The 144179-nt window shown below is 40.7% G+C and overlaps 1 long non-coding RNA gene across 2 annotated transcripts; it reads left to right on the top strand.

Annotated features, from left to right (window-relative positions):
• The first annotated feature begins 28532 nt into the window (after positions 1–28532).
• Positions 28533–93088, top strand: LOC140702457 (uncharacterized). Of its 2 annotated transcripts, XR_012081647.2 has the most exons (3): positions 28533–29297; positions 69074–69131; positions 88634–93088. It is a non-coding gene; the product is annotated as an uncharacterized LOC140702457 (long non-coding RNA). The 2 variants fall into 2 exon arrangements; XR_013540327.1 differs by lacking the exon at positions 69074–69131.
• Positions 93089–144179: the final 51091 nt, after the last annotated feature.

Below are 144179 nucleotides of genomic sequence, written 5' to 3'. Positions count from 1 at the left end.
TTTTGCAGCCCTTTCGGTCTCTATGAGTTTAGAGTCCTGAGTTTTGGTCTCAGAAATGCACCAGCCACATTCCAAAGGCTGATGGACCAGACCTTAGCAGGGCTCAGTGACTTTACTGTGGCCTACATTGACGATATAGGGATCTTCAGTAATACCTGGGAAGATCACCTGAAACACCTGGAGATAGTGCTGCAGAGGTTAAGTGCAGCAGGGCTAACGGTAAAGGCAAGCAAACTGCAGCTGGGTAGCCCAGAAATAAAATACTTGGGTCACATAGTAGGGGGAGGAGTGATCAAACCCCTAGAGGCCAAGATAGAAGCCGTTCGTGATTGGCCCAGACCCAACACCAAGAAAAAAGTCAAATCATTTCTTGGGTTGGTGGGCTACTACAGAAAGTTCATCCCGAGGTTTAGCGAGATGGCGACTCCGCTGACCGATCTGACGCGGAAGAAGGCTGATGACCGCATCCCGTGGACCAGCGACTGTGAGGAGGCGTTCCGGAGGTTGAAGGAGGCGCTCATCAATTATCCAGTGCTGCGTGCTCCCGACTTCGACCGGGAGTTCATCATCTACACCGATGCGTCTAACAGCGGGATAGGAGCAGTTCTTTGCCAGGAGGATGAAAATGGTGACCAGCATCCAGTGTCCTACCTGAGTAGGAAACTCCAGAAAGGTGAGAGACATTTGGCAACCGTGGAAAAGGAGTGTCTGGCCATAGTATACGTGATTCAGAAGGCCAAATCTTACATCTGGGGAAGACATTTTGTTCTGTGCACTGACCACTCACCACTGCAGTGGTTAAAGACAATGAAAACCCACAATAGTAAACTTATGAGGTGGGCTTTAAACCTGCAAGATTATGACTTTGAAGTGAAGGTGGTCAGAGGGTCAATGAACTGTGTTGCTGACGCCTTGTCAAGAAGACCCGAAGAGTGAAGACGGCGAAGAAACATGGACTATGTATATTTTGGTGACCAAAAGTTAATTGTACCTGTTTATTGATCAGTCTTGGTTTGTATTAATAAAGGTAACTTAATGTATTGTAAATATGAATGTTTAAATGCCTAATTGATATCTTTAACCTAGAGTGTAAGTATGGGATTGTGTTATTGTATAATTGTTATATGTTTTGTTCCTGGTTGTTTTTTGGAGAAAAGCACTTTAGCTTTTCCCCTGCAAAACAACTTATAAAGAGGGGAGGTGTTACATACAGCACTGATGGTACCTGTCTGTCATGGGTTTGGAGGGAAAGTTCCATCCTATGGGGAGTGGAAGGCGGGACATCAGGGGGAGGGGCTGTACTGTATATATATGTGGAGCTTGTGTGGAGAAGTTTAGAAGCAGGAGTGGGAGTCTGTGTGTCAGACTGAGTACAACTGTGTGTCAGTTAGTACATACCTGATAGGTTCAGGTCTCTATCTAGGTAGCCAGAACTGATAGGTTCAGGGTCTGTGCTTTACTTTAAAGTGTTCTGTGTGAACCAATTTGTTGTATGTATATGATTGAGACTAAGCCACGTTACAGTATCTTATTTACTTGATCTTTTTATTTACCCTGTTTGTTATTTAAATAAACCTTGTTCTTTTGTTTGTTAAAAATCCATTCCTGGTCTGTGTGACTTCTTATAGGGAATGGTTGGTGGCAGCTTAATTAAAGTGTGGTATACTCCAGTAGGTCTGGGGTTGTCACACTGAGGTTCGCAGCTTGGGGGTCCATCTGGATCCAGCGCTCACCAGGGAAACCCAGGTGGTGTCAGTGGTCCACTCTGCCTATTTCCATTTGTGGCGGATTGCCCAGCTACGTCCATATCTTGGTGTTGCGGTGCTCACCACTCTGGTCCATGTGCTTGTAATCTCGAGATTAGACTACTGTAATGCACTCTACGTGGGGCTACCTTTGAGATTGATGTGGAAGCTTCAAATGGTGCTCCTCTCTTCTCAGTGGGACGAGAAGATATCAGCATATTTTCCCCACTCTGGCTGCATTGCAATGGCTGCCTATTTGTTTCCGCATTGATTTCAAAGTGTTAATGATCACATATAAAGCCCTAAACCATTTACGACCTTGATATCTAGTGGAACGCCTCCTCCCACCTCGTCGTTTAGTCATTTAGTCATTTCCGACTCTTCGTGACCCCATGGACCAGAACACGCCAGGCCCTCCTATCTTCCACTGCCTCTCGGAGTTGTGTCAAATTCATTCTGGTAGCTTCGATGACACTGTCCAACTATCTCATCCTCTGTCGTCCCCTTCTCCTCCCACCTAGATCTACCCAAACCACTCGTTCTAGTGAGGAAGAGCGACTGAGGGGCCTAACACCGAGGGAGGCCCAGAGAGAAAGAACAAGAAACTGGGCCTTCTCAGCAGTGGCCACTCACCTTCGGAACAGTCTGCTCCCAGAGATCTGTCTGGCTCCCTCACTGGGTGTTTTTAAGAACAGACCTAATACCTGGCTCTTTAGGCAGGCTTTCCCTCCTGTCCTCCCCTGAATATTTTTTTCTTTTCCCCATCTTGAACTATATTACTATTGTTGTTTTTTACTTTATTATATTGTTTTTATTCCATTTTTATTGTTAGCTGCCCAAATAAACAAATACCCATTCAAAATAATTCTACAGTGCAGTTAATATCTAAAATGCATCTCGGCCAATATGGGTTTGTGCTTCCCCTTCCCTTGATTCCAGATCCTATTCAAACGCAGTGGGGAGGACATATCCGCACACACCCATGTCAATGCACAGGCTGTCATTATAGTAGTAAAAAAAATTACACATTTTTCTGTATAAAAAGAAATATTCATGCTATCATTTAAAATGAAGCACAGAAGCATAAGGAGAGAAAGTTGAAGTCACTTTCTTTCCCTCTCTCCATGTTTCCCAGTATGTAAGATCATAATACTGCCATTTTAAATGCCTAGATGATTAAATATTGCTGTATTCTATTATGTTTTATTATGTTGTATTTACTTTTATATTAGTATTGGTGTTCTTATTTTATTTCATGTTGTAAATCTCCTGGAGTGGCCTTTGGTTAGATGGGAAGTAAGTAAGTAAGCCGCCCAGAGTAGTCAATTGACGAGATAGGCGGGGTATCAATGCAATAAATAAAATAAAATAACGTAAGAAGTAAGTAAGTAAGTAAGTAAGTAAGTAAGTAAGTAAGTAAGTAAGTAAGTAAGTACGTACGTACGTACGTACGTACTTACAGTGGTGCCTCACATTACGATTGCCCTGCATTATGACGAAACCGCATTATGACGACGTTTTTATGATCGCTTTTGGGCTTGTTTCACTTTATGATGATCGGCCGCCTGCTTCAGGAACCGATTCTTCGCAAAACGACGATTTTTCTACAGCTGAGCAGCAGTTTCAAAATGGCCACTGGGTAAATAAAATGGCTCCCCACTGTTTTCTGGGACGGATTCTTCACAAGACAGCCACCAAAAATGGCTGCCCTATGGAGGATCTTCACTGGACGGTGAGTTTCCAGATCATTGGAATGCATTGAAGGGGTTTCAATGCGTTTCAATGGGCTTTTTATTTTCGCATTACGATGTTTTTGTTCTACAGCGATTTCACTGGAACGAATTAACGTTGTAATGCAAGGCACCACTGTAAGTAAATTTCCTTCATATAGCAAAAGTTGTTCTAGTATTGGTGGTGTTCAAGTGAGGAGGGATAAACCAGGCTATTCACATCTTTAGTTTGAAATCAGATACAGTACAGGTATATAGAGATAAGTTGTTGAAATTCCCATCACTTCAGGTCCATACCACTTTCTCATGTTTTTACTTTAATGATCTTAAAAAACCCATCCCACATTTTTGTATTAATTTATAATCTTCAGGAACAACATATTTATTAACATTTTATTGAGAATCCAATTTGAATAGTGAGAATCCGAAAAGGAAGCACATACTACAGGTCTGCCCCCACCCCGGGAGTAACTAGACAGTTATTTGTCCCACTCTTTGTGACATGTTTCATATGTTTCCATTCAATATTCCGTCAGCTACATGACAGAATAAATATGTGTAGATCCAACATCTTCATATATTTTATTCAGCAGGCAGGGTGTGTGCGTGCGTGCGTGCGTGCGTGCGTGCGTGCGTGCGTGCGTGCGTGTGTGTGTGTGTGTGTGTGTGTGTGTGTGTGTGTGTGTTGCAGCATTTCCACTCACATTATTTTGTCTTATTTTTGGTTTGCAGGATTGCCTCATATATCAGTCCTCTGTTGGGACAAACCTTTGTGAGATCACAATTTCAGAATCTGTAAGAGTTGTTTCCTCCAACCCCCCCCCCCCAACTATATTGTTGACCATGCCAGCTGGGCTATTCTGAGCACTGTAGTTCACAAAGATAACTTTTCCAAACTTGGAGGAAAAAAAAACATTTATAAGGCGTAGTTCTTCCATAAGATCTAAACTTGTTTTACTGCTAGTGCAGAAGCCATTCATTGCCTTGGTGTGATTGAGTTGCCTCACAACACATGTAGTTACACATTGTTTTTGCAATGAGCCTCAGAAAGACACACTCCCAAGTAATTGCCTTGTAATTGCCAGCCAGGCATTCTTTGTATTGTACATTGTGCTTTAATTAGAATGGTAAAAAGCACTACATTCCCCATAAAAGCTATATCCAGGATCTCCAAACGTAAACCAGCTTTCAGAACGAATTGTGGAAACCTGCATTCCTGCTTGCTCACATATCCAAGTGTTTTTTTTAACCATCTTGATTTATTTTTCAAAGCTGCACAAACACATAAAACAATTTGAAACGATATGCCTCACTGATTTAAATTTAACATAGGGACTGATTACTGTGTATTTGCAGTTATCAATGAATGCTATTACTTACTATGAAGGAACTCAATAATAGGCCATTGTTTTTCTTTCTCTCCACAATATATTATACTTTAATGTCTTTTGTGTAATTGCCATTTGTAAGTTTCCTTCTCATGTAGGGCATTTGCTGGCTAAAAAAGAAACCACTGTCTAAAAGTCCTCAGAATCCCAGTTTGAACCTGTTGGGACCAAAATCTTTGTGGAATCTCCATTAGCACTGGCCTATTATTATTATTTGAGATAATGGCTGGGGTTCCTTTTCCCTGAACAGAATGTGTGCCACACAGAAAAATATATATGGTAAAGCATGATGAGAATGGAGCACTTGGAGTAGACTAACAGGATTGAGGATACTGGGGTGTTTTGACTATTTTTATTTGTACATTCATTCATTCATTCATTCATTCATTCATTCATTCATTCGTTTGTTTGTTTGTTTGTTTGTTTGTTTGTTCATTCCTTCCTTTCTTCCTTGTGATGGGTGTGTGTTTGTGTGTGTGTGTGTGTGTGTGTGTGTGTGTGTGTGTGTGTGTGTGTGTGTGTGTGAGAGAGAGAGAGAGAGAGAGAGAGAGAACATCAATATCAATTTGCCTTCTATGAAATGGATATTTTGCTGTGTCCTATGTGCACTTTTATTCACTTCTTAGGCCAAATTACTTGCATCTTAACTTCAGCAGACATCCTTCTCTAAAATGGGTGATAAAGCAGAGAAATTGAGTTCAAAAGAGACAATTTGTGGTTAGATGCCATCTCTGCCTGCTTTTCTTTTAACACTGGAAACTATAGTAGAACTAACTTTTCCAGCCTCTCTGTACCTCTTAAAGAAACAAAAAATGAGAAAATAGAAGAAAAGATTAGCAACAGGGCCTCAGCCAAGAACTGCTTAAATACGCCATAATGAAAACCAGCAGGAGCCGCCTGCTAAGCACAGAAATCCTTTCAACCTTGAAGGCTCCCGAAGGACCTCTAGAGAAGCATATTCTTGCTTGACATCTAAAAGCCAACAGAGAATCAGGCTTCTCTAGAGAGGAAACTCCCCAAGCTCGGGTGCTACTGTCAAAAATGTTCTTTTTCTGTTAACAGTGGTCCACTGTCTCCATCTGTGCACAAGAGATGTTTAGATATAAGACACGCAGATTGGACATGGCCTCCCACTTCCTTCATGCAACAAGCTGTTTTGGGCACACAGGACAGGACATCAACGTACAAATTGCCTCCACTGGGCCATCAGGACAGGAAATACACTGAGAGTGGCTTCAGAGAAATAGAGATGCTATAGTAATTTCTTGGAGGAAAATCTCACTGAGCACTCAAGAATGGATTTTTTTTTTAAGAAAGAGAGAAAGAAAAGACAGCCAAACAGATAAGTAGGAAAGATCACTGGCCATTTAGTAGAACGTGTGTGGTCCCTCCAGTATCACCTTCTATCTCTCACCATGGTTGGAAAGAAGAAATTGTAAGAATAGGAAGTATGAGATTTGGGCAGCTCCTTGTGGTTGGAAGGCTTCCTTAGTTTCACAAAAGGGTCCAGGATCTATAGGAGACTACAAGATAGAGAAAGGAATATGGTGGCCATTTCGACCCATTCCTTTGCCCCTAGTGCCACCTCTATGTCAAAAAATACTCCAGTTTTCCAGAGATAATTTTTCAAGAACGCAAGAGATGGTATGTTTGGGGGAGGGGGGTCGATCTTGCACTTTCCACACATGGGAACATGCAATTCATATAATTTTCCTCCTACTTCAACTTTCCTACCTTGTTTCATGAACATTTTATTCATGCCATCCTCCAACTTTTAATGGAAGGTGTGCTTTTTCTTTCTTTTTTTCTGTAATGTGTTTCAAAATTGCTGTCAGTTTTACTATCCATGAAAAAGTATTTTCACTTTATGACTTACTGCATTTTTAGTTACCCAGATTTCCTCTAAAGCTGGTTATGTATCTAATCCACACCATGCCCTATAAATTTGCTTTTGGGAATGGTCTCTAATTTAATTTTTCTCCCCAAGTCACAGGAAGTTATCTTATTTATACCAAGTCAGACCTTTGCTCTGTCTAGCTTTGTATTATCTAAATAGCACCGGCTGGCACCAGCTCCCCAGAAAGCCATATTTCCCTATTCTTTCTGAAAATGCTGGGGACTGATCCCAGGATCTTTTGCAGATTGTACTCTAACTCTAAGCTACTGACTTTACTCATTTTGTTTATTTATTTCATTTCTAGGAAAGCTATGCATAATTCCCCAATATGGTTTGAAGGCTAATTTGGGTTTTTTGCATGTATTATCATTGTACTGTGTCCAGAGCAATCTGTGTCCCATCTGATTCAATGTGTGGACCAGATCTGCATTGGTTTGTAAATTTGAAAAGCAGGGCAATAACCTTTTGGGTTCTTTACTAGTATTCATGACATTCAGAAACATGATAGATCTAAAGAAGGGGAGTAAATGTGTTAAATTTTAGACAGCTAGATTTAGTGGTTTTTAAGTTATGCACCTTTAAAGTTTGCTTTTTAAAAAGAAACCAGTAGGCAGAATTTATTTCTGCCTATCTGATTTGATCTGCATCTTGGGTCTGAGTTGATTTGTAAATTCACTTTGCTTTGCCTTGGAACCAAATCTGGCTGCTCTGCTTCAATCTTGAACTGATATGAATTAGTCCAAATCACACTGATTTGCTACAGAATTAGTGATTTGATAAATCTGATTCGAGTTGTTATGACAAGTCATTTCTAACCTATGTCAAAACCATGGGTTCCTGACCTCCAGAATGTCCTACTATTCACAACCTTGCTCAGCTCTTCCAAACTCAAGGTTGTGGCGTCCTTGACTTTCATGCTTGCTTCCTTTCAAGTTTGCGCTTCCTTTTTTTTCCTTCTGCCTTCCAATTTTCCTTGCATTATTGTCTTTTTCAATTAATGTTCTGTTCTTATGACATGCCCAATGTACAATAGCCTCAGTTTAGTTATTTTGTCCTCAATTTAAACATTTCTTTTCTTCCTGGGAGCTCAGCATCATGCATATACTTCTGCCTCTCCTTTTTATTCTTGTGGATATGTAAGGGTGAGAAATACAACTGGTTTGTTGCCTCTCAGAGAAATGTAGGTCTGTGTAGGAACTTTAACCCTTGTTCTAGTCCAGTAGTTCCCAACCTTGTGTAACCCAAGTGTTCTTAGACTGCAATTCCCAGAAGGCTTCACCACTAGCTTTACCAGCCAGGTTTCTAGAGCTGCAGTCCAAGAACACCTGGGTTACCCAAGGTTGGGAACAATTGACCTAGTCCAATATTCTAACCACGACACTACATTCATATATGAATAATCTTCAACTAATTTTGAAACAGAATAGTACTACTAGGCATAAGATAAATGAAGCACCTTTCTCTCCCTTCCACTTCATTGTTGGATTTGGGGGGGAGGTAGGTGTTAAAAAGCAAAAGTTTAATGAGAAAAATGTTCAAACGTTAAAGGCAAAATTACTGGTGTTTGTGACATTTAGAGTTCAAAAGGGGTGTGGGGTTTTGTTTGTTTGTACACCACTGGAGCACTTTGAATCCAATAACTGGGCAGTATATAAATTTAAAACAAAAAAACATATCCAAGCTCTGTATTATGCTATGATACTGAAAGAATTCAAGTAGCCAGGATTCAACTGGATATATCTGCTGATGAAATTGTTTTCATTGTCTAAATGGGAAAGGGCAACCTACCTTGTCCTGTACAGATCTCCCCCAAGCCTTTTGGAGCACACTTTTGGCTTGGCTTGGAGGGCTGCTATGAGGAAGGGAGGAAGAGAAAAAAAAGATCACATTAGCATTATGTCATTAGATTTTATGATCACCATACATAACATATATAGATGCATACACGTACATGCTTTATGATTGACTAAAGCCACTTTAAGGTTGAAAGAAGGAATATTAATATTATGATCAGATTTAAAACAGATCCAGTAAGATTAATTGGTCTTAATTCAGAGTATTGAATTCGTACTCTAAGTATGACTGAGACTGATTGCATTTTATCTATATGTCAGTTTGTCCGTCTCTTGCCTGCCCACCCATCTGTCTATATCTGTCTACTTATCTGCCCAGGCAGAGCAAAGGATGATTTATGCAGTGGAAACTTGGCTTTTGCATTTGCAGTTTAGGATGCAAGGCTTTACCAGCTTACTCTGAAGTTTGTCTGCTGTAATCAAGGAGACTTGCTTCTACGTAAATACACTTAGGATGGGATGTTCTGTGGATGATTTATTGTGCTGTGCCACCCTGTGGAGTTTGTCTGTAATTTCAACCACCAGCAGCTTGAATCATTTTTGCACACATTTCTATGCTTTGACAGATGTGGTGATGTGTTTTTCATTTCATTTTATTTTTTTGATGTTGCCAGTGACAAGATTTCCTGATGATGCTGAAGACAACTTGTGTTGTTACACAGTGTACTCTGAAAGGGATTAAACAAACTTAAATAGCACATGTTCAAATCCACAATTACTAATTGAGACTAAAACCCAAATTCCTCTGCATGTTACATATGTTTTCCTTCATCACTTGGCTGCAATTTTTAACTATGAGAGAGAAACACACTGAAACAGTTAAACGACCTGAAGAGAACAGTCAACACATTGTAAGAATATTCTAAGAACCCTTTAAGGGCTCTGCTTATGTTGGGTACCTGATTATTATTTTTTTCAGTCTTGGTTTATATTATAAATCCACTTTATTGACAAAATGGCCCAGCATCAGTAACAAAAACAAACAAAAAAACACAACTACCCGCCCATGTTGTGCATTAGCTGCTATGGGCCCCCACAACTGCCATGTCCACCGTAGGGTAGGACAGCCTTGAAAATGAAGATGCCCACAAGGATGCTGAGGGCAAGCAAAAGTGCCAGTGCCAAAGCCACATGAAGGGTGGTAGTGACCCCAAAGGCAAAAAGGAAGAGGGTGCGGTGGCAGAAGCTCGGCTGTCCAACAGATTCGTAGTCAGGGAGATAAATGGAGTAGACCCACACGCTGCCTGCAATGAACCAGGCACACAGGAAGAGAAGGGTGAAGGCCCGGAGGTGGTGGGTCAAGGCGTTTTGCTGATCTGTGCCATTCCCACAGGGAACGCAGTTGAGGCAGAGAAGGAGGAGCACAACAATGCTCAGAAGCATTAAGTAGAGAGGAATGAGAGGCTGTCGTGGACATTGGTCAAAATAGACTGCTCCAAGAACAATGCCAGAAATGGGCAGCCCAGCAAACAAGGTCTTCCCCAGGACCACCAAGAGGGAGTGCATGTAAGACGACTCCTCTGTGGCTGGCAGAAGCGCCTCTGTGGCCACAGGCTCCTGGTCCTCTGACATGGCAACTGTGGATGGGTGGGGTGGGGAGGAGAGGGTCAAGTCAGGGGCAAAAAGAGGAGCTGGAAACATAATCTATCTTATTACTTTATACTGTTTTAACTGTCTTGAAATGTTTTAACTGTTTCCTCTTATTTTAAATATTATATGTATGTATCTTATTGAGTCGGAGACCGCAAAATTAAGATTGACTGATTGTATAAAATATTAATATAAAAACAATGTATAGGTAACTTACCTTATTACTTTATACAGTTTTAACTGTCTTGTAATGTTTTAATTGCTTCCTCTTATTTTAAATATTATATGTATGTATTTTAATGGGTCGGAGACTGCAAATAAAGATTGATTGATAAATCCCAAACTTGATAATAACACCTCTTGGGTGACAAATCTTAAGATTTGACTGTTGGCCATCCTGGTTGGGGAGATTCTGGAAGCTGCCATCACAAAAAAGTAAAATTTAAAACCCCTGAATAATTCTGTCTAAATTGGCTATTTGTTCCCACTGCCTTTTTGAACAGTTCAAATTCCTGGTTGGACATGGAAGACATGCTTGGTCTAATAATAGCTCTTGTGATAAAATCCTGCACAGGTTGAGATGCAGGTGAATGGACCTAAGCAATGCACCATTCACACCCTTGGCCTATAGGCACATGCCAAATCCAGAGGCGAATCTTAAAGGAGAAGCCAATCCATGAAGCAGCAACTAGATTATAAACTGTAAAACATTCTAGGTTGCAGCAATCCAAGTGCTTAAGTCCATGCAGGCCTAGGATCGCTTTCTCCCTATTATATTCTCTTCTAACTAGTTTTGGTCAAGAATTGAGTTATCATGTTTCTATCCCTCTGACAAGCTCAGGGTTGGATTGTGGCAAGCTGAGGGGGGGGGTGTTATCACCTTAAGACTTCTGGAAGTCTTGAGGCAAGGTTAAGTAATGGGTGGCCCTTCAAATGCAACTTCCTTATGCAAGGAATACAAGCTCCAGCCAGCACAGCCAACGGTGAGAGATGACAGAAATTAGAGTCAAATCATTTTTGGAGGGCCACAGGGCTTCCTACAGAAAGTTCTTATGGTTCAAGAGTTTAAATGTAAATCTGCTCTGCTGCCCAATTTTGTGTGTGTGTGTGTGTGGGGGGGGCCTTAATAGACTGAAGGAGGTTTCTCAAATTATACTATGGTCTGAATCCTCTTTTCATAATACAAATACAGGAACAGATGATACCTTTAATAGACCATTTAGAATATAAAACATAAATTGTACTGCAAATCTCTGGTGATGTCATCAGCGACAGTCATGCTGTAGCTATGCTGGGAAACTAAAAGCTTCCCATTCACCCCCACCTACCCACCCACCCTCAGGCTCCAAGCATCCCCTTCATCCTAGAAAGCCTTTATGAGCCACAGGATGGGTGGAGGGAATGATTTAAAGCTGGAAAAGCACCACTGCTAGGCCCAACACATTTTCCAGCATGAGAAAAAGGAAACGATGGCTTCTTTTCTCCATTGCATGCACAGAATCAGATATTATCAGCACTGGTGATGGGATAATACTCTGTGCCTCACCTGAAGCAGTAGTAATGGTATCTAGAGCCCTACCCTTTAATACTGGGATATTGATAGTGTCTCAGAAGGACTGCTACTATGTCTGCCCAGCTGTTAATGCCTGAGGAGATGGCTTCATTCTGTCTAATGGCAAAGCCAGTACTGCTTCCAAGGCCCCATGGTACCAATGGGTCAACAATATTGCTGGTCCTTCAGCATGCTGGAGATCTCCAGATAAAGGAGGTGAGTGTCACATGGCTAGGGGAGATCTGCACCATACTATCTCACATCTCATGGAAGAGTGACTGACCAGAGGGCTGAGGGTCTTGTTTAAGAGTTGCCAAGTCAAACAATCCCTTAAGATCTCAGGCTAAACTTGAGACCATAAAGTGGATTCTTTCCATGACATAAAGACAGAGCCAGGAAGGATTGGAGGGAGGCTGAATCTGTTTTTGGGCTAGCTGTGGAAAAGGGTTTTATGTTCTTCAGGGTTACAGAAGTGAAACACACAAATAACCACCTTTATGCTGAGCCATTAAGCCTTGGCAACAGCTCAGAATGGGTGGAGATGGCTTCCCAGACCTTAAAACCACATTACACACAAAAATGAAACTATCTATGGAAGATGTGATTGAAACCTGCCTCTTTCCAATCTGCCAGATGGCCCATGTGCCCTGGCCCTTGACTGCCCAGGGCTTCTCACCAGTCAGCCATTTTTGACTGGATATTTTAAATTCAGGTGGCTGCTGATTGGGCCATTCAGGATCCTCTCCCTAGCTGCCCCACTGCTCTGAAGTCCAGCAGTATGTCAGAGACAGTTTCAAGACAGATGGTCTTGCTAAACTGCAAACCAGGGTCCCAGGTAAGGCTGAGTGGGAGGGACTCAGCTCAGCCAGTGCACTGAGACCTTGATGTAGAAAGCCAGTTGCCTAAATGAGCACTATCATTTTAGGCTCAATTTTTGTTGAGAAGGAGTTTTCCCCCATCGCTGTGTCCTTCCCCACTCCACACTATGGGAAAAGATTTATATCTTAACTTTACAACAGATTCTGAGGTAGAGAAATAGTGAGGCTGGGGTAGTGTAGTTTTATGTGTGTTATATTCTGATAGTCAAGCAAAAGATTTTGTCTCATAATTTCCTTTTACCTCAACAAAAGAAAAGGAAAAGAACAATAGCACATACTGTGGAGTTTTTCTTTATTTAACAGAGCATCTGTTTTTCATAGAACATGCCCTATTGTTCCTTAAAAATGAGGGGCGGGAGAGAAAAGTCAATAGTGTGGTTTGCAAATCATCAAATAAAATGATTTTTAAACACCAGAGCCCACCCTCCAGCCACACACACAACAACATAATTCACAGACTTTTACAATAGAGAAGTTTAACTAAAAAGAAAATATGCAGAGGGCCGCCTTGACTGAGTTGTATTGCAGTATGTTAACAGACTGAGTTTTAATTGTGGCATGGAGCTGTGGGCAGCCAGTAACACTGCCCTGCTGTGCGAAAGGAGCACCTACTTTGTTGCAATACCTTTACATCTATGTAACAAGAGAGGTTTTTTTGCGTCAGAGAGTAAAGTTTCTGGTGATTAAATATTTACCAACCACCTATTGGCCATATGGCACAGAGTTTGCATGGTGACAGACTTGGTATTCATCACCTTTCCAGGATGTTTCTGTTAAATCTGCTGTGTGTTAAGCAGGTGCACAAAGCCCTCTCAAAGAAGCCATTTTTTCCCCTGCCTCTGTGTGAAACTGGTGTCAATACTTTATTTATGTTACCTATAAAGGTTTGGCAGGAAGAAACTTGCCAATATTTCTACTGACACACACACACACACACACACACACACACACACACACACACACACACACACACACACACACACACACACACACACACACACACACACACACACACACATTTTTGTGTGAGACGGCATTGCCAGAAAGAAGTCAACAGCACTTGATCTTTAAATATTATTTACCTGCCAGTATTTGTGTTAGACTATTATTTCTTTAACTTTTCACATGGAAAGGGCATCAATCACACAATTTCATGAGGCTCAGGGTGTATCCAGATGGCAGTTCCCTTTGCTTCAGTGCAGTATTTATATGTTAAAGCAGAAGCAGAAGGTACATCCTGGCAGTGGGGGTTGGGGTGGGAATGAATATGCCTTTACCCCTTGATTTCTCAGTGACCTCTGTTAGCAGTATGATTGAACAGAGGACCAGTGTGGGTAGAATAACACACTGAGCTTGGATGTTATGTAGATGGACTCTTATGAACACTCTTTTATATCCAACTCCTACAATGGGGAGAAATGAAGAAAAAAAAATAGAACAGGAAGTTTTATCTTTTTTTGTCCCCTAATCCTAAAGAAAATAGCTTAGCTGTGGAGATTTCTGGGGAACCTAGGGGGAAAACATTATTGATTTATGTTCTCTTTTGGAATGAGAAAAAGGCTTCTAAGGAAAAGATTTTATGTACTCAAGTGCTAGGATGGGCATTGTATAAGGAGATATTAAAGGCAGTCTACAGAATTAGAGAACACTAATTCATGTGTATTCTGTAGTCATGGAACACACTCAAACCAAGATGAATTTCTGCATATAGTATAAGCTGCCATATTCACTTAGAGGAACACACCAAAGGGTGTGTGTGGATGGTCTTCATTGCTTGTGGGTTGCAATGTATGGTGGGCAGCAGTTTTCAGCTCTCTCCTTAATATACGGTACATTTAGAGTTTTGCTTGTATAATAAAACAAAGGTTTTTATATTTCTAAACATGCCAAATATTAAACATTCATGTACCAATTAAGTTAGAAATGCTTCATTTTATGGGATGAAATGTGCAACCTTAGCCAGCTAAGATAGCTGGGGGCCATCTGAGTGGACTCTAGCACAGATGATGCTCTGCTGAATCCAACATCACACCAGCTTCAAGATGTTGGGCAATGCTAAGACTTGCACTGTGGCCTAATCTTGTGCCACGATATTGGCTATGTCCCTGAGCTGGTATAACTTGGTTCCTCCCTTGTTCTGTTTCTTCTCCATCTCTTTTTTGACTCTTCTAATCCCAGATCTTAGCCGAATCCTCTTAGTCAACAAAGGAATTGTTTTGGCAAATCTTGATGCTGACAGATCTCCAGATCAGCCAGCAGAATGGGGTTCTGCCAGCAATGAGCCATTTTGCTAATTTAGGGAGATATCTGCAGGGAAAAGATCCTTCTGCCTCCAGCACCAGAGGCCCTCATGAAAAAAATTGAAGGACAATCTGTAAGATCTGCTTTGATTTGGATTCCTGCATTGAGCAGGGGATTGGGCTCGATGGCCAATCCCTTCCAACTCAATTATTCTATGATTTCAAAATCCCTACGGCTCATGAATTTTAAATTACAATTGCATTGGAAAGCAGCAATATAATTTAAAGGTGCAACCAGATTATGAGAAAGGAAAAGGAATGATCACCCTTAAAGGGATTGTTTCATCCCTGCATTTAGCTGGCTGGATAGCTTAGTGTTTTAGGTATCTGGTTGTGAAGCCAGAGGCTGAGAGTTCAATTCCTCTCTGTGCCTTCTGTAAGTAGGGCTAGCCTGTGTAGTCATAGGTAAGCTGCACAGAGAGCCCTTAGGAGAAGGGAATGGTAAACCACTTCTGAGTATTCTCTGCCTGGAAAACCTTGGAAAGCTTTGCCATAAGCCTGAATTGACTTGACGGTGTGCAATTATTATATTAATCTCTACAGGAATCGTTCCAGACTCCCAGAACCCAAATTAGCCTTCCCATTGGACCAAAAAGGTCCAGCTTTAGGAGGGAGCAGGGTTAGGCTGGTTCACAATCTCCCGTATGTCATGTAATCACCAGAAGACTGCTCACCCAGATTGTGCTACATGTGGTTCAAAATGAGAGCTCCATCTGGTCACACCCTAAATTTGATATGAAAAGAAGTATTGTCTATGTTTCAATTCCCTCCCAATTTTTTCCACCAGAGGAGAAAAGAAAGCTAAAAGTTTTTTCCTTTGTGCTTTACAAATCTGTGGTCCAGCAGATCTGTTCATTTCCCAGTAAAATGGAATGTGAGATGGATGAATTGCTAAGATGCAAGCACTGGAATTCATCCCTCTTGTCTGTATGTGGGCTAACAATGAACAGACACTTGGTTAAGCACAATTAACATGTTTCCGCATTGCAGAAGGGCTTGCAAATTTATTCTGTGTGTATGATGACTTTTAAACTTGTGAGCAGGTAGTTTGTCTCTAAATGCTAATCTGGATGAATTCTTCTGTTCTTTTTAGGAGCTCACATGAAGGCTCTCCATGGAGTGAAACATACACATTGCATTTTGCTCTGTTTAAAAATGGAATTCTTAATAGTTTTACACAGCAAGCACCTAATTTTAATGGATATATTAATATAAGACATTTTATTTCTTGCCTTTCTAATAGAGGAAAGGCAAAAATACTATATTAGTTGTTCCAGGTGATTCCATAACTCTCCTTCTCTCTTTGTAATTGTTTTAAATTTATATTTGCCTGCATCTTTAAAAATATATTTTCTTTAAAAAAAAACAACCAAGATAATCCAAAGATAACATACAATGTTCTAGCAAAAAAGGAATAGAGCAATTAAGTAAGGCTAAATATTATTCAGATAGATCATTACAGCCACTGATTTTTAGAGGAATCTCTAGAAACATTTACTGTAAAAATTTCACTAAAAAGATAGAGAGTTTACAAGGGGCCATGCTGGATTGGATCTCCACTGGCAAAAAACTTGGAAAAAATTACTTTTTTGGATTAAAGCTTCCAGGATCATGGAATCAAATGTGACTACTCATCAAGCTGAATAGAGAATGCTGGGATTTGTAGTCCAAAAATCATCTTCCCTAGGATCTAGGCATTCATAACTGTATCGTTTTAACCCTCTGAATTTTTTGAGTAAAACTTTCAGTCAACACAATATTCCAGGTTTTACGTCTCCATCCTGCACTACAAGGATCTGCAAGTTCTTTCCAAACCTGCATCCAATACAGGTTAGCTGTAAGCTACAGAGATTGCTACTTAGTTGTAAGTAGGAAGTATTCAAGTGTTTAGTAAATCAGGAAATAACTTTCAGCAACATATTGTCTTGTGGCACAGTTTAATTTAGACCATTGTATTGCTGCCTTGTTGTGGCAAAGGGGCTTGAGTAACTCAGAGAAGCTATGGGCTATGCCGTGCAGGGACATCCGAGATGGACAGATCATAGTAGGGACTTCTGAATAAATGTAATCCACTGGAACAGGAACTGGCAAGGCACTCCAGTAATTTTTGCCAAGAAAACCCCATGAACAGAAACAAAAGGCTAAAAGATATAACGCTGGAAGATGGGCCCCTCAGGTCGGAAGGCGTCCAACATGTTACTGAGGAAGAGTAGAGGACAAGTACAAGTAGCTCCAGAGCTAATGAAGTAGTTGGGCCAAAGCAGAAAAGACGCTCAGCTGTGGACATGCCTGGAAGTGAAAGGAAAGTCCAATGCTGCAAAGAAAAATACTGCATAGTAACCTCAAATGTAAGATCTATGAACCTTGAAAAGATGGATGTGGTCAAACAGGAGATGACAAGAATAAACATTGACATCCTGGGCGTCAGTGAACTAAAATGGACAGGAATGGGTGAATTCAATTCAGATGATTATCATATCTACTATTGAGGGAAAGAATCCCATAGACGAAATGGAGTAGCCCTCATAGTCAACAAAAGAGTGGGAAAAGCTGTACTGGGATACAATCACAAAAATTATAGAATGATTTCAATACGAATCCAAGGCAGACCTTACAACATCACAATAATCCAAGTTTATGCACCAACCACCGATGCTGAAGAGAATGAAATTAACCAATTTGATGAAGACTTACAACACTTTCTAGAACTGAAACCAAAGAAAGATGTTCTTCTCATTCTAGGGGATTGGAATGCTAAAACAGGGAGTCAAGAGATAAAAGGAACAACCTGTAAGTTTGGCCTTGGAGTTCAAAATGAAACAGGGCAAAGGCTAATAGAGTTTTGTCAAGAGAACAAGCTGGTCATCACAAATACTCTTTTCCAACAACACAAGAGGTGACTCTACACATGGAATCACCAGACGGGCAATACCGAAATCAGACTGATTATATTCTCTGCAGTCAAGATGGAGAAGCTCTGTGCAGTCAGCAAAAACAAGAACTGGAACTGATTGTGGCTCTGATCATCAGCTTCTCATAGCAAAATTCAAGGTTAAACTGAAGAGAGTAGGAAAAACCACTGGACAAGTCAGGTATAATCTAAACCAAATCCCTTGTGAATACACAGTGGAAGAACAGATTTCTGGAACTTGATTTGGTGGGCAGAGTGCCTGAAGAACTTTGGATAGAGGCTTTTAACATTGTACAGGAGGCAGAAAAAAAAAAACATCCCAACGAAAAAGAAATGCAAGAAAGCAAAGTGGCTGTCCAACGAGGCCTTACAAATAGCAGAGAAGGGAAACCAAATGCAAGGGAGATAGGGAAAGTTAGAGAAAATGGAATGCAGACTTCCAAAGAATAGCAAGGAGAGACAAGAGGGCCTTCTTAAATGAACAGTGCGAAGTAATAGAGGAAAATAATAGAAAATAATAGAGATCTGTTCAGGAAAATTGGAGATATTAAGGAACATTTTGCACAAAGATGGACATGATAAAGGACAAAAATGGTAGGGACCTAACAAAAGCAGAAGTTATCAAGAAGAGGTGGCAAGAATACACAGAGGAATTATACCAGAAAGATTTGGATACCCTGGACAACCCAGATAGTGTGGTTGTTGACCTTGAACCAGATATCTTGGAGAGTGAAGTCAAGTGGGCCTTAGAAAGCATGGCTAACAACAAGGCCAGTGGAAGTGATGGAATTCCACTTGAACAATTTCAAATCTTAAAAGATGATCCTGTTAAGGTGCTACATTCAATATGCCAGCAAGTTTGGAAAATGCAACAGTGGCCAGAGGACTGGAACAGATCAGTCTACATCTCAATCACAAAGAAGGGCAGAGCCAAAAAATGCTTCAACTACCATACAATTGCACTCATTTCCCACACTAGCAAGGTTATGCTCAAAATCCTACAAGGTAGGCTTCAGCAGTATATGGTCCGAGAACTCCCAGAAGTACAAGCTGGATTTCAAAGGGGCAGAGGAACTAGAGACCAAATTGCTAACATGTGCTGGATTTCAGAGAAAGCCAGAGAGTTCCAGAAAAACATCTACTTCTGCTTCATTGACTACGCAAAAGCCTTTGACTGTTTGGCCACAGCAAACCATGGCAAGTCCTTAAAGAAATGGGTGTGTCGGAGCACTTTATCTGTCTCGTGAGAAATCCATATGTGGGACATGAAGCAACAGTTAGAACTGGATATGGAACAACGGATTGGTTCAAAATTAGGAAAGAAGTATGACAAGGCTATATATTGTCCTCCTGCTTATGTAACTTATATGCAGAATACATCATGTGAAAGGCCGGACTGGAGGAATCCCGAGCCAGAATTAAGATTGCCGGAAGAAATATCAACAGCCTCCAATATGCAGATGATACCATTCTAATGGCAGAAAGTGAGGAGGAATTAAAGAACCTCTTAGTGAGAGTGAAAGAGGAGAATGCAAAAAATGGTCTGAAGCTCAACATAAAAAAAAACAAGATGATGGCCACTGCTGCCATCACCTCCTTGCAAATAGAAGGGGCAGTGACAGATTTTATTTTCTTGGGCTTCATGATCACTGCAGATGGTGGTGAGAGCAGCCACAAAATTAAAAGACGTCTGCTTCTTGGGACTAAAGTGATGACAAACCTAGACAGCATCTTAAAAAGCAGAGACATCACCTTGCCAACAAAAGTCCGCATTGTCAAAGCTATGGTTTTTCCAGTAGTGATGTACGGAAGTGAGAGCTGGACCATAAAGAAAGCAGACAGCCGAAGAATTGATGCTTTTGAATTGTGGTGCTGGAGGAGGCTCTTGAGAGTCCCCTGGACTGCAAGGAAAACAAACCTATCCATTTTGAAGGAAATCAACCCTGAGTTCTCACTGGAAGGACAGTTCTTGAAGCTGAGGCTCCAATACTTTAGCCATCTCATGAGAAGAGAAGACTCCCTGGAAAAGCCCCTGATGTTGGGAAAGTGTGAAGAGGAGAAGGGGACGACAGAGGATGAGATGGTTGAACAGTGTCATTGAAGTGACCAACATGAATTTGACCGAACTCCAGGAGGCAGTGGAAGACAGGAGGGCCTGGCATGCTCTGGTCTATTGGGTCACAAAGAGTCAGACATGACTAAAAGACTCAACAACAACAATATATATTTAATATACATATTATATTATGTATATAATGCATATTTGAATACGCATACACACACATATATGCACACATGCATACATATACGTATTTGTATACATTATGTGTGTACACACACACACACACACACACACACACACACACACACACACACACACACACATATGCTAGCTTTCAAAACTCATGAGAGTTCTGAAAGTCATGGCAGATGGCCCTGCCAGCTCTCTTTCTTAAAAGTGAATTACAAAATGCAGGCTTCAGATACACGTCAGGAGTACAGGTTTCAAATTTCACCCTGGTGGACGTTGGTTGGTTATGTCTCCCAAATTGTGGGGCTCTCAAACAGCTTCTCTCAAAGACACTGGCAATGAGTGATTAATGATTGGTAATAGTCTAATAATGAGTTTCCGTGAAAGTGAAAAGCTGTAGTGGTCCAAGATGTCATTAGTATTGGGTGGAGATGACACAGCTTTTCTTGCCCTTATTAGGGAATGGGAAGGTATGAATAAGAAGTAACAGCCAGTGTGGGCTGGATGTGAGACTAAGAGGAGGCATATAGATCATTTTGTTGTCTATAGATAATTCTATGCTCTTATAGACTCCCTCAGACACCTAAAAAGGATCAGGAATTTTTTGGAGAATTAATGTTGCAGACTCTCATTTTTTGCTCTCCTGCCTCGTATATTCATGTAAACAAATCTTAAATCACAGAAATGCCATAATTGCCACCACAAAGAGGTTGTGGGGCTTTAAACCCTAACAGGTTTTATCTGGCAGATGCTTCCATGGAGTGTAGCTCACTCCTTCACATGCATGAGGTGGAGCCTCATTAGAGAGACATTTATACAAGCATGAGGAGGAAGAGGAGAATGTGAGATGTAAGGAAAATGCAGAAACTCTAAGGTGGGTGATGGGTTTAACCACAGTTGCTAAATGCCACACGTCTCCAGTGATTTCTTCCAAAGAAATCTGAACCCTGGTTAGTGGTAGAACCCCTAAGACATTTTACTACAAATAGGCTCAGAAGTGGAGTCTATTTGTAATTTTATAATCTTAGAACTGCAAATCTGGAAGGGACCTCTTGGATCATCAAGTCCAGCCTCTGTCAAGGAGGCACAAGCGGGGAATTGAACTCCCAACTGCTGGTTCCACAGCCAGATCGGCAACAATACATTAAAATCAGCAATAATGAAGTAGGGAAAGAGAGAGTGAGACTGGCAATAAAAACTTCCTTCTTGAGCTGAATGATGGTGATTGGATTCAGAGTGCCCCAAACTTGCCTGTGGTGGGAAGAAAGGCACCTACCCCACCACTGCACCACCATCAGGACCGTCACATGCATCGGGACCTTCTGGGGGAAAAAGTAATACTGTACTTCTCATTGCAGCAGTGTGTGGCACCACAGGATGAACAAGCAGAGGCAGCTATGCTTCCTGAGTCAAGAGGTACCACCACAGTGGGAAGGTAACAGCGTTCCATGTCTAGTCGCGCTGGCCATGTGACCATGGAAATTATCTTTGGACAAACATTGGCTCTATGGCTTGGAAACAGGGATGAGCACCGCGCCCTAGAGTCGGACACAACTGGACTAAATGTCAAGGGGAACCTTTACCTTTACCTAATGAACAGAAAGATCTAAATTCTGTAGTTTCTTTCCTCTGTTGCAGAACCAGGAGAGTTTCTGAACTTGTCTGGCCCCTTCATCTTTTTCTCTTAATACTTTGTTGCTGAAGCTTCATCAGCAGGAATCCCTCATGTTTTCAGAGTTGTGCCCAAAATAATCTTGGAGAAACAAAACACTGAGTTTGTCGGTGGCAACCATGCCATCCAAGCAGCTGTGAATTAGGCCTTAGAAATTGTTCATTTTTTGCTTTATTAAACAGGACACTTTTTTTAAGTTAAAGAAAAACAATAATGACAATACTAACATAAAAAGTGTGTACATATATACTATACATCCCCCCCATGCCACCATCACCCTTGGGACCAGATAACCAAATATATTCTTTTAATCTCTCTTCACCACATTCCACCCTAAAAATACATTGATTCTTCTGCTGGCTTATGACCTTTCCCTTTTACAAAAACATAATTCAAATATGGATTTGATATTACACTTGCCTTACATTTTGATTATTTTGCTAAATACATTAAGGTAAGCACATTGCTCATTGTATCTGACATCTATCTACCTTGTATAAAGCCATTGTAATCTTTCTCGATATATTTCCCTATAAACTTGTTTAATCTTCCTGCCAAAATTTGTGTAAATGTCTTAGCATCTTGATTTATCAATGAAATTGGTCTGTAAGACTCCATATTTATAGGGTTTTTGTCTGGTTTTAAAATTAAAACTATTAATGATTCTTTCCAAGACAGGGATTTATTTTCCTTTTAATATACCAGTATACAATTCTTTTGAATTTGGAATAAGAATTTTTTAAAAAGTTTTATAATATTCTGGACCCAATCCTTCTGTACCAGGTGTCTTCACTCCTTTTAATTTGTTTATAACAACTTCTATATCTTCCTCTGTTATTGTTCTCTCCATTAATCACCTATCCTCTTCAGTTATTACTTTTTAAAAATTCTAAATATTTTACAATTTTATCAAGGGAGGGATTCTTGCTTGTATATAAGTTCTTATAGAATTTTTTAAAGGCTTCTAGTTTTTCTTGCATTTTATTACATCTGTCCCCTTTTTGGGTTTTTAAAGTCATTCCTATATTACTCTTAATTTTACGGGGATAGCTTTAGCTTGAAGCTTTTAATTTTTGTTACCAAATTCAAATTATTCCCTGTCAAAATATATTAGATCTTTCTCAATCATTTTTTCTATCCCTTCTAATTCCTTCCTTTTAGCTTGTAACTCCACCATCTATACTTGCATTGTTTACCTTTGATAACAGTTATTTTGATATCAATATGTAATCTCCTCTTGTGTAAGTTTTATGTACTGATGAGTGACAGGAGTATCTTCTTTCTTCCCCTTTTAATTCTCTCCACACATTTTTAGATCTGTATTTCTAATTAATTTATATAATATGGTACTTTTGTTTTGTTTATCCGTGTTCTTTATTTTTGATTTTTCTTTTAAAGTACCCGTAGTTATATTAAAGTCCCCTGCCAGTATAACAAATCCTTTCCTTACTTTATCTAAGCTGTTTAGTATATTTACATAGAATTCCTCCTATTTTTAATTCGGTGCATATATATTCATCAAAGTACATTATTCTCTTAATTTACCTTGTATTATTAAATATCTTCCTTGTGTGTCTTTTTCCACTTTTCCTATCCTAAAATCTCATATTTTAGAAATCAGAATTGCTACACCTCTTGATTTTCACTAACCAAAAGATTTTTCATATATATCAATCACATCAGTTACATTAATTCATTCAAACTCTTTTTTCTGATGAAAACATTACTCTTTTTCAATACATTTTGTATCTTTCCCCTCTTCACAGTTGTTCCTAGGCCTTTTACATTCCAGGTAATTATCTGTTTAACCATTGTCCATTATACTTCTTTCTACTCACAAGTTTCTTGTGCACACCCTAATTTTTAACATTAATAGCTCTAACATGGCTACACTTATAAAACAAAACAAAAAATAACAAATACAATAAACAATAGACAAAAAGAAATAGAAAAAACAAAACCCTCGCATATCCACCCCCACCTACACTCATTAGTCTTTAACACTGCTTCTTATGAATTATATTCTATTGAACTCTTGACCTCGGGGGAGGGAGCGTGGTCTGGAACATTGGCTTGCCCCCCCCTCTTAGCTCTGCCATACCTCTATTATTTAAAAGCCTATTCCCTTTGCTTTGAAAACTTTAAACTATTTTTTAATGAAAAACCTTAACAGAATAGTATCTGTCTACATTCCCAGAGTGTAGATGCTATTACCGGAATTTCCCTTAATAATTTTTTTTTCCTTTCCCAGTTCTCTCCTTTACTCTCTATAACCCCTCTATTTACTCACTTCCCCCCTTTCTCTCTACACTTTTTTCTGGTTTTCCCCCTTAATTAATAATTGTTCTAATATTTCCTAGACCTTCCCTTTAATCACTCATTTTCCCCTTTCTTCTAGGTAGTAAACAGGATGCTTTTGAACTTATTTGCCCCATGTTTTATTTCATAACCCTTTCATTTTCTTATTTGAGCAATAGGTGTTCTTATCTAAAGGCACCCTCCCCCCCAATTCAATATGTCTGGAAGTGCAAATACAAAATCCATAGTGGCTGGACCCGAGAGTTAAAATTGCCTGTCATGTATTAGTCCTACAGAATCAGCATTGTAGAATCAGGTGGCTTTTACAGACTTAGAGGGGAATGCCAGAGGAGAAGATGGTTGGACAGTGCCACTGAAGCTACCAACATGAATTTGACCTAACTCCGGGAGGCAGTGGAAGATACGAGGGCCTGCCATGCTCTGGTCCTTGGGGTCACAAAGAGTCGGACACAACTTAATGACTAAACAACAACCCTCAACATTACTTCTTCATGGGATCATCACTGGATCTGAGGAGAAATCCTTGTTTATGTGAAGACTCCCCACACAAGTAAGAATCCCTGAAGATCTGGCCTGCTCACATGGTGAGCCAACAGTTGAGCACAGACCTCTCCTCTTCAGACCTGACAATAACTAGATGAAGGAAATGGTGAGTGAAGGAGCAGGGGCAGGTTCTCCCCACTAAGCATGTTCAAGCACCAGATTCAATAATGCCCGAATGCCATGAACATTGTGACCTCATTGGAAAAGTCCTTTAGCAGTGAAGACCTTGGGACCTCAAGCCACGGCGTTCATGGGACAAGGAAGTATGACAGACCTTGGACCCTCTGGGATTCAAAAAGCCACACCCCCTGAGAAGGAAGGCTGAATTCAGGCAAGAATCCGGGGCTGACTCCTCATCAGTGAGAATAATGAAGGATAAAGGCTACAACTCAACAGTAGACAGTCAGGGGCAGTGCTTGGGGAAAGGCCTTTCCATGAATAATGTCCTCTTTGGGAACACAGGGTTTCTGAAAGCAGGCCTTTCATCACAGGAAGACTTACAGCACAGTAGACTGCACCAAAGTCTAATGCAGGAGGGGAGGGATAGTGTCTAACAGCAGCAGCACAAAAACTTCAGTTTGACCAAACTTAGTGCTGGGAACAATAGCCTAACACTGTGTGGAAAGTTGGCAGCCACCTGCAGTCCTGATTTCTGTTGATTTGCTTGTCATGTATGACCCAGAGTTGCATCTGGTTTTGCCTTGTGATTGTTCTTCTCTAATTTGCTAGTGTGCTGACTGCTTGGGTTTTGAATGCCCTCCATCAATTGAACTGGACTTTGTTTTTGCTGTTTCCTGGTTTTGCCCCTGATTTGCCCTTTCTGCATTAGGAGCCTTCACTGCAGTATGCAACACAAAGTGTCTGCTGCTTGGAAACAATTTATTTATTTATTTATTGAATTTGTACCCTGCCCATTTAGTTAACTGACTACTCTGGGCGGCTAACAACATATAAAATAAACCATTTAAAATATAGAACAAGCAACATAACAATAGACAAGGACTCAAGATGAGAAAAGAAAATAAATCAAGAAGTGGCTGGAGGGAAGGCTTGCTTAAATAGCCAGGTTTTCAGTTGGCCTTTGAAAATGCTCAGCAAAGGGGCCATACAAATCTCAGAAGGGAGGCCATTCCAAAAGCGAGGAGCCACTGCCAAGAGGGCCCAGTTGTTTGTTTTTTTCCTTCCGGGCCTCCCTCGGCATTAGGCTCCTCAGCCTCACCTCCTGGCTAGATCGAGTGATACCAGTAGATTTGGGTGCGAGGAGGCGTTCTGTCAGATATCGAGGCCCTAAACCGTTTAGGGCTTTATACGTAAGCATTAGAACTTTGAAATCAACGCGGAACCGAACAGGTAGCCAATGTAAGCCAGCCAGGGTGGGGAAGATATGATTATGTTTCCTCACCCCACTAAGAAGTCTGGCCGCCGCATTTTGCACCATTTGGAGTTTCCGCATCAGCTTCAAAGGTAGCCCCACACAGAGAGCGTTACAGTGCTCTTACCTCGAGATTATGAGCACATGGACCAGAGTGGTGGGTGACCCCCATCTAGATAGGGACACAGCTGGGCAATCTGCCACAGATGGAGAAAGGCGGATTGGACCACGGATGCTACCTTGGATTCCATGGTAAGTGCCTGGTCCAGATGGATCCCCAAGCTGCGAACCTCACTCTTCGCGGTGAGAGTCACCACCCCAAAAGAGAGGGAGTTTCCCAAACCGCTGATGGTAGGTCCACCCAACCTCAGGATCTCTGTCTTGTCCGGGTTCAGCCTCAGGGTTCAGTTCTGAAGGGACAGAACAGCATCCACTGTAGTTGGAAAAAAGGAGATGTAGAGCTGCGTGTCATCAGCATATTGATGGTACGCCGCTCCACACCCCCTGATGACCTCGCCCAGCGGCCTCATACAGATGTTAAAGAGCATTGGGGAGATAGCCAAGCCCTGCGGAACCCCACAGTTGAGGCTCCACAGGGCCGACTCACTCTCCCCAACCTGAACTCTCTGAGGACGATCTCCCAGGAAGGATCGGAACCAGGCCAACACAGAGCCACCAATTCCCAACTCGGAGATCCTCCTCAGGAGGATACCGTGGTTGACAGTATCGAAGGTGGCTGAGATATCGAGGAGGGCCTACAGAGAAGTTTTTCCCCTGACAGCCTCCCTCAGTAGGTCATCATATAGGGCGACCAATGCCGTTTCTATACCATGGCGTGGCCTGAAGCCCGACTGGAAGGGGTCCAGGGCATTTGTTTCATCCAAGTGCCCCTGCTGAATTGGTGGGCTGTAGAGGGCTAAGAAAGACGGGAAGAACTCCCCAAGCTGCATCCCAAAAGGCTGAAACAATGCACAGGTTCTGCCCTAAGGAACTCTGACTGGTAACGTGCTCTGAATAGACATCTTGGAACAGCGTCTAGTGTGGCTGAGAAGGCCAATTTGAGAGTGACAGTTCCACACTGAAGACAAATACAAATCTGTCCTCTGTCCAGCTCCCTGATTTGACTGGATTCAGGATTACCTCTTTGCCTCGGCCTGCTGGACAAGGGTCTCTTCAAAATGCGAGAGGCCATGATGCACTGCCCGCCTCTAGGCTGAATGCTCAGATGTCAAGGGTTCCCATCTGTTGAGGTCCATTCCTAAGGCCTTCAGATCCCACTTGCAGATATCCTTGAATCACAGCTGTGGTCTCCCTCTGGGGCACTTTCCCTGCACTAATTCTCCATACAGGAGAACTTTTGGAATCTGACCATCAGCCATTCTCATGACATGCCCAAGCCAACGTAGACTTCGCTGTGTCAGTAATATGTACATGCTAAAAATTCCAGCTCGTTCTAGGACTCTTCTAATTTGGAACTTTGTCCTGCTAGGTGATACCAAAAATGTGTCATAGATAACACATATGGAACGTGTTCAGCTTCCTCTCCTGCCTTGCACAAAGGCTCCAGGACTCACTGCAGTACAGGACTGTACTCAGGACACAGGCTCTATAGAGCTGGATCTTGGTACATGCCATCAACTTCTTATTAAGCCATACTCTCTTTGTGAGTCTAGAGAACATGGTAGCTGCTTTGCCAATGCATTTATCTAATGAAAAAGCAATTAGCAAAATTTCTCATTTATGATGTTCTCCTTTGAGTATTAGTACCTTACTAAAATCCTTTGGGAAGCAGTGAAGTGAAAATTGAAAAAAATGACCAGTCTTTGTATAAAATGTTCTTCATAATCACAACCAAGTAACTCAAGAAATTAGAGTAAGGATCCATGAAGTGTCCTTTTCTGTGCTCATATAATTTTAGTGGCTGAATCTAATTAGAAAAAAAAACCAAAATCTACAAAAGTGCAACTAATATTGTTCAGCAGCAGGAAAGTAGTCAAATTCAAAGCTATATTATGGAACAAGATTATCTCAGAAGATGATTGAATGATGTGGAAATGCTGCAGTTTAGGTGCAAAGCATATTTTTTTAATTTTATAAAAAAATACTCATCCTTTTGAGACATAATGCAGCTTGGGGAATTCTTCCCATCTTTCTTAGCCCTCTACAACCCACCAATTCAGCAGCATCACCAAACCCTTCGTATATCATTTATGGGAGGCTAGAGAAGGTGCTACTTGGAAGATGGGAGGTCTACTTCTATCAACCCCATAGCTCAATTCTAAATTCTGATCCAATGTGTTAAAACTGCCCATTTGTAAACATGCAAAAAGAACAACATCAGCAGCTTTAGAACTTAATCTAGAACTGGCTCATACAAATGGATTGCTTGCATTGACTTGCTTGCAAGATCAGTCTGGATGGTGTTTCTTTCCAAGCTGAGGTATTCCTTTGCCTGAAGGAACTTTTCAAAATGTTTGTTTTGTTAACTTCTGATCTTTGCTAGTGGCCTATGGTTGAGGAGGTAGAATCCTCTGAAGGGACATATTGACGGCCCACCTATAGTAGGTGTTAAATATAAGAACTTTGTGGTGGAGGTGGATTCCCTTTGATTGTATAATGTAAAATGTTACTAGGGATATACAAACCTGAAAGGAAAGGAGAGGAAAGGAAAGCAGTGAAAATCTGTAACCTGAGTAATGCAAATCAATAACTTGCGTATTTCTCCTTTTGCATACCTCTGTTTCTGCTAGTGTAACACTTTTAAGTTCTATGGGGCAATTTGCTTACTTAGATGTCCATTGACGAACCTTGCAAACACAGTTCCACCAAATGAGTCTTTTCTTATTCGCAGTTATACAACAGACAATACGAACAATTATAACAACAATAAAAAGCCATAATTTGTGCATCTAAGTCCTCAGCAACAGCACCAATACAGAAGCTGTTTTGAATTGCAAAGTTGTAGAATTGCAAAGTTCAAAGGAATTCAAATTCAGAACAAAAAATATCCAAGATCTCTTCCCCAGCTGGATTGAGTAACATAGAAGAATCAGCTCCACATGCAGAGTCTTCAGAATCATAGATCAAGTTGGCAAGGGCCTTAGCAGTCTAAGTGGCAACAACAGCTTCAGACTCTTCAGCTGCCCTGCTTTTTCTGATTCAAATCTCTTACTCACAGCCCCTCTCTTTCTTAGTCCCACACCTGTGGGCTAAACTGATATTTCAGAGGGGTTATATTAACCATGGGAGCAAGACAAAAATGCTGTGAGAACCCTTTAAGAACTACTCCCCAGCTGGTAAGAATTTTGCTTATTTCCCTCTGGTTTCTGCCAGTGTGCATTTTTATTTTTACTTCTTCAGTCACAAGGACTATATACTTGTTTTCTCTGGTTAAAAAAAGAGGGGGGGGAGACAGTACAATAGCGCCAAAATATGTTTTAGGAATGCTGAAATGTACTACAGATTAGTATAACATGTGTGAAATTCTACGTATTTCTGTTGTGGGTTTTGAAAGCATGGAACAGCCATGGGAACACACTGCCCCATGAAACTAGGTTGCCCACCTTTTCTTTTGTCCTTTTGTCAAAGATCTTCCTTCTCAGGCAGGTTTTAAGCAGTAAATACAGTTTTTAGGAATGCTGCTTCTTGAATATAGAAATCTTAAAGTAGAAGGTAGACATCTTTTGAAAATGTATTAAATGGTGGATTGAATATAGATAGATATTTAATTGCTTTTTAAATATTTCTTATGGTGTTTTTAATTGTATGCAGTTTTAATTACCTTGGGCCTCCTATGGGGACAGAGGCAGCATATTAAATAAAATAATTAAATTGAATTAAATTAAAATTTAAAAATACGTATAAATACTGTTAAGATAGTGAAGGAAAAAGACCACCTGCTTCACATGGAATGCCTAGTTAGATATGAGCTAAAGCTAACTTATTAACCTGGTAATTTCATGCATATGCTTTGAAGTCCCACCCCCACCCCCATTTGCCCTCATTTCTGGGTCACAATGGTTGAAATTCTGTTGCTTAGCATAGTAAATTGTATGAGAGTATGTCTGCTGAATCAGTGGGGGTTTGGTGAATCTACTTCTCTGTAAGTTCCATTGCTTCAAACAGGCCTACTTTAACTGCAATGCACTATGTTAAAATACTGTTTAGTCACAACTACAATAGTGAAATTCCACTTCTGAGGAGTTGACTCATCAAATCCCCAATGATGGTCCTACTCTTGTGTAATTTACAACACTAAGCAACAGAATTTCAGTCAATGAATATGGCAATTGTATTCTTTCATCTCCATCCTGTAGTGGAAAATTAAGAGAGAGTCACCTGGTTGCCTAGGTAACAGAGGGATGTTTTAATGAGAGTATAGCACCAGTTTACAGAAAAGCATCTTCATGCTGCCTAGCAACCAGCCAGCTCTTCCAACCTTACAGCTGCAGTACATGGCCAGAATTTGAGGAGAGCCATTTGATTGCCTAGGATTTCTTACAGCAAAGCGCAAGAAGATAGGGATTCTTTCCTGTTTTGGATAGGAGAATTAATGTGTCTTCCAATCTTCACATTGCAGCATAATGCTAAAAGTGCAGAATGGTGGTAGTCATTGTGGCAACAAACAGCTATATAAAAAAGAGCATCTGAAGATGAAGAGATTTTAAGGGGTATGTTCATATGCTCTCAATTTCTTCCCAGAATTTTCTACTAGGAAATACCATATTTTTTGCACTATAAGACACACTTTTTTCCACAAAACAGGGAGGTGGAAAGTCTGTGCATCTTATGGAGCGAAGAAAACAGATTATTTTTCCTGTTTTCTTCTCCTAAAAATTTGGTGCGTCTTATGGAGAGAAAAATACATTACTTAAGTTCAGCCTGAATTCTGAATAGAATTATCTCTGGAATCAAGGCTCCAAACAACTCAGAGTTTCTAATGAATAAAAGCCTTGACTTTTGTTTGACTTACACACAGATCTAAATTTTTTCTTTTAAAAAAACACACACACAAAACCCCAAACCATAAATATAACTGGGTGAAGACATTACACCCATTTTGGACTGTATAATGTTCTGTGCACTTGAAAACAACATATTGCAATGAGAAAATAGCTAAGGAAAATAAACAGATGCTAACAAAGGTTTATAGAAGACTTGAAAACTTTGCACAACTCTAATATAATAGCACTTAATAATTCTCTTTTGAACATTACCTAAAGGCAGACACTGACACTGGCTATAGTTACCTGGAAATATGGAATGTAAAGGGCCTGCCAGGCACATAGGCTTTAGTAATTTTGAATGAAGATGTTGCTAAAAGTGTCCATTATAGAAGAGCTATATCCTGGGCTACTCTAGTGTGAGGCAATGAGGCAAAATTAAATGAAAATGGGCCAGATTTTTTTAAATTGTTTAATTTCTAGAGCTGATACTGGATCAATGCTCTGTGGTGTCCATCAGGTTTTCATTAGATGTCTCATACAATTTACTTCACTCTCATGAATGCTGCATAGTGCTCTTAAAGTTCAGGGGTAAGGTGTTATTTCTTTGGAAGTTATCCTAGTGTTGAGTTTTGGTGCCATCAGTACATTTGTAACACCTAGCCATACATCTTTTGATCTAATACCAAGGAGGTTGCTCTGGTTCTAAATCAATGATGTGATGTCAGTAAGAGGTGAAAGCAGATTAGGCTATTATCTTGTCCTCTCACCCCATGAGCTACCTTGTGAGATGCCCTTTTCAAGGTCCTGTCATCATTGGAAGCATATTTGATCAGGGTGTGAGAGAGGCCTCAGTGCCCCCCCACTACATAAAGGAAGGTTAATTATCTTCAACTGCTGGAATGCTCAGTGGTTTAGGAGGTTCAGAGTTCAGCTCCCCACTTTACCCCCTTGACAGGGCAGACTCAATGATCTACAGGGTCCCTTCCAGCTCTGCAGTTCTGAGATGATGATGATATTCTAAGAGGATGATTTTGGTGTGTTTCTATCATAAACACACATTTATATGCCGCCCAGAGACCTTTGGGTAGTGTGGGAGGCATATTAAATGAATGAATGAATGAATGAATGAATGAATGAATGAATGAATGAATGAATGAATAAATGAATAAATGAATAAATAAATAAATAAATAAATAAATAAATAAATAAATAAATAAATAATAAAGAGAGGCCATTGACATTTAAGCAGTTCTGTTGGCTGATGGAAATTTAAGTTTGGAAACCATTTATTATTTTTTAATTCCACATTTCAGTTGTATGTCGCGTGTATTTCCTTTTTCCTGTTCTGAATCTGTCACCATTCAGCTAGAATTGGTTTCCTTGAGAAATCAGAATATGACAGCTATTTATTTGCCAGGTACTTTTGTCTCTGTTCCTGTTTCCTTTATAAAACTATGGAGAACATATAATTTATTGAATAGAGGACGTGGCATAATTCACAACTGGGTTTCCATTTTCCTCAGCCTAGAGGTGGATCATAAGTCATGTCTCCCATGATAGTACTAATTTTACAAGAGACAAATTCTTTAAGAAATGCAACAGACAGACATTGGCTTTGCTATTGTCATGAATGAGTTTACATTAACCCCATTTATCTTTGTTTTTTTTTTTTTTACTCATGAATGCTACACAGGGCTCATCAAGTTCAGTGGTAGGGTGTTTTTGGTTTGGCAAGACTTCCATTGAGATCATGGTGATTTTGTGGTTTTTTTTCCTTTTAAAAAGTGTAATGTCTAGCCTATTTCCCCACTTGATCAACACTTTATGTGGGTGATTTCTTTTTATTCCCCATCTAAAGATGGAAGAAAAAGGCCAAGCCAAGGAAGAAAGCAGGATGATTTTCCCTCTTGAATGGTCCTTTCCTTTATTTTTAAGCCAGCCAGATACAGCTTTAGTGAAGGAAAAGGGGAGCTCCAGTTCCTTTCTAGCATGCCCCTACATGCATCCAGTTATAAATAATTTATTTTGAGTATGGGCTGAAGAGTCAGGATATAAATCTCTGTTTAGTTTCTGTTTTTTTTAAGCATTAACATAAAGAATGGACCTAAAATTTTCCACATTTTTTTTCTTTTCAATTTGGCAGAATAAATATATTATCACATTTATTTGAATTCGAGGTGACTATAAGGTGGAGCAAAGAGCTACTGTTCTTCCTTGAGGCAGAGCAACATCCCAGCAGATCCTTCTTAATAGATACGGTTAAAAAGACATTCATCCGAGCAGAATCTTCTTAATACATACAGTTAAAAAGATGTTCTGTGACCCAAGTTGAGGAAAGGGACCTCAAATACAAAATATTTTTCTGGGTGCCAAAGGATCAGACTGATATACCCAATGTTTGGACTCAAGGTGGGTTGGGAGCCTTTTGCAAGTGCCTAAAAATACACAAAAGAATAAAAACACATCAGGTGCTTTAATACTTTCCAGGGCAGGTATTTTAAAATTTAAAATGTGATTGAATAATAGAGGCAGAAGGTAAACAATAGAGAATTGAGTATAGAATTCAGTGCCAAATTGAGCAAGGCTGGTAGAGGAAACCAAGGGAAGAAAGAAACTTGTGAAAAATAGCTATGTTAATATGTGAAAGCCAAATTAGACATGGCATGTGCTTTGGGTGTCAATGACTGAGTTTCCTTTTACATGTAAAGTGAAGGGAACAAGCTATATTGTTACCATGGCCTAGGGGATTATGCTCTCATACCCTCAGCATAATCCAAAACAGAATTCTCTCAGCTCACATCATGACAAAAGTGCATGAGATGGGCTAGGAGGAAAATATTAAGATTTCTTTCTATATGAATTAGTTGCAGCTCAGCCTTGTTGCATCTAACTATTACAAATTGATTAGTTTATAAAGGAAAATGTTAAAGATATTGGTAGTCTTCCATCTTCCTTAAATTCATGCCCATGTGTTTTTCACAGAAAAATCAGAACTATATTGGCATTATAGTCCATTCTTCTACTCCGGGAAGGCTTTCCTTTCTTAAGCCTTTCATGTGTACTCTATAGCCACCGTTTTCTTATAACTGCAGCTTGTACAAACATCACACTTAATTCCCTTTGTAAATAGGGTTGAAAGGGCTTTTTATTGTAGCATGTTTGTGTCAGTTTAAATTCTGTTTTGGATTTGTCTTTCAAGTGGTTAGGCATGGCTGTTTGGTAAACAATACAACTTCGTTGGTCCTTTGAGACACTGCAGATGGCAGACTACCAACTATCTGTTTGGCTAATCATGGACTCATTATGTTCCAGTCAAAGATTTGAGCAAGTCTTTTTTTTTCAAATAACTAAGAGAATTCTTCCATCCAGAAACAGAGACTTAAATTCCTGGTAGTTTGATGAAGTGTTTCTTCCCCCTACTAGTGAAAATACAGTTTTGTTGTAAATATATACACGTGGACTCTACTATTTCTGGAAGTTTCCAGTATTTAAAGGTCACTGAAGATCTTTGAAGATGATGTGTCTGCAGTTGGTGTATGGCTAAGTAGGCCTGGTCAGCAGGAATAACACACCACACACATTTATTGGAAGTAAAAGGCTACAACTTTATTGAGTACAGGAGCAGCTTCACTGGTCTAGCATTGGGAATGGAACCAGTCCATTGGGAGTCCACTCAATCCAAACCCATGGCATCAGCTTAGAGACAACCCAGGAATGGCAGTGTCATGAAAATCACATGGGTGTATGCCACTATGTGGCCTCCTGCCACCCAGAGCCATGATCCAGCTCTCTTCTCAATGAAAGTGACTAAAAAGTTGTTGCAGTGTTGCCAGTAGCTCCAGAGAAGAGCTCTCTGGGAAACTGGAACCGTCCAGTCTGGGATCCCCTTTTTGAAATGGGGATCGAAGGAGAATCTAGGAGAATTCTCTCTGAAGCAGCTGGTGAGCAGCAGAAGGAGAAGAATGGGATGCAAACCCGGACTTCTTCCCTCTGAAGAAATCACCCAGCACGGATCGGAAGCGGGAGCCATACTGGCACAGAGCCGTGAGTAACCCGGAGGAGAAGAGAACAACCAATATAATGCTAAACTATATAACAACTAAGTAAGCTGAAGCGTTTGATTTATGAAACAGTCCCATTAAGCTGAAAATAAGAATGAAAATATTTGGCTGAAAGAAGAAAAGCAGCAGCGAGCTTATCTTATCAGTCTGCTTCAAAAGCAAAACTAATTAACTAACTCTTAATACAGCAGACTGGTTTCAAAGCCGAGAGAGTGAGATGGAAAAATAAATCTTGTGTTTCTGGGAAAAAAAATCCCAGATGGCAATACCACCGGACAGGATTCAAGAGACTTGAGTTTTATGAATGCAGTTTGGCTTGGACGTATTTTTCCTTTCCCTTTCCTGGACTCTGTGAACTTTTGATAATAGAATCTGGTGGTTTTCTGGAGAAGAAAGAAGGAGCAGACGTGGTCGACTGGACTGAGGAGTATCAACGGGTTAATGGAAAAATCATAAGACGGGCTTCAAGGACAAGTACTGGACAGTCTGAGACTCTGTGACTGTTTGGTTTGTTGGACAGTGTGTGAGTCTGATAATAGCAGCCTGCTAGACTCAGGAGAAGAAGAAATAATTGTCCCACGGTTCTATTTGAATTTGAATTTGCTGGGTTAAAAGTTGATTTTTATATTATAATATTTGGATAAAGATTGGAGGGAGATTTAAGGGGAGGTTTATGATTATGGGTTTGGATTGTTGATAAAATTGTAGAAACTGTTGAAGGATATCTAAGGGGCGATCATTGTGGTTAAGGACATAGTACCATTTATACAAACCCCACTCATTGGGAAGCCTGAGATGGCCTCCAAAAATTTAAGACAACAAATGGAGACTTGGTCTGTTCAATATCAAAGTTTTGGAATAGTTGTACAAGAAATAGAAAAGGAATGGCAGATTACTATGCAAAAGACAATAATAACAGGGTTTCAGCAAGTGAATGAAGATCTTAGCAAAATAGAAGATCTGATGAAAGTGATGAAAGAGGGGACATTATATGCCAAACAACAGTTAAATGAAGTTGCACAAACTTCAGAACCGTCTTTATTGGGCATGACACCAGGTAACATAAACGGGATAAAGAGTTATCCAGTGACCTATGCAGCTTCCAAAATTAAAAAGCAATATGTTAAAAATTTCAAGAAAGCAGAGATACTGAAACAAAAGAAACTTATTGTGAAAATATGGGAAGTGAAAAAAATGGATATTCTGTCAGATGGGTTGAAAGATTGTTCAACTCAAAAGGAAACTGAACGATGGGATGTACTGTATAAATGGCTGCAGTTATCAGATAGTGTTGGAGTAACATAGAATTAAACTAAAATTAAATTATAAGATGAAAGCAGGAGGGTAATCAAACTGTGAAAAAGCAAAAAGTTGAATGGTTATTTTAATATGAATTGATTGGATGATGATATAATCTGTGTTTTCCTATCCCCCTAACCCTTTTTCCCTCTTCCCTATTTCCCCTTACTTTTTGTATTCCCTACCCTGTCCTTAAATAAATACTCAAAAAAAGTGACTAAAAGAGCAGGCCTAACATATTCACAGGTGAACAACCTAAATAATCAGTACTTGTTTGCACTTGTTCATGGACTTGATAATCTTTTCTTTCCAAGTTTTTCTTTAGAAAGAGTTCTGTGCTTTACAGAAGTTGGAACAATAGAGGGAAATCTGCTGAATTTACTTAGGTAAATTGTCCCTTTATAATTTTCATGCAAAAGCCATTTTGCCCATGCAATCTGATCAGGTTTCACTCAAATATTTGCACAGATTATTTAAAAAGCATGGGCCAGAATCCTTTTCCACTTCCATGGGATGTCCAGTGAACTCTGGCATGATCAATGTGGCTCCAGCAATGTTGGGAAAAGCTCTGGTTTATTCTAGTGTGAGTTGTGCTTGTTTAAGGAGGCATTGAATACTCCCTTATACAAGCTTCTAAAGTAACAAGCCAAAAATGAATATCTTGCTGGCCTTCAAATTTGAATTTTAACTCATGCTGATTCAGCCATTTGTGGTAAAAAGTAATGAAAGAAATGCTCCAGCTGTGATGCAAGTCACTCTTTGGTGTATAGCTGCAGCATGAGCTATGCCCAAAATACCTCACTGGTAAAAATGAGTTAACAATACTCTTCAGAATTAAAATATCCTCCTGAAATGTAAATGCTATTATACAGAGTAGACATTGTGAATAAGAGAGTTGAGATCTGAGGTTTCTTGCCCTATGAAATGTCCCATCTTTCACCAGTTTGTGAAATGGGGAGAAAATATGTGCTGTGCTGTCTTCAACTTCAGTAGCTTCCTTTGGAACATCCCACCTCATCCCAACGTCACTACTTCCCTGCCTTGTTTAGCCTGTTTGACTTGTAGCTTGTGACTGCAGACAGCAATTGCCTTCTTCCTGAAAATATCCTTTTCTCTAAAAACACACACATAAAAAAACCAAAAAAGAAAAGAAAAGATTAAAAGGAGGTTATCATGTCACCATTCAAATGTGGCTTTATAATGGCATCACCCAACCCAAATGAAGCTGAGGTCCCATGCCCTCACTTCATATGGATAATATTTCCCTTGGGATGCGTATGGACTGAGAATAGAACTTCAGATATAGCACACACATTAAACACATATCCCTGCTCCAGATTTCACCTCTGATGACACCTCATCTGGTAGAATCCCTCTCTTAACCCCCTTGACCCTCACTGTTTCCAATACCTTCTGAAACATACCAACTTGTTTATAGAAAGAGGTCAGAGAGGAGGAAAAACAGCAGCTAAGTATGCTTCTAAACAATTCCCACATTCTGAGCCGTTCCTGCAGATATAAATCCTAGTTCCTCTTTTCTTATTGATCAAGGGAGGGATAAAACACTGTGCTGCCATAAGTTAGCCAAGGGCTATTTCTTCCTTCTACAGTGAATATTTTTGCATGATCAGAGCCAGCTTTACTCACTCTGAGGAGTGCCAATTTTCTTTCTTTTTGTGAACTCATTTAGCAGGTGGAACAAAGTCCAATGTCCATAGTTCCCAGCAACAGTGGAGGGTTCAAGCGTGCTCAGAAGGGTCCATCACATAACACAGAGCCAGAAACACAGAGAAAGAATACAAACACGTTTGCACAGTGGTTTTGCTTGTTTTGTTTTGTTTCTTTTTTCCTTTAGCTCTATTAGCTCATGTTTTATCTCATCCTTCACTGGATGAAGGGGAAGCAGGAGGAAGTTTAAAAATGTGAAGATTGCTGATGAAAATGGTGGAGGAGCTCCACAACCTCTTGAAAAGCCCACATTTTGTCTGACAGTTCTTTTTAAAAAGCCCCAGGAAGACCCATGCCAGTCTAAAATGCAAAGGGCAAAATTGTCTCCTCAGACAATTTTTCCTGTTCAGAATTAGTAGAATTCTGGCCCTATGGATATTCCGATAGTACCACTGGCTAAGGACTAATGTTGTGGAAGAATCACCATCACTTGCTAAAGCAGCCTAGAGGGACCAACTGGCATCTGGAGTACATCCAGAAATCCGAGTTAATTTGATCAGAATCTCTAGAATTGCTCATATTAATTGGCAGTCATGCTACGGGGGGCGGGGGAGATTTCTTTGGCAAAGGGTTAACAAAGCAGTGGGAACTTTCATGGCAAAGGTAGGTGGCACATGTCATAAAGTGCCCTATTATTTCACATTCCTGTCTTGAGCTTTTTGATGTTAATGGACACAAATCTGTCCAGAGAAGGCAACAGCTCTTAATTTAAGGGTTTTCTTGGCTTCCTTTTGTTAGAGGCTGGTGCCAGGAATGAAATTAGGCTGCTCATCTTCTGTAGCACTTTCAGGTACGAACCTTTTGAAATAGGTTTGTTTATGCATAACACAATGGCAGCTCTAATCAAACTAGCAAAGAAAGCTTGGGATACTCTAGTTCGGCCGAGTAACTGGAACTAGGTCCAACCACAGTCTAGCCTAAACATTGGGGGACACTCCCCTCTCCATAGAGTTAGTTTTATCACTGTTCTTCACTCCTCATATCCCAGTAGTTGGACTGAGCTGCTGTGTGAACTGTTTCCCAGCATTTGGATGATGGAGATTAATTTGTATTTCCTCTTCTGATCATGCCAATCTTACTGGAACAATAGTTAACAAAGTTTTAGTCTGTTACTCCTCCAGCTCTCTGTGTTGTACTTCCCTTGTCCTCCACCTCTCACTGCAGGCACAAACAAGCCCCAAAGCTATGATTTGTCCTGTAACCACAAAGTTTACTCTTCCATCTTATGCAGCATGCTATTAACTGCTGATGGATCCACTCTATGCCCGCTGATTAAAAGCTATGGCAAGGTGCCCTCAAAACAGTGGGTAAGGAACTTGGGGAAAAAAGTTCTTGAAAGGGAAGCGGCAGGAGACCCAGGTGGGCTGTTGCTGTTGGTGGAGTGGTTTTCTGCCGTGGGATTAGAAAATAAATTCAATGTGAAGGTAAGTGGAAATGTCAGTTTAGTGGCACAATTGCAGAGGCCCAAACATATTCAAGAGACACACAGAATACATTTGACGTAATGTATTTTATTTATATTGGTGTGAAAGTTAATGTTAGTCACAATTCTGTTTACAAGTGTTCAAAGTCATCTGCCATCTAATGACTCATACAAGATAGAGCTGCAAATTGATAACATTTTAAGATGGGTTTTCACTGCCTCCTACATTGCAAACAAAAAAAAGAGGGAAGACATAGGATGTCAGCTTGCTTATTTTGGCTCCGATTGCATAAAACACTCAGGATAACACAACCAATCTTTTTTGGTTGTCTATTGGGAGGTTTCTTCTCCATCTCTCAGACACACCTTGTTGTCTCTGTCTCGTGTGTATGTGTGTGTTTACCTTAGTCATTGTAGGAGTCTTGATATCCCATTTGATCTTTCATATACTAGACAGATGTTTGTTTGGAATGAGGAAAAAACAAGTTAGAAGAACATGCTTTTTCATTGTATTAGAGCTCCAGAAGTCCCAACAAACCCAATATGCAAAGGCAGATGGAGAACAAAAATGTGGAATAAAAGGGCTGACGCACACAAGTGCTGAGATCAGAGTGAAAACTAGATTTCTTGAAAGGCAACGCCAGCTGAGGTAACAGAGACTTTTACCTCTGGCACTTCAATTGAAGCTGAAGTTTGTCCTGTAATGTTCCAACGGGTTCATTCTATTTTCATTTGCAAGCTGAGATGTGTCTTGTTCCACTAAAACAATCTACGCAACCTCTTGATACATATATAAGCCAGAAGAGTTGTCTTAATGCAATTTCTTATATAACATCTTTCTATTTTCTCTTAAGATACACAGTTTCTCCTTATGCTGCATATTCATTTTACACGGCTTCTTTCCTAGTCCTTGAAGATAAAAGAGAACCTTTGTAGGCTTATGCTCAAAATATACATTTCTTCTTCATAGTATTCCATTGACGTCTTATGACTATCTCAGCAGACTGTATTGGAAAGCTACAATATTGTATGATCTGTATGCAATATAATATTCCTGCATATTAATTATAGGACAAATAATTTTGTGACATTTATGGACATTTTTGTTCTATACAATTCTAGTGTTCCCCTTACTGCAAAAACCCCTTGTCCACTTTTCCTTGTTGTTGCTGTTTAGTCATTTAGTCATGTCTGACTCTTCGTGACCCCATGGACCAGAGCACGCCAGGCCCTCCTGTCTTCCACTGCCTCCCGGAACTGGGTAAAATTCATGTTGGCAGCTTCGATGACACTGTCCAATCATCTCATCGTGAGTTGTCCCTTCTCATCTTTCCTTCACACTTTCCTAACATCAGGGTCTTTTCCAGGGAGTCTTCTTTTCTCATGAGATGGCCAAAGTATTGGAGCCTCAGCTTCAGGATCTGTCCTTCCAGTGAGCAATCAGGGTTGATTTTCTTTAGAATGAGTAAGTTTGTTCTTTTTGTAGTCTAGGGGACTCTCAAGAGCCTCTTCCAACACCACAATTCAAAAGCATCCATTCTTAGGCAGTCAGCTTTCTTTATGGTCCAGCTCTCACTTCCATACATCACTACTGGAAAAACCATAGCTTTGACTATGCGGATCTTTGTCGGCAAGGTGATGTCTCTGCTTTTTAAGATGCTGTCTAGATTTGTCATCACTTTCCTCCCAAGAAGCAGGCGTCTTTTAATTTCATGGCTGCTGTCACCATCTGGAGTGATCATGGAGTCCAAGAAAGTAAAATCTATCACTGCTTCCATATCTTCCCCTTCTATTTGCCAGGAGGTGATGGAACCAGTGGCCATGATCTTAGTTTTTTGGATGTTGAGCTTCAGACCATTATTTGCTCTCTCCCTTTTCACCCTCATTATGAGGTTCTTTAATTGCTCCTCACTTTCTGCCATCAGAGTGGTATCATCTGCATATCGGAGGTTGTTGATATTTCTTCTGGCAATCTTAATTCCAGTTTGGGATTCCTCCAGTCCGGCCTTTCGCATGATGTATTCTGCATATAAGTTAATTAAGCTGTCGTACTCCTTTCCCAATTTTGAACCAATCAGTTGTTCCATATCCAGTTCTGTTGCTTCCTGTCCCATGTATAAGTTTCTCAGGAGACAGATAATGTTCTCAGGCACTCCCATTTCTTTAAGGATTTGCCGTAGTTGGCTGTGGTCCACACAGTCAAAGGCTTTTGCATAGTCAATGAAGCAGATGTAGATGTTTTTCTGGAACTCTCTGGCTTTGTCCATAATCCAGAGCATGTTAGCAATTTGGTCTCTAGTTCCTCCTTTGAAATCCAGCTTGTACATCTGTGAGTTCTTGGTCCACATACTGCTGAAGCCTACCTTGTAGGACTTTGAGCATAACCTTGCTAGCATGTGAAATGAGTGCAATTGTACAGTAGTTGGAACATTCTTTGGCACTGCCCTTCTTTGGGATTGGGATGTAGACTGGTCTTTTCCAGTCCTCTGGCCACTGTTGAGTTTTCCAAACTTGCTGGTATATTGAATGTAGCACCTTAACAGCCTCATCTTTCAATATTTTAAATAGTTCCACTGGGATGCCATCCCCTGGCCTTGTTGTTAGCCAAGCTTTCCAAGAGCCACTTGATTTCACTCTCCAGGATATCTGGCTCAAGGTCAGCAACCACATTATTTGGGTTGTCCAGGGTATCCAAATCTTTCTGGTATAATTTCTGTGTATCCTTGCCACCTCTTCTTGATGTCTTCTGCTTCTGTTAGGTCCCAACCATTTTTGTCCTTTATCATGTCCATCTTTGCACAAAATGTTCCTTTAATGTCTCTTATTTTCCTGAACAGATCTCTGGTTTTTCCTTTTTTTATTATTTTCCTCTATTTCTTTGCATTGTTCATTTAAGAAGTCCATCTTTTCTCTCATTGCTATTCTTTCGAAGTCTGCATTCCATTTTCTGTAACTTTCCCTATCTCCCTTGCATTTGGTTTCCCTTCTCTTCTCTGCTGTTTGTAAGGCCTCGTTCGACAGCCACTTTGCTGTCGAATGGTTTATTTTGCAGCCTCCTGTACAATGTTATGAGCCTCTATCCAAACTTCTTCAGGCACTCTGTCCACCAAATCTAGTTCCTTAAATCTGTTCTTCACTTCCACTGTGTATTCATAAGGGATTTGGTTTAGATTATACCTGACTAGCCCAGTGGTTTTTCCTACTCTCTTCAGTTTAAGCTTGAATTTTGCTATAAGCTGATGATCAGAGCTACAATCAGTTCCAGTTCTTGTTTTTGCTGACTGTATAGAGCTTCTCCATCTTGACTGCAGAGAATATAATCAATCTGATTTTGGTATTGCCCATCTGGTGATTTCCATGTGTAGAGTCGCCTCTTGTGTTGTTGGAAAAGAGTGTTTGTGATGACCAGCTTGTTCTCTTGACAAAACTCTATTAGCCTTTGCCCTGCTTCATTTTGAACTCCAAGGCCAAACTTACCGGTTGTTCCTTTTATCTCTTGACTCCCTACTTTAGCATTCCAATCCTCTAGAATGAGAAGAACATCTTTCTTTGGTGTCAGTTCTAGAAGGTGTTGTAAGTCTTCATAAAATTGGTTAATTTCAGTCTCCTCAGCATTGGTGGTTGGTGGATAAACTTGGATGATTGTGATGTTGTAAGGTCTGCCTTGGATTCATATTGAAATCATTCTATCATTTTTGAGATTATTTCCCAGTACAGCTTTTCCCACTCTTTTGTTGACTATGAGGGCTACTCCATTCCTTCTACGGGATCCTTGCCCACAATAGTAGACATGATAATCATCTGAGTTGAAATCACCCATTCCCATCCATTTTAGTTCACTGATGCCCAGAATGTCGATGTTTATTCTTGCCATCTCCTGTTTGACCACATCCAGCTTCCCAAGGTTCATAATCTTACATTCCAGGTTCCTATGCAGTATTTTTCTTTGCAGCATTGGACTTTCCTTTCACTTCCACGCACATCCCCAGCTGCGCATCCTTTCTGCTTTGGCCCAATCACTTAATTAGCTCTGGAACTTCTTGTACTTGTCCTCCACTCTTCCTCAGTAACATGTTGGATGCCTTCCAACCTGAGGGGCCCATCTTCCAGCGTTATATCTTTTAGCCTTTTGTTTCTGATCATGGGGTATTCATGGCAAAGATATTGGAGTCGCTTGCCAATTCCTGCTCCAGGTGGATCGCGCTTAGTCAGAACTCTCCACTATGGCCTGTCTGTCTTGGGTGTCCCTGCATGGCATAGCCCATAGCTTCCCTGAGTTATTCAAGGCCCTTCGCCATGACAAGGCAGTAATACATGAAGAGGCCACTTTTCCTACATAACCTTAACAATATATAAAAAGTTGTGGGAGAGGACTGTTACATCCTTGGTGGGTATTGTTCCAGGGTAGACAAAGTACAGTCCTCCAAGTTGCACAGTATTGACCCTGACACCCTACAAATCTTTTCTTTAGGTTTAAAAACCTAAAAATCATAATCATAATCATAAAACCCTTTTCAATCTGTGATCCAGCCACAGTCAGACTAGATCCACTGAAATTAGTGAGATGTTTAGGTATGATTAAATGAGCTAAATTGACTTCAGTATAACCAAGGCTAAATTCAACACTTTGTTGTTGTTTGTTATGTGCCTCCAAGTCAGAACTGACTTATAGTGACCCTAACTGGGTTTTCAAGGTAAGTTAGATATTTAAGGAGAGGTTTTAGCAGTTCCAATCCCCTAATGAGTTTCCATGGCTAAGTGGAGATTCAAACCCTGTCACTTGGGTAACAAGGCCTTTTGGCAGCATGTCACTAACCATTTTTTAAAAAATCCAGCTTTCCTGTGCTCCACATGAAAGGGCAGATAGTAAACCAAAAAAAGCAAAGCGTGCTGCTTATATACCGCCCCATAGTGCTTCAAGCACTCTCTGGGTGGTTTACAAGTTAATTATGCAGGCTACACATTGCCCCCCCCCGCCCAACGAGCTGGGTACTCCTTCTACCAACCTCAGAAGGATAGAAGGCTGAGTCAACCTTGAGCCGGCTACCTGGGATTGAACCCCAGGTCGTGAGCACAGTTTTGGCTGCAGTACAGAGGTTTAACCACTGCGCCATGAGGCTCTCTAGTAGAAGGTGTGGGGCTCTGAAGGCTGAGAGGAAACAACAGAATCAATAGAATCACTTGAGGTATGGTGTGGTTTTCTCTCTGAAACCCCTTGATCTTTGCATGTGGATGCAAGGATTGTTCTAAACGGAAGAGTGCATTTTCAAGTAATTTTGTTTAACTCAATCCAGCCTGAGGTAACTTCACTATCTAATCATACCTGCTATATCTCTCTGAGGCATCCAGAACCTGGCATAACCCTGTACTTATATCTGATTGTTGCACATTTTGCATTGTAATGGGCAAATCCTATCTAATCAAATTTGTATCCATATCCAAATATTTGCCATACAAATTGAGACTGGCATGATCTGAAGGTGGCCTGAACCAATTAGTGTGGTTTTGCAGCTATTTATATGGATTTGTATGCTTCCAGATTGGGAGGAAGGTATAATGTGGAAAAATAAAGGCTATGGCCTAGGGTGGATATGTACGTCACACAGCAACGGCAACGTTAGGAATGTGGTGGACTTTTAGATTTTAGGCTTCCATGCTTGTTTGCTGGCTGCCTTTTTTTCTTCCTCCCCTCATGAGAAATGCTCAGAGGAAAAAGTGGAAGATGATCCTTTTACTGTCCCTCATCAATAACCTTGCTTACCAAAGTGTGTTCACTCACTGCTGATTCAAAGCACTGCATATTTGGCACCCACCCTAGAAAATACACAAGCACACATGGAAGGAAAAAAATACAACCTTTTTTGGTGACAATATCACAGGAGAGGCTGCCCCATACCACAGAGAAAAACAGCAGGCATGTAAGTTCAGGCAGAGGTTCCTTCTGTGAGAGTGGAATTGACTGAGATGCATCTTTCAACAGCTGAAATGAGAAACTGTCAAGGATGGAGCAGTTTCCCCTCTGCAAAAAAATAGGGAAAAACCCAAATCCATCACATAGAAAGTTTGCTGAGAAGGTGTCCCCAGTATTTGTCAAGCATCAACAGACAGACATTTGATTTACAAATGAGACTAAATGGAGCTCTGCTCTTAGCAGGTGAAATAGGGTAGAATAACAGAGCTATCTCCCTTGCAAGAGGGGAAAAAATCCAAATCTCAAAGAAGCAAACAACAATGACAAAGCGAGGCTTATCTTTTGTGAGACAGCCAAGAATCCCATGAGAGTTGTGAAAGATTCTCCCCAAAGAGATCTGGAAGGAGGGAAAATAAAACGTGAGAGAAAATTAAAAAGGATACCCCTCTTCCTCCTTCGAGAGAATGAGAAGTCAGGAGATTTGTATTCCTGTTCTCTCTCTCTCTCTCTCTCTCTCTCTCTCTCTCTCTCTCTCTCTCTCTCTCACTCACTCACACACACACACACACACACACACACACACACACACACACACACACACACACTCCTAAGTGCAATGAAGACTTAGTGTAGCCACCAAAAAGAAAAGCAAGAACATTTTAGAATGCAGTCAGTGTAATAAGTGATGTACAACCCTCCTTTTGCCATGTCTGGATGAGTAATGGTGGCTCCGATGGGTGGAGGGAGAAGAAACAGGAAGAGAATTTCCAGGAGAGGGTTTGGCTGTCATTGAAACTTCAGCTATCCATCACCTGCTTTGGCATTTCCTTCATTTACTGCAGCAACAGTTGCCAAGCTGTTTCTTCAAATTTCAGCATTTAAAATCCCCCAAACACTGGAGCAAGCTTCAGTGATTTGTAGGGGTGCCCTAACTGACCCTGTGTATGACTGGGGGCTTCTTAAACCACCCTCCATCTACTCTGGCAATGTACAAATACCCCTGCTTCTCATGCTGCCACATACTTCTGAAACCAGAGCACCTCCCTATTTTTATAATCCAGTAGAGGTATGCATTGTAGACTGCTGGAAATAACAATCTTGTGAGAAAACTTCATACTTACTTGCTATGGCTTGCCCCAGTTGTTATGCCTTGTCACAACTACAGTGTATGATTCCCCCTTGTCTTCGCCATGTATTCTGTTATGGTACACTAAGCCTTAATATAATTATTTAGATCCTCTTTTTATTCTTCATTCTATTTGCTACATACTTTGCAGGCTTAGTGGCAGTAGCTAGGTAACTGGGAGAATTGCCAGTTGTCCCTCCACTAACAAACATCATCATCAAAAAGCTGTTAAGCAAAGCCATGTTGAGAATCAAGAGGGATTTGGTCATATAATGAATGTATAATTATGCAGCTCAGAGGTAGTCTATGTTTCTCAATAGCTACATATTGTCTTGTCTGAATTGTGGGAAGCCTGACATGCAGAGATTGTCCTAGCCTATGATGGGGTGTGTGTGTTTGATTAGTCAATCATGATGGCCTTTTTGTTCTTTTCTAACCCATTTGTGTAGGGATTCCCCCACCTCCTCTCCCCACATCATTTTGTGACAAGAAGGATGAGAACAACAGAATAGTAGGCAGCCTGTATATGAAACAAATGTAGAAACATCTACATTGAAAGGCCTTTTGAAGCGAAGCAAAAGCAAAGAAAGGTCATAAAAATATAGCTTCCTGAATAGGGGTGACCAGTTACCAGCATTTTAGTTGTTAAGGTGTACAGACATCCACAACCAGAGCTAGAAAAAAAAACTACACTTTTTTCCTTATAATCCCCAGAATTCCCCAGTCATCATGACTACTAGTTGTGTGGGTTTTATTTTATTTTTTTTAAGAAGAGAGGATTAATGGGAATTAGTCCAAAATTAACTTCCCCAAGCTCTGTCTACATCATAGGTTAATTGTATACAATATCATGCTTTCAAAATGCGGGGAATGGTCTCTGTCTCTGAGCTTTAAGAAATACTGTAAATAGACTTTTTTGAGATGGGGAGAATAACCATTTGCCCCAAGAGTCTAGGCAGTCTGCAGTGGAGCTGCTGCTTCACCCTTAATTCTGCTGCTGTTTGGCAGCTGGAATAGGAATAGGGAGGAGTTTCTTTTTCCCACTTGCATCTCACCCATTGCTTCCTGTGGCGTCCACCCAGGTAATGAATATTAATAGACTATCTGCATGTACCAATGAGAGTGATGGAGAGGTGGAGTCACCAGATATATGAGTCTCTGCAGGAGTGGGAGAGAGGAGGATTTGTGAATTTGAAGTTTGGGAGTGGAGGGAGAGAGAGGGTTGGTGGTTGAGGGTGGTGAAGTAGGATGTTTTGTTAAGAATTAATGACATCAACTGTACCTTCATCACCTGTAATAATAAACAACTTCTATTTGGTTCTTTTTAAAATGACACATTGCCTGGACCTCCATCATTTGGTCTGCACTGCTTCCAGGGTAACCAAAGCATTAGACTGTCTACAGCTGCCAAGGGAGAGCCTCCATGGTGAACAACAGAGAACCATCCCAAAGCCCTTTATCCTGATTCCCAAGAAATGTAAGACTGCTCCCAATCCATCTGATTATTGTTTTTGGATTTTTTTAAACATGAATGACCTAAACAGCTGTACCCAGATGTTCTGAGCTCCTGTTTTTCACCATTCCTATCAATGGGAACTGACTTCTCCCACCCACTCCATTATGAAGCAACAGAGCATTTCCACCCAGCCCATCACAACCACAGCAAAATAACTATCCAATAATCTATCCAAGCACATGATTTCTCTTGATGGAGTGGCCATGACTGTATTCTTCAGTGAAGTTTGTCTCTCCCAGGGAATTCTCAGGAACAATTTTATACTGGCTGCAAAGCAACACTGCATATTTTCACCTTCACGTATAAGATGTTCCATCATCATGGTAATTTGTTTATTTATTTATTTATTTATTTATTTATTTATTTATTTCTTTCTTTCTTTCTTTCTTTCTTTCTTTCTTTCTTTCTTTCTTTCTTTCTTTCTTTCTTTCTTTTATATCCCGCCTATCTAGTCGATAGACCACTCTAGGCAGCTTACAACATGGGATAGCACTATAAAAACAACAGAATTACATAATAGAAAACTTTCAACAATTGGGTTAAAACATTAGGAAAGAAAAGAGAAGGGGATCAGGAATTAACTAGGAGGGAAGGCCTGCCGAAACATCAATGTTTTTAATTGCTTTTTGAAAATACCGAGCGAGGGGGCCGCGCGAATATCAGGGAGAAGGTTGTTCCAGAGGCGAGGAGCCACCGCCGAGAAGGCCCGATTTCTTGTCTTTTCCTTCCGGGCCTCCCTCGGCGTTAGGCTCCTCAGCCTCACCTCCTGGCTCGCGCGAGTGACACGGGTAGATCTTGGTGGTAGAAGGCTGCTTATGAAGAAGGTGAGGACTCAGGTTACAGCTACCTTCCAGTTTTGTTCTGTTTTGGCAAGAGGAGACATTCTTTCTCATTCAAGTGCTCACATTAACTTCTTTGCATCGTGTTTAAACCAAAATGGCAAGGGACTTTTTTTGCATTGCCTGGGACATGAAGAGCCCCAATACCAAAAAGCAATAGATTTGCTGGAGCATTTTTATCTGTTAAAAACAACCACAACAGTCTATACACAGAAGTGTTTGAAACTTGGGGATATGGTTTTCAGTACCTCAGAGGAAAAAGTCACAGAATGCTTCCTTTGTAGATGTAGTTCTGTGAGACTTGTACAACAAAATGTGATTCTGAGGCATTAAAATCCTGTTTGTGTGAATTAGGAGTTAGCCATTTTTTCAAGTCAGGGATATGACGAAGTGAATTTAACAGGTCTTATTCTCCAGGAAGAATTGTATCCAAATGTGCCTGGATTCTTCAATACATGGAACATAAAAGACAAATTATTTTCAGCCGAGCCATTTCATGATCATTTGATTGTCTTTATATAACTGTATTGTGTGTTTTGTGCAGAAGAGAGAAGAATCATTTCAATTCCCCACTCTTTGTTTCTCAAAACTACAGCAAGAGAATTGACTGTACCTGGAAAGTACAAAGAACAGACATTGTATTGAGTAGATGGGATTTCTTCTTGAACAAAAAGGAAGGAGAATTTCATATCGGCCCCATTTATTCTGAAGTTTGGGAAAATGGTAATTATGATAAGGTGAAGAGGCCAACAAAAAGTGTTGGGCAAGGTAGGAGAAGAAGGAAGAAGAAGAAGCTGCAGTTCTTTGTACGAAATCTAAATACACTCTGAACAACAGAAATTTGCCTGACGCCAAAAAAGGGGGGGGGAGGGGAAACAAAGTCAAAAATTCCTGTTTTATTGAAAAAACTGAGGAATTAAATTTACTGACAATATTAGATATCACCATCATCATAATTTCCCATCAAGTCAATTTTGACTTGTGATTCTTCTAAGGGTTTTCTAAATAGACAATACCTGGAAGTAGTTGACCATTCTGTTCTTCTGGGGGCACCCTAGGACTTTGCAGCTTGCCCAAGGCCACACAAACTGGCTTTATGTGCAAGCGGCACATTGGGAACTGAAACACCCAGCCTTTGGCTCCACAGCAAGATTTCTAAACCCCTGAGCTATCCAGCCAGCAATGTTAGATATATCTCTTCACAAAAATCAGTTTAGGCAAAATTCATCAAATCTTGCTTCACTTCATAGCATGTTGCTTCACTTTGCATCTCTTTCCCAATGTTTGAAAAATTTCTTGATCAACCCTGGATTTCCAACAGAAGGGAGAGATACAGGTAATGCCAGTTTTGGCTGGGATACACAAGGACTTTGTCCTGTTCGCGTTCAAAAGTGCACCGTCCTGATTTGCAGTCCTCAACTAGGACTGAGAAGCAACGTATGGATTAGAATGATGTGCTCCCTCAGGTTTCTTTTTTTTTTTCAACACAGTCCTTAGCTTAAAAAATGTACCCAAATACATGTTTTAGGATAACTTCATAAATATTAATTATTCATTTATGAGTTGTGTTTTCATCCCTCCTTTCCTACAGCAAGTTAAAGATTGTCTATGTGGCTCTCTTCCTCCCCACTTTATCCTTACAGCTACCCTGTGTGAAAGGTCAAATGAAAGAAAGAGTAACTAACTGTTTAAAATTTATCTAGTGGGGACTAGAATCTGGATTTTGTAAGTTCTAGTCCAGGACTCTAGACATATATTACACTGATAATCAAAATGCATCAGTGTTTTCTGAGAGTCTCTAGAAGGGATGAGCATGAAACCCCCTCAAGAAATTACTCCTTTCAAAAATACATATAGAATGAAAAGATATGCCCACAGACAACATAGCTATAAATACAATAGTTGTGACGTCACTTTCATGGAGACCACACCACTCCATTAAAGACTTCACTTATGAAGTGTAGTGAAACCTTTAATAATTCATATACATGATTTAAGCCCATTTGAAACTGATGGTTTTCTCCTCCCCACCCACACTTTATTAATATTACAAGAGCACTTTTAAACAAAATCAGAAACTATCTCCCATAATTCTAATGAATAGATTTTTCTGGCCTTTCCTGAAAACAACATAACGTCTTCAAATACCAAATTTGTTCAGGGGGTTGCAAGAATATTTATTATTTTCCATGTGTTTTCAACAGCTCTTGTAGAAGCAACACTAAAAGAAAATACATTGGAAAGTATTGGCTTTAATTTATTTATCCACCATCCTTGTATGACTCGCCATCAGCGTGCTTATTCTGGGTTGTTTACAAGAACCAAACCAAAACAGGATATTACACTACGATGTGATGATTAAAAATAAACTAAAACAAGAACAATGAAATGGAGCCTAAAGGTTTCCTCTCTAATGGCTGAAATATAGCACCAATTAGCAGCGCAGCCCTTAACATTTTTCTTTAAAAGTCACAAGCATCAGATGCGGATGGGGAGAGATGAATTACATACAGTGGATCCCTAAGGCCAGGACATGCAAATAGTCTAAATGATTTACAGTTTCTGTTTTGTTTGTTTCCGGTGTTCATTTACTGCCCAACTGGCAATGCTATTGCAGTGATTTCCTTAAATGAGGCAAGAAGAACCAGTAAGACCAAAAGTATCACAATGAAAAGAGACAGACAAAATCTAAACAATAATGCCAGCTATAAAAATCAAGGACTACTTGTGGACTGGTAAAGGAAGCTCTTAGCTGGACTTCTAAATGCTATTAATAATGCTAGTGAGGGGAAAAAAAATCTGAGCTACGGAGACAAAATTTAAGTAATAATCTTAATCTAATTTTCTTAAGGAAAGGTAAGCAGGACATCCTAAGAAAATAATAAAACTGCTAAAGCTACATACAAAATATACCAAACAGTAAAAACAAGTAGTGTGGCAGTAGCTCAGTCAATGCCCACAAACTTAGGCAAGCACACACGGTCTCTGCCTCGCTCAGTCAGTCAGCACCAGTGAAGTGTGAATTTGAGAGAGAGAGAGAGAGAGAGAGAGAGAAACCAATTAATCCTGTTTTATAGAGCCTCACTGAAAAAAAAAATGGGTAGAATGTTGATCTTGACATATCCCAACAGATATATCTTTTTTGGCAAGGCATTTCAGATATTGGTTGTTCTGGGTTTTTTGGGCTCTTTGGCCGTGTTCTGAAGGTTGTTCTTCCTAATGTTTCACCAGTCTCTGTGGCCGGCATCTTCAGAGGACAGCAACCTGTGCTCTGGTTGCTGTCCTCTGAAGATGCCAGCCACAGAGACTGGCGAAACATTAGGAAGAACAACCTTCAGAACATGGCCAAAGAGCCCGAAAACCCAGAACAACCAATAGATCCCGGCCGTGAAAGGCTTCGCGAATACATTTCAGATATGTTTGTATACTGTTGAGAAGGCTCTTTCTTTGGTAGCTGTCCGCTCCCTAGTAGGCAGCCAGAGAAGATATTCCAAATGTGACCCTTAGTAATCCAGGAGGACCATATAGGAGCAGGTGCTGCATCAGGAAGACTGGTTGTATGCAGTTCAGGGTTCAGTTAAAAGTTCAGTGCCAGCCATTTGAATTGAGCTTAGAAACTGAGAGGTAGTGAAATAATAGATGGAGCACTAGGGCAATGTGTTTGAAATAACCAAGCTTAATGCTCTACTCTGCCCTAACTAAACTGTCTTCAGAGATAGCCTCATTCTGAAATAATAATCTTAGAATTGCAGGCCTGGATGGAATGGGGTGTATAGATCTTATCAATGTACCAAACTGAGGCCTGTATAATTACTATTTATCTATTTTGAGCAGCACATGGAGGAAAACATGATGAGCAGCATAAAGGGCAGTGTCATTTGCCCTCAATCTGGTAGTAAAATTGCCCCAATAACTATTCCAGTACAAAAAGGATAGCTGTTTAGTCCCAACTTCCTGTATCTCCCAAGAGACTTAGGATGTGTTTCCTCCTTGGCATTGTGTTAAAACACACTTGAATGCTCCAGACCAGCAAATGGCTAAAACTTTTTAAAAAAACAACACACATTTTATTAGTTTTTCACTCTATCTACATTTGATTTGTGCTTGTCAAACATTGCGTTACATGATTTGCTTACAATTATTTGATTTTTACACCTCAGTGTCTTCCCAGTTGTCCCCCCTAAATTCAAACATCTTTCAAACATTCAAACCACTCATGTACGTATTTTAGTATATAATATGGCTACTATCATAATATTACTTTCATAGTGTACACTATTCTCAAGATCTTCTAATAACATTCTTAATAAAAGTAGTTCCAGATCCATGCCCCAACCTTATATCTAGTTTATTTTACCTAAAATTAAAACCCATCTTTTTCATCTTTCTAAGTAATTCCCTCTCTTATTTGTCTTTTTTCACTTTTTATTTCTGTCGCTCTAAGCATTCTGCCATCTTTCATGCCCTCTGAAACCATTTTGTGCATCTGATTTATCTCCACTAGATCTTTATGCACTTGGTCTATCTTCAATAGATCTTCCAGGCTTTTTAAAATTAATTTTGCTGATTTTCTCCCCTTAATACTCTCCTTGGATCCAAGATTGAAGTTTTTTCTCTTTGGTTTTCCCCATTAATTTCCTCCAGCTCCTCTTCTGATTGGCATACATCATCCGGCACACTCTTATTTCCTTCTTCGTTATTCTTCGTCTCTTGTTGACTATAATTCTTCAGATGTTCATTGAATAATTTTGCCTCTTGGTAGTGGGATCTCACTATTTCTAGTATTGTTTGAAGGGTAGATTTTGTTTCATTCCAAAATTGTCCTTGTTGTGCCATTCTGTTCCAGCTGCCCAAGAGCTTAAGCCAAGATTCAAAGCTCCCAAGTCTCACAGTCCAGTTTGATGATTGTATCTGTGTCCTAATTGATCCCTGGCAAATTGATGCCAGCTAAACAGATATTCCAAGTCTCCAGAGTCAGTTCAAAGAGTCCGCTTTGGCTAAATAGGTCTGAACCAAAATTTAAACCCCCAAAGTACCAAGGTACAATGCAATGGTAGTATCTGTGGCCTGATGGCCGAATTCCCACAGGTTTACGCCAGCTAGTCAAACACAAACACTTCCAGCTCCCGCAGCAATTTCAGAGGATCTACTTTGGCCAAATAGGCCTGAGGTAAAGGTAAAGGTTGCCCTTGACATTTTTAGTACAGTTGTATCTGACTCTAGGGGGTGGCGCTCATCCCGCTTTTCAAGCCATAGAGCCAGCACCTGTCTGAAGACAGCGTGACTAGGGAACGCCATTTTCCCTTCCCACCAAGATGGTACCTATTTATCTACTCGCATTTACATACTTTCGAACTGCTAGGTTGGCGAGGAGCTGGGACAAAGTGACGGGAGCTAACTCCGTTGCGTGGATTCGATCTTACGACTGCTGGCCTGAACCGAGGTTCAAACCCCCCAAATATCACACTTCAATTCAGTGTTTGTATCCATGTCCTGGTAGCCTAGTTCCCGCATTTCTGCATCGGCCAAAACTGAAATTCCAAGTCCCTGGAGGTGGTTCCAAAAAGTTCACTTTGGCCCAATATACTAATTCCCAAAATACAGTTTAAATAGATCCACTTTAGGGTTAATTTATCTATGTTCCAAAAAGAAATAAAAAAAACAGGTTTCTAAGCTTTAAACAGCAGTAGAGTACTCAAGGTCACTGTTCTGGGCATTATGCCAAAAGATATCAAGTAGTCAAAACATAAGATAAGTCCAGACTCGCTGGGTGCTTTTAAAAGCCAGTTAAAAACTTGGCTATTTAAGCAGGCCTTCCCTCCAGTCAGCTAAGTCTTTTTTTCCTCTCTCTCTCTTCTTTTCTTATTCTATCCCATCTTGGTACTTCTTTCTTAAATTAATTGTCTTAATATTGCAATTGTATTTATATGATTATATATTTTTATATTGATTTATTTTATGTTGTAAGCCACCCCGAGTAGACATGATCTAGAGGGGCGGGGTATAATTTTAATAAACAAACAAACAAACAAACAAACAAACAAACAAACAAACAAACAAACAAACAAACAAACAAACAAATATAACTAGTAATAACTTACGAGAAAATTTCTTGAGATTTGTAACGGCAAATTATAATATTCTTAAAGTATATTTTAAATGTATTTAAATGAGTAGTTCATCGTTGTCTAGTCGTTTAGTCGTGTCCGACTCTTCGTGACCCCATGGACCAGAGCACGCCGGGCCCTCCTATCTTCCACTGCCTCCCGTAGTTGTGTCAAATTCATCTTGGTTGCTTCGATGACACTGTCCAACCATCTCATCCTCTGTCGTCCCCTTCTCCTCTTGCCTTCACACTTTCCCAACATTCCCAAATGAGTAGTTAATGTCCCATAAAGCTTTAAATTATTTTATTTGCATCAACTATCCCTCTCTCTCCAGATTTTCTGCCGCTCTATGATTGATGAGATTGATAGAAAGTTCTTTTTTCTGTATATAGGAATTATCTTCTCTAGGGGTAATCATAGGCAATTAGTTGTAAAAATATATCTCACCCGATAGTAACACTGATGTTGAATAGCTGATTGTTGCTTCTCTTATTGCTGGCTGCCGATGACTTGCAAGCAAAAAACTGCTTGTTTCTGCCCGTTGGCTGATTAGGGAGTTTCGTGGATCAAATGGGGATGACCGCCATCCCCCCCCATGATAAACAGGCTCCCCCCCAGTTCACCACCTCTTTGGGTGGTTTCAACACCCTCAGGTGCCCCAAATAGGTCAGAATTCAGCCCAGGGGACAGAGCTCTGTCCTCCGTCTGCTGTCTCGTCGTGGCGTCAAGCCGGTCTCCCCACAAAATTTCAGCTTTTATAGAGGTGGTCACACTTACTGATGATCAATTACTCAAGGGCAGTTGGATAGTAGCACCTGGCTGCTACTTAGCCTCATAATTCCTATGGCAGCAGTAAAGGTGTACTTAGTTTTACACACATGGCTTCTACGTTTTTCTTCTCCTTGTCTTTATCTCTCAGAAGAATAGATAAAATTATACTTGGGGCTTCCTCTCTGCTCATGCAAATCTAGCAGTTTATATTTACGGCTAGTTTACCAAGTCTTTACAATGCAGCTGTGATGGTAAAACCAAACTCACAAAGACTCCCCACAGTGAGTTAGTCATCTGGCTGTGAAACTAGAGGTTGGAAGTTTAGTTCTGAATTGTGTATCCCAGAAAATGACTTTGGGCAAGCTGCACAATCCCAGAGCACCCCAAGAAGAAAGAAATGGCAAACCAATTCTGAGTACTGTCTACCTGGAAAACTCTGAAAAATGGAGTAGCAATAAGTCAGAATTGACTTGACAGTCCACAACTATTATTATTAGAAGGAAAGTCAGGATAGGTCAGAACAGGTAAAGGGCAGTCTAGGAAACTAAAGGACATCCCACTTCTTCACTGCTTCTACCACATGCCTCTTCTTTAGTGTGAGCTAAGTGGTACCCAGTCACCTCCAACATCTCCTTCCATTTGTACTCATTGTTTTGAATAGGCAAATTTGAAACTTCAAAGATTTTAAGTGTAGTGAAGAACACAATGCAGGCTATAGTTCAGCAATAAAAATAGGCTTGGGTTGAGGCATGTAAATGGTTCACTAATGATTCTTGGCACAGTCACTGCGAGTTTGTTATTTAAGAAGTTAAGAGTTAAATATTTTTCTTTTTGTAATAAGATGGCTATTAACTAGATAGCCATCTTATTACAGAGTAGGCAGCAGAAAATAGCTGTGGAAACATGCTGGGGTTAAATGTATGTTTATTTGAGTGTACCGAATCTCTTCTGTGGAGATACAGTCCTGAAGGTGGTCATTTCAATTAGCTTGATTAAAAAAAATTATAGACTGTAATGTGCACTGTTCATGCTTCACAGCAGTGCAAAGTGGGGAAAGCACTTAAATGAGGGACTTAGAGCAGTAAAGGATTAATACAAATGGACCATGTGAAACCCACAATTCCCAACATAATTGGCTGAGGGCCGTTAGGAAACTTTGCTTTCAGAACAGATCTTAAGACTCTGGACATGATCTGCTCAGTTCTTTCTAGGATACAGCCTTTAGACAGATCCTACAGTTTTACTTGTTGTTATTATTATTGTTTAGTCATTACATTCTGTCCGACTCTTCATGACCCCATGGACCAGAGCACGCCAGGCCCTCCTGTCTTCCATGGCCTCCTGGAGTTTGGTCAAATTCATGTTGGTAGCTTCAATGACACTGTCCAACTATCTCGTCCTCTGTCGTCCCCTTCTCCTCTTGCCTTCACTCTTTCCCAACATCAGAGTCTATTCCAGGGAGTTTTCTCTTTTCATGAGATGGCCAAAGTACTGAAGCCTCAGCTTCAGGATCTGTCCTTCCAGTGAGCACTCAAGGTTGATTTCCTTCCAGAATTGATAGGTTTGATCTCTTTGCATTCAAGAGTCTCCTCCAGCACCACAATTCAAAAGCATCAATTTTTCGGTGTTCAGCCTTCTTTATGGTCCAGCTCTCACTTCCATACATCACTACTGGAAAAACCATAGTTTTGACTATGTGGATCTTTGTCGACAAGGTGATGTCTCTGCTTTTTAACATGCTGTCTAGGTTTTTTGTCACTTTCCTCCCGAGAAGCAGGGGTCTTTTAATTTCATGGCTGCTGTCACCATCTGCAGTGATCATGGAGCCCAAGAAAGTAAACTCTGTTACTGCCTCCATATCTTCTACTGTACTTTTATTTGCCAGGAGGTGATGGGACCAGTGGCCATGATCTTAGTTGTTTTGATGTTGCGCTTCAGACCATTTTTTGCTCTTTCCTCTTTCACCCTCATTAAGAGGTTCTTTAATTCCTCCTCACTTACAATAAAAGAGCCAGAAGTATCTCTGTATATGGAGGGGGCCATTTGCTTAAACATGTTGACCTGCCACAATACTACTGTGGGCAGTTCCTCCGGCAGTAGAACATGGAATCTGAAGAAATATGTGGATCTTTTTCTTTGAAAAGCAACTGAAGCAAATTCTGATCTATCCACAGAATTCATTTTCACAGATATGCAACTTCTTGTCCATAGTAATGTGAATGCGAGTAGTATTAACAGCATATCTGATAAGTAATTGATTACCTCTTCCACATATGTTTGCGAAGAGAGCTAGGAGCTTTTGAAGAAATACAGCACTTTCTAAAACATTTGCATTTTGGATGACTCCTGCATGGCAAACATACTGTTCTGCACATACCAATTCTGTGCAACTTGCTGTTTTTTCTGCCCCTTCTGGGTGAATCCTGTGCAGGAAAGAGGTCATTCTGTGCAGGGATGATAATAATATTGAGAAGCTTTGTTTATCCTCCAGAAAAAAAAATGCTGTGAAACCTCCAAGGCATCCCAGAAGATTCTGGAGCAGGAGGGAACTCATGCAAAGAACTTTGGCTATGAGGAGAAGAGAGATATTTCCCCCCCCCTTCGGTTTTTAATTTGAGAATGAATGGCTGAGAGATTCACATCCCTAAGGGGACTCCCATGCTAATAATAGCAGCTCCTGTCCCAATTTCCCATAATAAACTAGATTAATCTGTACACTGATTAAGTTCCTTGGTTGGTCATTCTTTTGCATGCTTGCTGCAAATCTAATTTGTTGACAATAAATTTTGTTTAACCTTTGTCCAGATATTGTGTAAGTGAGAGGAATTAATTATTTGTTTGCTTCATGGCTCTCACACACAATGCTAAATGACATTGGTGGATTTCTATAATGAATTTTGGTCCTGCAGGGTTACTTTTTCTTTTTTAAAAAGTCAGTTGGGCATGTTCAGTTTTCTGCTTGTAATTATCAGAGATTTAAAACTTACTTATTAAAAGTAATCAATTACAGTTATTATTTAGGTATCACTAATAATGCCAGATGAAGCTTGCTCTCTCTTACATCAAAGACATTATGAATCTTTCCAAGAAGACTAGTGCCATCAGACATACTATTGTCCATCATTGTCGGGGGCTGCTGGTTTTTTAGCTTGCAAAGTCCTCTGCACTTTGAGAAAGTTACAACCACATGCGATGTTGCTTACTTTAAAAGCTAATAACAGTGTCTATGATGCGGTTTACATACCTCAGTTCCCAAACGTTCAGAATGTCATAGAACTGGAGAAGGTATCCCAGATCCAACTCTCTGTCAATCCAGGAAACCTACAGCTTAAGTATTCCAAACAGGGATCCATCTATCCTCTATTAAAAAAACATTCAACAAAGGCGAGTCCATCACCCTCTGATACAATTCATTCCACTGTTGAACAGCTCTTATTGTCACATTCTTCTTACTGTTCAGATAAAATTTTCTTTCCTATGTTTTGGAGCCAATGATTCAGGTCCTATCCTTCAGAACATTTCCTAGTATTAATGGCTGGATCTCTCCCCCCGCCCCAATTTTTGAAAACGAGGACAACAATTGCCTGCTTACACTCCAGAGGACTTTGTCTTTTCTCCGAGATTTCTTCAAGATTATGGACAATGGCTTTAAGATTACACTTGCAGCTTCCTTTAGTATTCTTGGATGCAGTTTATCTGACCTTAGACTTGAATTAATTTAAACAGGCTAGTTTTCCTCACACCACTTCTTTACTTACTTTGGGTAGCCACGCCTTCAGTGCCTCTTTTATTGTATTTTCTTTATACTTAATGGAATCAACTTTCTTAAAGTCCAGAGTGCTAATTCTGATATATCCTCAGTTTACCCTTTTCTCTGTAGAAGGAATTCTAAGAAGGGGTGACCACTTGTCTCCAGTATCTGATATTCCACAAATCTTTGGAAAAGAATCTTCTTCCCTTCTGATTGAGCAAATACAGTCATGGGTGGGGGGAGGAAGTACACCCTCTTGAAATTCTATGTTTTTGCATATCAGGACATAATAAAAAATCATCTGGTCCATCGCAGGTCTGACAATTAGATAGATATAACCTCAGATGAATAACACACAACATATTACACCATGTCATGATTTTTTTAAAACAAAAATAAAGCCAAAATAGAGAAGTCCTGTGTGAATAACTAAGTACACCTTCTGATTTAATAGTTTATAGAACCACGAGCAACAATAACGTGAAGTAATCATTTTCTATACAACTTTATCAATCTCTCACATTGTTGTGGAGGAATTTTGACCCACATTGCAACACCTTGGTTCTTTTCTTTTTCAGCCATTCTGTTGTAGATTTGCTAGCATGCTTGGGATCATTGATCTGTTGCATGACCCAGTTTTGACCATGTTTTAATTCTTGGACAGATGACATCACATTTGGCTCTATAATACTTTGGTATACAGAGAACTTCATGATTGATTCAATGACTGCAAGGTGCCCAGGTTCTGTGGCTGGAAAACAAGCCCAAATCATCACCCCTCTATCACTGTGCTTGACAGTTTGTCTGAAGTGTTTGTGCTGATACGTTGTGTTTGGTTTTCGCCAAACAGGGTGTTATGCATTATGGCCAAAGATCTCCACTTTGGTCTCGTCTGTCCAAAGGGCATTGTTTGCAAAACTCTTGTGGTTCGTCCAGATGCAGCTTTGCAAGCTGAAGCTGTGCTGCCATGCTCTTTTGAGAGAGAAGAGGCTTTCCCCTGGTAACCCTTCCAAACAAACCATACTTGCTCAGTCTTTTTCTAATTGTACTGTCATGAACTTGAATATTTCACATGCTAACTGAGGCCTGTAGAGTCTCAGATGTAACTCTTGGGTTTCTTGCAATTTCTCTGACCATTGCACAGTCTAACCTTGGGGTGACTTTGCTTGGATTTCCACTCCTGGGAGGATTGGCAACTGTCTGGAATGTTTTCCATTTGTGAATAACTTTCCTCACTGTAGAATGATTGTCTTTAAATTATTTGAAAATGGATTTATAATCCTTCCCAGATTGATCAGCAGCACCAATTGCTTCTCTATTATCATTGCTGATGTGTTTCCTCTTTGGCATTGTGTTACTACACAACTGAATGCTGTAGACCAGCAAACAGCTAAAACTTCAGCTTTTATAGAGGTGGTCATGCTGATGAGCGATTACTCAAGGGCATTTGGTTAGCAGCACCTGGCTGCTACCTAGCCTCTTAATTCCCATGGAAGCAGTAAAGGTGTACTTAGTTTTACACACATGGTGTCTCAATTTTTGCTTTATTTTTGTTAAATAAATCATGGCACAGTGTAATCTGTCATGTGTTGTTTTCCTCTGAGGTTGCATTTACCTAATTTTCAGACCTGCTAAGAACCAGATTATTTGTATTATGTCCTAATTAGAGATGGGGACAAATAAAAAAAATGGTGATTCATTTTGATCCATTATTCATCAAGGTTAACAGATCAACAAATACGAATATACGAATATTCTTCTATGAATTCATGCATTTTAAATGGCTACAACACTGGCTCCTGATGATCTAGAGACACCACATATGCAGGGAAGCTTCCTCAGATGCTTTTCTACAACTCCTCAAAGTTTGGTGAACATTGGATCACGGACCCCTGAATTATATAGTCACAAAGAAGACCCCCCCAGGAAAGCTCCCCCCAGGTACTTAGAAACTCCAGAATCACAACGGAGCTTCCTATGTCTTTTCCCAACATGCCTGCCAACTTTGGTGAAGATTGAATATCAGACATCCAGGTTATTCACCCCCACAAATTGGTTCCCCCCCAGGAGAGTTTACCACACGGCACAAAAGCCCGTTCTGCCTACCGGCTGCCGATCAGCTGATCGGCTGCAGAAAGGTAGACACCACCCCACACAGCCAGCTACCCCAACAGCCTATTCCCACACCCCTTCCTCTCCCTACCTTAGCCCCCACCTCACTCCCACCGACACCCCCTTACCTTAATAGCTGCTACCAGGTCTCCATCAGGCCTTCACAGCTACAGCGGGTAAAAAAAGGAGACTGACTGCCCTTTGCAAAGATGGCGGCTGTGGCTTCATTTAGATAGGGAAGCTGCAGCTGCCATCTTTGCAAAGGGCAGCTTGGATTCCCTTAAGGCAGGCTAAGGGAATCCAGGCTACCTTTTGCAAAGATGGCAGTTTATTTATTTATTTATTTATTTATTTATTTATTTAATTTATATGCCGCCCACTCTACCCAAAGGTCTCTGGGCGGCTTACAACAATTAAAATTCAATGCGATAAAATAAAATGATCAAAATACAGTTAAAATACAATTAAAATACAATTAAAAAATACAATTAAAATTGCCATCATTAAGACCCACAGTTAATGTTATTTCAATTAAAAGCCTTCTGGAACAGGAAGGTTTTGACCTGGCGCCGAAATATCGTCAGTGTCGGTGCCAGGCGAATTTCAGTTGGGAGGGCGTTCCATAGTCTGGGGGCAGCTGCCGAGAAGGCCCTTTGTCTACAAGCCATCCCTCTTACCTCCTTGAGGGATGGCTCTTTCAAAAGGGCCCCCTGGCTAGATCTTAACAGTCGGGTAGGCTCATATGGAAGGAGGCGGTCCTTCAGGTATCCAGGGCCCAAGCCGTTTAGGGCTTTATATGTCAAAACAAGCACTTTGAATTGGGCCCGGACAGCAACTGGTAACCAGTGTAAATTATACAGAATCGGCTTGATGTGCTCTCTGGCGGCCCCACCACTCACCAGCCGCGCAGCTCGATTCTGGACCAGTTGCAGTCGCCGGACCGTCTTCAAAGGCAGCCCCACGTAGAGCGCATTGCAATAATCAATACGAGATGTTACCAGTGCATGTGTAACTGTCATGAGACTCCGCTCGTCCAGGTAGGGCCGTAGCTGGTATAGTTTCCGCAGCTGGAGGAAGGCGCCCCTGGCCACCGAGTCCACCTGGGCTTCCAGTGTTAGACTGGGGTCCAGGAGCACCCCCAAGCTGCGGACCCTGTCCCTTAGGGGGAGTGTAACCCCATTCAGGACAGGGAAGTGGCCCTCCAACCTGTCCGGCGAAGCACCCACTAACAGCACTTCCGTCTTGTCTGGATTGAGTTTCAATTTATTAACCCTCATCCAGTCCATTATCAGGTCCAGACACGAGTTCAGCACAGAAACCGCCTCACCTGGATTGGTGGAAAACGAGAGGTAGAGCTGAGTGTCGTCAGCATATTGCTGACTCCTCAGCCCAAACCTCCTGATGACCTCTCCCAGCGGTTTCATGTAGATGTTAAACAGCATGGGGGACAGTATTGAGCCCTGAGGAACCCCATGACATAAATGCCATGGGGCAGAGCAACTGTCCCCCAGCACCACCCTCTGGATACGGTCAGCTAGGAAGGAGCGGAACCACCGTAAAACAGTGCCCCCAACTCCTAACCCAGCCAGCCTATCCAGAAGGACACCATGGTCGATGGTGTCGAAAGCCGCTGAGAGGTCCAGGAGTATCAACAGGGTCACACTCCCCCTGTCTCTCTCCCGGCAAAGGTCATCATACAGGGCGACCAAGGCTGTCTCTGTACCAAAACCCGGCCTGAAACCCGATTGAAATGGATCCAGAAAATCCGTTTCATCCAGCAGCGCCTGGAGTTGCCCGGCCACAACCCGCTCCAACACCTTGCCCAAATAAGGGAGGTTCGCCACTGGTCGGTAGTTGACCACCAGCCTTGGGTCCAGGTTAGGCTTTTTAAGGAGTGGTCGAATTACCGCCTCTTTCAAGGCGGTAGGGACCACTCCCTCTCTCAGAGAGGCGTTCACGGCCTCCTGGACCCAAGTGCGAACCCCCCTGGCAGATCTTCCAATTAGCCAAGATGGGCAAGGGTCGAGCGGCGTGGTGGTAGAACGGACAGATCCAAGCACCCTGTCCACATCCTCGGGTCTCAACAATTGAAACTCATCCATTAAAGTTTGACCTAAGCACGGCACACTGGACACATCTTCTGATTTTGCGGTAACAGTGGAGTCCAGCCCACTGCGAATCTGAGCGATTTTTTCCTCAAAATGAATAGCAAACTCATCACAGCGAGCTGATGAGCAGTCCGGGACCTCCACCGGGTTTCCCGGTTGAAGAAGATCCCGGACCACCCGAAACAGCTCTGCTGGACGACATTCTGAGGAAGCAATACGGCTGGAGAAATATTGCCGTTTCGCCAGCCGTATTGCCACGAAATAGGCCCGATAATGGGCTCTAAGTCGTGTTCGATCGGATTCCCAGCGGGACTTCCTCCACCTGCGCTCTAGCCGTCTCCCCTCTTGCTTCATCGCCCGCAGTTCAGAAGTATACCAAGGAGCTGTCTGGGCTCGGCGAGCAGGGAGAGGGCGCTTAGGCGCAATCGTGTCAACCGCCCGGGTCATCTCCCTATTCCATAGGGTGACCTGAGCTTCGACAGGAGCGCCAACCATATCAGACGGATACTCCCCCAGAGCATTCAGGAAACCATCCGGATCCATTAGTCTCTGGGGGCGGATCATCTTAATCGATCCCCCACCCTTGCAGAGGGAAGAAGTTGCAGCTTCCCTACCCTAAATGGAGATGCAGCACCATCTTTGCAAAGGGCAGCCAGTCTCCATTTCTGCATGCATGACTCTGAGGCCAGAAGACTTCAGCAATAGCGATTAAGGTAAGAGGGTTTCGGTGGGGGTGGGGTGGCGGCGTGGGGCCTAAGGTAGGGAAAGGAAAGGGTGGGAGGTAGGCTGTGGTATTGGGTGGCTGTGTGGGATGGTGGCTGCCTTTCTGCCACTGATCAGCGGCTGGTAGGCAGAATGTTTTTTTTTTAAAATATGAAGGACAAATAAAAACGGGCAAATATTCATCCCTTCATATTCATGGGATCTCTGGCACCCACAAATATGGAATGACGAATATTTAACAAACTGGCTATATTCATCAGAAAAACCAATCTGTTTTATATTCCTCCCCATCTCTAGTCCTGGTACATAAAACCATAGAATTCAAAGAGCCTTCCATGATCATATGAGGGTGTACTTTCTTTTTCACATGACTGTACATTGACTGTACATACAACCCATCTCTTGTTAGAAGTCCTTCCTCACGGAGCTGCATCCCATTATCTAAGAAGCCAGGCACTTCCTGGCAACACTGTCTCTGCAGCGAGTTATTCATTTCCAGCAATGTTTTGCTGGACCTTTAAGTGGAAGGAGGGAGGAAAAACAACACTTGTGCCCCATGGCCCTTCACCTGTCACCGTCCTACACAGAGCCTCATAGTAATGTGCAATATGTTAGAGGTTGTGCCTGGCAGGTTTGTTTCTATAGTGATCAGAAAGAAAGGATAATGGATGGTGAGACTGGCAAACTCTCTCTTGCATCCTCAATCTTCACATCAGGGAGATAGGGCACCTTCCAAGTCATCCTCTCACGTTCACCCTCTGTCTCCCTTACACATCTTTTCACCATACATTTCCTCACCCTCTGGAAGCAGTAGGAATTTCCCCAACTCCAGATATTCCACAGCTATTTTCATGTTCTTAACTTCTAAGTTCTAAAGTCTGTGACTGCTGTCTGTGTCCCAGTGACCTAGAATCACTGCGCATGATGACAGATGTCCTCATCCTGACAGTAGAGCTCCAAGCACACAGCACAATTTCGGATAATCCTGCTTCTCTGTGTTTCATGCCTTCAAGTGCTTGCCTTCTGCATTTTGCATTTTTCCTTTTTACTTGAGGAGGGTTATCCTTCCAGGCATCCTCATTTACATAATGGCAGTCATGTGGTGGTGTGAAGGACCAACCTCCATCTAATTCTTGGCTGAGAATCAGCTCCTTCAAAGTTGCTTTATAGTTGAAAAACAAAACAATGGACTTCCTAGTTCCTCTGCTGATATCTCAGTCCTTAAAAGCTACCTAAAATTTGTGACAATTAGGGTGTAGTCTTACAGTCCTGCAGGAATACACTGTTTGGCAGCATACTGACACAACCGGTATGGCTATGCTTCTAGACAAGAACACCTAGAAATTCCAAATGATTAGAAAGAATCAAACTTTTGGTATCAAGGTTACTCTAGTGTTCAGCTGAAGATCATGCAAGCCACCTGTTATCAACCACAATGGAAAATAGTTTTGAGTCATAGGATGCCTCTCAGAAAATGAAGCAGTATGTATAAGTTATTATCTTATACATAGACAAAATTTATTTATTTATTTATTTATTTAATTTATATGCCGCCCACCCTACCCAAAGGTCTCTGGGCGGCTTACAACAATTAAAATTCAATGCAATAAAATAAAATGATTAAAATACAATTAAAATACAATTAAAATACAATTAAAATTGCCATCATTAAGACCCACAGTTAATGTTATTTCAATTAAAAGCCTTCTGGAACAGGAAGGTTTTGACCTGGCGCCGAAATATCATCAGTGTTGGCGCCAGGCGAATTTCAGTTGGGAGGGCGTTCCATAGTCTGGGGGCAGCTGCCGAGAAGGCCCTTTGTCTACAAGCCATCCCTCTTACCTCCTTGAGGGATGGCTCTTTCAAAAGGGCCCCCTGGCTAGATCTTAACAGTCGGGTAGGCTCATATGGAAGGAGGCGGTCCTTCAAGTATCCAGGGCCCAAGCCGTTTAGGGCTTTATATGTCAAAACAAGCACTTTGAATTGGACCCGGACAGCAACTGGTAACCAGTGTAAATTATACAGAATCGGCTTGATGCGCTCTCTGGCGGCCCCACCACTCACCAGCCGCGCAGCTCGATTCTGAACCAGTTGCAGTCGCCGGACCGTCTTCAAAGGCAGCCCCACGTAGAGCGCATTGCAATAATCAATACGAGATGTTACCAGTGCATGTGTAACTGTCATGAGACTCCACTTGTCCAGGTAGGGCCGTAGCTGGTATAATTTCCGCAGCTGAAGGAAGGCACCCCTGGCCACCGAGTTCACCTGAGCTTCCAAAGTTAGACTGGGGTCCAGGAGCACCCCCAGGCTGCAGACCCTGTCCCTTAGGGGGAGTGTAACCCCATTCAGGACAGGGAAGTGGCCCTCCAACCTGTCCGGCGAAGCACCCACTAACAGCACTTCCGTCTGCACATTGGCTCAAAGTAGACCAAACTGCTATTTGTCATGTATAGAATTTACTGATAAGATTAAACAGCAACATAGTTTTAGATAACATCATAGAAAAGCTCATGTTCTTTGAAGAAGAGGCAACGGGCCTTAAAGCAGTAGTGAGAAACCTTCTGGACTCCTAATTCCACCATCTGTGTCATGCTAATTGGGACTGATAGATATTGGAGTCCAACAGTACCTGGAAAGGTTTATTATCCTTATCACTACCTTAAATCAATCAATAGACATGTCAAAATCCACCTGCATCTAACAGTGCAATTGCTGGCCATTTTTAAGATCCAACTAAAAACCTGGATGTTTCAGCAGGCCTTCCCTCCGGTCAATACCTAATTTCTTTTTTCTTCACTTTTTCTCTGTTACTTTCCATCTTGAAGAATTTGTCTACCGTTTACTGTTTACTGTTTATTGTCTTATATTGATTTATTTTTCTTGTTTTGATATTTATATATGTTTTCTTTTATATTGTCTGGAAGCCGCCTAGAGTGGTCGCGATGACCAGATAGGAGGGGCATAAATTAAATTGATTAAATAATAAATAAATAAATATTTAGTTGCTGGAATCCTACCTGTTGTTTGCATATGGTTCTCCTCATGCTGCAGCTAATTGCAACTAATTGATAAGCTGCCCTGGCAGCCAACTCCATGATGACACCAGGAGCTGCTCAAAACTTAAACATTTTATTAATTAAACAGAACTTAAAGAGACTCAGCCAACAGGGCCAGTTTAACTGTGCAGCAACTGGATGCTTAAAGGTTCACGTGCATAGTTTGGCCATCCCCCATAAACTTCCTCCACTAGTTTCTGCACTCATCACAGGTGGTGTCACAACATGGGTGCTGGTCACCTGTCCCTGCAGGTGAGCAGCATGGGCACCAATGCTGGGGTGGCTGCAGGACTCTCTTTCAGGACCTCCAGGTCAGTATGTCTGAAAGTCTTGGTGGTAGTGGGGCTGAACATCAGATGTACCTGTCTGGCTCCATGTGGATGTGTGTTGGAGAGAGTGGATATGCTGACCTGGGGGCTCTGCCTTTTGTTGGGACAGCTGGCTCTCGACTTGGAGTGAGAAAGGCAGTCTTAGCCTCAGTGTCAGGCCTGGCTCTGGTTCTTGTGGCACTGGGCCTTGTCTCAATGTACCCAGGCTACCTCTTTGGGTGGGACCAGCAGCTCCACTCAGTCCCCACTTCATGAGTCATGTTGATGGACCACCTCCCAGCTTTCCTTCAAGAACACTTCCCCAACCACTACTTCTGCTGCCTTGCATGTCTCCCTTCCATGGTGTCCACCCACAGGTCCTCCTCCTCTGCCATCAGTTCCTCCTTAAGTATTATCCCTGCCATCGCCACATCTGCCTCTTCCGTGGTATCTTCTGCAGCAACAATGTCCCTCTCCCAATCTATTGGGAAGCTGCACATGAGAAGTGCCATTGCCTGGTCCTCTCAAGTGGGAGGCCCACTTGCCCAGTAAGCAGAATCTCTACTGCCCCTCCCACCTGGTGCATGACCGGACAAACAACAAAACCTGATTCATCAGTCAGCTGCAATTAGCCATAGCAAGTTACACAAACTTTATGTGAACAACAGCAGGATTCTGGTCATTGTGTTATGGTCACTTAACAAATTAACCATGTAACAGATCTAACAATGTAGTGAACCATTCTATTATACTACTGCATTGATCTGATAGTATACCACATCCTTTTCTTTGGTATTTGATCCATTTTAGGGCAGCTATAATATTCAGAGCCCAAGACTAAACAAGGTAGCTTTATCACATACAGTAGTTAAGATACATCGTACAATAAAATTTCTATCATTCACCATGTGGTAAATAAATAGGAATGTGATTGCATCCTTAGCAAACTTTCAAAACATTTTGGGGCAGTTCATAGAACAGCAGGAGTTCTGGTACCATATTTAGATCTCTATGGAAATAATTTCATACCACACAAGTTTCTTTTAGTGTGTGGGGGGGGAGTGGTAAGGAAATGTGATTGCCTAGTCAACCTGAAACATTCCAGAAACAGAGAGATCACATGGAATTTTTAAAAAACCTTTGTGTGCCAGGAAATTGCCTCAAAGTATTTTTCTTAAGATAAGGAAGCATACTCATCAAAATCTGCTTGTGCCTGTGAAGTCATAAGCATGAAATATTTCATGACAAAAATGTAAATATTTTGACTGGCTGTGCCATTATTTTCAGAGTATGCTGCACATGAAACATGGATGGAATGGGGAAAAAAATGCTGGCTGCAGAAGCAGTAAGAAATCATCAGTGCTTTCAGCAGATAAGTGAAAATGGACCTCTAGAATGCACAAGGGAAATAGTGTATTTTCTTTGATATGTTTCAAAGAACTGTCTCAATTTCTGTAGTACTTTTACTAAACATTGCATCAAAAGAGTTGGAGGAGATGCGATAAGTAATCTACTTAAATCCTGAATCCTATTTTATTGAAAACCACTGGATATGGTCTTCACAAAAACATATCTAGTAACTTGGTTCCATTGCTAAACTGTTCTGCAGGTTAACTGTGACGAACTAGAAAGAGAATTAGTATAATTTTAGGTAACTCTTCACAATCTACCTCAGTATGTATTTTTTTAAAAATCCATTTAGCTTTATCCACCTTGTAGATCCTCCTCCTTTGGTTTACTATCTAACAGCAGATTCCTGAAAGTTCTAATAGAACGCCATCGGGTAAAAAGTGCTGCTGTTTAATGCCAGTGATAGATGAAGAAGCTAATTTGGCATATCTGTCTGTCACTGGAATGTGTGAAGAAGGCATCAATATGATCAAACGGGGCCAGCCAGGTTTCCAGTTACAGTACCAGGCAAGACCTAGTGAGCAGGGAGTTGGAGTTAAAGTGATCTGATCTGAGTCCATCTTCCTACTGAGGTATGCTGTCCAGCAAGGCCTGGGGTCTTCAGTGTGCATACCTGATGACTGGGATATGAGACAGGATTTGGATTCTGTTGGTATCCTGTCCATCCCACTGCCCAAACATCTCTCTGCCTGAACTGGTGGAAGTGGTCTCAGAAGTGGTGCTGATTTTCTCCAAATGGATTGTCCTGTGGGATTTCAATATACTGTACATGTTGAGGCCTCCTCATCAGTAATAGCTCAGGATTCAAGAATAAAATGGATGCTTTCTGTGTGACAATATTCAGTGAGTAAAATGTCTGAACAGAAATTGATTCAAATTCCCAGTGCAACCACAGCTTTAGTTAACTAATTTGTTGTGAACCTATATCCCCCCCCACTTTTACACTGAAAAATTGAAATTTTAATGATATTATCAAAGTATACACAACTTGGCATTATTAATGGCTAAAAATTACTAACTAAAATTAACATTCATGGCTATGATCAAAAAGGGCAGTGATCCCTAACATGATGTTTGTGGGTAGCACCATATAGTAGTTTCCTATTCTCCTTGGCAATACCCCCAAGTCCTGCAACTGTTCACCGGGTTTCCCCTCCGGCCTTCAATAGTTGTTGAGCAATAAAGAGGACTCAAAATGTGCTGTCTTTGGGTAACATTAGCATTCCCTCAGATGTCATTCTCTCTCTGCATCCCATTCAGTCCTCCACAATAGTTGTGATGGTGTACAGTATAGTTGTCCCTGTCTAGCCAGTTGGGCTTCTCCAAAGGCTCCAATGATGTCCCGGTAAAACCAGCAGCAGTAGGAGTGGGTGGGGTGTAGGCTGAGTGGTAGGCCCACTTTCCAGCCAGCCAACATTCCACTAGAAGCATGAGAGGCACTCATGGAAATACCAGATATTTTAATCACCAGTTTGTACCATCCTATCCTATGTATCGAAGGGACATAGTGGTGCTGCAGGTTAAACCTCTGTGCTGCAAGGTCAGAAGACCTGTAGTGGTAAGATCGAATCCACTCGTTGGAGTGATCCGGAAATGGAGATGAGCACTGCCCCGTAGAGTCAGACACGACTGGACAAATTGTCAAGGGGAACCTTTACCTTTACCTATCCTATGTATCATATAACTGGAGGAGGAGAATAACTGTGATCTTTTTCAGAGAGAAAAGAAATGCAGAAAGAAAAGAACATACACTTAATGGATGAACATCAAACATTTCCAATTAATCGAATGTGGCAGTGAAGGATAGTAACACCACACCTCAAATCTGGAGACATATCAATAATGGTTGCAGTTTATCCAGTAATTTTTGTGGAACACAAGTAGCCTGCTCACAGTTGGGACAGTGGAGGGCCATGATCGGAGCAGAAGAGGAGAGTGCCTTATCATGGGGTAACAAATGGTACAGGTTTGCAGCCAATATTCATTTTTAACAATATACTATATAATCCATATGATCAATATAATGTAACATCTGTTGGGAGAATGAAATCCGGAAGATACCAGCATAGAGGCACCAATCCCAATATTTTAATGAAACGTCTGAACCCTGTAGGTTTCAGCATCAAAAGCATGCTGTTGGTTTAAGAACAAAATATGATCAGAAAAATCTTCCAGAGATGTTGCCCTTCTTCTGTCACCTCCTCTTCTAGAGAAGGGGATGACACAAGATGAGGTGGTTGGACAGTGTCATCGAAGCTACCAACATGAATTTGACCCAACTTCAGGAGGCAGTGGAAGACAGGAGGACCTGGCATGCTCTGGTCCATGGGGTCACGAAGAGTTGGACACGATTAAACGACTAAACAATCCTATGTATCAGATTTTATCCTGGTCATTGAAAGTCATAAGATGCCACTAAAGTTATAAAAAATGTTCAGGCAACAGCCATAGTCATACAGAATATATTTTCCATTTCCCTGGACTGTGGCCCATGTTCAGTCAGGAATGTAAATGTGTGCTTAATTTTAATTTTGGATTTTGATGACAGTTATGTCTATATTTGAATTTTGCTGCATTGCAGGTGATTGCATTGCAACCTTTCATAATTGCTCCACAATGCAAACATCTTTATATGGAATTTAAATGTCAGATCTGAACAAATAGTGAGAAATATTTTCCCACACATTCATTTTTGAACATGAAATTGGTTTTTAGTCTGACCAGTTTTACAGCCCATTCATCTTTGTTTTCTACATTCACCAAGGCAGCAGAAATCTATCTAAACTTTGAGGAGACTGACTTTACACGTTCTTATACAACAGGATGAAGGATAGAAAAACTTAACGGGTCAGGGAAGCTACCTTTTTCATGGTCAATATCAAAATATAGGTTAAATACGATATGTACAGTATATCACAGAAGTGAGTACACCCTCTCATATTTCATAAATATTAGTATATTTAGTCTATCTGTGTGTTGTGTTATTTTGAGGGGACAGCACATTTATACTGTTATACTGTTATACAAGCTGTATACTCACTGCTTTACATGGTAGCCAAGTGTCATTTCTTCAGTGTTGTCACATGAAAAGATATACTAAAATATTTACGAAATATGAGGGGGTGTACTCTGTGATATACTGTATCTGGCTTGGCTGCCATTCAATCACACACACACAAAAATCAGTCTGTCTTCCAGACGTAAAACTCAACCAGTTCTTCAACTAAACTAACACTAGACTGAAATCTAGAGAGCAGAATAATCCAAGCAGATAGGCAGTCATTTAGGTTGACGTCATGTTGGCAGAAGAGCAGAGAAATACAGATGTCTCAAAACAGCAGCAGCAGCTAAGATACTTGTTCTACGAGGAAGCAAGAGAACAAGCATGCCTTCTCTGTTTCCCCACTGTGATTTGTCTAGATAACTGGAGTGGGGATATTCCTGACGCCAGTGATAGCAGTCAGCACATTTGTTAATTAGCCCCACCCACATTATCAAAAGCAAAAGAGGACTAAGAGATATACTGACAGTACCCAACATCCCTTTATCTATGGTGTATCCTTAGGGTGTATCCTTATCAGATAAACTGTTTGAAAACTCATTGGGTGGTGGTGGAGATTAACAGAGTGGTAAAGTACATGCTTCATTTGGCATGCATAAGGTCCAAGGCCAGGACCCCAGCTGTGTAACTCCAAAAGTTCCTACGGTCATAGCGAAATATCTTCCTTTCTAAAAGACTGAGGAGGTACCAGGGATGTCTGAGTCTTTTATACCAAGCCTCAAGTCTGAATCTGAGTCTTTGGTACCAAGTACTGAGTTCCAAGCCCCAAACCTGAATCCCTATTAAAAGCAAGCTTTTATTCCCAGAAAAAAAGGGAAGAGTGGACAGGCTCCAAGTCACAAGTTGAGTCTGAGTAATGGGGGGGGGGGAATGCCACAAGTTGAGTCCAAATCACCAGTGTGATTTAAGGTCAACTTAAAAACAAGTTCAAACAATTTGAGTCCCCATCCCTGGGAGATATTATCTCTTCTCTTCTGTTCTGCTCTGCTCTGATCTCCTCTCCATCTTTTTACCCTTACCTGCCCTCTTCACTCATGTCAGCCCAAGTCATGTGCAAGCTTTAATGCAGCTGACTATTGCTATAGTGAAGAGGATGTCAGTACTTGCTAGTTACAGCAATTCATTTTCCCTCTCGTCCCAGGACAGCTGCATGGCTGTCCTGGCTTTTGAAGAACAGCCAAGTATCATCATATGAATGGAGATGCCAGGGACAGGTGCTTCATTAATCCATTCCAATGGAGAAGCAGACCATAATTTAAATCCAGGATTTCCATGTTTTCATTAATTTTCTTAGTGAGGTGGATTTTTGCTTTCAATGTTCCATATGCTTAGGAATACATCCCTGTCCACCCGTAAACTCTGATGACCCAAAACAGAAGTGATGGACTCTGTTTGCAATCACATTGGCCCCACTGAGAAGGGGGCAAGGGGAATTTAAATTGTTAGTAATTTCAGAAAACACAGGTTATTTATATTTAACCCAAATCCTAACCATGTTGTTAATTTGCAATACACTGAAATTTATGAAGTTCGATAAAATCTCAGAGATCACTTAATGGAAACTTTTTGGAAAAAATCCATGTGGATGAGGGATAAAGGAATAGAAATGATTAAAAAGCAGAGGAAAATTACATATGCCCTTTGTTATTGATTTAAAAGTAAAACACAATGTTACTTCCTTATTTTCCATAGAGTAGCTAACAAAAAACTCTCCATCAAATTTATTCCAGCTTCTTAGAACATGATGTTGTCTTTATCCCATGCGCAGAAACAGATCGGATTTTTTTCTCCCGAATGATAATGTTCAATTCTGATGAGCTGCTTACTAATCTGACGAGCTCTTTTGCAATCATCACTTTCAAATAACTGTATCATTGATTTCCTGTTATGAGGGCTTTTGTCAGGCATATTTATTAAATTAACCTTCACTGGAAAAAAAAAAGATTTCATTTTCCCTGATGACTGCATACATATTTCCCTATGTGGATAAATTAATTCTCTCCTCCTCATATCTGTCATATTTAAGTAAATGCTAGTGGATTCCCATTTGCTTGACCATCATCATTGTTTACATTCCTTAGATGCCTCTAAGGATGCTTCTTCAAGCTCTTGCTAGAACTACAGGCCAGACTTCTATTGCCAATTTATACTTGCTTTATATTTATACACTCTTGGCGCCAAATTGCCATGCACTAACAAGGTGCTGGTTGCATTCCTGCACATACATGTTGGAGCTGGTCTCCTACCAGTCCTAGCCAGCACAGTCAATGATGAGAGGAATGCTGAGATTTGCAGTCCAACAATACCTGGAGGGCAGTCCTTTGACCACTCTACCAGAAAATCTATACAGTACTCAGAAGGCAGCCCATCTAGGAGAAGGAAAACTCCGATTTCAAATCTCCACTGCCTTGTGGCTATATCCACTCATGGAAAAGGCTTCAGGAGTTAACCTCGAGGCAAAATCCGGAGCTGGAGTCCTGAAGGCAGCTCATGTCGTTCTGCCAACTCCTGCGACATTTCTGGAACCAGTTGTATTGGCTCTTGCCTTTCCATTGGACCATTTCAGCAATGTGGAGAGGGGGGATCTGCTGCTTGGGTAACAGCCTATCCTCCATATTCCTTACCCGGGCTTCATGCTCTCGAGAGGACACTCCTTGATTCAGAGCATGTTACCATAGTCTCTCAAGACTGAAGGATGCCTATAGGCCACATCTCTGCGTGTAAACAGCTATAGTGATGATGGCACCATAGAAGTATGATAAGATTGAAGAAGGATGATAAGCTTGGTAGATCATGTACTGATTAGTATGTGAGAATTGGAGTCACTGTCTAGGAGCTTACTGCCATATGAAATACTAGCTAAATATACTTATTTGGGTGTCTGCGCAACACAATGTTCACACATGGTAGATGCCATAAATCTCCTTTAAAAATCATATCTCCTTTAAAAATCATATTTCTTCTTTAAAACATTTTGCAGTTTAAATGCCAAATGTTTCTCTGACCATTGAAACTGCATAATGCTTCAAATGGATTTAAGACAAGTAAATTCTCTGATGTTCATTACAATAAACTCCAGAGCATCCAAATCTGCTCAGTAATAGATTAACAGTAGTCATATTTGACATTAATCAGTGGATTCCCAGGATGTCTATGGTCACCATTACATGGAAATAGAAGAGAGTGATTATTTTGCAAGTGGTAACTCAGAGGGATGGAGAAGGAAACATTGGCCTCACTCTGAATTGACTCTGTTAACTCTCAGTGATATAATCTCATGACCAAATATGATTGGCTATATGGCATTGTGACATCATTGTGACATTTACTGTGTGAACCCTGATTAGCAGTGTGCTGATACAAATCAGCTGAAAACAAGAAGTAACAATTAGAAATGGAGTTAAAGCTAAGGTTGATAGGAGAAAAATGGCAGTGAGTAAGAATGAAAAAGTTAACATTATTGCAGTCATTTTTGTTTTGTTTGAAAAACATTGGGGTTTCCTTGTACCAAAACCACAGCATCTGATCAAAAACTCAAAACAGAAGAAAACTCAGCATGGTACTAGAATTAGTAAGGCATACCAAATTGGATTAGAGAAGGCTGCTTTAAACAGGGAAAGAAGGAAAGACTAAATACATCTGGCTAGGCAGGTGTGAAAAGCCCCCAAGGAAATATCCAAAACAACCTCAAGGAATGGTGATTTCAGTACGTTAACCTTGTGTAAAACTTCACTTTAATCTTTGTCAGTTGCTAAATAATGAATATACCTTGAGCAAAAACCACCTCCATTCTAGTCAGCAATGACCTGGGGAGCTATATATATGATAGAGTGGCATGATTATAGCTTTTCAGCCAAGTATATTAAAAATGCACATACATACACGCACACATGCACATGCACGCACACATTCACATGGACACATTCATGCACACACCCACACCAGATGATGTAGGTGCCTGAAAAGTCACTAAATAAATGGCAAAAAGACTGTGTTCTTACTCTTCCTGGTAATGATATGGCTTGGTGGAAGTTTCATTAAAAATCAAAGCATGTGCATCTCAGACATTTGAGCCAACAACAGAAGCACACAACTGCATTCCCAAGGTGCAGTGACTAATACTTCCAGTGAGGTCTCAGCCTTCCCTTTATAGATCAGGTGCTAATGTACACTGACATTCCAACTGGCAGCACAGAAAATTAATACCAATGTGGTGGGTGAAATGAAGTGCCATTCAAGAGATGCAAAAGTATTTAACAGAAGAAGGGCAACATCTCTGGAAGATTTTTTTCCTCATCATATTTGGTTCTTAAACCAACAGCATGCTTTTGATGCTGAAACCTACAGGGTTCAGATGTTCTATTAAAATATTGGGATTGGTGCCTCTATGCCGGTATCTTCCGGATTCCATTTTCCCAACAGATGTTACATTATATTGATCATATGGATTCTACAGTATATTTTTAAAAAATGAACATTGGCTGCAAATCTGTAGCATTTAGTACCCCATGATAAGGCACTCTCCTCTTGTGCTCTGATCATGGCCCTCCACTGTCCCAACTGTGAGCAGGCTACTTGTGTTCCACAAAAATTACTGATAAACTGCAATCATTATTTATATGTCTCCAGATTTGAGGTGTGGTGAGACCTGGATGGGTAGGGAAGGAGGGGTCCCTTTGACCCTTTCCTGCCCTCCGGGTTATGCAGTGCAGCACCAGGGCAGACTGGAGGGGCGGGGGGGGAGTTGCCATTGTTTATAGAAAATCATTAGAGGTTACTAGGCGCTCCTCACTCGTGAGGCCGGGTCTGGAGGCTCTCCATGTGTGGATTGGGCCAGGGATGGTATTGGGACCTTGCTGGGTTACCGCGCTCCCAGCAACCCAGCCACCTCCCTACCGGAGCTGGCGGACTTCGTCTCCGCGGCACTGTTGGAGTCCCCGAGACTTTTGGTCCTGGATGACTTCAACATCCATGCGGAGGCGGAGGTATCCAGGCCAGCTCTTGAGTTCTTGGAAACCATGGCTTTCTTGAACTTATCCCAACATGTCAATGGCCCCACACACATGGGTGGCCATATGCTTGATTTGGTCTTTTCTACCGAGTGTAACGAGCATGGTCTGATGGTGACTGACCTTGTTTCAGTCCCCTTGTCATGGTCAGACCATTACCTGATAAAATGTAACCTCACAATGGCGCTTCCCCCCTGCAGGGAGCAGGGACCTATTTTGAAGGTTACTGGATCCCATTAGATTCCAGGATACCATGAGAGGGATCCCAGCGGCACTGTCTGGCGCTCCTGTTGAAGTCCTGGTTGATGGTTGGTTCTCCGCCGCCACTAGGGCAGTTGACACGATCGCACCCAAACGCCCTCTCCGGAGTAGAGCTCAGCCAGGACCCTGGTATAGTCAGGATCTACGAGCGATGAAGTGAATAAGGAGACGGCTAGAGTGCATTTGGAGGAAGGAACCGACGGCTTACAATAAGATCGCTGTCAGGATCGCAACTAACCGTTACCTAGCCAAGGTAAAGGCTGCTAGAAGAGCTTACGTCGCTGACCGGATAAGCGAAGCTTCCAACCGGCAGGCGGAACTTTTCCGTAAAGTTCGCGATCTATCCGGAATTGGCCAGGGTGAAGGGCCTCCCACTATCATCTCACCTGACCAATTTGCAGCGTTTTTTAAATCTAAAGTGGAGGCCATCCGCCGTGACCTTTCGCCTTTTTTAAATACAATGGATCGAGCAGAGATGTCCAGCGCTCCGTCCTGCCCGGTAATTCTCGATTCTTTTCAGCCTGTAACATCAGAGCTGGTAGACAAGGCGCTTGATCGCTGTCGGGCCACCACTTCTTCTCTCGACCCTTGCCCGGCCTGGCTAATCAAAGCAGCCAGGCCGGTAACAACTGAATGGGCCACTGCAATAATTAATGGGTCTCTCCAGGATGCCCTATTGACTAAGGGGGTGCGTGGGAAAGTATGCAAGCATACTGGTGAAGAACATGAACTTAGGGTAGAGTAGACTTCATTAAGGACAGAGATTCATATTAAAGAGAAATATTGTAACTGTGATATGAAATGCCACCACAGTGATACACCACTTGCTCTGTGCTAAAATGCAGGGTATTACAAGAAGAAGTACAATCTTTGAAGCATACCACGGATGTGATGAAATCTGTGGCAGAGGAAAGTGTCCGAGTGCTTCCCCCCCCCCCATTTTCAGAATAAAACATTCCCATAACTTATGTATTATTCACAAATGTCTAAAGAAGCTATCCAACCTTTTTGTAAGATGCATGAAAGAAGGGCTGGTTTCTTTTGCTCCACCTTGACATCTTACTAAAGAGATCCAACATTTCTATCAAAAATCAGCTTCTCCAATGTGTTTGCTGCAAACAATATCATCCTCAGTCTCAGAAGGGGGAAATTAACCAGATTCCCTGGCATAGAACTCACAGAACCTTTGTTCATTTTGTTCATTCCATGCTAGGTTGAAATAGTTCAACTGGAAACAGCTTGTGAATTCATCTATTAAGAGTTGAACATTAGAGGACTGCTCAACACCAAGTGGGCAATATAATTTTCTTGGTTTCCCATCAAGATTTAGTCAAACTTTCTCCTTACCTCTTCCAGTTTCCACCTTACTTTGAATGAGATTCGCCCATACACTATAGTGTACCTATGCCAATGGTGATGTTGAACATATGTTAAATAGCTATTCTAAACATTGCACCATAAATTCAGGGTGCCTCTTATACCTCTTAAAGATACTGTAGTTCCTCCTCCCCACACTTTTTTGGCTTCCAGAACTCTCTGATCTTTAGGACCCACCTCTCCCATGTGTGTGTGCATGTGTGTTAGAGAGAATCAGAGAGTGAGTGAGTGAGTGAGAACGTCTGGAGAAAGAAGCCAGTAGGATGAGTTATAGAGCAAGAGGCCTGTTTTTTTCTTGAGCACAAATTGCCAGAAAAGGCATCTGTTGTTTTCCCAAAGTGAATCACTATATTCTTTGCCAAATACCTGCTTAGTTGAGCTTCTGGAGTAAAGTACAAAGCAAATAACAAAATATTTCTCACTTAGTCTTTTAGGATATGCCAGAATCCTAGATGAAATAATGAATTAGCATTCTCACTCTCTTTTTGTCTTTATATGTGGATGTGTGTAGACATGTATGAAAGGCCCCTGACCTCCTCTGTATCTGAATATTGGAGCTGACCCATCATGTGACCTTCAGAAGACATTAAGACTTACTCTGCTAGGAATCCATGACATCATACGATCCTTTCTAGGTCTCTATTTTTAAAATAAATGGGGGAAATACAAGCAGTTATGACTGGCCACAAATAATCATTTCTTGGGGGAATGGTGTAGACCTTAATGTTGTGGCCAGAATCCCAACTGGTATTTGCACCACCACACAAAAAAGTACAGGAAGAAGAAGAGGAAGAGGCATAAGGAAAGACAGATTCTAGTGATATAACTTGTGTGATGTGTTTAATTAAAGCCTATGCAGCAATCATCCTTCCACAATCACTCATACTCACTCCTACCAATGTAATAATATTTCAGTAAAGTTAAAAAAATTAAGTGTGCAAAATAAAAAGACTGTTCCAGAATGCAAAATGTTGCTCTAAGCAGGGGTGCATATCTTTCTCTTTGCTCTACAGTTCCTTGAAGTGACCAGTAGAGTGGCTATAAGAGAATACACAGTGCACAGTGATCATATCTGAGCCTTCCCTAGTGCATCTTGGTTCCAATGTACAACGAAGCTCTTGGGCTTCATCAGGGGGCTTCAGCTATCACTTACTTTTCTGACCCTAGAGATCTTATTCATGGTGTTTCTCCACCTCAGGAACTGCCGGTAGTTTTGCATGATTGCAAAAATGCATGATCTCAGCTAAGCACATTATAAGCCATGCTGTTTTTTTCCCTTTTAAAATACAGTACTACTGAAATTAGGAAAATGCATTACAATGCAAGCTAAATGAACTTGAATTAAGTACACATTCTAACTTAATCTGTTTTGCAAGTAACTTCAGACATTTATTATAGGGTACACTACAGTGAAAGGACAATGCAACTGCTGTACCACAAATGGCATTGGATTCATACCTGTTTTGCTAGTTTTCCTTTTCCCTCTAACACTGAAAGGTGAAAAGACATAATGAAAGCAAATTTTATTTGTTTATTAATTGATTACAATGAAGTGAATGGAGTAATTACTGAAGCTGTGAGAGGATGTAATTACATAGCTAATTGGAAGTTCACATAATTCCTAATTAATGTAATTGGTATTGGAATTAAAGGAAGAATAAATGAGAGGCAAGAGACTGGTTTCAGTGTACAAAGCCTTGCTTTCCAGGAGAATTTCAGAATGGTTCCCAAGAACAGATGGAGTGATGGCTGCAAACACACACACCACAATCACACAAAGAAACGGCAAGGATCAAGATCTGGAGTTGTTGCTGTAGCCCCCTCACCTGGTCATGACAAAGCAATTAACAAAGTCTCCTAAAATATTCATGATGACAAAATGATCATATGTGGGCTGGGGAGTGCTATTACCACTAGGCTGAACAGCTGTGCACATTCAAATCAATTCTCATTACTAGCTTTGGCTCAGTCTCCAGTGGAATGCCATAGGACTCTCTCCCACAGTAGTTGGTTCAGTTCAACATTTTAAATAAACGTCTTGGAAGATGATATAGAAGGAATGTTTATTGAATCAGCTGATGATGTAAAGCTGGAAAGAGCAGCTAATACCTGAGAAGGCAGAATGAAGATGATCTCGACAGGCTGGAATACTAGATGGAAAACAACAAGATGAACTTCAGCAGAGATGAATGTGAAGTCCTGTGCTAAGGTACAAAGAATATAAGACATAGATTTGAAATGGAGGAGAGCTTGTTTGGCAGCAGTACGTGTGAGAAGAATGTCAGTGTTTTCGTTGCAGCAGCTGAAGAAACTGAGGTTTCTGAACAAAGAGTAGACAAATCACTCCTGCTTTGACTTTTTTCATTATTTCAGCCCTGTGCCTGGTCCATCCCAAATTGTGTGAAATTTTCTAGTCTTGAATTCAGCTCAGCCTGAACTCTGAGAATTTTGAAAAGATGAATCCACATCAAAAATCATATTCCTTTTTATGTACATTTCCCCAACATATACATTTCTGTAGCAATTTTGCCTAATATACATTTTTATAAGCACTTTATTATTATTATTATTATTATTATTATTATTATTATTATTATTATTATTATTATTATTATTATTATTATTATTATTATTATTATTATTATTATTATTACTCATTTTAAAATTCTACATGCTCTCTTATGTTGCTTGTGTGCCTTGCAGGCAGGTAGGCAACTTGTGCAACTCATCTGCTTACTTGGATCTCACAGACTTCCAGTGGGCAGGGGCTCCTTTGTAAGATTAGTCTGAAACAAGAGACTAGCTATGGTGGAACTAGATGACTTTTAAAATGCTGTAATAACATATTAGAGCTCTATTTCTTTGCCATAGAGACATATCTTAGGACTCCACAAATGCCGTATAATGCTTAGATTACACACTCCATTTCCTTACATACACGACCTTCTTACGTATTTAATTCCACAACATACCACTGTGGGGATTCCCAAAGTATTTAGGTGGAAAAGATACACTTGGGTGTCCAAGCCCATGATATCTTACTACCCAAGACAAGGGAGAGGATGGACAGAAGTTAAGTCAGATGTTGGTTGAATCCTACTTCAACACTAGTTATAATTCAAGATGTTCTACCATAGAAGATCCTCTACTAAAGATTGTTTTGCTGAAAACAGCAGAACAATTTAGTGGGGTGGAGTACAGTCTCTATGGCTCACACATGACTGTCCCTCAAGAGATAAGAAAGGACAAGGGGCTCAGAAGAAGCTGCTAGGTACTGCCATAGCTTTACCATAGCATCTGCTGCTGAAGTAGTTGCCTCACTTCCCTTATGCAGAACTTTGTCTTTGGATCTCAGTGTATGCTTTGCATGGCATTATAATGTATAACTTGTGTGGGATGCAACACCAAGGATTTCTGAGAGAATATTGGTGGTGTTGTATTTTCTGTGATATAGTTCTAAAGAACTTTGTCACTTCATGGATTCTGTGAAGCTAAACAAAAGAAGTTACCAGAATTTGAGGCTGGAGATATATGACTCTGGTGTGATAAAAGGTCAAAATGAGCTCCTATAATTAAAGTACCTGATCTAAGTGCAATGCAATTTTATTTGTTCTCGTCTATCTTCTGAGTATTGACACACACATTTGCAGTACAAAGTCCAAGCAAATATATTTTTCTCCTCTGTCATTATTGTATTTACAGGAACATTGAGAGGAAAGGGAAAGCATGAATCATCAGCCAATTAGAGCGTCCAAAACATCCCAAGGGCATGGATTGGGCCGCTGCTACCTGTCCAGGAAGCTGCGTAGGTAGACTCTTTCTTTTAAGAGACCTATTTGCAGCTTTCTTAACAATTGATCAGTGTCACAGACATAACATTCAGCTTGTTATAGAAAATTTGGATTTATTTCTCTCCTTGGCAATTTGTGCTTCTTTTAGTTATTTTATTTATCTAGGAGTGCATTTGGTCTATTCAGAATGGTGCTTGTTCTCCAGTGATATTGCTGTGTTTTATCAAGGAAAGAGGCATAAAGAACTGGCATTCCAGCACCCATTGTCATAACTGAGCACTCCCTTGTTCTCCCCATGAAGGAAATCTCAACTATCCCTATCCAGAGGAGGTTGCGCATAGATAGCTATCTCTGAAGGCTGATGATTCCAGTTTCAGTGGGGCGGTGAATCTGTCTCAGGTTTTAATCTGAACTCTACAAAATCTATCCAATAGGCCAAACCTATCCCCCCAAATAGGGTATGACCTTGGATAGCTCCTTTACCGTTAAGACTGAAATCCTAGGCTGTGTTGTGTACTGGTTTTGAGTGAACACTTCTGTTGTTGTTTAGTAGTTTAGTTATGTCCAACTCTTCATGACCCCATGGACCAGAGCACGCCAGGCCCCCCATCCTCCACTGCCTCCCAGAGTTGGGTCAAATTCATGTTGGTAGCTTCAATGACACTGTCCAACCATCTCATTCTCTGTCATCCCCTTCTCCTCTTTCCTTCACACTTTCCTAACATCAGGGTCTTTTCCAGGGAGTCTTCTCTTCTCATGAGATAGCCAAAGTATTGGAGCCTCAGCTTCAGGATCTGTCCTTCCAGTGAGCACTCAGGGTTGATTTCCTTCAAAATGGATAGGTTTGTTCTCCTTGCAGTCCAGGGGACTCTCAAGAGTCTCCTCCAGCACCACAACTCAAAAGCATCAATTTTTCGGCGGTCAGCTTTCTTTATGGTCCAGCTCTCACTTCCATACATCAATACCGGAAAAACCATAGCTTTGACTATGCGGACTTTTGTTGGCAAGGTGATGTCTCTACTTTTTAAGATGTTGTCAAGGTTTGTCATCGCTTTCCTCCCAAGAAGCAGGTGTCTTTTCATTTCATGGCATTTTATTTGCCAGGAGGTGATGGGACCAGTGGCCATGATCCTGTTTTTTTTTTATGTTGAGCTTCAGACCGTTTTTTGCACTCTCCTCTTTCACCCTCATTACAAGGTTCTTTAATTCCTCCTAGAACCTGATGGTCAGAGCCACAATCAACTCCAGGTCTTGTTTTTGCTGATTGTATAGAGCTTCTCCATCTTTGGCTGCAGATAATATAATCAATCTGATTTCGGTATTGTCCATCTGGTGATTTCCATGTGTAGAGTCACCTCTTGTGTTGTTGGAAAAGAGAGTTTGTGATGACTGGCTTGGTCTCTTGACAAAACTCTATTAGCCTTTGCCCTGCTTTGTTTTGAACTCCAAGGCCAAACTTACCTGTTGTTCCTTTTATTTCTTGACTCCCTACTTTAGCATCCCAATCCCCTAGAATGAGAAGAACATCTTTCTTTGGTGTCAGTTCTAGAAGGTGTTGTTAAGTCTTCAATTTCAGTCTCCTCAGCACTGGTGGTTGGTGCATAAACTTGGATTACTGTGATGTTGAAAAGTTTGCCTTGGATTCATATTGAAATCATTCTATCATTTTAGATGATATCCCATTACAGCTTTTCCCACTCTTTTGTTGACATTTAGGGCTATTCCATGCCTTCTACGGGCTTCTTGCCCACAATAGTAGATATGATAATCATCTGAATTGAATTCGCCCATTCCTGTCCATTTTAGTTCACTGATGCCCAGGATGTCAATGTTTATTCTTGCCATCTTTGACCACATCCAGCTTACCAAGGTTCATAGATCTTACATTCCAGGTTCCTATGCAGTATTCTTCTTTTCAGCATCGGACTTTTGTTTCTCTTCCAGGCACATCCCCAGCTGAGCGTCCTTTCGGCTTTTTTCCAACCACTTCATTAGCTCTGGAGCTACTTGTACTTGTCCTCCGCTCTTCCTCAGTAACATGTTGGACGCCTTCCTACCTGAGGGGATAGAAGACTTATAGCACCCTATAAAAGGGGTGAATGGAAATGAGATATGCGTTTTTATTTGAATTATGAAATTATGTGTCCTTTCTCTTTACTTTCCTAGAAGCTAGAAGACAATTGATTGAGAAAGAGAGATAGGAGTGGAGGTAGAGAGGGTAAGACAATGACAGATATCAGTTTGATACACTTTAATGCTCGTAGCAATATCCTACAAAATCTTGCTATTTATAGTTTGGAGAGGTACCTATAATTTTCCTCTTCTGCACTTCCCTGAAGAATTAAAGGTCTCTGGAAGAAAATTCTAAGTATCTCTGCACACAACAAATCCATCGCTTCTTTATCAACTCCCAGAATATTTATATACAGTTAGGATGTTAAAGTAGTTTCACATTGATCTAACTATGTAGTGCTGATATGGTCAGAAATGGAATGTTGTCTATCCCCCACCATTGTACTACTAGTGATGTTAGAGTTCTTGGACCATACCTGATATTCCAAATATCATTCCTCCCCTAATCACGGCTATGACACACAATTGTGAAAACTGAAGAGAGGAGCACTAATTTTCCAGCTAGAATCTGTGACGTGAAGTAGCTGGCTCTCTCTTTGATGAGGCTGGTTCTCTGTAATGGGTTCAGGGCTGTTTTCTCACAACTGTTTGTTTGCTTGCTTCCTTATTTGTTGCACATGAAGCAAAACTGCTGTACAAGAGGTTTGTAAATACCATCCAATCAGATTTGTATCTAAATACCTGCTGTACAAATCAGGACCTTCTGCCCTCAACTGATTTGTCCTTTGGTTTCTGCAGATAATTGTATGCATTTCTCTGCTCCTAGATGGGGTAGGGGTTGGGGAGGCTAATGGGGAAAAGAAAGGACTATGACATGGGATTGAAGCAATATGTGGTGCTATCAACTTTGGGGATGTAGTGGACCTTCTACTTGGTGTGTATGCCAGTTTCTTTTGCAATCTCTTCAAACCTCTGTTGAGTCTGACTGTAGTTTGTGTGTGTTTTGCCCTGGTGCAGAGAAAAAGTCCTAGAAGATCTTGATGAAGTATTATATACAGTTAGCAAGTGGGGTGGGGGTGGGGTGGGGGAAATGGAGCAATACAACTGTCTGCATTTTGAAGGGACATGATTAAATTTCCATTATGAGGAGTAACAGAGATCTCTGGGAGGCATAAAAAATTATTACTTGAACTCAACATTTAAGATTCACAAATGAGTAAAAGAAACAGTGGCATAAAAGTGCATTATTTATTTCAAACTCTGCCTCCTCACCTGCTGCTACCATTTGGCTACATAGTGCCAGTTTTACTACTTTGGGAAAGAGAGTTCTTTTGTTCCGCATATGCCTTTCTACCAAGCTCTGGTGAGAGGATTGCTCAGTTTTCCTCCTCTCACATTTTGGCAACTTCATGCATCTTTGCAAACTTCATGCAACTTCATGCATCTTTGAAAACTAGAAGAAATAAACTATAGTTTGTCACAGTTTGTCCCAGCTTTCCTTGAGCTAAGCCCCTTCAGATATCTCTAGAGTGGTGCTTCCCAACCTTGGATCCATAGATGTTCTTTGACTACAACTCCCAGAAATCCTGGCCAGCACAGATATTTATTTATTTATTCATTCATTCATTCAGTTTCTACCCCGCCCTTCTAGACAGTGTCTAGATAGTGGTGAAGGCTTCTGAGAGTTGTAGCCCAAGAGCTTATGGACAGCCAAGCTTGGGAATTATTGATCAGAGAGACTGTTGCTCCTAAGAGTCTTAGTCAACATGGCCAATAGCCAATGCTGTGGTTAACTGAAATCCAAATACATCAGCATGGAAGTCATCATATTGTGCAAGATTGTTCTATACCATATAAAACTGGGGAGCGACCTGATCTGGGAAGAGTGGAATTATAATTTTACCTGAAACCAGTTTTTCTGCCACTTCATTCCAAAATCTGTTTCAGTTCCTCCATGTGTCAACAAACAAGATGTTGAGAAAAGTCAGTTGGTGAGACCTCCTCTGGTATTACCTATTAAGGAGCAACTGGGAATGTGTCGGGGTAAACCTGCTTCTTTGCTGATGCTCCCTAGTGCATATTCAGTTCACTTTTAAGAGTCCCCTTCATACATGCAGAGTTTCCATCAGAGGATGGGAATCCTTGTCAATTAGTGTCTCCATCCTTTTGGAATGAGCCACCTGTGCCTAGAAGAGAATCCTCTTCAGACTCAGCCAATCACATATGTCCTAGTGGACATGGCTGACAGATACGTTATTAGAAGGAGGCGGAGAGTAATCCCTGTGTACTCCTGCTTGCTCACTCACACATTCAGGCAGAATTCCTGAAGATGATTGTGGTCTCTTCCCATGCTTGCAGTTCATGGCAGTGTTGACGGAAGGATTTGATCAGGTCAGGAGCAAGAGAAAAGCATGCAAAACTACTTTTGACAGTTGTTCCTTAGGGTGAGGTTGCACTATGAAAATGAAACTGATCTGAACTCACATAGTTTTTGGGTTTCTGTGTGTGTCCTCTTTGGAAAACATTTAATCCATTTTTAACATGTTTTGTATATCAGTCATGAGGGGCTACACAATCATTTAGATTCACTGCATTTGAGGCTTTTTCCTGCACCCAACCACCTTCACACTGGCTGTATCTCACAGCCACTAGCCACCACCGCAGTGGTAATATTATAATTTTTTTTATTTCTTGCATTCTGGCATAGTGCTAGTTCAGTATGAAATTTAAAAAAAACAGATTGGACTGTAAGCTTTCCCTGCAGACTGACACATGCACTCTGACACACAGATACACAGACATGTACACGGGGTGGAGGGAGCAAGGGAACCGGCAGTGTGGAGTGGCAAGAGGGAAGGCACACCAGTGAGTGGCAAAGAGAAACTGACCAGAGAAAGGTACAAGATTGGCAGCTTCTAGGCTTGGGAAAGAGGAAAGACTTTCCCCAACCAAACTTTCTCTCTCTCCTGGCCCTCTTTTCAGATGGGACTGCAAGGTTTTCCTGCAGCCTAAAAACCATTCTGGCATCCATTATTTGACAAATCCCTCAGACATGATTCACACTGACAGAGGCATACACATATGCCAAAACAATTCAAAATAAATCAGTTTCACAAGTGATTTTAAAATAAATGACTCTCTCACAGGAATAAAATACCCTGTTTTCCAACCAAAAAACATGCTTTCTGGGCAAAAAAATTACCTTTCACTGTGCATTGTGTAGTCAGAATGTTTAAAATCAATTTCAAACATGCTAAACTCCATTCAAAACCACACACATTCACCCCCCACACACACACATTTAACCTTCCTTTGCATTCATTTGAACATTTTGCATTTGATGATATTGGACTCCGTCCAAGTGAACCAGTTTATGGTGTTTGGGAATAAAAATTTTTTTTCGTGGCTGCTATTTTTTGTTGTTGTTCCAGAATTCTGAGTGCCTTTGTCTAGGTTCTTGACAGTATCTTTGAATGATTTTAACCTGCTGTAGTAGAAACATTTATGCAAACAAACCAAGACATTCCTGTTCAGAGGCCTTAGATACTCCTGTGTTATCCCCAAAGAATTCCCTATAATTGCAATTTCATGTACTTGTCAAAGCTTGCAAGTATGTCTAAAGCAACACGTGCTTCTCCATAGAATTCATTATTGCCTCTGCTGTAACAGAAGCTATAGTTAAGGGCATCTCAGGGCTTGTGTTACATCAGGACATCATTTTATCCAGGTACAACTTACAAATAAAAGCATCCTGTGTCGGGACTTTTAGGATGGTAACAAGAGTCTATGTATAATTTTGAGAATACAATGGAACTTATTTTATTGTTTCAACTTAATCATTTCATTGTTTTTATCTCTTCCACAGTCTGTGTGTCACTTTAGAACAATAAATCTGAATAAAATCTCTGGACTGCTGCTTGAAGAGTTCCTTTTTTACAGCTGCCAAGAAGTTGGACAAACTAGGAGGTTCTGGGAGTATGAGTCCAAAAACAAAACAAAACAAACAAACAAAGAAACCCACCACCTTTCCCAAGCTTTGGCCTGGACTCAGGGCTATGTTGGCTGATTTTATAGGGGAACAAGCCTTCACAACTGATGGACAACACTATATGTTCTACTTGGCTTTAATGAAAAGTGGTGCTCAGTTGAGTAAGGTGTGCAGTGAGGAAGCCTGGGAGATCTCCCAAAGCATTATTGGCATTACTGAGCCTTGCTTTCAATACAGGACTAATAAATCATTAAAACAGTCCAAAGTATATGAGGGCCAATGTTGCCGTTAGCAAAGAAAGTCGACTCTCTGAAGCAGGAGAGTTTTCATGGCAATAAAAAGATCACAAATTAGTAATTTAGTTTGTTTAATACTTGGGAAGGTGGGCTGTTTGCAGAATCTTGTTGTGTCTTGACCACACTGGCTTTGGATATTCTGTACTTTGAGCAGGATGGAGGACTTACTGTTTGACCAGCAGCACAAATTATACAGCCCTGTTCCTTTTGCCCTTAGGGTGGAATGCTTTAATGGCTTTTGTGGAGACCCAGTCAAGGAAACAGAAAATATGAAGCTCATTGTACTGATTGCTCTTTTTTCTCCCTCAAAGGGAAGAAAAGCCTGTGCCACATGGGTCCATTTCAAGATGAATACAATGCTATCCAGGGCATCACTGAAGCAGCTGTTTACAAGTGTTCTTGTGCAATTAGTGATTCTAACATATTTTCTTCTTCAGTGTCTATTTGGCCATGCATCCTCACTCCCTTCTCTACATGGCTATACCTGCTACTAGGACGTGCTAATTACTGATACTGATTAACTAAATGCTACACAAAACAAGAGCTAGGAGGAAAAGTCCTATTTAGAAACATGGAGTTTAGAGAACTTTCCTAAAATTGTCTGATTGTTAGGAGCTAACCGGAGCCAGTTCTGGTTAACATCTGGATGTGAGACCTTCAGGATTCTTTGGGCAGGGCTAGAAAAGAATCTTGTCTGAGCCACTGCTGTGATAGCCGTTGCTTCCCATCAGAATTGACAATACTGAGTTAGAGGCACCAACCATTTTCCTCAGTATAAGACAGCTTTTTATATTGTCTATTCAATGCTCGCAACACCAAATGAACCCTTGCATATGCCACATTCATTTCAGTAGGATCTCCAGAGGGAGTGTTCCAGTAGAGTGTTCCTTTCGAATAACACCAATTTTTTCTCTCTTAAAATAATAGAAGAATTGTCAATCCAAATTTGCTTCTCTCTGTGTGTTTTATTACAAGTGCCAGTGACGTCTGAGGAGTTACCGTTTCAACAAAAGTTAGCTAAAAGTAGCCCTGCATGTTGCTAGATTAAAAGCCACACAAACATGCGCACACTGAGTAGGCTACAAGAATCCTTCAGGCAATTGTGACTCACCGTGTACTCTCAGACATTGTAAGATACATTTCAGCATGTACTAATATTAGATTGGATTCAGTGAAATTGTAAGTGAGAATGGTAGGCTGCATAGTACATTTCCACATTATGTATATCTATTTTAGGATATATATTTTTTCCTCAGCTTCTGAACAGCTCTGGGGTGCTCTCTTGCAAAAATCCAGACTGTTCCATTTGTGGAATGTCGGGTTTTGTGTTCTAGAATTTGCTTAATAATTGCTGATATAATCTAGCTGTTAGGTATCCAGGAGGACACCTAACAGACTTTGAGAACAAAGAAAAGTTACCAGAGTCAAGAAGGATTCTTGAAACATAAAGTTTCAAAAGTGAAAAAGAAGTAATGGCAATGTTCATCTTTCCAAAGATTGCAGAATACTATATAAAGGGACTTGACCATGGGATATATCAATTTTTCCCCCAACTGATGAGATCCTGTGCCTAGAATTAAACTAAATTCATGACACTCCAGTTCCATAATTTGCACAAGTGTATCTGTTTATGGAAGGAATGTGGTGGCGTTGCAGGTTAAACCACTGAAGCCTCTGTGCTGCAAGGTCAGAAGACCTGCAGTCGTAAGATTGAATCCACGTGATGGAGTGAGCCCCCGTTGCTTGTCCCAGCTCCCTCCAACATAGCAGTTCAAATGCATGCACACTACATCTGAGACAACCCTGTTTAGAATTATCAAGGAAAGATTTCTCAGGATCGCTACACACCTGGGTACCTGTTCTTTTGGAGAAGCCTCTTAACAACCTTTATGCTCTTGAAAATAGAAAACTTCTGCTCAGGAGGGGAAGGACACTTTCCCCAATTTCTTTTTAATGGTTGCCAACTGACACAGTGCATCAGCAATGCTTTGACTGAGTTTAAAAATACCCTTACAAAGCATTCCTCACATACTAGGAACAATTAAAAAGCAATGCATAATTTCCTCTCCCCATGTAAGTTTTCCATTTCTCAAGATTGGTAAGAGACTAGAGAGTTAAAATTGTTAAGAGGTATCTCTGAAGGGATAGCCAGCCAGCTGCTTTGGTTCTATCCCAGTGATCTAGCATGCTGGAATCGAACCAAAATTAAGCAATCCTAGTAGATAAATAGGTACCATCTTGGTGGGAAGGTAAAACGGCGTTCCCTAGTCACGCTGGCCACGTGACAACGGAAACTCTATGGCTCTATGGCTTGAAAAGCGGGGTGAGCGCCACCCCCTAGAGTCGGACACGACTGGACTAAAAAATGTCAAGGGGAACCTTTCCCTTTACCCACGTCTAAAAAATAGTAGTGCCTGACAGGGAATCCAAAAAAATGTGGGTAGGAATGCTGTGGGGACAGGCTGGTTTGCACTGGCATAAAATGTGAGTGGTCCAAATAATGAGACAAATGCCTGTGTAGTCAAGTGCAGCTTTGTTCAGCTCTCAGATCTGTGCCTCATGCATTAATATCTAAGTGTAGATGCTCCATTTGAGAAGGAAAGAAATTTAATTTTAAGGGGATTATATAGTATAACTAATAGATTTCAGAATTGTAAAAGCAGCTGCTTTTAAAACCTAAGTCATCCATGTGAATACTAAATGTCATTTCAGCAAACAGGAAAAGGTGCAGCTTTTATATTTGAATAATGTTGCTTCCATTGAGTCCTTTTTACTTCATTTTGTTTTGTTCCAAAATACACAAATTTTGAAACTTAAACATTCCACAAAGAATAGGGTATCATTTAGCCCTCTAGATTCTGAAGTTGGCTTGTTGATATCTAGATCATCTTTATATTTATTTATTTATTTATTTATTTATTTATTTATTTATTTATTTATTTATTTATTTAATTAATTAATTAATTAATTAATTAATTAATTAATTAATTAATTAATTAATTAATACCCCGCCTATCTGGCCCACCGGACCACTCTTTGTTGTTGTTTAGTCGTTATGTCATGTCTGATTCTTCGTGACCCCATGGACCAGCACATGCCAGGCCCTCCTGTCTTCCACTGCCTCCCGGGGTTTGGTCAAATTCATGTTGGTATCTTCGGTGACACTGTCCAACCATCTCGTCCTCTGTGGATCTTTCCTTCCAGTGAGCACTCAGGGTTGATTTCCTTCAAAATGGATAGGTTTGTTCTCTTTGCAATCCACGGGACTCTCAAGAGTCTCCTCCAGCACCACAGTTCAAAAGCATCAATTCTTCAGTGGTAAGTCTTCTTTATGGTCCAGCTTTCACTTCCATACATCGCTACTGGAAAAACCATAGCTTTGACTATGTGGACCTCTGTTGGCAAGGTGATGTCTCTGCTTTTTAAGATGCTGTCTAGGTTTCTCATTGCTTTCCTTCGAAGAAGCAGGTGTCTTTTCATTTTGTGGCTGCTGTCCCCATCTGCAGTGATCACGGAGCCCAAGAAATTAAAATCTGTCACTGCCTCCATATCTTCCCCATCTATTTGCCAGGAGGTGATGGGACCAGTGGCCATGATCTTAGTTTTTTTTATGTCGAGCTTCAGACCATTTTTGTGCTGTCCTCTTTCACCCTCATTAAGAAGTTATTTAATTCCTCCTCACTTTCTGCCATCAGAGTGTTATCATGTGCATATCTGAGGTTGTTGATATTCCTTCCAGCAATCTTAATTCTGGCTTGGGATTCCTCCAGTCCTGCCTTTCACATGATGTATTCTGCATATAAGTTAAATAAGCAGGGGGACAATATACAGCCTTGTCGTACTCCTTTCTCAATTTTGAACCAATCATTTGTTCCATATCCAGTTCTAACTGTTGCTTCTTGTCCCACATATAGATTTCTCAGGAGACAGATAAAGTGGTCAGGTACTCCCATTTCTTTAAGAATTTGCCATATTTTGTTGTGGTCCACACAGTAAAAGGCTTTTGTGTAGTCAATGCAGCAGAAGTAGATGTTTTTCTGAAACTCTCTGGCTTTCTCCATAATCCAGCGCATGTTAGCAATTTGGTCTTTAGTTCCTCTGCCCCTTCAAAATCCAGCTTGCACTTCTGGAATTTCTTGGCCCACAGGATGGATTAAAGGGCTTCCGCAGCAGTTAAAGTGAAGGGCTTAACAGTGCAGTAAGCTGCCATCTTATGAACTAACCCAGTGACTTCTTGTTGCTTCCTACATTATAGGAGAGGGAAGGAACACAAGAAAAGAGACAAACTGGCATAGAGTGGACAAAATGTCACAGATGGAGAGCAGATTATGAGACTTTTACTCAGAAAACAGTTCACTGGATTGATTGTATCCTAGCATATCTAAGTGTCTATTGAGGTCATCCCTCCTAGGCAAAACATCATGTGCCTCTTCTGCCTGGATCTCCAAGGCTCCCTCAACCTTATGCTAAAAAGTCCGTCACCACAGACTTAAAATCATATAGCCACCTCAAAATGTAAACATATGGCATTATCAAAACACCCTTTGGTGAACATGCTGTGCTAAGTGGGCTTTCTGTGTTCACCTAAAGTCCCAAATGTCAGGAATTTGAAACTACCCACAGTCATACCCTTAATAGATACATCATCTAGGTCAGTGGAGGCAAACCTTTTTCGGCTTGAGTGCCCAAAATGAGGGAGTGGGGAAGAAACCAGTGGCTGCCGCGCCGCCCGGAAGACCAGAACTGGAACAGGAAGTGGCAGTTTCAGGGGGAATCATGGGGACAGACAGGAAGTTAAAGGGGGAATCATGGGGACAGACAGGAAGTTAAAGGGGGAATCATGGGGATGGACAGGAAGTTAAAGGACCCAGAACAGGAAGAGAAAGGGGGAATCCCAGCTGCAGTCACTTCAAAAGGTTTGTCACATGCCAGAAGAAAGGGCTTCGCGTGCCAGCTGTGGCATGCGTGCCATAGGTTCGCCGTATTTTTATCTAGGCAATGTGGATATGGCATATTATATGCTGTAGTTACTTACAGCTTTACCAGTATCATAACACTAGCTGGCTGTTGACAACAGAGGCATTTCAGATTTACCCATTTGCTGTCACCATTGCACATAATCTGCTGGTGACCAAGAACATCCACATCAAATGAGAGGGGAAATATGACTATTCACTAACATTTCAGTCTGTTTTAAAATAGTGGAAGCTTTTCAGTCTCAAAAACTGCTCATCAGATCCATACACTTTCCAGTTAAAAGTTTTTCTGATCATTCATGCTGAAGTATTCTCCTATCTTTTAACTGTATGGTTTTCTTGTTAATATTTAAAGCTCATTTATCTCTTTTCCTCATATACTTGAGCTAAAGCATAATACTTTCCCATTTATATAAAGATTTGTCCTCATGTGCTTTGTTGGTAGCAGAGGGATGATTTAAAAAAAAATCAATTATTTACAATATTCAAGTAGCATTTCTCCTCCCTAATTCTCATAAAACAGTGTTTAATTCTTAATTTCAAGAAAATTGTTGTCTGGGCTCAAAACTACACAGACTGGGAAGGGCAGCAATGAAGGAACTAGAAATGATTGTCAAGTGTAAGGATATGTCACTGGAGATGGAGGCCAAGATCACTCATATTATCATATTCCAATCACCATATAGGGGTGTGAAAACTGGACAGTAAAGAAAACTGACAGGGAAAAAATGATTTGTCTGACATGTGGTGCTGGGGGAGAATTTGGTGGATACCCTGGATTGCCAGAAAGATGAACAAGTGGGTCCTGGATCAAATCAAGCCTGAAATATCTGTGAAGGAAAAACGATGAAACTGAGGCAGTCTTATTTTGGCACAGCATGAGAAGGCAAGATTACTGGGAAAAGACAAGAATTCTGGGAAAGGTGGAAGGAAGGAGGCATACAAAATGGATTGACTCCCTAAAGGAACTTACAGGTTTGAGATTTCAAGAGCAGAGCAGAGACGTTGAGGTCAGGACATTTTGGAGATTGCTCGTGGAGTTGCTGTAAATCAGGGGTAACTTGATGGCACAAAACAGCAGCAAAACCACCACCACCACATGAGGAGGGGCCTATAGTAGTGCATTATTACTAGGTTAATGGAACGGGTAGACCCGCTGGCCCTACTCAAGCCATATAAATAAAGCATGAGGAATCTCGGTCCTCTTGACAAATGGCCCCAGTCCATCTGTCTCAGCAAGGGTCAAGCATGCAGGTGCTCAGCTAAATGCCTAAAAGAATCCTGTGCACACCCTCAGATTGGAGTAACAGAGATAATTAACAAAACCAGTTCTACCGGACACTTCCTTATACTTACAGACAACCTAAATGTCCCTCACCCTGAGAAAAGACCTAGCTGGGAGGGATTTGAGGCCCAGTAAAGGCCAAGCTCCACTCTAGCTTCCAGTGCAAAAAGAATGATGCCCAACTGCTAGTTTCTTTTCTGAACATGAGAGTAAGGTGGAGGTAGGCCTATGCTAGGCCTCAAAGCCTACCCAGCTAGGCCTTTTCTCCAGGTGAGCCACAGTTAGGGTTAGGGTTTGTAGATATGGATTTGTCAGATGGAACTGACAAAATGAAAAATTATGGGATTTTCAGTCCAAAATGAATTCAAAAATTTCATGTCTAGGAGTTACCTTAGGGCAGGGGTTTCCAACCTTTCACCTTCCCTGGGCCACATTAGAAGATGAAAATTTGGTTTGGGTCGCACATACATTTGGTTTGGGCCACATGGGGGGGCAGCCCTAGCCATCCTCCACAGCTCCGCTCCAAACGCACTTACCAGCAGCTGCGATCTCAGACAGCAGAGGCTGCCAGCTTCGACTCCGGCGGCTTTATGGGGCCAGGAGGGGGTCCACCTATTGACGGGGATGGTGCAATGCAGTCACGCAGCCCCCCTCTCCCCTCCCCTCCCACTCCTTCCTTCCCTCTCTCTCCCTCTACTGTTGTGACATGCCCCGGCCACATTCCGGCCACAAGCGCCGGCAGTGTAACTTGAGGTGGCCTTAGCCATTGATTTGGAATTTCTTTAAAAATAAAATATTGCACTGGGCCACATTACGAGCTCACCTGGGCCGCATGCAGCCCTCGGGCCGCAGGTTGGACAAGCCTGCCTTAGGGGAAGGCAGTTGCTGCTCTACCCTAGTGAAGAAGAACTAAACTCCAAGTGTAATGCTTCACTGGTGCTTGGGGATAAGGTAGCTTCTGTTGCAAAATATGCCTGAAAGGGACAAATATGAAAAATGTTTTATAAGATTATTATCATGGTATTTATAAACATCCATACACTTTGCAAAGTGACTGTACCTTGAAAACTAGAAATTGAATAAAATTGCTGTAAACACAGGGTAGAGGGTAAAAAAATAGAAACATCCCCATGACAGTTGATGGTGCTATTTGAAAATTGCAGCTCTCAGGGGAAATGTTGGTTTACAGTAATCATAAAGTCTCATGAGCCCACATGTGGGAGGCACAAGTGAGTGGGAAGTGCTAGTGATTGACACAATATATTGCCCTAGAGCATATTACTTCGCATTTTTAAAGAGCCAAAATTAATTCAGATTGAAGCTTCAGATATAAACTTTGAAGAGGAGAATAATAAATTTCCTATTCTTTTCTCTACTCTATATTTCTCCCCACCCACAAACTCTTAGGTGTAAAAGGAACTGATGAACGGAAGTACAAATATTGATCTGAAATATCTTCTTCTTAATGTTCTTCCCTGTGGCTGGCCAAAATCAGTTTGCAATTTTTAAACAAACCAGTATGTGTTTGTGTGACTTTCCTTTCCAATGCCTGAATTACGCATTCAGGGTTTGGATATAGCTTTATTTTAACTACCGTAGTCAAGTATGCTGGGGTGTAGTGTGTCACGCTCAGCTATTTTCTACCTACCATGACATTCTGGTGGTGTTCAATGGACACGCGGTAAGGAGAACAGTTACAGCACACACCTACCTCAGCTTCGTCATGAGCAGTAAAAATATCTCATGGTGGGAGGAGGATCATACGCTTCATCCTAAACGGTTTGACTGCGGTATCTGGCAATTGGTGTATACTGTACGTTGTGTCCGTCCCATTGGTCAGGTTAAACCACCAGCTCTGGCAGGTTTCTCATGCAACTGGCCACACAATAGGGAACCTGCTGGAGCAGGGGAGATGCTTATGGGATTTCTTATCTACTCTTTATTTGAGCAACATGATACTAACCTTAACTCTTAAGAGATTGGCTGGAAGCCCATGTATAGTCAATACTTTTAGTGCTGCTAAATTGGATTTGCATCTTCTGGTAGGCTCCTCAAGTTGAACAGCTACCTGGTGGGCAGGTACAAGATGCTCACGTTGGGTATCATTGCACCTATTCAATATGGCTAATGTGCATGGTTGAGAATTTTGTTTGTTTCATCTTTGATATAAAGTTAGCCAGATTTTTAAGATCTATTTAGCAACGATATGGAAAGATTTCAAATAAATTAAATGAGGGGAAAAAACAAAGCTGGCAGATTTGTCTATTCCTATGTCAAACACAATTAAGCTGCTGTCTCAGCCTCAGGAGTTTGGGTTTACAGGCATATTTCTTCCTTTTGTCTTGGGCCTTTTGTGTTGGGCCTTCAGTATACAGATTGTCACACTGTTTCATTCCTGATGACTTATGACTTCTCATCACTGATAGATCTCATTTGCCAGGTCTTCAATATATATACATTATATACATATATACATATTTGGGGATATATACTGTATATATACACACTCTCTCTCTGTGTATGTATGTATGTATGTATGTATGTATGTATGTATGTATGTATGTATGTATGTATGTATGTATGTATGTATGTATGTATGTATGTATGTATGTATGTATGTATGTATGTAATGTGTGTGTTTAACGCTGGCCTGGCTCCGTTCCTTCTTGGAGGACCACCCCCAGAGAGTGCAGCTTGGAGAGAGTATTTCGGCCCCATAGAGTCTCAATTGTGGGGTTCGATTATTTCACAGGGGTCGATTATTTCCCCAATGCTGTTCAACATCTACATGAGGCCGCTGGGTGGGGTCATCAGGGAGTGTGGAGCCTTGTGTCATCAGTATGCCGATGACACTCAGCTCTACATCTCCTTTTCACCAACTGCAGGAGATGCCGTTCTGTCCCTTCAGCGCTGCCTGGGGACTGTACTGCAATGGATGCAGGAGAACGGGCTGAGGCTGAACCCGGACAAGATGGAAGTACTGAGGGTGGGTGCCCCCACAGTTGGGGATTTGGGAAACTCCCTCTCTTTTGGGGGGTGACTCTGCCCGCCAAGGATGGGGTCCGCAGCTTGGGGATCCATCTGGACCCGACGCTTCCTATGGAATTTCAGGTGGCGTCGGTGGTCCGCACTGCCTTTTTTCACCTCAGGCGGATAGCCCAGCTGCGGTCCTACCTTGATGTTGGGGTGCTCACTACCTTGGTGCATGCGCTCGTAATTTCAAGATTAGACCACTGTAATGAGCTCTACGTGGGGCTGTCTTTCAGGCTGCTGCGGAAACTACAGGTGGTGCAGAATGCGGCAGCCAGACTACTTAGTGGAGTGAAAAAATACCAACATATCTCACCCACTCTGTCTCTGTTGCATTGGCTGCCCATTTGGTTCCGCATCGACTTCAAGGTGTTGATGCTCACGTACAAAGCCCTAAATGGTTTAGGACCTTGATACTTGGCGGAACGCCTACTCCCACCAAGATCTACCCGTGTCACTCGTGCGAGCCAGGAGGTGAGGCTGAGGAGCCTAATGCCGAGGGAGGCCTGGAAGGTAAAGACAAGAAATTGGGCCTTCTTGGTGGTGGCTCCTCGCCTTTGGAACAACCTACCTCCTGAGATTCGCATGGCACCCTCGCTGGGTACCTTTAAAAATCAACTAAAAAGATGGATGTTTCGGAAGGTCTTCCCTCCAGACAATTCCTGGTGCCCTCTCCTCTCCCTTTCCTATTGTTTCCTCCCTCTCCTAAGGTTTCTTCTATTTAAAAAATTTTATACTATTTTATGCTGTTAGCCACCTAGAGTGGTCTTAACCGACCAGATAGGCAGGATATTAAATAAATAAATTATATATACTGTATATACTGTATATACACACGCACGCAGACACACACACATATATGTATGTGTGTGTGTATTTATATGTATGTATGTATGTATGTATGTATGTATGTATGTATGTATGTATGTATGTATGTATGTATGTATGTATGTATGTATGTATGTATGTATGTATGTATGTATGTATGTATGTATAGGGACGTGGTGGCGCTGTGGGCTAAACCGCAGAAGCCTGTGCTGCAAGGTCAGAAGTCGTAAGATCGAATCCACGCAACGGAGTGAGCTCCCGTTGCTTGTCCCAGCTCCCGCCAACCTAGCGGTTCGAAAGCATGCAAATGCAAGTAGATAAATAGGGACCACCTCGGTGGAAAGGTAAAACAACGTTCCGTGTCTAAGTCGCACTGGCCATGTGACCACGGAAGATTGTCTTCGGACAAACGCTGGCTCTATGGCTTGGAAACGGGGATGAGCACCGCCCCCTAGAGTCGAACACGACTGGACAAAAATTGTCAAGGGGAATCTTTACCTTTACCTATGTATGTATGTATGTATGTATGTATGTATGTATGTATGTATGTATGTATGTATGTATGTATGTATGTATGTATGTATGTATGTATGTGTACATGTATATGTATAATGTGTGTGTGTGTGTGTGTGTATACACACACACACACACACACACACACACACACACACACATACATAAAGATTAGAAGTGTTCCTTTTAAAGGACAAAACCTCCAGAAGCCAAAGTTTGATGTATATACAGCCAGGTGCAGCATGAGCCACTCCTGCTTCCATACCCTAAGTGGCCTTTGCATGTATTTTAACACAGAAAACTAATCAGCTCCAAAGTGGGAACATCACCTTACTCGCCTTTGTCAGGTCAGTGGGATTGCAACCCCCACCCCCTCTCAGTTGGGTAGCATATAAGACAACTGGTAGAATTCATACAGCCTTCATCTGGCCAGGGTTCTTCCTTTCTTGTGTGCATGCATTAATTTAATAGAGGGGTGAAATGTATCTGTACAATGTGTCTATACAAACCAAACCAGGCCTATTTGTGCACTTCGCAATGACTAGATAGGTGGGGTATAAAATAAATAAATAAATAAATAAATAAATAAATAAATAAATAAATAAATAAATAAATAAATAAATAAATAAATAAATAATAAAATTTCTAAGGCAACCTCCGGGTATAGTAAGGGCCCACCAGCACTCACAGAGCAAAGTGGCACTCCTCATACCTCTCTCATATTAAATTTAGCATTCATGAGGTAAAAGAGTAATAAAATGTAAAAGTCACCATGTGGCTAAAAGTGGGCAAAAGGGAGTAGAAAGTATCCATATTTTACAAGGAGCTGGCACTTTCTCCTCCGAATGGAGCTCACAATCTTCTCCACATTCCCATGGCTGAGGGTTTCTGAATGAGATCAGCAGGTTGTAGTAGTGGATTCTGGATGATACATTGTAGGATTATAGGGCCAGCTTTTCTCCACATACCCTTTGGTTTTTTTTTCTTTTCTTGATGATATCAAAGTTATGTCCTACTTTTTTCCAGCGTGCTTTGGTCAAATAATTCTGTCAGCAACAATCCTGATGCTACTGTGTAGCCCCACCTCGAGTCATAGTCATTTGCATCCCTCCCCACAACATTCGTGGGACTGACTGTTTTCCCATAGGTTCAGAAACACACAAATACCAGTGCTGACCCAGAAAAATACTGGGTTGGAGTGTCTTCAAAAGGAGACTGTCTGGGTTGGACATCAAGCTATGACTTTATTTGGGCACAGACTGAATCATGGAGCAGTGCACATCCCTAGTTTTTCATGTAATACACTGTGAAGAAAATGAGCTTATCTTTATCTTAAGTTGCAGCCATTTTGCCTTCTTTCCCTGTATCATCATGCATCACCAAATTAGTCACCATGTGACTAAATCCTAACATTTATTCCTTGTTAATTAAAATTTCTGAAGATCACAGATTTAGTTATTTCTTATATTTCTAACCAGCCATTTGGCCAAGGGTGCTTACAATAAAATATAATATATGGTTCTTAAACAAAATGAACTAGTTTGTTCTCTGAGCAATAGGGGGCAGGTGGAAGAGTCACATGGATCGTTCATTACATACATCCCACTGCCTCTCTTTTTGGAGGACGGGGAGGCATTGTAAAGTGAGGACGGAAAAGGGAGCAGAAAAGGAAGGAAAAGCAAGCAGAAAAGCCAGAAGTGACTACCCCCAAAGAAAGAAAAGAAGGATGAGAATGAGCTGCAGGGGCTCAATTTAGCTGGACTTTTTATTTAAAAAAGTTTAAAAGAGGTTGTTTTGCTTTTGAAGTTGAGAGATAGAAAGGAGTAACTTAAGGGGCTGTTTTATTTTGAATTTTGAGAAGTGAAATGTCAGAAAGCAAAAGCTAGCAGCAAGCAGAAGCGCAAACATATACTGTACACACATCCTTTCTCTTGAGGGAGGAGACAACATCAATAGAAGATACTCAGCTTTGTTGGGAAGATGTTGAAAATGCTTATTTGTCTTGAAGCCTGAGGGCAGGAAGAGATAAAAGGCATTACAGGTAGGAAGGCTGGGACACAGACTTACCTGGTCCCACGTTGAGGCTGGAGTGGCGGCTGGAGTCCCTCCGGCAGTGGCCGAAAATAAGATGGAGACTGACATGTGGCGAGCGGCGAAGAGGGAGTCTGGGTAAACCCATGCTGGACACAGCAGCACAACCCCCTTAGAAGATTGGCTGGGCAGTGCAAGGGGCATGTGTTTGCCTATCCGCAGACCTGAAGGATGGAATTTACAGTCCAGTCCGCTGGCACGTTCTAAAAGGAGGGTGAGCTGAGGTGGGAAGCGTCAGTTCACCAGAAATCCAGTCCCCTCCCTCCCCACTCCTTAATTCACATTCCTCTGCTTGTATGTTGATCACATCACATTCCTCTGCTCGTATATTGATTGGGATCGTTAATCTGTTGGTTTCCCAAACTTGTGTTTCTTTCATCACAACTTGGTTGGCATTTTCAGGCATCGGGAAGGATCCAACCAGTGGCTGGACAGCAGGTGATGACCTGCAGGTTTTTAATGGGAGAGAAATCCCATATGGGAACCTGTGGCAGGGGCTGGGATCTGCCCCAGCTCGGGGGGGGGAGATTTGCCCCCACCCTAGGAGGCAGGGGAGCCACGGAGTGGCTTAGATCTACATAGCTTGCTGAGGTAACTGCCATCGCAGAGGTCTCTTAAGGAGGGTGGCTTGCTTAAACTTCGTTTCATTTCGTTTAGTCGTTTAGTCGTGCCCGACTCTTCGTGATCCCATGGACCAGAGCAGGCCAGGCCCTTCTATCTTCCACTGCCTCCCGGAGTTGTGTCAGATTCATGTTGGTTACCTCGATGACACTGTCCAACCATCTCGTCCTCGGTCGTCCCCTTCTCCTCTTGCCTTCACATTTTCCCAACATCAAGGTCTTTTCCAGGGAGTCCTCTCTTCTCATGAGATGGCCAAAGTATTGGAGCCTCAGCTTCAGGATCTGTCCTTCCAGTGAGCACTCGGGGTTGATTTCCTTTAGAATTGATAGGTTTGTTCTCCTTGCAGTCCAGGGGACTCTCAAGAGTCTCCTCCAGCACCACAATTCAAAGGCATCAATTCTACGGCGGTCAGCTTTCTTTATGGTCCAGCTCTCACTTCCATACATCACTACAGGGAAAACCATAGCTTTGACTATTCGGACTTTTGTTGGCAAGGTGATATCTCTGCTTTTTAAGATGCTGTCAAGGTTTTTCATCGCTTTCCTCCCAAGAAGCAGGCGTCTTTTAATTTCATGGCTGCAGTCTCCATCTGCAGTGATTATGGAGCCCAAGAAAGTAAAATCTGTCACTGCCTCCATATCTTCCCCTTCTATTTCCCAGGAGGTGATGAGGCCAGTGGCCATGATCTTAGTTTTTTTGATGTTGAGTTCCAGACCGGTTTTTGCACTCTCCTCTTTCACCCTCATTACAAGGTTCTTTAGTTCCTCCTCACTTTCTGCCATCAGAGTGGTATCATCTGCATATCGGAGGTTGTTGATTTTTCTTCCGGCGATCTTAATTCCAGCTTGGGATTCCTCCAGTCCAGCCTTCCGCATGATGTATTCTGCATATAAATTGAATAAGCAGGGGGACAATATACAGGCTTGTCGTACTCCTTTCCCAATTTTGAACCATGCTTAAACTTAGAAGGCAGAAAAGAGTAAATAGAGTAACGTGGAATTTTGATATGGCAATAGGTATAGAATGGATGTTAGTATGCGATTGTTTCTCTTTTCTCCTTTAACCTCAACTCCCCTTTTCCTTTGTCACCCCTCTTGTTAAAAAATAAAAAAGGAGGGTGGCTTGCATTGGGTTGGCATGCAGCCCCCCCCCCCCCCCGCAATGGAGGTGAATCCAACCCAATGCCTAGCCAGGACGACTGCTGCTGTGATCAATAAAGTTGTGGCCTAGATTGCTTCAGGTATCAAAATTGAACACTCTCTTTTTCTTCAACAGGCTGGAGTTCCTTGACAGTTGTATGACAGTTCAATTTGTCCACTAAATTAATATGTATAAGAATGCCTGTCTTTAGAATTTCAGCCAACCTGAGACTTTAAGGTTTCAGGGTTTTTTAGCATACTGTTGAACAGAAAAATGCAGTTTAAAAAAAATGGAAACATTTAGATACGCAGTTGAAGAAATAGAGGAAAAAATAATCAGGATCTGTGTTTTTATGTATTAAGGATTTAAATAACAGGGAATGACATGTACCATAATTTATATAAGGGTTAGAGAGAGTTTAGTTTCCATGCTCTGCTCAAATCATTTTGAAACAACTTCACATTCGGCAGGCTGACATTTTGTGTTTGGCTTCTCTCTATTCAGGGACGTGGTGGCACTGTGGGCTAAACCGCAGAAGTCTGTGCTGCAGGGTCAGAAGACCAGCAGTCGTAAGATCAAATCCATGCGACGGAGTGAGCTCCTGTCTCCTGTCCCAGTTCCCACCAACCTAGCGGTTCGAAAGCATGCAAATGCAAGTAAATAAATAGGGACCACCTCAGTGGGAAGGTAACAGCGTTCCGTGTCTAAGTCGCACTGGCCATGTGACCACGGAAGATTGTCTTCGGACAAACGCTGGCTCTATGGCTTGGAAACGGGGATAAGCACCGCCCCCTAGAGTCGAACACGACTGGACAAAAATTTTCAAGGGGAACCTTTACCTTTACCTCTCTCTCTCTCTCTTTCTCTTCCTCTCTGTGCATGTGTGTGTGTGATTAAACATATTTTGTGTAAAAAACCAAATTTGCCACTTGAGGGGACTGATGAGTATTTTTATCAAATTTCCAAAAACAGCCCCAGTAGAGAGGAATGGTGAAGTATTGTTAAGAAGGCACAGAAATATATTAGTTTTACACATTGCATAATGGTAACTTACTTTCTTCTTTATTCATATCACAACCACAATACAATTAATATAATGCAAAATATTGTAAATGTTAGGTGCTTTTGTTTTTGTTTAGTTGTTGAGTCATGTCTGACTCTTCGTGACCCCCATGGACCAGAGCATGACAAGCCCTCCTGTCTTCCACTGCCTCCTGGAGTTTGGTCAAATTCATGTTCGTAGCTTCGGTGACACTGTCCAACCATCTTGTCCTCTGTCGTCCCCTTCTCCTCTTGCCTTCACACTTTCCCAACATTGGGGTCTTTTCCAGGGAGTCTTCTCTTCTCATGAGATGGCCAAAGTATTGGAGCCTCAGCTTCTGGATCTTTCCTTCCAGTGAGCACTCAGGGTTGATTTCCTTCAGAATGGATACGTTTGTTCTCCTTGCAGTCCAGGGGACTCTCAAGAGCCTCCTCCAGCACAACAATTCAAAAGCATCAATTCTTCAGTGGCCAGACTTTTATATGGTCCAGCTCTCACTTCCATACATCGCTACTGGAAAAACCATAGCTTTGACTATGCACCTCTTTCTCAGCAAGGTGATGTCTCTGCTTTTTAAGATGCTGTCTAGGTTTGTCATCACTTTCCTCCCAAGAAGCATGTGTTTCATGGCTGCTGTCCCCATCTGCAGTGATCATGGAGCCCAACAAAGTAAAATCTGTCACTGTCCATATCTTTCCCTTTCTTTTTTCCAGGAGGTGATGGGACCAGTGGCCATGATCTTAGGTTTTTTTGATGTTGAGCTTCAGATCATTTTTTGTCCCGTCCTCTTTCATCCTCATTAAAAAGTTCTTTAATTCCTCCTCACTTTCTGTCATCATAGTGGTATAATCTGCATATATGAGGTTGTTGATATTTCTTCTGGCAATCTTAATTCCGGCTTGGGACTCCTCCAGTCCAGCCTTTCTCATGATGTATTCTGCATATAAGTTAAACAAGCAGGGAGACAATATACAGCCTTGTCATACTCCTTTCCCAATTTTGAACCAGTTGTTCCATATCCAGTTCTAACTGTTGCTTCTTGTTCCACATATGGATTTCTCAGGAGGTAGATAATGTGGTCAGGCACTCCCATTTCTTTAAGAACTTGCCATAATTTGCTGTGGTCCATAAAGTGAAAGGCTTTTGTGAAGTCTTAGGTAAGTATGATTATTTTCATTCAATAATGGGTAACACAAGAGCATTTGGGGAAGCTCCCATGTTTTCCCAAAAATAAGGCAGAGTCTTATATTAATTTCTGCTCCAAAAAACACATTGGGGTGATTTTCAAGGGGTGTTTTATTTATTTTTTCATGTACAACAATCTACATTTATTCAAGTACCATCATGTCATCTTCTGCTGGTTTCTGCACAATGTTGGAGGGTAGGGTTTCACTTAACTTTGGCTTATTTTTGGGGTAGGGCTTATATTACAAGCATCCTGAAAAATCATACTATAGCTTATTTTCAAGTTAGGTCTTATTTTTGGGGAAACAGGGTTACATCATATTTTCCATAGTTCATGTTGAAGGGCATACAGTATTGATACAGTTGTGACACTGCCTGTTCTTCTCCACAGTTGCAGAGAACTGTATCGGTCTGAAAATCTCATTTTCTTACATTCATTTTAGTTCTGCCAACTCCAGTCCATAACATACTAAACAATTTCCAAATAACCTACTCCTCTGTGTGGCCAGAGGCTAAACATTTCTGGGGTTCTATCCATTTTAAGAATTGGGTAATTCTTTCTTCTCCGTTAAAGTTCTGACAGTCTTCAAAATTCAGAGATGTTCTGGGGAAAAAATTACTTTGATTTTAATCTGGAAGGGGCAGGATGTCAGCCAAAGAGTGGATGCACATTTGATGTAGATCCTTCAAGTCTTTCACTATTATTTGCTACCTTTCTTCATATGTTACTGGGTGCAATGCCTGTTAGACAGATGATTTTATAAACAGGGGCTGGCTTCAGCCACCTAGTCATGATTCTGCAGCTTTCATTGGGCAGTAATGATCTCTTGCTGTCTAAAGCAGTGACTAATGAAACAGGTTACTTTTAAAACACAGCATGAAGAATCATTCTGAGCTGTGCTGTACAGAAAGTGAAGCTCTAGGATTTTGTTTCTTGGCCTTCCAAATTCATTTCTCATCTATCACACAGTGAAAGAACCTAAGCTCCTCCATGACAAACTCAAAAAGTCCACCTTTTCTGGGGACTTTATGGATTTACAGACATCTCATTATTATACTTAGCATTTACAGTATGCCATGAAGCAGGGGAATGGGAGATTGGGGAAAAACAATGAGTCTCCAGAGTTACTGATAAAATGTCAAAAAGTCACAGATGGTTAATCCATGGGAAGTAGGGTCTGGTGTCACATCACACTTGGAGACTGAAGGAGAGTGGTTTTGCTTTTTGTTTTGTTTTTGTTAATTATGATTATGATACAGTCTTGTGTATGTGACGTCTGTGTTCCGGTCACAGTACTTGAACCTCTGGTTGAGAACCAGTGGTTGAGAGCCACTGCTCTGGGAAGTCAAGATGCTGAACCTGCCTACCATCCTGGAAGCACTATTCCTGTGACTGCAATGTATGCCTGGATGGTCCAATAAAAAGAATACCTCTTTTTAAACTATATCAACCATAGCTTGGAAACATTCCCCCCCTCTGGATTATGACCCCCAGAGTTCCTAACATAGTGCGAAGAATAATTTTTTCTTTCATCCCTTCCACCATGACAACAAGGGGAAGCAAATTTGAGAGTTTTGATAAGGAAGCAGATAGGGAGGGATGATTTAAGTTCTCATTCGGGCACCATAGTGTTCACATCACATTTAAGGAGACAATTCTGAACCTCAAGATATATCATTCACTGACATCAGTAGGAGTGGTCATCGTGATATATAACATGCCATTAAGCTGATTCTGATGTGAAACAATCCTTGTCAGGGTTTCCTACATATAAAGCACTCTGAAGGAGTTTACCATTCCTTTCTTCTGACAGTTTTTCTGTGAATGTGCCCCTTGCCAAAGACTGCACAGGCCGGCTTGTCCCTTATGTGCAGAATCAAACTCCCAGCTCCTTGCTCCTCAGCAAGGCACTGCAACCCACTGAGCTTTCCAGATACCATGATGGGGTAATTATTCTGTGGTCTCTCATTAATTTTAATTAATTTGCATTAATTTTATTTAATCCAGATTTAGTTAATCAATACTGTAAGGCTGGGAAAGCTGACTGGATAAGAGCCTGCCACTCTGCCATCAGTCAGTGTAGCCACTATAGAATCAGAAAGACTAATTCTGCATATACAATATCCAGCATATATTTGGGCTAGAACTTTCTCTTATTCCCAACTGAAATGGAACAAAATGATTTACCAAGTCTTATTTATTCACTGAGCCGCTTCTGGCTGGAACTAACAGGAAGATTTGGCTATTGGGTTTTACCTAGTGTCTCTTTTAAATTACCCAAGGGGGGGGAAACCTGACCATCATAAATCCCTCCATGGATGCTGATGATATCTCATTAATTTTATCATGGCAAAGACTTCACATGAATGAGCATACCTATACAAGAAAAGTTGGTTATTGCTGCCCATGTGCCTTTGAAACTTTTGCAATGGGTTGACCTCATTGCCATGAGGTGCCAACTGCCCCCAACTTTTTGGAAATAAAGAAGAGATGAGGACGTGTTTTAACCTGCTAGCAATTCCTGAAACTTCACAAGGTATGTCTCTTTGTTCATTTTAATGATTTCTCCCTTCAAATCCGAGTCACTTTATATTGTGAGTCATGCTCATAAGAGTATTCGTCTCTGACTTTTCCTTCCCCCTCAGGCTGTCATCTCAGAAGAAGAAGTGAAGAAATTAACTTTGTTTTCTAAGCCCAGTCACTAAATCTACTTGGGCTAAAGAAATATGAACGTAGTAGTAGCCAGCCAAACCATTATTTATTTATTTATTTATTTTTTAAAAATGGTTAATCCTAATTTCGCCCTGGAGGTTTAAAGACAACAAAGTAATATCAAAATATATTGTTCTTTCCATCTTCCTCTACTGTGGAATGTCTTATGGGGTTTAAAAGAAATTACAAAGGCCTGGAGAAATAGATGATATCTGTCACATTCCATTTACATTGTGATTAGTGAATGTGGGCCACACTGAGCAAGAAGAGGTAAGATGGAGGGCTCAGTAGTGGCCAGGATTCAGCAGCTATAATATTTCAGAAGTAGAACTATGACAGGGCTAAACCGATGCATTAACAACAAGGAGCTGAACTTATGGGGATAGCCTTATTTGACAGCACAGCACAATCCTGTCTGCTGTGGGTGTGCTGATGTTAAATGGGGCTTTCTGCCAGAAGCATGTAGACTACACTTGCCCAACAGATTTGCCTTCCAGATTGCCATGCAGGCTGCGGATGACGGAGATTGTAATTTGATGCACGTGAAGGAAACCCACTTTGCGGTAGCTTATATCAATAGTGTGTACCTGCTTAAATGTATGCTGATTGGGCCTCAAAACTAAGTAAATATATACATGCAATTGTTATCCCTTCCTTAGGGATAGGAGAGGGCTATCTACCAAAGCAACAAGTAGATAGGTAGCCTTGTTCCTGGGGCTATTATCTGATTGATAACAAAAACGGATCTGCTAACAACATTTTGACCAAGTCACCTAGGAAAAAGAAGGATCAGAACAGATGGCAATTTACTGTGTAGTAGATGCTGGAGGTACCTTACAGCCGGTATGTAAGTCCTGCTTAGAAGGATAAAGTTCTCTACTTTTGTTATCTAAGAAGTTAATGAATTACACAGTTGATGTCTGGGAATTGAGTCATGGCAACTGGACTTCTTTCTTATTGAGTTGAAAAGTTTCACTACTCATTCAAGTAGCTTCTTCAGTATAAAGATAACCTTACCTGGATGACTGAGAATCTTCACAGATATACACAGTTGATGATACTTCCATCAATACATCATGTAATAGACTTCAGATACAGACTGTCATTCTAATTTCCCTCCAAATTAAAGAAGGTGGTGAGTTATTATTTAAATGTTCTGTTTCAGCTTTGGGAATGGAACAAACATGGTAGAGATTTGCTGAAGGAATGCAATAGGAGAATAGTAGAAAAGTTGTTATTGATTTAGTTTGGTTATTGGGTATGGTTAAGTATTTAAGGAAATAGACAAGAACTGAGAGCATGGGAACTTATATGAGCAAACAGTTAGTGGTAAAGTCATGCTGAGGATAAATGTTATGACAAATCTTTGATCATCCTAAATAGCCTTCAGAAAGTAACTTTCATTAATAGATTCAAACTTTCCAGCTAATGGTCATTTTATGTCAATTATTGAATATGCAACAATATCAGCTTTAGCCGCCTCATTTGCTGTGCAATCCAGTGCAAAGTTTTGCTTTCTATGAATTCATTTTCTTATTAATGGGAGTTTGTATGGAAGTATTCTATACAGATTACCATGTATGTATAGATAATTATGGAATTAGCTACTATGATATAGAGAAATCCAGCCAGATGTCACATGGCAATTTAAACAGGAAATTTTCCATACTGCATTTTTCCCATTTAAATTCCTTTTTAATTATGCTCTTTCATATTGGAAAAAAGTGACTGATTAGCTGAATGAATGAATGTGTAATTGTCACTGGATCAGAGACATCACAGTTCAGTTTTTGACATACTACTTGTGTGTGTAGGTGTGGGTCTCCCTACCAGTTCCTATGACTCTTTCAGAGCCTCTTCAGTTCATACAAAATATCTGAATAATGTGATGCCATTATGACAGTCACTCGAAAGTCCAATTTGCAGGAGAGCTGCTTTCCAGAGCTGAGTGGCTTTATATGAGATGTTTGCCCCCTTGCATCTTTTGAGTTTGTCATTTGAACCCTGATTCAGCATGTTTTTTCCTGATCAACAGGTTTCAATGATGATCACCTTTGTTTCTGGGTCCTGGATGACATCTTGCCACATCTAGAACAAGTGGCTGGGACCAATACAGGTGCTTTGGGTTTGTATTTCTCTGGGTCCTGGTGTTGGTCTTATGAAGGCTATCTATATTTTCCAACTCCCTTAGCCTTTGCACCTATTAAGGCCAATGCAGAAACTTCCTTCTTCTCTGAGTTCTCCCCCAGTACCAGTGATGTACTGAAGAGTAGTTAAGATGCAACATGGTCATAAACCATGAAAATAAACGATTCAAATTTAGTCTCAGAAACTCTTCCTCAAAACACAGTTTCTATTCCTGTCATTTCCTACCCACCACAAAAATGCTTTTAAAAACCTGTTTAATTTTGTACCTGTTTTTCCTCATTTGACGAGCCACAAGTAATATTTTCTCCCACCAATCACTATCATCACCAACATCTTCGAAGTAGAGTGGTTAAGCCAGATTTCATAAAAGGAGCATGTAGAATCAGCACTGATGCAAAGTATATTTCAAATGAGGAAGCATCAGAGATAGAAAACTTTCCTTAAACAAAATCTCACAGAATCCCACAATTAGATAGCCATTGCCTGTACTGGCTATGGAATTCTGAGAGGTGCAGTCTGAACAGCAAATGTATCCCTGCTCTGGATAGTGTGGTGAATCAACATTGACACAGCAAAGACTAGACAAGGGGGCCTCTTATGAACATTTAGGCCTAGGCTTCTCAAAATATTAAAAACAAAAAGCAGCTGCCCACTCTTGCTGAAGTGCTTACCTCCTTACTAATATTACCAAGGACATTTGATTCTTGGCTAGTCTGCATAAACCTGTCAAGAATAATTTCCACACTGAGGCAGAACAAGGCCTATGATAATCAGCAGCCATACTCGACAGGTGTGCAAAATGCTGAATCATTCAGTCTGGGGTGATGCAATGTCCACAATGATTGCCTGTACATAAATATGCATGTGCATAACTGTGGGGACATGTGGAGAAGATCTCTTCTAATGAATGTCATGCTGTTGGTTTGTGTTGCTGAACTTCTGTATATACTGTAAATACACTTGGTGGCAGAAGAAGCTGTCTTTGTCTGTGTCATTCAACTGGACTGCCTGTACTGAAACAAAAACTGCTTACTTATGCAAACAAGGGGTTATGGACCCAGAGATGTCTGCCTTGCACCAGAGAAGCTGGTGAGAGGCCAGAGGAACCAGTCCAGAAGTAGAGAAAGTCCAGCCATTTGGAGACCAGAGGACGGAGATAAAAAGGCAGTAAAATGCAGTCAGTTGGGGCAGCAGGGATAGGAGGATTCCCTCTCACAAAGCTAAATGAACAAAACTATCTGATGAGGTCAGTTAAAGCCTAAATGTTGCTGAGAAGGGAGGGTTTGTGGAAGATTGTTTCCAATCCCCCCACTGTCCTGAATGAGGAACAGACAAAGCAAAATGAGAAGGCTTTAACAACAATAGTTCTGTGCTTAGAGGACAGCCAATTAATACATGTGCGTGGACTGACCTCAGCTAGGCAGTGCTGGCAAGCTCTGCACAGTGTGTATGTTCGGCACTCTGCTGGCAGCAAAGTTGCTCTGACACAGAAATTATACAAAGCAAGGCTTGACCATGATGGAAGCATGTCAGAACACTTACAGCAGATGAGAAATCTGTTTATGGAGCTTGAGCAGAGGGGCATGCAGTTCACAGAGAATCAAAATGTGTATGTGATCCTAAGCAGTCTTCCAGAAGACTATGATGTGCTAGTAACAAGCCTTGAATCCATGCCAGAGAGGGACTTAACCCTGGAGTATCTGACAGGCAGATTGTTGGAGGAAGAGGTAAAAAGGAATAAGAGGTCCCAAGTCAGAATGAGAAATGACATTCCACAGCAGAGGAAGGCTGCTTCCAGGGGCGACGGAGAACAGATGGGAAAAACTCTTGCTGTAAGATGCTCTTTCAAGTGCGGATCGGAAAAACATTTGCAAAGGAACTGCAGAAAAAAGGAAAGTAGCTGGAGAAGTGGAGGCAAGAAGCAAGGGAGGATTTCTCTTGTACAGGCTTCTGATAAAGACTCCAAGGTCAACACCTGGGTTCTTGACAGTGGAACTGCTTGTCATTTAATCAGATCTGTTTTCTTCCCTAGGTGCTTCGAAACACAGCTATGTGAGCCTGGCAAATGTAGAGAAATTTTCAGTAACAGGAGAAGGAACAATTTACGTTCCAGGTTTGGAAAGGGAATATAGAGTGGTCCATTGGTCCAGATAGGCGGGGTACAAATCAAATCAAATCAATCAATCAATCAATCAATCAATCAATAAATATACATGGTGTTTTGCTTGTGCCAAATTTAGACTGTAATATCATAAAAGTCTCTTGTTTGGACAAGGAGGGGTTTACAGTTACATTTGCTGATAGCACATACGTAATTAAGAAAAGGAACAGGGTGTGTGCCACAGCAAAACTTGAAAATAATTTATATGTACTGAAGGGAAGAACACAAAACAAAGTAACACATGGCGTAGTCAAAAACACACCACCACATGACCAGTGTGCTCATTTGATGCACAGGAGACTGGGTCATGCTAATTTCAGGGTGGCAGAAAAAAATGCAAAATATGGCAAAAGGTTTGAAAATGAAACCTTGTAAGAATTTTCTGGATTACAATGTATGCAAAATTGTAAAATCAAAGTTCCAAAAAATAAGCAAGGAAAATAACACAGAGACCTTTCCAGTTGGTCCATGCAGATATAATAGGGCCTCTAGCACCATCTATGGGAGGAGCTAAATATGTTTTAGTCTTAGTCGATGGCCACACATGTTTCTCATTCTGCTTTCTCATGAAAAATAAAGCAGAACTGTTTAATCATTTCGGGGATTGGGTGAATGTTGTGGAAAGATGTTATGGCTAAAAGCTGGACCAGTTGCAGACAGATAGAGGGTTTGAATTCATGTCAGGAAAGTTCCAGACATGGCTGAAAAAGATAGGGAGACATCACAGAAAAACAAGTCCATATCCTCCATTTCAAAATGGTGTGGCAGAATGCAGGAATGGAGTCCTGCAAACCATGAAAGATGCCCCGTTAGCGTTGGTGGTTTTGGAAATATTTAGTCGAGCGACATGAATTCTCCATAGATGATACCCCCAAAATGGTCTAAGTGGAGAGTGTTTTATGGGAAAAAAAACTTTAATATCAACATGTGGAATGAATTCTACCAGAATCTTTTGCTGCTGCTTGAGCAGTACTAGCTTAGAGAGAGAGAAAGGCCTATGTAAGTGCTGAATTGAAAGTGCTTTAGAGTTCACTGTTCTATTAAAAAAACAAAGTATGGCCTTTCAAACATTACAAGTCCCGGTTGGGACTGCCCATCCTATCCATTCTTCCCAGGCAGGATGGCTGAAGACCTGGAAAGAGGAAACAAGAAATTGGCCCTTCTCGGCAGTTTCTTCTCAGCTAGGGAACCAGTTAGCACTTGTCATTCACCTGGCCGCTGGGGATTTTTTTTTTTTTAAACTTTCTTGAAAAAGTTGAAAAAGCTTTGCTATTCTGGCAGGCTTTTCAAATGATGTCATCTACAGAACCTACAGAACCTGCAATTAACAACCTGTAATGACACTTGATTACCTCCAATTTCAATTTATTCATTATTTTAAAATGTATTTTAAATTGTTAGATTACTGTTGTAATTTTTTCATAGCTGAGTTGTTATGATTTTATGCTTTATTGTCATTTTATGCTGTGAAAATAAATAAATAAATAAATAAATAAATAAATAAATAAATAAATAAATAAATAAATAAATAAATAAATAAATAAATAAATGCAGGTATTGTGGCATCCAGTGCATATTTACTTGGAAGTAAGTCAAGAATGCTACAAGAGGGATATAAACAAAGACCATCTCAAGTACCTGCTCCCTGGACCGTCCTTCTATTTCCCTGTACAATAGCAGTTATTGCTTGGCTTTGGAATAAATTGCAGGAAAGAGAATCAAACAAGTGCAGACCATCTCAGAGCTTGCCTTAGATCCACAAGACTAAGCTCTCAAAACCATAATGCCCACCTTGCAAAGTAGAACACCCACCATATGTAGAAAAATACCAAAACCCCTGGTAGCTGATCAAGGCATGACATGGTTTTAGTAACACAAACTCTATGAGCCAAAACCCCAGACAGTTGGACAAATTTTGTATATTATTAAAGATAGGGAAAATGCAAAACAGCAACAGTTACAAAGTTTCAAAAAGGTTTCAAGGAACACTTGGAGCATACAAAATATTAGGACCACACCCACCAGAAAGACCGCTTTTAATGACTGTTAACAACCCATGACAATGGGTGGAGAAGGACTGATGAGGTGGGATTTTGACTCACCCCCCCATCGATTATTCATCTAATGAGCCTATTCAAATGGGGGGGGGGTGAATTCACATAGGTCATGTCATTTTCCAATTAGCACAATACCAAGGAGCTAGGGTGGAGCAAGCTGACTTGGCTTTGAGGCCGCTTTCATAAGAAATAAACTATAGATGTTACTTCCTTCTCGTTACTGGGCAGACACATTCATCTGGCCCGTCACATTCCCAGCCAGCCATTCCCAGGCATTGACAGAGAAGCCTGAATTTTCCAAATGTATTCCATGTTAAATGTCCCCCCAAATTCTCAGTTTATTCACAGGACCACTGTATAAGCTGCTTTGGAAAGATTTTTTTTTAAATCCCCAAAGTGAAAGAGGAATCAATCAATTAAATAATACATGTTCCCTAGGAAATGTAATTAAAATTACTGTGTAAGTAAGGGACGTGGTGGCGCTGCGCGCTAAACCGCAGAAGCCTGTGCTGCAGGGTCAGAAGACCAGCAGTCGTAAGAACGGATCCACGTGACGGATTGAGCTCCCGTCACTTTCTCCCAGCTATACGCCAACCTAGTATTTCAAAAGCATGCAAATGTGAGTAGATAAATAGGTACCACCTTAGTGGGAAGGTAAAACGGCGCTCCCTAGTGGGAGCTGGCCACGTGGCAATGGAAACTGTCTTCGGACAAGCGCTGACTCTCCAGCTTGAAAACAGGATGAGCATCACCCCCTAAAGTCGGACATGACTGGAGTGAAAATGTCAAGGGGAACCTTTACCTTTTTACTACTAATAAAATTAGACCTGAATAGATTTGGTAACTATGAATTTTCAACGTAATGACAAAAAATATAACATTTCCAACTAGAGTGCATTTGGAACACTTGGTCATGAATTCAAAAGATGGAGAAGCAACTTCTGATGTGTCTCTTTGTGATTCTGGTGCAACATGGCAAACTAATTATAGTCACTGTCAAACAATGACTAAAACACAATAACATTGCACATGTGTGAGTGAACAAAACCCTTTCATTTGATTAAGGCATATACTAAATTCTGAATGAACAAATCTGCTCCAGTTTATTGTCTGGAGAGTGTTTATTTTTAGGATCTAAGAGCTGGCATATGAAGATATATGAGTAGGACCTCTAGGGAGAAGTAAAAGCATGTCCATTCATATTTAATACCACTTTTTCCTTGCAGTGTTGGTCTATATTTACATTTTTAAAATCCATTAAAACATACTTATATGTACATGGGCATTTTGACACACCAGATGTTTCAAAACTTGTGCATGCACATGCCTTCAAGAGCAAGGTGGAGTACCCCACTTTGTCATGCTGAATGGGGAATTCTTAGACAATGAAGGCTAGGTTTACCCCTTTGTTGTTCTCCTTGTGCTGCCGAAGCAAAGATCTCTGCATATAGTGGGATATAAGTGAAAAATACACACAGAGAGAGACCAACTGAAGAAAACATTGTGTGCATCTTATGCAAATGATTCTACTCTTTGAAAGGATATGCAACAAGAAAGTTGAAATTCTGCACCAACTTATATATGAATAAATGGCATTCATAGAGGGGATATGTGGGAGAGAACAATTGTGAGTATGAACTAGAGATGGGCATGAACTGGGAAAATGCCAGTTTGTGAAAGTTTGTGGTTCGTAAAATAAGAATCACAAACTTTAACACACTTTCCAAAAAAAAAAAAAAACTCTTTTGTGATTTGTGCATTTCAGGATTTCCAGGAGTCACAGAATGCTCCCCTGCATAGGTTAGAGATGCCAAACTCACACCAAGTCTTCAGCTGATACTTCATACCATACCAAATTTGGCAAAAATTGGTTTTGGGACATCCAGATTATAGCCCCCCAAAGCAGGTCCCATCAGTAAAGTGCACAGTGTTTTTTTTTTCCAGAAATGAAACATTTCTGATCCCACACAGAAGCTGTTGGGGCAGCAAGATAGGGAGAAGTCTTCAAATAGTGAAAGTCACCACAACTGGGATGACTTTAATTTCATATTTCCCATCGTGAAATCCCTGACCAATCAATTTATTGGCTAGCGCTTCTGGAATTTTGTCTAAATTGTCCAACAAGCAATGTCCACAAGGCAGTTTACAAATGTAACATCTAAAAATGCAATTAAAAATTTAAGATGCAATAAAAAAATTTAGTCAAAACAGAATCAGATTGTTAAAATAATAGATCATTAAGATAATAAAAGTTGAAACTGAGATATATTTGAAATCCAAAACCTTGGGAGGACCAAAGGTTGAGAGCTACTACTATAAAAAAGAACTAGCAGAAAGCGTTGGAATCATTTCAGTTGGAGTGATTTCCTCAAGCCGGAGCTTCCTACTTTTCCAACCCACATTCCTGAAAAATGAAGAAAGTTCTGTTCAGATGGCAATGAATTTGGGGATAGGACTAGGGTTATGGGGTAGTGAATTGAACACTACATCTCTTACTTTAAGAGAATGGAGCACTATGAAAGACTCTGATTCTCATAGGAGCACATCAGAATGTCTTGTCAATTTAAAGAACATCCAAAATAGAAGTTGCAAATTCTTTCTGTCTCCTTGAAAGAAAGACACAATCACTTCTGAGATGTCTTTGGGATTCAGGTGAGCGGAAAGGAAAATGAGATGAGGTCACCCAAATGGCATGTGAAAGAATCGGGCGGGGGGGAGCTAATCTACATCCATACTATGTTGTTACAGTAGCTGAATACAAGTGTTATGGCACTGTTCTTGGGAAGTCTAGGATACCAGCTGTTTTCTAAATAGCTATAGTGCTGGGGCTCAGGGGAGTGTGCTAAAATTCTTTAGCAGAGAATCTGAAGTGCCTTACCCTCCCCATCAGTCCTTAGGAATCCATAGGATGAGCAACAGCAACTAGAATTGCTGCTAAATCTGTGTGGTATAGACACACTGTTCAACTAGGCCCTAAATAAAAGTAGCTTTTCTCACATGCTCAGTCAGGCAGTAACATTCAGTGTCAAAGAAATGAAATAGCAATACTATTTAAACACGGACTGAAATCCTGTTCTATAAGTTACAGTGTATAAGGCTGATGACATCGTCAGCCATGGTGATTTTTCAGAAATCAACCACTTCTGATTTCTCCCTGTCTGCCAAGGATCAAAGCTCTTATGGGCATTTTTTCTGCCTCTGGTAAAGTCATTCTGCTGGCAGCAGTTTTTCAGTAAATAATGCTTTGCTGCCCTGTTCTGTGACCCTCAACAGCTTCCCCCAGATGAAAGAGATTCCACAGGTGCTTTGGGATCTTCAAGGGGAAGGAGAATTTTTTTAAAAAATGCTAAAAATCACCACACCATTGTCATTGGCTTTGCATGGCATAGCTATGCAAACAAGATATCAGTAACTTTTTTTTCAAATCCCTAAAAGTTTCCATTAGAATACAATAACTATCTAGTCACAGACCACCTCTTTAGTAAATGAATGCTGAAGACCTTCCCCCTTACAAAACTGAATAATGTAGGTGCTTCACACTTCTGAGCAGAACCTATTAGGGGTTTTGCTTGCTAAATGTACTTGGGTTACCATTTACAATGGCCCTAGAATTTTGGTTATTTAATGAAGTGAATGACATTTATTAGCTTCCGCATGAATAGTTCAAAATAAATCAGTGAAGTTGGAGCAAAATAAAAATAATTAATCTGCAGACATGATTGCCTTTTGTGAATCATCTAATGCCATCTACCTGGGATTCTCACTTCAGGAACCATTAGTGGAGATTTTCCACTTTGTGATACAGCACAGTCACAGCAGATATGCCCAATTAGTGCCTTTCCCAATAGACAAGGTAGTCTAATTATTTTTAAATCACTGAAAAAAATGATACATGTTGAAGAATCATATGAATGCCGCCTGTTATGGGTCAGGTCCTTCATGTATACATGCATCTATGCAACCCGCCTGGCTCAGTGGTTGCAGTCATTTACAGATGAGCTAATTGTTATAGCTGAATTAATTTCTACTGCAAAAAAATATTCGTCATGTGCGGATTTGGATAATTAACAGAAGTAAGCATTGCAAGTTCATTTTATGAAGCATTTAAGAATTATACCACTTATCAACTTTTCTCTTTATCCCTTGGGTAGACAGAGCAAATATTTAAATATTACAAAAGTTGGCCATGGAACTTTCTATCACAGGTACATGTTGCGGACATTTTAATTATTACTGCTGTTTTTTTTTCTTTGTGAAATAAAGACGTTATTGGTCTAATAAGGGGTTGAAATATTTAAGGAATTTAAGGAAATGAACCATTCAATTCATGATTAATTCACATCTTTGTATTGCTTTGCTTAGTCTAAGTGCTTTAGGAAAATCACACCTTAATTCAAGTGGGCACAATCCTTTCAGGATCACTGTACATTAGACAATGAACTTAAATGCCTTGTGATGTCCTATATCACTCCTAGACTTGGATTCTGATTATTTAGGTATCATTGCTTAAATATTGTTTTCAACAGTATAATGACCTTGAAATAAATTCTAAGTTACAAAATTTCAGCACAGAAGATAGAAAAGTCTTGAACAATATCATCCCATGAAGTTTTCTTTTCCGAAAACAACAACATGGAAGTATTCATTACAGGTGAAAAAAGGTCACTGCTTAAAATAAGCAATCCTTTTAGCTCATGGAAATTTCATAAGATTAAATAAATTCTGAAAATCAGTCAGCTGAAGCCTATTTTAATCAATGCTAGGGGAAGTATGTGTAATTAAATGTCAGAAATAGCCATCTCAATTTATATAGAGAATTTCTCCTTCTTAGAATCAAATTAAGCACAATTATAGCAGTGATCCAACAAAAATTCAAATTAGCACATGACACATCTGGCATTGTGTACCCGCAAACTGGAGGAATTGGAACCACAGCCTCCATGTTGGGATCATCCATGTAAATAATCAAAACTGATCCTGGATTTCCTTCTACAGCTAGAGAAAACTGTCAGTAAGACTGGCAAGGAAGAGGCTGGGGGGCACACAGATGGCTCCCCCTCTCGGGGATTTACTTAAGCCATAGCGAGAATGCCTCAATAGGGGAATTATAATAGGTGGAATCATGCAATGCTAATTTATCATAGAAATCAAAGACAGCCACATTGATAAATTCCAATTTGCTAATTTGGAGGTTCTGGTTATTTCTAAAGGACTGACTTCCCTGTGCTTCACTTCTTCCTATAGCAATATTGTCCTTTCAGTAGCCAAACAAACAATATAAAGTGTTCAAGACACATGAGACCTGCAGTACTTCAAGTGAACCTTCATTAGCTTTCATTTGAGCTTCTCTCAAGTTCCTGACAAGTCTTCAAAACTTGGTGCAGCATGGAAATGTTGAGTTTGGGATATTGAGTAAGGAGTTATGATTTCTCCGTGTGACAGACATTTTAGGATTCAGCCTCAAACGTTAACACTTCGCATGGTTAGTTTCAGAATGGTTGTTTTCCTTAAATCAATAAAGAGATGAAATGGTTTATAGAGAATGTCATCATGCAGCATACCTTGACATTTCTGTAACAGGTGAGGTGTCTGGTGTGGGAATGATTTTCTGCCATTCATTCAGTATAGCTACAACCTGGATATGTTAGAGCACTGGAAAATCAAAGTAAGTTGTCAGAGGAATTGCCTTGTGCTTCTGATTACTGTGCCATAATGGCTAGAGTGGTGGACTATGACTGGAGATTTCCACGTGTAAAAAAAATACTTACTGAATTCTTTATACTCATGAATTTAAGTGTTTACATGCCTTGATGAGGAATTTTCAACTAGATTCCAACTAGTGACACAAAGAATAAATGTCCTTTACCCTTGACAGACAGAGCATACACACACAGAGAGAACAAGCTGAGAATGAATGGGTTATTGTTCAGAAAGAAACAAAAAACCCATTCAGTGCTTCTTATTCTTAAATATCCATGCAACAAAGCAATAGTGATCATGGGGACAATTGTGCTTAAGTTTCACAGTTGTACTGAATCTGTACAAATAATTTATCTTTTTTCATTCTCTTGACAATAGTGTCACAAAACAGCTTTCCCTTTCAGAAAATAAATAAAATAATGTTGAAGTCCTTCCTCCTTGTGTTCAAGGATGAGACAGATAAGGATTTACATCCCTAATCTGTCTCAGTGATTGCAGGTGGGTGATTAATATGCATACTGCCATAGTATGAAATATGAAAGACGTCTCCTGGCAATAAAAGGTCAGAGTAGGTCAGGTGGGTGAGATATCCCAATGCCTGTAAAACCTCCAAGCAGGCTTTCTTATTGGTTACAATAGTCACATAATCTGCTTTTGCTGTTCGCAAACATACCTTTGCTTTGGCACAGAAGAGCTAGATCTGGATAGTGCCTTCCAAAAGTGTCTGCTGTACTGTTAGGTAGAGAGAAGAAACCATCTCTGGCAGCAGATTTTGGATGTCATGAAAAGGCACAAATGTAGAGTATTTAACTTACCATTATTTTATTTTATTTTTTTCTCTCTCAGGGATAAAGGGACCCAGGTGTGGAATTTTCAAACTCACGTAGAGATGTGACTCTTACAACGTCTTTCTTTCTTTCACTTCTTTCATCTTCTTTGGTTCAGATTCTCTAGGCCCTTGTTTGACAACATTTTGCCACTCACTTTCAGCTTGAGTGACAGCTTCCTAGTTGATGTTATTAATAATAAAATGTTACAGTGTTGTCTTCAGTATATACTTGAATTATTTCTTTGGTCCACCACAAAATCAAGCATCTGCAACATGCTCTCCATAGAAGATACATTTTGGGAGACAGCCCTCCAACATCCTGATGACACAGCTAGCCCACTGATGTAGCCATTGTTTCAAGATTGTAAAAAAAATGCTCTGTTGCAGACAGAGGAGAACAGATTGAGATTTCATTGCATATCCCAAAGCATAATTGCATTAGGAGCACAGTTATTGGCAAATAAAAGTTCACGCATAGTGCAAAATGAAATTTTACATATGGCCTGCAGATGCCACAGATTGAACAGCTTCTTATAAGTGTGATATTGAAGGGCAACACCAACACCCTGCAAGCATCCCAGAGCATGGCAGCAAAAATGGGATTGAAAAGAGTTGGAGCAAGAAGACAGCCTTGTTTTATGCCATCTGCAACAGGAAAAGGAACAGAGAGGATGCCGTTGTCAAGGACAGAAGCTTGCATACCATCATGAAATTCTTGAACGATATGTGTGAAGTTCTCAGGACATCCGATATTTCTAATGATTTTCCAAAAAACAACTCTTTGGGCTTAGACAATAGCACAAGAGCTTGAAGAAAAATCAAATCTCATACAGAGAAATATAGCTGCAAGGGAAAAGCAGTTTTTCCCCTCAGTTCCTCTCTAAGAATGAGAGCCTGTGAGATTTGCGTCCCTACCTTGCATTATGTTTTGAGGTGTCACAGGCTGCCCTTTTACACACATCATCATCATCATCACTAGATACTCCAGTCAGGAAGAACTCCAATATTCTTGTGTGGGTCCCAACAAAATTGCATCATTTCAAGAAGAAAAAGGAGGGTTACATCTGCAAAGTCCAGAGGAGATTCATTTCAGTTTACAGCTTTACTCTTCAGCATCCACAGAGGAATTCTCCATATTCCTACATTAATACTTCAGGCTACAAGCTTAATGCACCTTATGCACACGTATATTCTATTGAGCACCATAGGACTTACACAGTAAGACTTACATGCATGAGCTCCTGCTGCTAGAGAGGCAGAGGGAAGAAGCAGGTCCTCAGGGAAAAGATAAGTTGTGTGGGATTTCGCATTGACGTCTTGTGGTTAAGTTGTAAGATGTACACAGATGCAGTGCTTTTCATCAGTATGCTGTTTCTGGAAGATCAGGAAAAGCTACATGCAGGTGCTATGTAGTTACAGAGACCAGACACAAAGAGTCAGCATCCTATTTCCCCCAACATTAAATCCAAGCCAAAAGTTTATTTAAATAAGGAGATGGGAAAAAGACACCCCAACGTGATCTTGTATAGCTCCTCTTCAGTTTCTACAAGGATTGCTCATGAATGTTCTGGTGGATTGTGCCCTGTGTCCCCCTCCCACCTTGGCTATAGGTTAAGAGCAGGAAAGGAGTAAATAAGTAATAATGTTCTGAATTGAAAAGTAGCTCTGGAAATCTCATTAAATCTTTAACTGCTTTAGGCTTTCCCTTCTCTCACCTGCCACCCACTGATGACCTATGAGTCACCAACAATTTCAACTTCATCTTAAATCTTTATTAAACTATTTTATAAGTGTAAAGCCCAGTGTGAGAAGAAAAGCAACATATCAAGTTGCAGATTTTCTATCATGATAAATAATTTTTGAAGAAAGGAGAAATCTTAATTGTGTTGGTATATGTATTAGTTATTGGAAAGCTTCTCCCATAAGTAAGTATATAATTGTCTGAAGAGCCCCAGTTGTTTTGATAGGACTTAATAATTTTGGTAATGCTGCATAACAGATATACTTCAAGTGACATTAAAAAAAGGTTGTATTGATATCTATGCTAAAATATTGCCAGGCAATGTTCCACCTTTGATGTAAGTATTTCTCTTTTCTTTTCAACATTCACCTCCTGCCATCCATTCTGGTTTTGTTTCTCCCATAACTCTGTGTCTTTATCACCAACTCAGTGAATCCGTAAGTTTGTTCTGTTTCTTTATTGGGAAAGAATTCCAGTTTCAGAGCTGAAGTCCATGTTAATGCAATGGCCAAGGGTGATTCATAGACCTTCTGCATCTCTTTCACTATCACAACAGGCTCTCCACAAATATTTGTGCTTTGAATCTGACCTTTGTGATTAAGGGTTGGTGTTTTTTTTCCAGAGCTAAAAGGGAAACCCATTATTCCATATTTTCCCCAAATCCCCTTAGTGTACAATTGTCTGTTTCCTCTATCTACATGTACTTCATCTTGGACAGCTCTACATCCCTTAGTCATCTTCCTTAGTCTTTGTGCTGCTACTAATCTTTAAAAAGTTAGCAGCAGCACATTTAATATTTCTGCCATAATTGTTCCATCCAAAAGCTGCAGTGGTATCGAATGTGATTTTGCTACCCTCTTTACTAGGTCCCTGTTTTGTTCTAGATTTTAAAATTATGATATTGCTCATAATCACTGTAATTCTCCCTTGCAGAACCCCCCCCCCGTTTCTACACTGATCTGTATACCACATATTTATAGGAAAACAGAAATATATAAATGGGTTTATAATCGGGGTGTTTGATCTTTTAGAATTCAGAACATGAAAGAAAAGAAGTCACTTTTATGCCTACATCTTAAAATTTCAGAAATTAATGACTTTCTTTGGACTATGGCAGATGTCTCTAGGCTTAGGATTGGCTCCGGTAAGGTCCCCATTCTTGCTAAGAGATGTTGCCTTCTGCTTCTGAAATATCCTATCTGTGCCAAATCTGAATCATTCTAGAAAACTGACTGATTCTCTTAATTGGCTTCCGGAGAGTACCAAGGATCTGTCCTGAGGAGGAAGAGATAGGACATACTGGATGAATTCAATTCTATTTGCATTTGTCTGGATCTCAGCCAGTATGTTTTAAAGGTTGTGCTGGAGGGTAGGCATTGGCAATATAGTAACTGAGGTATGAGATAGGACCAGTATAAGATGTGACCTATGATTCTGCTTCATAATCCAGAGATCCAAAATGCTTCTTTAGCTTAAACAAAAAGTCATGCTGAACACAGTTCTGTCATGTTCCCCTAGTCTGTAATTACCAGTATTTTTGACTCATTTTTGCAGACATTTACCTACATTTGCTCTGCAGAATATGTAACATTTCAGAGTATAGACAGAGTCTAGAATATCTTCTGGATGCCTCCCCTAGTCAGTGCACAAACTGAATGGCAGAAGAATTATGAGTGTTTTAATTTTAAAATTTGCATATCCACAGTACGGAAAACAGCTTTTTTGGGGGGACTATAGCTCCTAGAATACAACACTATTTTTTTTCCCATGAAAAAGTGGAGTTAGCTCTTCACTGCCCCAACTGAATCCTTTAACTTTATGGAGCTCTGTAGAATTACAACACCCCAAAAAGTCTCTGATTATGCTCGATGGGATATTCTGGGAGTTGGAGTCCAAATCTTTGCTTTTCTAAGCTCTGTAGTGTTAATTGATTTGGTGGGGGTAGAGACACTGCTCTGTATTTTCAAATGAAAATATAGCCCTGAACATTACATGTTCTTGGGCTACAACTCCCAGAACCCCAGCCAACATAGCGAATGGTCAGGGCTTTTGGAAGTTGTAATCCAAGAATATCTCCAGGTACAATATGGAGAGAGAAAGAGGCATGCATTTAAGAAGATGAGAAAGACTTGTAATGTGGTATAAGGTGAGAAACAAAGTCAGTGGGTCTTTTGATGTCTCCCTTGTCTGCTCACTTTTCTGGCATCAGGGTTACACAGAACAAGTGTGTTCCTTTGCAGTAATTACAGTTATCTGGTGAAACTTGGAAGAAGTTACAGGTTTCATGTGTTCTTCTCAACATTCTCAGCTCTTTGCTAATAAATGGGACTATATGGTACAAATATAAGACATGTTTATCAATATGTATACACAGATTCTTTTTTTTTTTTGTATATTCGGCTTGAAAAATCATTTGATAAAACCTTCACTAGCAGACTTGGTTGTGTGAGTAATTTTCCATTTGTGAATAGCCTCACAGATCACAGTGGGACTGCTTTCATACATAAACCAATTCCTGCCAATAGCTTGCAACCCAGTGCAGTACACACACATCTATTTTCATACATTTTGGACCCAGTCATTAGAAACAGGTGATTTTGGATTTGTAGCTGCAAGTATAAATATATTTTTGCACTTCTCTGAAAATTTCCCGTATTTTTCCTCTTTGTTTCTCATTTTGATTTTATATAATGATGAGTCATTTTGGATGAGAAATTGATTCCTGCTAGTTTTACCTGTAGCTCTATTTTCACTTTAAATGGATCAACATGAAAAGTGGAAAAAAATTGAACTTATTGCAACAGCTCAATATTGGTAGGTGTTGTTAGCCTTCTAGCGTCATACAGCCAAACTATTGATGCTGTCCATAGCCTACAGATATCACGGTGAAAATCTTAGGCCAAAAGCCCATAATGTAGGAACGTTAGCAGAAAAGCTCATTTTGAAATGTTAAGGCAAACACACACACACACACCAATATCTATTCTTTAATTAGGATCAAAAGGTTATTTCACAAAATTAGTGATGTGCTCATTCTTGAACTTTTAGTTTTTCTGGAATAACCTACACTTTGATTGTTTGTTACAGGAACCAAACATTCTAATTCTAGAGTAAGGAATAATTTCTTCATTAGCCTTCATTAGTTATCACACTTGGACAGGAAATGTGAAGCCACACACACAAAGTTCTGTTCTCATTATGACATAGAAGTAACCCTGAGTTCTTGAAGATTATGCCAGCATTTTTCTACCACGTTGAGAAGGATTTGAAAATGACCCAGGGGCAAACATTGTATCTCTTACATGAGAACCAACCTTATCAAGTAAGGAAAGGCTGCTTAAGAGAAGGATGGTTTTCAGGTGATGAATCCACTGTAACAACTGCACTTTCTTGCAAATCATCACAAATCTTCATGATAGGAGCCATAGAGTCTCATAAGCACTGTTTCTGTTCAATACTCCTGTGTACATCCATCACATCCTCTACTTCCTGTCCCTGCCCTTCTGCTCAATCATGAAAACCTGATGCTGCACTGACACTCCTACATACACAAACAGAGTACCCCTTTAGACATTTCCACATGGCAAAATCAACATGAGAAGAATAGGAATAAGGAGCATGGGCTTAGACAAAATTTGCTTTTGTGCCCCCACCATTACCATTACCACCATCAATACCACAGTTTGGCCTTCACATGAGCACAATTAATTCTCTGGGGGGGGGGTTATACTGCTCTGGGATTCTGGATCACCAGTACATTTGTAAATACTTTGATGAAAAATGAAACAAATGCCACTTGCTGTATGCAGCTCAGTGATTTTTAGCCTACCTTTAATTTCTCATAAAAGATCAGCTGAACTGCTGACCTTCAAAATACCATATCTGATGTCACTGAATCTTCCTGAAAAGCCTCCCGGCTCATTAAGTTTATGGCATATTACCATTTTTTTATCCTTAAACCTTAATAGATTACACTGTTATTTAGTAAGAAGCTGTCCTTTCTTGAACCGGGGGGGGGGGGGAAGCCATCTATTACATAGGAAGGCTCACACAGGCCAAGATGCCCATATATGTAACCACTTTAACAGAAGTATCTTATTAACTTCCCATTGCGAAGTCATCAGAAAAGCATTGGGGAGCAGAAGGGAAACTGAAAGAATTGCAGTGAAATCTATTTGAAAGGCACTGTAGGGGGAATGAGAGATGACATCGTGACTCTTCCAAGTTACTCCTAAATGAGTCATTGTACATTGGTAGAAGCGTAGGTTGAGATTATGGAATTATTATTCCTAGCAATATACAATGTTTTGGGGGCAAATGTGTATGAATGAACCAAATTGGGGTATTTATGCATTTCCAAGGCCACCATGGGAAGAGCAAAGAGTCCTGAGGCATCCATGGGATGGAGTGGGACATCCCACAAGTCCTTCACCATAAATCTGGCATTCATCTAATACACTAATAAATGGGGAAAGAGAAAGGGAAACATAGGAGGACAAAAGAGAGAATACTCTTTATCATAGAAAGGAACCTCATCAATGTCTCTAGAGTACAACATCACTGACTTCAGACATAGGTGGAGTGGCTGTGTCCCTCAGGGGAGTTTAAAACTGTTGGCAGAGAGGAGTTTAAGGAAAGGATAACAATAGTGTGTGTTGGTCTTGCTTAAAGAAGGTCTTTAAAAGACAATAGTTGATGGTTAATTCCATTACAATCGTGATTAGGGTATGACTAAGTGACAAAGGCCCAGCATTAATATACTGTATATAATAACACATGAAACCATTGTCTTTGCTAAGGCTCAGAGTGTGTGTGTGCTGAATTTCCTGGTGCATTCCTGCTCAGTGGCCTCCCTTTGGAATCTCTCCTTGAAGTTTCTTTGTTCAAGGGCTGCAACTCTGAGGTCAGAGAAAGTGTCCATGAAGAGTTTACCCACCAGTTCCTTGGTATCTCTATTTCTGATGTCCATTATTATTATTATTATTATTATTATTATTATTATTATTATTATTATTATTATTATTATTATCATCATCATCATCATCATCATCATCATCATCATCATCATCATCATCATCATCATCATCATCATCATAGGTTTATTAGTTTCATTAGGTTTATTAGGTTTATTATTTATATGCCACATTTCTCCCAACAAGGGACCTAAAGTGGCTCACATTAAAATTCACACAATTAAAAACACAAGTTAAATATTAAAAGGCAAATCAAAGAATATATGATTTAAAATAAAATTAAAAGATTAAAACATGAAAACATGGAAAAGATTAAAATTATCTGCTAAAATAGGGTTCAGGGATTCAGTTGTAAATTGTTAAAATTACATTTTATACCCATTTACTCTCTTACATAGCGTTTGGCCTGTTTGCCCAGTATAAAATGCCATGGGGAATTGCTGATGGAAGATGCCATATATCACATTGGGGGATGAGCAACTGTATGAGCCCCTGATATTGTGGATTATGTTGTTTGGGTCATACTAGGAGGATGGGGCCAGACTGAAAAAATTGTAGAAAGAGTGAAAAGGGTAGGCTGCCCTCCACATTGGGCTCCCCTCCCACCCATCAACAGCACACGATCCTGATTGATTACACCTAGGAATATAACTCTTAACAGAAAAAGATTTTCTCCCTGCTCTTCCATATGATGCTTTCCAACTTGATTCTGAAACTGGATTTCAATTGTTGTTTTTCTCCATCTATAGAAATACAAAGTAGCTTACAAAGTAGCTTTAGAAAAAAAAAATTACTTCTTTATTTATTGAAAATATTGTTCTACCATCACCCAAACTGATTCCATATCTATTTACAAAATGCAAAAGAACACAAATGCTAACATTAGCCAATGATAAGAGTGGCAGAGCCAACAACAGAAGACAGCATGCTAGATAAAGAGTACAATGTTTGGGATTTTTGTGCCTTGACTCTAAAGAATAACAATGCCAGCGCTAGATAGAACTGACTGAGAAAGCAATGTGAGGTGTCACAACTAATAAATCTCTCTCATACTGAAATCTACAGTATGTTGCTTACATAGTGACACTTCAGGTTCACAGTATGGGCTTACTATACAGGCAGGACGCTGTGGGAGTAGATGTTTCTTCAGGTAATATGGGTCCATAATTGGTCTCCTATGCAGTCAACACCCATTTTGCAGCTATTACAATGTAACCTGTAAGGTGTGTCAGCTAAATTTCTAAAAAAAATGTTTTGTGTTGCCTTAAAGACTAAGAGGTTTTCATGGCCTGTCACCCACAAAGGAAGGAAATGAAAAGCCACTTCCTTCCAAATACTCTCTACCTAGAAAACCCTGAAAAGGGTTGCTGTAAATCAGAATTGACTCGAAACCACATTATTAGAATCTAAAGACAAGCCCTCTATGCCTTCCACTTCTTTACTACTAATGATGCTAAATATCAACCTCAACCTAAATATCTTGATATTCTGAGCCTTCTTTTTTGTTATAAGGTTTTACTATTAGCTTGGTCATGTTATTTCCAGTTAATTTTTTAAATCCCAGTATTACTAACTTCTGTGGATTCTGCTTATGTTGTTATGCTACATGCAATTAATAATTTCCAATTAATGGTACCTTTACTGAATTGTTGAGGTACATAAGATGTTGAAGGAGTAGTTAAGGAGGGCAACCTCTTCAAAAGATTTCCATGGCCTACTAGTGATTTGAACCTGTGTCTCCCAAGCTCTTGTTCAACTCTTTATCCATTATACTACACCATACTAAACAGCACTGGTCATAATTCTGCTTATGCTTTTCCTCATTTCATCCATTTATGTCATTTTGTTTTGGTTATTGTAATGAACTTTTATTCAGTCTTCCTGATTCTCACCTTGAGCATCCTGTTCCTGTTTTTGCATTTTGCCACCCACCTTATTTCTCTCCCTGCAGAAATGATCAATCATGTTTCCCCCAGTCCTCATTTCCCTTCACTGGTTACCTTTCCCTTTTCACATCCAATTTAAGATTCTGCCACTTCGCCTCAAATATACTCATGCTCTAATTCCTGATTATTTCTTATCTCTGACTTTGTGTTCTTCCCAATATTCACTTTATTCTAGTTCTTTTCTGCTTGTTAAACTCATGCTCTTTTCCTCTATTTTGTATCTTTATGCTGTTTCCTCTTACTCTTTCTTATCAATAAAACTCTTCCAGCTCTGCAGTTCTAAGATGATGATGGTGATGACAAAGTGAAACACTTTTCATATAGATGAATAGACAGACAGACAGACAGACAGATGATAGATAGATAGATAGATAGATAGATAGATAGATAGATAGATAGATAGATAGATAGATAGATAGATAGATAGATAGATAGATAGATAGATAGATAGATAGATAGATAGATAGATAGATAGATAGATAGATAGATAGATAGATAGATAGATATAGTCTACACTTAATCCGTTTTGGACTACTCACTCTCTCAAACCACCGATCTTCTCGGTCCAAAATGAGTACATCTTGGTCACTGAATGAATGTCCTTTGTCCTTCAAATGAAGGAACACTGCTGATTGTGGTCCTGACCTGTTGCCCCTCCTCTGCTGGGCCATTCTCCTGTTTAGTGACTGTTTGGTTTCTCCAATGTAGAGCTCCGAACACTCCTCTTTGCATTGGACTGCATATACTATATTGCTCCTGTTGTATTTTGGTGTCCAGTATTTTGGGGGGATGAGTCTCTGCCTTAGTGTGTTTTTGAACTTTTCAGACACACCCACCATGGTAAAGGATGGCTAGGTTCTTCTGTCAGCTCTAGGTCTCAGACTGTTCCATTGTTCTGCTGGATCGAGACATTGCCTTGTTAAAGGCCCATTTTGGATATCCACAAGCCTTAAGAGCTGTTTTCAGATGTCCTTCTTCTTGGCTTCTGTGGAGGTGGGGATGTTTCTTGCTCTGTAGTTTAATGTCCTGATGACCCCTGGTTTGTGTTGCAATGGGTGATGAAAGTCAAACCGTAGGCATGGATCAGTGTGTGTCAGTTTTCTGTAGATTTTTATTGCTAAGTTACCGTTGGATCCTATGATGACCGCATAGTCAAGGGAAGCCAGATAGGTGGTTTGAGAGAGGGGTCAGGGAGGCCATACATGTGCATATAGCACTCACTCAACTGGGGGTGGAGCCTTAGATACAAACTGACTCCTATTTATCATGCTGCCTTTTCATCCCTCCCCAAGAAAGATCAGGACCACACACCAGAAAGACCACTGTTAATGACCCATGACAATGGGTGGAGAAGGACTGCAGAAGTGGGATTTTCACTCACCACCACCCTGTCCTTTGTCCATCTAACAAGCCTATTCAGACCAGAGGGAAGTGAAACCAATGTGGAGGATATATCAGGGGTCTCCTGACAACTCTCCTCAGAGTGAAAAAGCTACTTGGATGAGTACGGAAACATTTCGACCTAGTAAGAAAGAAGTCCAGTTGCCATGATTTAACTTCCAGATAACCTCATCTGGATGACTGACAATTTTCACAGACCTGTACTATGTCCATTCTTAAAGCCATTACTCTTGTTTTGCTTCAATGTAAATAAAATTCAGAGATGATAGCCACTGGAAATATCTAGGAAATGAAGGGCGAAAACCCCTAATCATGATGAAAACAAAAAGAAAAACACACAGCAAATTTTCTGGATAAAGGTACACAAAAAGCGAAATAGATATCAATGATTATGGGCTGCTACTATTTCTCCATCTACAAGCCATGAGAATGGTCCTCTGAGAACATATCCACATCTTTGAAAATCACTTTGTTTTTATACATAACCACTAGGTAAAATATTGACAATTCATTGCTTCTGCTTTCTATGAACTGTTGGTATTTCTGGCACATTATGGTACAGTATATGATAAACCCCTCAAAAGCAGATTGATTTCACATCAAAGCTTAGGTCATATTCATCATCAGTTGTCTGCATTCTGTGGAGATCCAACATTGTATGAGTGATACTTAAAAGCAGGATTGGGAAGATGCAGAAAATATCTCCTTAAAACCCAGTAGAGCCATTTATCTGCATTAGTTGTTGTTTTTGTGACTTCACAGAATTAGCATGGAAGAAGAATGTACAATTTTCTAGTTGCTGGGATGCCACTGAGGGCCCATTTTATGGCCTGGTGGCAGACAGTGAGAAGGACAAGGTCAAAGGTGCCATCTCCTCTCTGCAGGCTGCATCAGGGGTTTTGGGGAGCCTCTGAGCTCCCACTTGGCTCTGGGATTCCTATGCCAGCTCTGCCAGCCAAGCACTATAGAGCAATGGTTCTCAGCGTTGGCTCCCCATATGTTCTTCAACTAAAATCCCCAGAAGCCTTCACCACTGAATCTGCTGGTCAAAACCATATGGGGACCCAAGGTTGGGAAGCACTGCTATAGAGTCTTCCACCTGGAGAGTTTAAGAACACCCTGTTGCAGCCCCTCAGATTCACTTGTTACTGAAAACTCACATATCTACACTTTCTGTTTTGCTTGTTTTGGGATGTCTTCCCATGGGAGGCATGCAATGGAAAGATACTTTTTAAATGTTGTATTGGAATTCACACTTCACTTTGTTGATGTATAGTGAATCAGATCCAGTTTGGGACACATGGGGCCTATGTGGCCACATCCCTATATGGGGATCCTTGTAAGAGATCCAGGGTGCTCGGCTTGACTAGCATTTGCCTCCACAACAGATGGCAGGGGGCCACGTAATACATGAACACCTAGAGGGCATCAACTTCCTGTCAACTCATGATTGCATCTAGTAAAGTGGGCCAGTGTGATTCATCATTTTGCAGGTAGTCTTTTGCCTAAATACATTCACTGTGTATTGTGCCGAAGTTACACAGCTGCAACCATTTAAAGCTCTGGCCAAATATTTTCTGTGCTATTACAGGACAAACATTCCACTGGGCCTTGCAAAGTTGTGGTAATACCAGAGAAGTAATTGAACTGTGCTCATAAAAGTTCTCCTCAAACAAATAGCAAGTGTCATAAGCCACCTGAATTCTTTCCTACTTGAATTTCAGTCTAAACTGGGGAAGAATCTCTGGATTCCTTCCCACTTCCTGCTAACTTCACACATGTCCAAAATGGCCAGCTTTTGTCTCCCACATGGGTATGACACCCACTCCTTCCCTATTTGTACTGCCAGGGGTGGTGGCAGCAGCAGGAGCAGGAGCAGCAGCAGTGCATGACGAGTAATGTAATAACTACTAATGTTTGGTGTGATGAGTAATCTTTATCTCAAAATATTGTTTTTCTGAGTTGCTTGGGGGAATTTGGGGACCTGTTGTATTTTAAATGACGTTTAAGAGACAAAAAGAACGAATGAGTAATGTTGCTGTTCAGGAAGGCACAACAGCAATGAATAAAAAGGCAATAATGTTTCCCAGTACTGGTACAAGATGATGTTAAGGATTTTCTCACCTACTGCAAATCCTGTATTATGTGTTGTCATGTCAGTTCTAACCTATGGCAATTGTAGAAGGATTTCTGGGGTATTTGAAATATTTATGGGGTGGTTTTGCAAGTGCCAACCCCCCTCCTCCCCATGAGCTTCTTTTAAGTCCGCTATACTATGCAGGCTGTCACTCTAATCCTTGGGCCCTCCTTATGGAGTCTGGTAAAAAAAAAAAGTCATATACTTAGAAATTATTTTTAGTATCAGAACTGTGAAGAGCTCATACAGAGACACAAACTCCTGCTTACTCTAAACTTTCTTCATTTTAATGGTATTTATTTTGAGTGAGGGGTCATTTTCCTCTGTTATTGGTAAACACTTGAAGGTCAGAATTTCTTGCCAAACTACTGGTAAATTCAAATCTACTTTCTGCCTGTCCTAAGTCCTCAGGAGAATAATAAAATGCGAAAAGATTTTCTTACATTCTTCTGCTGCCTTCAACATATTCAGTCATTTAGGGCTGTCACATCTTCATTCATTTTGCCAACAGACCAACGCCTCTTCTGTTCACTACCCTGTCATTCACCTAAGTTAATACCATCCGAGAATTGCTTGACTCAGAAAACACAGAACACTGAATATGGATGACTCATGTCATTTCCCTCTGTTTTTAGGAATCATGTGTAAGAATTCTAAATATTTTATAAACTGCAGGAAACTCATAATTTTGTAATGTAATTGCTCGCCTGGGCAAGGGCCTATCGAGTCCAGTATCCGGCAGCCAGTAAGATGCTGGTAACAACCCATAAACAGGATAAGTGCAATAGCACTGCTTTGCTCTTGTTGTTTCCTATACTGCCTTTCCTCTTGGTGTGTGTGTGTGTGTGTGGGGGTGTATCAGTGTGAAAAGGTCCTTCTCGATTCTAGGTTGCTAATACCATTTTAATGCTTGTCACTTTTCAACCAGCAGAGGAAAAGAAAAACCCCTCTCCCCCCTCATATTGTGTCTTCTGTTGTATTGGCACCATTCCAAATGATATTAATATTAATATTATTGGTAATGCTTATTTTAAAAACAAACAAGTGAACCTTTAATTTTAGCCCAATGCTGCAGCTCCTTTCAACCGTTACATGACACTGGGGGGAAAAAAGCATGTTCTCTTGCATTTTACTATTAACAAATTCTTTATATTCTGAATTGTTGAGGGAGGAGGCCAATTTAATGAAAAGGTGGCACCATTCAGCACCCCCCTACATGAGTCTCTGCAGCATTCCTATCCCGAACAAGCCATCCTCCTCATTCAGACACAGTTATAGTCTCTCACACACATACCCATATACTTTCTATCTATCTTGTGCACACCAACACACACACACTCATTGGGAAGACTAGCATATGAGGTAAGGAGAGTTAATCCTCTTCTCACTTTCTCCTCCTCCTTACAACTGTGTCCCCATGGATCCCCAATTACTGCTCAGGAGGCTGCTGGTGAGTGTGGTTTATATGGGCAGAAGCAAGCACAGAGATCATACTTGCTCACCACTGATAGTACAGCGGTAGATTCAAAAGTGCATATCCCTTCATAATAGTCACAACACCCCTCATAACTAGAAATGGGGATGAGTATAAAAACAAATTGGGACCCGATTCATTTTTATATTCGTCCCCATGTCTAGCTATGAGGTGTGTTGCCACTATTATGAAGGGATATGCACTTCTGATTCATCAGATATTCGTTGCTTCGTATTCTTCATAGAACCATAGAAAAGTGAAGTTGGAAGGGGCCTACAAGGCCATCAAGTCCAACCCTTTGCTCAATGCAAGAATACAATCTTGCAGGTAATTATCTAAGTTTTTCTTGAATGCCTCCAGTGCTGGAGCACTCAGCAACTCCTGTGGTAACTGGTTCCACTGTTGTACTACTCTAACAGTTAGGAGGTTTTTCCTCATATTCAACCGAAATCTGACTTCCTTTAACTTGAGCCCATTGTTGTGTGTCCTGCACTCTTGCATGATTGATAACAGATCTTGCCCCTTTTCTGTATGACAGCATTTCAAAGATTTGAAAAGTGCTATCATATCACCCCTCAGTCTTCTTTTCTCAAGGCTAAACATGCCCAGTTCTTTCAGCCTTTTCTCATATGGCTTGGTTTCCGCCCCCCTTCTCATTCTTGTTGCCCTCCTCTGAATTTGCTCCAATTTGTTAACACCCTTCTTGAAGTGAGGTGTCCAGAACTGGACACAATACTCAAGGACAGGCCTAACCAGTGCTGAATAGAGGGGGACTACCACCTCGCGGGATTTGGAAACTATACTTCTATTAATGCTAAAATAGCATTTGCCTTTTTTGTAACTACATCACACTGTTGGCTCATATTTAGCTTGTGATCTACAGTTCCAACATCCTTCTCGCTCATTGTTTTGCTGAGCCAGATATTCCCGCATCTTGTAAATGTGCAATTGGTTTCTTTTTTTGAGGTGCAGTACTTTACACTTACCCCTTTTGAATTTCATTCTGTTGCTTTTGGCCCAGTGTTCCATCCTATCAAGGTCATTTTGGGGTCCAGAGACCCTGACAAATATGACAAATAACCCTTTAATATTCATCCCTTCATCTATCCCTATCTGCTTATGCCCCCGTGGATCAGCTGTTCCTTGGGGGCATAAGCAGAGAGGGATTTCCCCTTCAGGTGGCGTGCTAAAGTCTGCCTGAAGGGAATCCCACCCCCGGGGCTGGGGGATGGCTCGGTTCCCCTTTCCTCCTATTCCTAGGCATGGCATAGGAAGAGGAGGGAAGGGATCACCTTTTGCAAATTGATTCCATTGCCCTAAGCTACATCTCAGTTAGGAGGTTTTTCCTGATTTTCAACCAAAGTCTGGCTTACTGTAACTTGAGCCCATCGTTGTGTGCCCTGAATTCTGGGATGATTGAGAACAGACCCTGCCCTTCCTCTGTATGACAGCCTTTCAAGTATTTGAAAAGTGTTATCTTATCTCTCCTCAGTTTTCTTTTATCTAAGCTAAACATGCCCATCTCTTTCAGTATTTTCTCATAGGGCTTAGTTTACACCCCCCCTGATCATCCTTGCTACCCTCCTCTGAACTTGTTCCAGTTCGTCAGCATCCTTTTTGAAATGCAATATGCAGAATTAGACACAATACTCAAGATGAGGCGCAAGCAGTGCCAAATAGAGGGGAACTAGTACCTCATGGGATTTGGAGACTATGCTTCTGTTAATGCAGCCTAAAATAGCATTTGCCTTTTTTGTAGCCACATCACACTGTTGGCTCATATTCAGCTTGTTATCTATGACAATTCTAATATAACTTCTAAGTTTGCACAACTAAAATGATACTTTTCCCCCCTTGGGGGCTTCTGTGCTATCTGTATAGCCCTATGTGAAACATTAACTATAATTTCTAAACTGGGAGGAATAAAGTATCATTTATGGTTTTATAATACAAGGGCTGTGGTATTTTTTTTCTCCACAAGTAGAACTATGCAGGACACCAGGAAGGATTTAATTAAAGCAGTGGAATTTATCAATCATTTTTGTATGTTACATCTCAGAAAATGAGTTCCAGCCTTGAAAGCTAATGCTACAATATGCCTCTTGCTCTTTAAAATGCTGTCCTTTGTGTGTGTGTGTGTGTGTGTGTGTGTGTGTGTGTGTGTGTGTGTGTGTGTGTGTGTGTGTGTGTGTGTGTGTGTGTGTGTGTGTGTGTGCGTGCGTGTGCTCACACGAGCGCACTCTGCACCAACATATTACCCCTGTTTGGGCAGCAGATCCCAACATGCATCCTCAGATGGTATCAGATTTCAAAACCTAGAAGCCTCAGCCAATATGACCAATACTGAGAATATTGGAGCTATAGGTCAGGAACATCGGGGACTCAAGACTGGGAGCCATTGATACAGGGAAATTCCTGAAGGTGGGTTTGAGGGACACCAGTTTCTATCCAGTTTTTCCTTGCTGCACTTTTCTCAGTCACTATGGTGATGGTGGGTGGGAGGAAATATTTGTTGCTTTATAGCAAATCATGTTTTCTTTTCTTCTTCCTTGCTTAGAATTGTATGAATACACAATGGGCATTAGAACATGACATACACTAAAAATTGGAAAAGTCCGACGGTACCGAAACAAGAAGATCTTATTGAAAAAATATGGGAAATAGCAGAAAGGGATATTCTATCAGAAGTCATGAAGGACTATCCCTTGCGAAAGGCAACAGAAAGATGGGATCTATTCAGCAACTGGACTGAATTAACAGGCAGCTTGTGAATAGCATATATTGAAATGAGAACTCAATCTAGAAGGCAGAAAAGAGTAAACAGAATAACTTAAAATCTTGATATGGCAATAGATATAGAATGGATGTTGGTATGTTATTGTCTCTCCTCTTCCTCATTAATTCCAATTCCCTTTTTCCTTTCTGTCACCCCTTATGTTAAAAAATAAAAATTTTTGAAAAAAAGAGAACATGACATGCAAACAAACCAAGAATGCACTCTAGATTTCAAAATGCCACATGGGGTTGCATGGTAGGGCTTACATGTAAAATTCTTGCCATTGCCAATCCATTGTTCCTTTATCATAAATCAGCTAGTAACATATGTTCTCCACTATTTGCTCCTTGTGTGGGATAAAGAGAAGATAGTTCCTTAATTCCATCCCCATAAATGATCAGAACAGCCATCAAACAACACATCTATGTTCTGACTCTAGGAATGCTCAGAACAGAACTTATGGATGGGTCAGTGCTATGATCATGGTGGATAAGAATTCATATCTTTAGCTGGAATTAAGCTTTCCTCAGTAAATTGGCACAGGACTGTCTGCAAATATGCATCTTTGAACAAAGAAAACTATGCTCTGAACAAAGAGAACCAACTGCCTCCTGGAAAGAAAATAATTCATAAGAAACTGCAAATACAATAAAAACCAGACACTACATAGTAAGTTTCAGTATGAATAGTATAAAACTAACTCTCTCCAAGCCTATCATCACACCTGTTTTACAAAGTTATATAAATCAAGTGGTTAATAACAAAGCGGGGGAGACACAATATGACACCATCAGCACACAAAGTGCAGCCTTTCATACAAAAACTGAGCTGGGGAAAGGATAGGGCTTGAACACAATTATGAATGGAAACAGATCTTGGTTCCCTCCCTCTCCTTTTCTTTCTAACCTTTCCTTGACATATATGTGTATGCAGATGGACAGCAACACGGAAACAAATAACCAGAACAAAGAAAGGGATATATAGTACATGCATAAATAGCTGATGGCTCTCACTTCAGTCAACCACCCACCAAAATAGGTGGAGGAGGAGATGGCTAATGTGACTGTAGAGTGAGTAGATTATATTATGAAGAGAAAAGGACAGATGAGTAGAAGGTAGCAGTAACTAGGACTGAAGCATGGTGAATATCATCTGAAGCAACAGCAGCTGCCACCTGCACATCAGCTTATGTATGACATCTTCATTCTTGCTGAGCAGGAGCTTGAAGTCTCTCTTAGTCTACATTCACACATAGAGTCTTTTTGTGGGGGGGAATGAGCTCCCCAGGCCACCTTCATTAAATGAGCTGGGGACCAGTACAGCTTCCTCCTCACTCTAGGGTCAAGCTCAGTCAATGACCCATCTTTTTCCCATTTGCAGGAAGTGAAAAGATACCTCCTCAAAACAAGTTAACCCAACTCTTCTTCCTGAAGCCCAACAATCATGACACTATCCTTCACAGCCCCTCCCCTTAGTTTGAGGTGCTTGGTTGAAAAGTAGGCTCAGAGTCTTCCACTGCTAGTGAGTTTGTCAAAGTGATGCAGACAGGGATGGATTTTTACACTTCTCCCACAGTGGAGCCTGATGTGTCTTGTGTGCCTGGGACAGGCCAGAGATAGTTAGCAATTGGCAAGTGCTAGCTGCCTAAAATGCAAGGGGACAACAACCTTTTATAGCCTAGCAGGACTATATGATTACTGACCACCCATCCCATGTTAACTGTGCTTTCTAAAGCTTACAAAAAACCTGGGTGATAGGGTTGTGGAAATATGATGGTGTCAGGGAGGATACCTTGCAGAGATTCAGCCTGTCATAGTACACTTTTCCAGAGTGGGGGAACACACAAGAATGGCCATTTCCCTATGCCATGAACTCCTTAGAAAGCCTACCAAATATGTAGCTGGCTGGGGAGCTTGTAAAAGTTTGATATGCAGAAAAATGGCCAGCCTTGATAATGAAAATCACAAGTGGCTTGGCCACCTGCATAGACCATAGGTTGATCACATACATGTTAGGTCTTCAATAGGTTCCAGTTCCTTTCAGAACATATGTATGTAGAGGTGATAATATATTTCATCAGAGAGTTTTCTAAAAATAGTTAGAAGTTTGTGTGTTGTTGGATTCTACGAAATGCTTATCACATTCTTTTATTTATTTATTTATTTATTTATTTATTTATTCATTCATTCATTCATTCATTCATTCATTTATTTATTTATTTATTTATTTATTTATTTATTTATTTACTGTATATATATATCCTGCCCATCTGGTATATTATACCACTCTGGGCAGCTGTGCCTTTATGCATGAGATTTCCATCCTAGCTTCCCCCAGCAAAATGGACCTCAAGGTGACTTGTAGTCATGGTTACTCTGTGGGTGTACAGGAACAAACCCAGTGATAAGAATGTATGGGAATGAATAGAAGTGGGGCTTGAGAAAAGAGTTACAGTACATGTTTGCACTTAATAGTCAAGTCACATTGATCATTCTGCATACTGGATAAAAAATGGGAAAATGGGAATGCCATATGGAGGATACTTAACAGTTGAGCCCTCTTTTCTTTTTCTTCCAGTGATGGATAAGCATAGATCTACATATTCGTCTTTGCTGATGCCTGAATTTCTTTCCTTTTCTCTGGGACCTTTAGGCATGTTATTGAGGTTTTCTTGCATTTGTTTCAACTGCCCTGGGAATGGCAGACTACAGGTGAAATGTGGGAGTAGGGAAGTAAACAATATGATGATGATATTGCATCATAATTAAATATGCCCAATTTTTTGGAGAGGTAGGTGAGGAAAAAGATGATTTTACACAGAAGGGTCATTGTTTTTTACAGTATGGCCTTTATTGTGGTTTTACATCAGACCTGGGCAAAGTGCACCCCTCCAGATGTTCCTGAACTGCAAATCCCAACATTCCTCACTGTGTGGGCTAGGCCCAACTCTCCTCACTATTGGCTGTGCGGGCTAGGCTCAACTCTCCTCACTATTGGCTGTGTGAGCTAAGAATTATGGGAGTTGCAGTTCAACAACATCTGGAGGGCCACATTTTGCCCACCACTGTAAATTACATGGACTGTTTCAATATTAGCTGTGGGTCCGATGGCAATTTTTATATATATTTTAATTGTATTTTAATTGTTCTAAATTGTATTGTATTTTAATTGTTGTAAGCTGCCCAGAGACCTTTGGGTAGTGTGGGCGGCATATAAATTAAAAAATATATATTCTTCATTCTTTGGGCAACAGAATTTGCTTCAGTAATGGCTGTGAGGGGAAGAACTCCTTTGACTCACTTGTATCAATCTCATGGAGTGGGAGACCAACAAGAAACCAGACCTTTGCCTATAATTTTAACCAAATGCTACAAGGGGGCTTAGTGGGTAAATGCCATTAAAAGAAGGAGAAAACATGTTCCCTCTTCCCACACTTTTAACAAGTACTTTGTGTGTTAGCTTACAGGGAAAAGGAAAAAGTCCAATCCAGTTCGTCATGAAGCTTTAATAAATGAGTCATACTTGATGATTTTTCACATTCATTCACATCTTCCAAGAAGTTCCTGTGGATTTAATATGAGGAAGAAGAAAAAAAATCCCACAACACCCAGTGGTTAGGAAATGACCAGAATCGTCATTCTTGGTAGTTATTAGAACTCGAAGTGTGATCATTTTCCAATGATTCTGCAGTCAATAGTATACTCACACTAATCACGATTTGCTCTCTAAACAATAAGCATTGTCATGGTAACGAATTGGTGCTGGAAAATAAAACAAAACAAAACAAAGGTCCCTTGCACAGCATTAATTATGCAAAAGAGCATTCTGAAGGAGTGTTATGCCATTCTAAAGATTCCCTGCTTTGCATACAAAACTAAAGGCACAATAACCAAGCATTTCCACACCTTGAATTATTGATATTGCAAAGGGGTAAGAATGAATGAAATGGGAGAATGCTGCATTTCTAAATTCAGTGTGCCCATGTATTATTTCCCTAATAATACACATTAACATACACAAAAGCTTTTATTCCTGATTTAATGAGTGACTAAGATCCTTGAAAGGTCACTGATGTATGCTGATAGCAGATGTTGTCATTTGGATTTTTATTACAGTATTTTAATGCTTTTTTTTTTTTTTTTTTTAAAAAGCTTGTTTAAATTTTTAAACATTTCTCTCTCAGAATCCAAGTAAAATGACCTTCTGGTAGACAAGAACAGGAGACTGGTCATCATTTTGAAGGATTACAGGAGGTAGGAGATAATCAGAAAGCTAAAGGCTCAAGCAGGTCTGTTTTCATAGTATTCGAAGTGAGCCAAATCTTACAAAATTACAGAAATGGAGGTGACATACAAAATGCATTTATTAGCTGTGCAAAATAGGAGGAAGCAAACAAGGAGAGAAGCACAGTAGTCTCTCAGGTGAAGCCTTGAGTTTATGGTATCACTATGGCAACACACGAAATACACCAGGTTTCTGGAGGTGTCAGGTGTGTGTGACCTTGATGGTTTCTTAGGGTCTTTGATACTTCCACGGCTGTTTTGAGTCAATGATAATCAAAATGACAGCATCCAGTTTGTGCAGGAAAGAATAATAATTGCAGTCCAAAGAAAGTGAATTTATTTAAAACTATTTAATGCCACTCTCCAAATAAAAGTTTCCAGAGTAGTTCCAGTGAATTGTAGATGGCGAATAGAAATCCAGTAAAACAATGAATGAGCAGATTCAAAAGGAGCACTGAAACCAAAAGTAGGGAGAAAATTAAAACTCTTCAGAAAATAAAACCTAAATAATAAAATAAATGTTATTTACTGATTCCCTAAAAGACTTCAATTTGTGCATCAGACAAACATTGCTAGGACTTCGGCAGATACGCTGCCACAATTAAAGCACGCAAACAAACAAAACCACCTTCTTCCATTCACCTCTTGTCTCAGATAGCAGAGGAGCTGAAGTAGCAATCAAAGAACATCTTAATATATGTGTAGGTTGTTGTAGGAGACCCAATAACCAATCTCATGTTAAACAGTCTTTTAAAGGTAATCACCAGTAGTCTACATTTTGATCAAAAGGAACAGAAGGGGAGTGGTATGCTTCATACACTGCTGCTGAGTACTTCCAAGTAGCCATTCAAGTTAATAATTTAGAAAGTATATATTGAGATAACTGCAGGTTCTGTGTACTTTTCATGGGCAATCCCAGGTACAGCTCATTACAGCTATCTAACCTGGAAGTTAGCATGCCCAGGCCTTGTCCATTTAGGAAGAGATCAAGCTAGCACAACAGTCTCCAGCTAATGAAAGTTGCTCCATGCCACTGATATTGTGTGGCCAGTAAACTAGTGCTTAGGACAAAAATGTTTTCTACCTTGCATTTGTGTTGCCAGACGACAAGGCAGGGAGCAGCTACAGACAACCAGCCTATGCAAGTGCGAGCTTTTGAATCCCAGAATACTTGGTTGAGTGTATTCTTGGATGCCTAGTGGTGAAGAGTATTCCCTTACATATTAGGAGTTGCTAAGTGGAAAAGTATGTAGTAAAAAAATGTGTTGTACTTGTTCAAGGATGATGGTGCTTTTCTGCTCCATTCAGTATCAACTGTACATTTTTCACATATGTGTTCTCATTGCTCTTTTCTCATGGAAAAAGCTCATGGTCCTGCCCAGGTAATTCTTTGATATTCCTGCTGCAAGGAGCTAGAGGTAATGTGTGCCTCTCAAGGCCATCTTTCAGGCCTCCATGCCCCTGATGTGTCTCGACACTGAGAGAATTGTTTCTTTTTAAAAATAAGGATTTTCCACTTCTGGAGGCCTTCCCCTCTCCCTATTTTGGAGGAATTTCTGCACCTGCTGCAGGTGCTGAGGCACACATTTGGGCTCCTAGGCTTGCCTACATTGCTTACTCTGAGCAAGAGGAATTTACTGGCCTGAGGTTTGGAGCACACACCAGTGGAGCTCAGGGCAGATAGAAAAGGTTTTCTTACCAAGCAGTAGTGGGGGCTGCTAAGCAGAAGAGAGGATGCAGCTCACTTGCCAACTATCTTGAGGAGGCTGTTGAGCAGGAAGTGGAAGTGATGTAGCTGCAGATCCACCCCATAAGAACTGTTAAAAGCACCAAGCAAGGATGGAGGGCAATTGACAAGGTGTTATAGGAAAGGCAAGAAACATTCCACCTTTTCTGTGCTGGGTCACACTGCTGATCTAGTAAGCTATGCCCTGAAACAAGCTGGACATGAAATTCTGTTTCAAAACACAGAAGTACTGGACAACACCGGCAATGTTAGACTGCACAGGGAAGCCATTGAAATCCACAAACACCAGCAGAGCTTCAACAACAACAACAAAAAAAAGAAAGAAAAAGA

Source organism: Pogona vitticeps, chromosome 1, assembly GCF_051106095.1.
Source record: "Pogona vitticeps strain Pit_001003342236 chromosome 1, PviZW2.1, whole genome shotgun sequence".
Lineage (NCBI taxonomy): Eukaryota > Metazoa > Chordata > Lepidosauria > Squamata > Agamidae > Pogona > Pogona vitticeps.
The sequence above is the reverse complement of the archived record's forward strand: the minus strand, read 5'-3'. Positions and strand labels throughout refer to the sequence as shown.